The following is a 126068-nucleotide window of genomic DNA, read 5'->3' as shown; positions in this document are numbered from 1 at the left end:
TAAAAGATTTTTAAAAAGGCATCAAGGGGGGGGTGGGGAATGTTGGGAAAGAGAATAAATTTTTACACCATAAGATGGTCGATGGGACTAAAACAAGCTCTGGTCTCTAGCTTAGAGACTCCTCTTCCGAGTTCTTCTTGCCCTGTTTGCTGCACGTGCGAGACCCCCCCCCCCCCACCGGCGTGCGCACGCGCTCGCGCACACACACACACACAAATATGGAGGCTGACAACTATAAATGACCCTTCCCGCTTGCATTCAGCACTCAAATCTTTGGACAAACTGTCTCCTCTGAGCCTGCCGGTGTTAAATAAATCTCCGATCCACCAAGATCTCCGAGTGCCGCTTGGTTTTTCCGCCAGCGTTCCAGCCTGGTTCCGTAACAGAAGCAAGAATTAACTTGGGGCACCTGGCTGGCTCAGTCAGTAGAGCATGTGACTCTTGATCTTAGGGTCACACGTTTGAGCCCCATGTTGGGTGTAGAGATTACTTAAAAACAAAATTTAAAAGAAAAGGAACCTGATCAGCTGAGGTGACCATGGTCCCCAGACTTGGGGGTGGATTGCATTGTGAAAATATAAGATCACAGACAGGAATAGAGTAGCAATATTCTTATGGCTGTGTGCTTTGTGAACTTTTCACTAAGTACAGGAGAATTCAAGATTGATAGAAGAGTTTGGATATGATTTAAATAGAAGTTGTGTCTATAGTAGTGTTACTTATACTTGTCTGGTCATCGCAAACTTGGTAGCCTAAACAGCACCTATTCCTTATTTTGCTCACAGATATGCAATTTGGGCAAGGCTCAGTGGAACAGCTCGTCTGCACCACATGACATCGGCTGGGGCAGCTCAAAATCAAGGCCAGGGTCTGGAATCTGAAGGCTTGATCATTCACACATCTGGCAGTTGATGCTAGCTGTTGTTGGGACTTCAGCTAGAACTGTGAGCTGGAATGCCTATACGTGGCCCCTCCATCTGGTTGCTTGACTTCCTCCCTGCCTGGCAACTATGTTCCAAAAGTGAGCACTCCAAGAGAAAGTCCCAAGAGGACAAGGTATAGCTGGGGCACAGGGGTACAAGAGCACGTAGCTCTGGGGGTCCCAAACAGACCATGTTGGGCCACTCACCGCTCACCAAATCAAAAGCAGAGAGATGAGTAGTGGTGAGACAAGAAAGGAATTTATCTCAGTGAGACCAACGCTGGGAGGACAGCCGACTAGCATTTCAAAGACTGTCCCCAAAGGGCTGAAAACGCATCCAGGTTTATATAAGGAAATTGTAGGGCAAAGGTCAGTTGGTATGTGCAGGTGGACAGTGAAGGTCAGGTCGATCATTGTCTTGACGTCTATCATGGGCAGGGTGTTGCTGGGTCAGGGCAGTCCTTGTTGTTTAAGGGAGTACCTTCAGTTTCTCTCAGCGGATGCTTTGCCCATAGGGTCTTTTGCCTGAGTTAAGAAATAAGCTAGGAAGAACTTAATTAAAATGTTTGGAGGTAGCTGGAAGTCCTCTTTCAAATGCAGAAGATGCATTGAATTCCATGGCCTAATCTCAGAAGTCAAATAACATCATTTTCACTATATTCGATTTGTTGAAGCAATGGAAAACAAACAAACACATTTAAGGGGAGAGAAGTGACTATACTTCTTAATGGGAGAAGTAACAGTTATATTGTAAGAAGAGCATGTGGAAAGAGAAATATTGTGGCCATTTAAGGAAAATTTTGTCCAAAAAAATCATTCGAAAGGTCTCTTTTTCGATATATATTTTTTTCAGAATTAAACCTGAAGAGGTAAAAAACAAACAAAAAACAAGCTAATTGGAGTCTGCTCCAATTACTTACCATGTCCAGGTGTTATGTAGATATGAGCTGGTCAATATTAACACCAAACAACAGTCAAGTACACAGCCATGGCTAAAAGCAGGTGGAAGGACTACAAGCCTACATTTATGTGCTACCTAATTTTTATCCAAAAATTTCTGAAACTACAGTAAAATTTCTGTTACTACAGTAAAGTCAGATAATGGTGATGCAGGCTAGCTGAGTCTGAGGATGCAGAGGGGGTTCTGCAGGACCAGCCAGGAGGATCCTTGGCCTTGCACAGGATGGAAATCAAACACTAGCCAAGAGGAAGTGAGAGTGATGTTTATCAAAGACATGTGCAGAGAGAGAAGATACAGATAGAATGTCTGAGAGACTCAGCAAGGAAAGAAAAGAGTCTTGTCATTGCTTGGGGTCTGTTTTTTTGTTTTTGTTTTTGTTTTTTTTTTAATTTTTTTAACGTTTATTTATTCTTGAGACAGAGAGAGACAGAGCATGAACGGGGGAGGGGCAGAGAGAGAGGGAGACACAGAATCGGAAGCAGGCTCCAGGCTCTGAGCCATCAGCCCAGAGCCCGACGCGGGGCTCGAACTCACAGACCGTGAGATCGTGACCTGAGTTGAAGTCGGACGCTTAACCGACTGAGCCACCCAGGCGCCCCTGTTTTTTTTTTTTAATTGGTGATGGTGGTCTGATATATGTGTCCTCTCAGGCATCCAGGCATTGGTCAAAACAAGTTGTGCTCAAGTGTCCTGCATAAGTCACTTACGCCCTGGAGCTAGGGGTGTTGGCATCAAGGTGTGAGGAGTCAGTGGTCTTGGAAAACATTCATGATGACCTTGACCAGTCACTCCTATCTGTTGCCTATTGTGCTGGAAGCCTCCAAAGTAACCATTCATTAACTCCTTCACCTTTACAAAGAGGACATACAGTGGGGTGCCTGGGTGGTTCGGTTGGTTAAGCGTCTTCGGCTCAGGTCATGATCTCAAGGTTGGTGAGTTTGAGCCCCGTATTGGGCTCTGTGCTGTCAGCTTGGAGCTTGGAACCTGCATTGGATTCTGTGTCTCCCTCTCTCTCTGCCCCTCCCCCAATCACGCTGTCTCTCTCTGTCTGTCTCTCTCAAAAATGAATAAACATTTTAAAAATTTAAATATATTTAAAAAATTAAAAAACAAAGAGAACATACAATAAGCCATGTGTAAGGCAGGGTGCAGGTCCTAGCAGGAATAGTAACAACAAGAGTAAAAAAGCCATCATTTATGGGGTCTTTCAGTTTCCCTGTCTTAATGGGAAATGGAGGAGAAAATAAGAAACCGCTGGCTCATAGATAATACTGTTACAAGTAACATTCCTTTCCCATAATGAATAATATTACTAAGGCATTCTCCCAACTTAAAACAGCTGTGTTCCCAAAGTTCTTAAATAAGTTCTTTAGCGCTCAGGGTCCATTTTCTTACTGAAATAATAAACATAATGATAGGGCTCTCGGGAAGAGTGGGGACAAAAAGGAGTGAGAGGCTCTAGAGATTAAGGACTCCCAGGGAGGTCCTACTTAGTCTTTAGGTCTACTTTCTTTAGTCTCCATGGCATTTAAAAGAGCCAGTAATTCTTCTTATGCCAGTAATTCACTCATTTAACAAAAGTTTATGCCTTTTTGCTGGTAAGGCAGGAATACAGTAGTGTGGAATAGAACAGTTTCTCATAGCTTTCTCCAATCACCTTTCTTTTTTTTTTTTAATTTTTTTTTTCAACGTTTATTTATTTTTGGGACAGAGAGAGACAGAGCATGAACGGGGGAGGGGCAGAGAGAGAGGGAGACACAGAATTGGAAACAGGCTCCAGGCTCTGAGCCATCAGCCCAGAGCCCGACGTGGGGCTCGAACTCACGGACTGCGAGATCGTGACCTGGCTGAAGTCGGACGCTCAACCGACTGCGCCACCCAGGCGCCCCTCACCTTTCTTAATCATACACCTACTGGAATTTGCTTAGGGATTTTCGTTCTTGGAACCATGTGAGATAGATATGATGGTTAATTTTATGTGTCAACTTGACTAGACCACTTGACTTGCTCAGGTATTTGGCCAAACACTATTCAGGGATGCCTGCGTGGCTCAGGCAGTTAAGTGTCCGACTTCAGCTCGGGTCATGATCTCACAGTTCCTGGGTTCAAGCCCTGCATCAGGCTCTGCTGACAGCTCAGAGCCTGGAGCCTGCTTTGGATTCTGTCTCCTTCTCTCTGCCACTCTCTCAAAAATAAACAAACATTACCAAAAAATTTAAAAAAAAATTGAATCTGCAGACTGAGTAAAGATTCCTGTCCTTACTGTGGGTGGGTCTCATCCAATTAGTTAAAGTCTGACTAGAACAAATAAGGTAATAGATAATTTTAAAAAGCCTACTCTATCTCTCTTTTCTTTTTTCCTTATATTACTGTGGTGTAGTGGTAGGCAAAATTTGCATGTGGGTGGTAATAACGTGTCTTTCCCTAATTATAAACTATGATAGGATTCATCTATGTATCATATAATTTTACTCATGGAATTTGAGAAACACAACAGAGGAATAGAGGGGAAGGGAAGGAAAAATAATATAAAAACAGAGAGGGAGGCAAACCATAGAGACTCTTAGATACAGAGAACAAACTGAGGGTTGCTATAGGGGTGGAAGGTTAGAAGGATGGGTTAAATGGGTGATGGGCATTAAGAAGGGCACTTCTGGGGATGAGCCCTGGGTGTCATATGTAGGAGATACATCGCTGGGTTCTATTCCTGAAGCTAAGACTGTACTGTATGTTAACTAACTTGAACTTAAATTAAAAAAAAAAAAATGGGATTCATCTATGTTCAAGAGAATTCCCAGATTCCAACTTTCTTGGGCATTTATTAAACAGCAGGAGGGGGTTAGGTAGCAGGAAGAAGAAATGGAATAGGATTTAGGATAATTACAAAGCCCAAGATGTGGGGGTAAGTGAGGAGGAGCCTGGGGTTTTATTTTTTCCTCCCTTCTCTCCTTTCTTCACTGAGGGTCTTCTCCTCCTCCTTCTGGTCCTTGACACCACATCTGCCCCTGTGTGGCCTCTCACTAAAGGTGAAAAGAAGAGAAAAGCTGGAGAAATGGGAGTGTTTGGAGTTGGTAAGCCCAAGCAGCAGCCTACAGAGAGAAGAGGGGTCCTTATGGCCCCTGGTTACCCATCTGGAACAAGGGGTTCTATTTCCACATGGCTATTTCTATGCCTGCATGAGACATGGCTAATGCATGTTATTATGTAGCTATTATTAGGTTTCAACACTATCTTATTCTCTTCTTCCAGATACACAGAAGACTACTTTTCTCAGCTGCCCTTGCAAGTGAGCAGGGTCATGTGACTATTATGACTAACAATACGTGGGCAAAAGTGACAAATCATTTCTGGGCTGTGGCAGTGTAAAGCTGTTTGTGATTCTCAAGTCTCTCTGCTGCCTTGTCATTGCAGTAGTGGAAGGGATCTTGGGTGGAACTGGAAGAGATAAAACATGGGCTCAGAAGTAGCCTATATTTCAAAAAAAATTCTTTTTATGTTTTTTTATTTTTGAGAGAGAGACAGAGCATGAGCTGGGAAGGGTCAGAGAGGCGGGGGAGACAGAGAATCTGAAGCAAGCTCCAGGCTCTGTGCGGTCAGCACAGAGCCTGACATGGGGCTCGAACCCATGGACTGCAAGATCATGACCTGAGCCGAAGTCAGATGCTTAACCAACTGAGCCACCCAGGCACCCCAGAGGTAGCCTATATTTTTGAGCCACCACTGTGGATTGGGATAAGGGGAGGGTAGCCCTGATGAGCCACCCAGACCCACAACAAGTTTTGTAGGAGCGAGAAATAAATCTTTATTATACTAAACAACCAAGATTTTCAGAGCTGCTCAATATCATAGCATAACCCAGACTATCCTGCCAGATATAATTATGAAAACTGGGGCCTGCATATTTAAGAAAACACAAACTTGTGCTCGCTTTGGCAGCACATATACTAAAATTAGAATGATACAGAGAAGATTAGCGTGGCCCCTGCACAAGGATGACACACAAATTTATACAGTGTTCCATGTAAAAAAAAAAAAAAAAAAAAAAAAAAAAAGCACAGACTTTATTTTATTGCTGGGGAATGGAAGGTATTGATTTATTTCTGGGGAATGGAGTCAGTTAGACCTGGGTTTGAATGCCTGCTCTGCCATTTCCATTTGTGACACTGGGCAGTTAACATGACCTCTCTAAGTTTAGTTTCCTCATCTACCAAATAAGGATAAAAATGCCTATTTGGGGGACATCTGGCTGGTTCAGTCAGTACAGCATGTGACTGTTGATCTCAGGGTCGTAAGTGTGAGCCCCTCGTTGGGTGTAGGGATTACTTTTTTAAAATGTCTATTTTGTAAGGTTATTTTGTGGACTATAAAATATTCAAGTAATGAAAACCTCTAACGGTAGCTGGCACATTATAAGAAATCAATAAAAGGTAACTTTATAAGATCCATTTCTGTTTATTTACACTTAACAAATATCAAAGGAGCAAAATAATTCTCTTTGTATATTTAAATCAAACACTGCCTAACAAGCCTTGTATTGCAAAAAATGTGAGAACTACTTAATTTGCATTTAGCAAAGGACAGGGTGGCTTTGGAAAATTTCACTTGAAGATTTAGAAGTCCAGAAATTTGCCTTTACGTTATTGGGATAAATATGTTTACTTTGTGGTTCTTAGTTTTTAATATACTAAGTTGCATCAAAGCAGTAATCTGCTTAAAAGATACAGTCTTCCCATGTACTGTAAATTATCTCAATATGTGGACTGGGAAATGGTTTTCTAATGATATAAATCATGAATATGTCTCTCAATTCAGTTTCCTAATTTTGTAATAGTCATTACACCTATAAATTGCTATTAAATTCATCACAAATATCTGGGAGGTGGAAGCTTTAATACTCCCCTCCCCCAGGTAGCCTCAGTAGTCTCACACATACATGCACATGAACAAACCTGACTATTTTTTAATAGCAAATATGCCAAAATTAAAATACACATGAGTATTATCACCTTTAAAGGAATCACTCTGGGAAGCTGGTTAGCTGTTGAAGAATATCAGGACGTCTCAACCTCTTTTTGTGACTCCAACATCATCTTGTGACTTCAGAAGCTGGCACATCCTTTCCTATATCCCTGATCACAACAAATATATCCTTTAAGAATAAATTTGATTTTTTTTTGGAAGGAGTCAAAAGTTACCTCGGACGTATTATGATTAATTAAATGATCAAGATAGTAATATCTTCTTTGCTAAAAGTTGAGATATGACTATACAATCCTATGACTCATAGTCTGACTTAGAATTAATAGCACAGGTTTGGAATAAAAGTATATTATTAACTTATATTAACTTATTCCAGAATTTAAAGGACAAGATTCATTCGGGCATATAATGTGTAAATGTACACAAATACCCACAAAGTAATACAAAAGTCACTAAGCAATTTTTATTTCATACTTTCTTGAACAGCAGAAGCTATATTACCTCTCCTGCTTCTGGCTGCCAGGCAAATAAGTGCCTTTACCTCTGAGATGGAGAGGAAAAAGAAGGCAGGACACAGGAAAAGTATTCAAAGAAGTAACGGCTGAAGATTTTCCATATTTGGCAAAAATCTAGAGATTCGAGAAGCTTGGTGTGGCAAAAATCCACACTGAGACACATCATGGTCAAACTCTGGACCCTAAGACCAAAAAGAAGAAGAAGAAGAAAAAAAGAAGAAGAAGAAGAAGGAGAAAAATATCTTGAAAGTAGCCAAAGGGAAATAACTATGTTACCTGTAGGGTAAAAAGCAATGTGAATGACAGCAGAGTTTTCATTGAAACCTATGGGCCAGAAGGAAGTTGCAAAACAGTTTTCAAGTGCTGAAAGAAAAAAGCTATCAACCCAGAATTCCCTATCCAGTTAAAATAACCTTAAAAAATGAAGGGAAAAGGGATTGTGGTTTTTAAGATTTGGGATACAGCAGCCAATCTGGGATCTTTTCCTTGGGAAGGTAAGGGTAAACGGTAAGATCAGGAGAGGTACTTTGGGGAAGCAAGGAGTAAATGGGAGAGTAGAGACTGTTCCTTAAGGAATTGATCTGAGGGTTTAGAGAAGGCCTGGAGAACAAGAAAATCTTGGGGTATTCTGAAAAGTTCTTTGTAAACCCTACTTATGCAGTGATACTCTTCTCAGGCTGGATGCTCCAAGGACTCAGAAGTTATCTCCAAGGATCCACTTAAGGGCCAGTCTTTCCTTTGGAAGGTACAGAGTTTGTACATCCCAAGCCTGCTGAGCTAACCAAATGACAAAGAGCAACCAAATGCAATGTGTGGACTTTATCTGGATCTTGATTTGGGAAACAAAACAAAACACAACACTGTAAAACAAAGCAAAACAATGACCTTTTTCTTTTAACAGTTTATTAAAGTATAACTGACATACAATAAATTGCATATACTCAAATGTACTGATTGATAGTGATACATGCATACATCTGTGAAAACATCGCCACCATTCCAATTTTAGTATATGTGCTGCTGAAGAGAGCATAACCATCACCACGATCAAAATAATGTCCATATTCTTGAGCCCCAAAAGTTTCTTCTTGTCCCTCTGGAATCCCTCCCTCGGGCTTATCCCTATCCTCCCTATCCCAGCCAGTCACTTATCTTCTATTACTAAGTTTGTATTTAGAATTTTATATAAATGGAACATAGTGTATGTATGTTTGGCATTATTCACTCAGCACAATTACTTTGAGATTCTTTTATTTTATTACTACATGGATAGTGTATTCCTTTTTATTGCTGGATAGTATCCCATTATATTGATAGATCTCAATTTATTTTTACCTCAATTTTTCCATCACCTGTATCTTGATAAGCATTTTGGATTGTTTCCAGTTTGGGAATGAAGGTATCATGGACATTCACATACATGTGCCTTCACTTCTCTGGGTTAAAAACCTTAGAGTGGAATAGCTGTGTCATATGGTAGGTATATATTTAAGTTTTTAACTAAAACTGCATGCTGGGACCTAAATGTAAAACCTAACACTATAGAACTTTTGAAAGAAAATATAGGGAAAAGTCTTTGTGATCTTGAGTTAGGCAAAAATTTCTTGGATATCACAATAAAACATGATTCATAGAAGAAAAAAACTGATAAATTTGCACTTCCTCAAAAGTAAGGACTACATGGGGGAGGGAGGTGAAAGGCAAAAAAAATAAATAAAAGAACTAAATTTGGGGCGCCTGGGTGGCTCAGTCGGTTAAGCGTCCGACTTCAGCTCAGGTCACGATCTCATGGTCCGTGAGTTCGAGCCCCGCGTCGTCGGGCTCTGGGCTGATGGCTCAGAGCCTGGAGCCTGCTTCCGATTCTGTGTCTCCCTCTCTCCCTGCCCCTCCCCATTCATGCTCTGTCTCTCTCTGTCTCAAAAATAAATAAAAACGTTAAAAAAATTAAAAAAAAAAAGAACTAAATATTTTGTAAAACACTGTTAAGAGAATGAAAACAGAAACCATAGACTGGGAGAAAAGCTTTGTAAATCATACATCTGAGAAAGGACTTACTTTGAGAATATATAAGGGATTCTCAAAACGAAATGATAAGAAAACAAGTAACTCAAGGTTTGAAATGAGCAGAAGAGGAACACCTGGCTGACTCAGTCAAGTTAAGCATCTAACTCTTGATCTCAGCTCGGGTCTTGATCTCAAAGTCTTGAGCTCAAGCCCCATATTGGGTTCCCTGCTGGGCATGGAGTCTACTTAAAATAAGTAAATTTAAGCAGACAAACAAACAAATAAATAGATAAATAAATAAAATGGGCAGAAGATTTGAACGGACCAAAAATATAAATGCTAAATGAGCACAAGAACAAAAGCTCAACATCATTAGTCATTAGGAAAATGTAAATTAAGACCCAGTGAATTATTACTACACACCTATTACAATGTTTAAAATATAAAAGACTGACAATACCGATTACTAGCAAGGATGTAAAATACCTAGAACTCTCCTAAACTGATGGGAATTTAAAATGGTACAACCACTTTGGAAAACAGTTTGTCAGTTTCTTTTATTGTGAAATTTCAACTTTGAAATATCTTCAAACTTACATAAAAGTTACAAGAATCGTCCAAAGAACTTTCATATATCCTTTTACTAAATTCCCCAATAGTCCATATTCTGCATGTGACTTATCATCATCTCTCCCTCTACTTTCTGAATTGTTTGAGAGCTAACTGCATATTCCTATTACCCATTAAGGCTGCAGTGGAAATTTCCTAGTAACAAGGGCGTTTTTCTAAGTGACCAGAGTACAACTAATGTCAGGAAATGAACACTAACATACTCCTGCCATCTAATCTACACACACCATCCCCCCTCAAATTTTGCTGATTTCTTTGATTATGTCATTTATAGGTCCATCATCCAGTACAGATTCCAATTTTAGACAAATAGAGAATTTTGAACATAGATGGGTATTAAATGATGTTAAACAATTGTTACAGTTTTAATCTGTAAGGATGACATTATGTTTGTAAAAAGTCTTTGCATATTAGAGATACATACCTAAGTATTTATAAAAAAAAATGATGTTTGAGATTTTCTTTGAGATTCGATCCTCAGGGAGGTGGAATGGAAGGTGAAAAATGAAATAAGACTGGCAAGATATCTATCATTGTTGAAGCTGGGTGATGAGTACAGGAGGGTTTATTATAATATTTCTTCTACTTTGATATATGTTTCAAATTTTCCATAATTTGAGAGTTTTTAAATGAAACACCAATGGAGAAATTGAAGGATTGTAAAGATTGTAGTGGTATCATATTTGTGATTTAGAAACATTACTCTGGATACAATAGGAAAAAATGTCAAGTGGGGCAAGAATGAAACACAGTGACTGTTTTTTGAGCTGTTGAAGTCATCCAAGGAAGAGGTGATAGTGGCTTGAACTAAGCTAGTGGTAATGGGAGGGAATGAAGTGGACAGACTGAAGAAATGGACTACCTGGATGTGAAAGTTGAAAGAAAAGGAATGCAGAATCCCTCTTTGTTGGCTTGGCCCAAGGTGGGCAGGGTGGCACCATTTACCTAGACAACACTGGGGGGGGGGGGGGGAATGAATCCCAAGGGACGGAAGGAAAAGATGGTTTGAAGAAGCCTTGGGTCGAAGGATTACATTTGTGTTATCACATTATCTGAGCCAGATAAGGGTGTTATCTGGGCCAGAATTGAGTGATAAATGACAGCAAGATACTTAAGCAATCATTATTTAGCAAACAGTACAAGGGTAGGAAAGGTAGATAAAGAAGTGTCACTGAGACCTGAAATCTAACTTGAGGTAATATGATTATTTTTTTTTTTTTTTAATTTTTTTTTTTTCAACGTTTATTTATTTTTGGGACAGAGAGAGACAGAGCACGAACGGGGGAGGGGCAGAGAGAGAGGGAGACACAGAATCGGAAACAGGCTCCAGGCTCCGAGCCATCAGCCCAGAGCCCGACGCGGGGCTCGAACTCACGGACCGCGAGATCGTGACCTGGCTGAAGTCGGACGCTTAACCGACTGCGCCACCCAGGCGCCCCAATGATTATTTTTTTTAATGTTTATTCATTTTTGAGAGAGAGAGAGAGAGAGAGAGAGAGAGAGGCAGAGAAGAAGATACAGAATCCCAAGCAGGCTCTGGGCTCTAAGCTATCAGCCCAGAGCCTGATAAGGGCTTGAAACCAGGAACCATGAGATCCTGACCTTAGCCAAAGTCCAGCGCTTAACCAGCTGAGCCACCCAGGTGCCCCAGTAATACAATTATTGTTTTTTATTTTTAATTTTTTAAAAGATGTGTATTTATTTTTGAGAGAGACAAAGCACGAGTGGGGGAGGGGCCGAAAGGGCGGGGGTGGGGGAAGAGACACAGAATCCAAAGCAGGCTCCAGGCCTCCCAAGGGGGGGGCAAGAAGCCCAAAGGGGGGTCTGGAACCTAGGAACCGTGAGACCATGACCTGAGTTGAAGTTGGAAGGACAACCAACTGAGCCACTCAGGTGTCCCCAATATGATTATTCTTTTTTTTTTTTAATTTTTTAAACGTTTTTATTTATTTTTGAGACAGAGAGAGACAGAGCATGAACGGGGGAGGGGCAGAGAGAGAGGGAGACACAGAATCTGAAACAGGCTCCAGGCTCTGAGCTGTCAGAACAGAGCCCGACGCGGGGCTGAACTCACGGACTACAAGATCATGACTTGAGCTGAAGTCGGACGCTCAACCGACCAAGCCACCCAGGCGCCCCTATGATTATTCTTAACTGACGTGCTGCATTAGTAGGTAACTGAAAATGAAGTGCCATGACAACGTCTAGGTAGGTAGTTTATTTTATAAACTTGAAAAAATATGATCGGAGGCAGGATATAACAGAAAGACCTCCTAGCTTCACATTAAGTAAACTGGCCATCGGGCATAATTCTCTTCAGGGGACCGTAGCTCATGAAGATGCCTGAGGGAAAGGAATTTTTCAATTGAAATTGCAAGGTGGTACCGGAGATTCTTAAAGATGGGAATGTAGGGACAGGACATGCACGGGATGTTGAATCCATCGTTAAGGGGTTGACTCTGGGGGCACGAAGCTGGGGAGACGGGAAGTAGAGGTCACGATCTTTACTCCTAGTAGTCTCCTGGGAAGGTTCAAGGTTAGACCCTAAGTGCCTTGAAAATTCATCAAAGTCTGCCCTTTTGAGTTTCTTGTCACTACCTGTGCTAACGTAAAGAAGCCCGAGGCATTTCTGTTAAAGAGACTTATTTCGTGAAAATATTTGCCCTTATCATTTCATTCTCACTGATTTAACTTCTCACGTTCCTGCAGATTTCTTTGCTCTAGTTCTCCCGCAATATACCTGTGCAAAGCCGTATCCCGCCCATTGTTCCCTGGCTCCCTTGCTGGAGCTCCTCCCGCCGCTGGAGGCAATTTGGGGAGCTTCGCTCCGCCCCAGGGCCTGTCCCCGGCGGGGCCCCGCCCCCGGCGCCTAACCCCTCCCACCGCCCCGCCCCCGGCGCCGAACCCCGCCCACGGCCAGTCTGGAGAGCACAGCCCAGCTCCGGAGCCCGCCCCGGGCCCACCACCGCCACCGCACGGCTGCCCGGCCTGGGCCTCCGCGTCGCCATGGCTGGGGGCCGTGGGGGCCCCGGGCGCGGCCCGGACGAACCGCCGGAGAGCTACCCGCAGCGGCAGGAGCACGAGCTGCAGGCTCTGGAGGCCATCTACGGCGCCGACTTCCAGGACCTGCGGCCGGACGCGTGCAGATCGGTAGGAACGTGGCTGGCCCGGGCGCTGTTGGCGTGTTGCGGCCCAGCCTTTTCTCTGTGACTTCCCCTGGCTAGGCCAGGCCCGGCCTTGCCGAGGCCGAGCCACAGGCCCTTTTTGGGATTCTTCAGTCGTTTAGTCTCTCCCGATTCCACCCACGCTTACTTTTGGTCCTTGCACCCGCAGCCGTTTGGCTGGTCTCCGGAACCCCCACCTGGGCCGAATTCTTTCACAGCCTTGTCTCCAGGTGGACTCCTCTCCCTTACCTGACACTGCTTCTCATTTCCACTGACACCCCGTAACATCTCTGCCTCTTTCCAGCCTTGTCCTTCCCCCCCCCCCCCCGAAAGCCCTTGAATTTGATACAACAGCGTATCATAGAGATGATTGCAACTTTGTTCTGAGAACGCTTTGGGCGACTTTCACAGACCTTACGGATCCCCCTAGTCAGAATTCTCTTTAAGTCTCACCCTCCCTTGTATTCAAAACTATAAGTCGTGTTATACCCCACTGTACTCTCCAGGTGTCCTCTCTGTTTTCGGAGGTGGAGGAACTTCCTTGAAGGAACTTACCAGAGAGTATATAGAATATATTCATCTTGGCGATAAGGAGAGTGCAAAGGAGTGCGCTGAGTTAGACCTTTTAAATGACATTTGGTTTAAAATATTATTTCCCTTTCTGTCATGGAGTAAAGGCTTATTATACGCTGTTGACCCTGATGGTTTTTCCCCCAATTTTGGAGAATTATCTCTGAGTGTTGTCATTTAACAAGCAGGACCTTCCTTCATCTGCCTGTAATTCCTGCATTTCACATCTGTCTTATGGACACATCCAGGATTTCCTCAACAAACAGGATCTTCTTTGTAGCTTTCAGAGGCAAACCTTCTCCCTCTCTCTTCCAAGGGCTTCTTCCTTCATGAAATATTTATTATTCCAGCCATCAGGGAAACAGCCCAGGGCAAAACAGATCAAACCTCTGGTCCTCAGAGAGCGGACTTTTCTTTTTTTCTTTTTTAAATGTTTGTTTATTTTGGGGAGAGAAAGAGAGAGTGCCTGGAGCACAGGCGTGAATGGGAGAGGGGCAGAGAGGGGGGACAGAGGATCCCAAGCAGGCTCTGCTGACATCTGCAAGCCTGGTGTAGGCTCAGACTCACGAACCCTGAGATCATGACCTGAGCCGAAATCAGATGCTTAACCAACTGAGCCACCCAGGCACCCCAGGGACCTTACTTTTCTAGTGCTTAAATTTCAAGAGTTTTTTTTTTAACCTGAAGTAGTAAAAAAGGTAAATATCCCCCTTATACTAAAATAAAAACATAACTTTCTGGCGATCTGGTAACTTCTCTTTCTAAACACTGAGAATCAGGACATAGGCCCATTAAACAGCCGAAATGGGAGTTACAAAGTGTACCCGCTGTACTCCAGGCAAAGCCTGTAAGACTTCCCTTCCAAGCTACTTTATTTACTTATACACGCTTAATTATCAAGTTCTAAGGCTGCAGAAAAATGAAAGGAAAAGGTGCTGCTGTACGTGGGGATATCAATAATCCTAGAATTTACAGTTGGTGGTCTTTGTAACAAGAAAGAAGATTAACAAAAGCAAACAAAAGCAATAAAAGGCTGGCAGAAGAATTCAGATAGCTGTCTGTGGCTCCTGGCCCAGGGTGAATAGCCTCTATACTTTCATAGGCCTTGCAGGCAAATAACTGATGGCCATTAACAAGAAGCAGAAGTGTAGTCATTCAACAAGTACTTATTATCACCTGCTGTTTGCCAGTCTTCAGGGAAAGGTTACGCAGGTCCACAGTCCTTTCTCGAAAACGCTAGTGATCTGTTGTTTTAAAAATTCAGAAGTGTTTGTGTTCACGTCCCTGTGTGCACATTCCATACCTTGGTGTGGGGGCTGGTGGGGGGCAGCATCCAGAATTAAACACAATGAAATGTGAATGTTCACCTATTCACACTGACTGGGATCAATAAAGGCTTTTAATAGCCTCATGTCAGGCTGCCAATTTGCTGCCGATTTTGCTGCCAATAAATTCAGATCAGAATTTATTGACGTGAATAAGTTTCATGTTTCTTTAACTTTTTGGGGGGATGTGTTGTTATGTAGATTTCAGTTTATGAGCATATGTATATCATTTATAAACATTTTGGGAGTGAACGCTAAAAATTATTTTATATACTAAAGATCAGATACTACTAGATTAAAATTTAATTTACTCTAGAGCTACATGTTTATTATTAATTATTTTGGTTTATTTTCCATGTCAGCAAAGGTCTGTTTATTTATAATCTGATGTCTGTCCATTGCAAAGTTTCCTCCCAAAAGCTTGCTTCTGTCCTTGGGCCTCCCAATAGTATACGAGAGTCCTTGTTTTCCTACATTTTTGCCAATATTGTGAACGTCAGGCTTTTTCATCTTTGCCAGTAGGCGGATGAAACATTTTTTTTTTCCTGCTGTATTGTCTATTTTATTTTATTTTACTTTATTTTAATTTTTTTTAGTAGTCTCTGTGCCCGGTGTGTGGCTCGAACTCAGAACCCTGAGATCAAGAGTCACACGCTCACCTGACTGAGCCAGCCAAGCACCTCGTGTATTTTTTTTTTCTTATTCATTTGTCAGCTATTTTATGTTTAAAACATTTTTGAGGGAGGAGGCAGAGTGAGGGAAAGAGGATAAGAAGTGGGCTCCGAGAGAGAGAGAGAGAGAGAGAGAGAGAGAGAGCCTGATGGGGGGCTTGAACTCACTAACCGCTAGATCATGACCTGAGCTGAAATCGGACACTTAACTAATTGAGCCATCCAGGGACTCCTTTTAATTATTTCATGACTTTGTTTTTATTTATTTATTTGTTTATTTATTTGTTTGTTTTTATTTATTTTTGAGAGGAGGGAGGCCAGATAGAGGGAGAGAATCCCAAGCAGGCTGCCTTATCAGGCTTCTTTATCCGTTCATCAGTCTATGGACATTTGGGCTCTTTCCATTATCTGGCTATTGTCAGTAGTGCTGCTATAAACATTGGGTGCATGTGCCCCTTCAAATCAACCTATCTGTATCCTTTGGATATATACCTAGTGGTACAATTGCTGGGTCATAGGGTGGTTCTATTTTTAATTTTTTGAGGAACCTCCACACTGTTTTCCAGAGCGGATGCACCAGTTTGCATTCCCACCAGCAATGCAAGAGGGTTCCCCTTTCTCCAAATCCTTGCCAACATCTGTGGTTTCCGGAGCTGTTAATGTTAGCCATTCTGACAGGTGGGAGGTGGTATCTCATTGTGGTTTTGATTTGTATTTCCCTGACTGATGTTGAGCATCTTTTCATGTGTCTGTTAGCCATCTGGATGTCTTCCTTGGAAAAATGTCTGTTCATGTGTTTTGCTCATCTCTTCACTGGATTATGTGTTCTTTGGGTGTTGAGTTTGGTAAGTTCCTTGTTTATTTTAGATACCAGCCCTTTATCTGGTACGTCATTTGCAAACATCTTCTCCCATGCCCTCCGTTGCCTTTTAGTTTTGTTGATTGTTGTTTTCTTCACTGTGCAGAAGTGTTTTTGTTTTTGTTTTTGTTTTTGTTTTTTTATCTTAATGAGGAGAAAAGAGACACATTCTTAAACCAGTTTATTTTGTTGGCCCTGAGTGTTAGGAAGTGCCCAGAGAAAAGCACATCAGACTCAGCAGCAGGGGATGTGTGGGGGCATTGGCTGTGGGCTCCTCTGTAACAGTGGAGGAGAGCATCTGGCTTCACGATCCCAAGGAGAAGCACATACAACTTCTATTTTATAGTTCCTTCCATTGCTACTTTTTTTTTTTTTAATTTTTTTTTTTTTCAACGTTTATTTATTTTTGGGACAGAGAGAGACAGAGCATGAATGGGGGAGGGGCAGAGAGAGAGGGAGACACAGAATCGGAAACAGGCTCCAGGCTCTGAGCCATCAGCCCAGAGCCCGACGCGGGGCTGGAACTCCCGGACCGCGAGATCGTGACCTGGCTGAAGTCGGACGCTTAACCGACTGCGCCACCCAGGCGCCCCCTTCCATTGCTACTTTTTATGCTGCTTTCATTTCACTTGCAATTTAATCTTTGAAACAAATTGGTTTTTTTCTCATGTATATTTTATAGTTAATATATTTTGTATCTGATACGTTCTGCATTGTGTTTTCCTCTTCCTTAGTGTTCTCAAACTTTTTTGGTTATCCCTTATTTTATTTGCCCGCAGATATTCCAGGAATTTGTTATTTCCTTGTGTAGGTGAAGTCAGAGAACTTTACCAACACTGTTCTAATAACCATTTATCTTTCAAATGCACAAAGGATCCCCTCCCTACCCCCTCCCCAGCACATCCTGATTGTTACATCATTTTTAATGGAGCCCTGTTCAGCTCCAGGACTCCTTGAATGCTTTAATGTGAGCTAATGCTTGATATCCTAAACATACCTTGTCTAAAAGCCTCTTCTCATGTTGAGAAGCCTCCCAGTTTGCTCAAGGAAAGCCTGGCAAATAGTCTGTTCTTATGTCTAAAGTCACTTTTCCTGGACTGTTCTCCCCCCCGCCCCCCCCCCCCTCCATGTGCCTGTATTGGGTAGGATTCAGTTTGGCTACATGTTAAAGAAAACTTAACAAAATTCAGTTTGCTGCACGCAGAAGTCTGGGGTCTAGGGCTTTTTCTAAATTGCTGTTCATGGTCCAAAATAGCTGCCTGAGCTCCAACCATCATATCTGCATTCCAGTCAGCAGGAAGGAGATAGGGATGAAGAAGTTGCCTGTGTTAGTTCTTTCATCTTATTAGCCAGAGATTAACCCAATGGCCACACTTAGCTGCAAAGGATTGCATCCAACTAAAAAATCAGGGGCTCTGTTGCCAAGAAATAGGGAGAGAATGGATATTGGGGGAACAATTAATAGTCTGCTGGGAAATACCTGGAAGTTTATGTCCTATGGAGAAGAATATCATTCTGATCCAGTTAAATTGTGAGCCAAAGATAAAGGCCTTGAAAGTAGCAGACACCTGGGGGTGCGTGGGTGACTCAGTCACTTGGGGAACCGGATTCTTGATTTTGGCTCAAGTCCTGTCTCACGGTTCATGAGTTCAAGCCCCATGTCAGGCTCTGCACTGACAGTGCAGAACCTACTTGGGATTCTCCCTTGTCTCTCTATCTGCCCTTTCCCCACTTGTGGTCTGTCTCTCTCAAAAAAAAAAAAAAAAAAAGGGTAGCAGACACCTGATAACTCAGTGCCCCACTCTTGGAGCTAGTTTTACTGGGTACTCAGATCCAGACAAGCTGGTAGATTTTGTCCAGTAGTATGTCATTCCTCAGTGGCCTCGGTCTGTTCCTTCATCCAAGCCCCAGTCACTGGGCTCGTGCGCCTGGTAAAGCTCTGCAACCTCTACGCACCCAGGAGTCTCTTCACTTTGTTACAAAACTCCTTCCTCTTCCTCAAAGTTTGTTTTTGGCATTACCTGGCTCACCGCCATTGTCACTGCTGTGCTTGGTGTCCTGTTGTGGAAATAACGGGAACACTAGACCTGCATGGTGTATGGCTGGTCCAGCCCACGAGGGTCTGCAGGGTGCTTACAACTTCTTTAGGCCCCAGTGTTCTGTGTATGCTGTTCCCCCTTGTGCCTCAGGTACTGCCCCAGAGGCCTCCTCCCCTGAGGCTTGCCAGCAATCTGTAACTGGATTCGCTGTGCTTTATGAAGCATTCCCTTTAGTAAAGAATATCTTCAACCTGTGTAATCCCCCAATCGGCCTCGTTTTTCTGAAACTGGCTTCCTGGTCCCGTGACTCTGGGCGCACAGTGAAGGGCTGTCTGTACCATTTCCTGTAAGGCCTGGTTACACTGACATACACTTTTCACTTCCCTGATGAAGACAAAAGGGAATGTTAAACCAGATCTGCTATCTTACCTGTCCGGGGATACCTCACTTCATGGGGCACGGGTCTGTGTGTTGGAAGTTCATTTCCACCCTGGGCCCAGGAAGGACCTATCCTTTGGTTTACGTTTGTAGTTTCTGCCTACGCAGCTTGCTGATAATTTTGGTTCTGCTTACGTTGACCTAATTCTTGCTCCTTGAAGCTATAGAGGGCTACTCTCGTTTTGCTGCTTCAAAAACAGAAGATCTGCTGTTAACTCCTGGGTGGTGTGCTTGCATTATAACATCTTGACTTGCCCATCGTACATTGGGCTTGTCAAGTGCTGAGTATTTTACTTTAAGAAAACCGTTTGTGTGGCATTTGCCCTCATTTTCTTACCTATTTCTTTGGCCTCTTGTAAGCTATTAGTCATACAGAGTTAGAGCAATATTCTCACTGGTTTGTTCTGAAATAAAATTTTCACTGGTCAACAGCCAAGCTAGAAAATGAAAGTCAGAATAATGTGTAAGTGAAGATTTATTTTTTTATTTTTATTCTTAAAAAAAAAATTTTTTTTTTTGATGTTTGTTTATTTTTGAGAGAGAGAGAGACAGGGCACGATCAGGGGAGAGGCAGAGAGGGAGACACAGAATCTGAAGCAGGTTCCAGCCTCTGCACTGACAGCAGAGAGCCTGACATGGGGCTCAAACTTAGGAACCGTGAGATCATGACCTGAGCCAAAGTTGGATGCTTAATCGACTGAGCCACCCAGGGGCCCCATATTCTTTTTTTTAGGTGAAGATTTATTAGTGTAAGATAAATTGACCCCCCTCCTACTTTTGATACTAAAGCATTCTCTGTTTTCTGAAATGAATATATAATAGGGAGCAAAAATGTATTTTTTCTTTCTTTCTTTCTTTCTTTCTTTCTTTCTTTCTTTCTTTTCTTTTCTTTTCTTTTCTTTTCTTTTTTTTTTCTTTTTTTAGAGTAAGCTCTCTATGCCCAACATGGGGCTTGAACTCCCAATCCTGACATCAAGAGTCTCATGCTTCACTGACTGAGCCAGCCAGGAGCTCCCAAAAGAGTATTCTCTTGACAAAATGATAAGTTGGTGATCATAATGTCTTTCCAAACTTTGTGGCCTGTAAGATGAGAAAGGCTGAAAAGGTTTGATCTGGTGGAGAAAGCACTGGTAAAATTTTGTCTGAGTCTAGCCTTTCTCTCAATTTTTACATCCCTACCATGCTGGATTCTTGTTAGAAAATGAATAACAGTAACAGCAAAGACTGGTTGGAAAGATTTACTTCAAAATAATCTCAGGTGGGGGCGCCTGGGTGGCGCAGTCGGTCAAGCGTCCGACTTCAGCCAGGTCACGATCTCGTAGTCCGTGAGTTCGAGCCCCGCGTCGGGCTCTGGGCTGATGGCTCAGAGCCTGGAGCCTGTTTCCATTCTGTGTCTCCCTCTCTCCCTGCCCCTCCCCCATTCATTCTCTGTCTCTCTCTGTCCCAAAATAAATAAACGTTGAAAAAAAAAAAATAATCTCAGGTGGTGTTTGCGGGTAGGGGTAACATAGATACACAAGGTTGGCCATCAGTAGGTAATTGTTGAAACTGTATGGTAGACACATGGAGTTCATTGTATGGTTACCAGCTCTTGTTTGAAATTTTCCATAATAAAAAGTTTTTCCAAAAGTGAGTCTGTTGAAGAAGACTGGCTGGTCATGGCAATAATCTTTCCTTTTCTTCCTAGCAACTAAGTATCTTAGCTGCTCTTAGCAGCTACATGCTTCCTATGCAGAGTTCTGTCTAATATATAGAGCAGGGACCGGCTGTCTGCCATGGTTAGAGGGGAACTAGGAGGCCTGGAGCCCTGTTAGTTCAGTCTCACACTCAAACCTTTGAGGCTCCTCCGCGGAAACCCACCAGCCTCTCCCTGCTTGTTCTTCTCACCTTCCTCTGTCATTCTAAAGAAGGGCCCCTCCTCCTGTCTCTCTCTCTTGTGCCCAGGATCCATGGCTGTCTGCCCTCTGATAGGTCCTAATTGTGTCTCTTTCCAGTTCTTCTGTAGTATTCCTTCCCATCAGCATCCTCACACGCTCTAGTATCTCTCATCTTCAAAGACAGAGCAAGAGATACCTCCCTTGCTTTCACATCCTCCTCTGTCTGTGACCCCATTCTCTGTGCACTTAATGCCCAAACCCAAACCTCACTGAAGGGCTTGTCTAGACTCACTGAGTCTCACGTTCACTCCTCATCACACCAGCGTCTGCGTTCGGTGCCTGTGGAGCCTGCTCTTGGCAAGGTCACCTACAGGCCCGTGTTACCCCAGCAGGGGATGGTCTCTGTCCTCATCCTGTTCCACCTCAGGAGCATCTGGGACAAGGCCTGCTTCTTCCGTTTCCCTCCCTGGAGACCCAGTCTTTTTGTCCACTTTATCTCACATACACCTTCTTTCTCCTCTGCTACCAACACAGGCTGCATTGTTACAGTAGCTTTTGACTTTTGTTCTTACTCTACCTTGTTCACTCTTTACTCAGCCACCAAAGTGATCTTTCAAAATATATGTTAGATCATATCATTCCCATCTTAAAACCCTGCCCGATATTTCACCTGGCTGACAAGGCCCTTTGTGCCCTGGCCGATCTTCATCACACCTGCTTACCTGGTTTCCACATCCCTCCTCAGTTCCAGGCATGCTGGCCTCCCTTTGGTTTTTGGAATGGACCAACCTCTTGTTCACTTTGAACCTCTTCATGTGCCTTTCCCTTGTCTGGAATGCTCCGTCTCTGGCTTGTCTCACCTTAGGTGTGATGTCCTCAGATGGGTCTTCCTGATGACCACGTCCAAGTATGTTCCCTCACATCCACTGCCAGTCGTTCTCGAATTAGAGTGTAGGGAGACAAGATTTTGCTTTTGTCTTCTTAGGGGGTCTCTGGCTAGATATGAGAATTTAATTGATATGAGATGAGGCAGATCGACAGGAGAATAGCATACAGATTTTTTACACGTAGATAGGAAACCCCATAGGAAAATGAAGACCCAAAGAAGTGGCCAGACCTCAGTGTTTAGATGGTGGGTTGAACAAAGAGAGGGAATTATGGAAAAGTAACTAACAAATCTGGGGAGGCTGAAGAAAGACAAGAGTCCTTTTACCAAGTTGTGTTTGTACAGAATTCTCTCAGCCTCGATATTCTGTCTCTGGTAGTGAGATTTCCTTCTTAATATAGGAGGGCATCTTTCACATGAGAGTTTTATCGCCTGCTTTCAGGAAGAAAAGAGAAGGTTGGAGGGCCTTTCTTGCACCTTCTGTTTTTAAGAACCCTTAGCTCAAAATAAAGCTTATGCCAAAGTGGCGTATTTTGGGGTGCCCTATTCCATCACCGTTCAAGGGCATCACACCTTCTCTTCAACAGCACTTTCCGAACTTGAACCTGTGTATTTATTATTTGTGTTCCCAAGTTCCGTGACAGCTGGAACCACGTCTGTTTTCTCTCTTTGGTGTGCTACCAGTGCCTGACAGAGCGATGCCCAAAAAGTGTGGGTGATGAGGCGTGATGGCCGAATGAGTAGGTAAAAGACCTCCTGGCTCACAGGCTGTTTAACCCTCCCAGGACCACGCAGAGCCTTACCGCAGCTTTCAGCAAGGATTAGGATAAAGCCTCATGAAAACTAACCTTATGTATTTTTTTTTTTTTTAATTTTTTTTCCCCAACGTTTATTTATTTTTGGGACAGAGAGAGACAGAGCATGAACAGGGGAGGGGCAGAGAGAGAGGGAGACACAGAATCGGAAACAGGCTCCAGGCTCTGAGCCATCAGCCCAGAGCCTGACGCGGGGCTCGAACTCACGGATCGCGAGATCGCGACCTGACTGAAGTCGGACGCTTAACCGACTGCGCCACCCAGGCGCCCCTGACCTTATGTATTTTATATGCATGGTTGATGAGAATTTTGTTTATTATGTAATTTGGGGTACCGTGTGTTGTAAACATCTGTTAGAATTTAGTGTTGCTAAGTGCTTTCTTGCCCCTGACAGATTTTTATGCCTTTCCTTTTCTGGGAAGTGTGAAATAATGTCACATTTCCCTTTTTGCCCTGGCTACTTGTGTGTTTCAAGACAAAGTCAAGGCTCATCCCCAGCAACTCGAATCGGCACTAGCAAGGGAGCAGCTAATGAGAAAGACACAGGTTTGGAGTCAAGGTTGGATCTGAAATCTGGCCTTGTCGCCGTGTACCTGTGGGCAAGAAACGGAAACTTTCTGAGCCCTAGCTGCTTGCTCTGTAGAACGGAGATGGGGCCTACCTGTCAGAGTTGGTGAAGTGCCTGGACCAGGAGAGTACACGCTTCTTCCCTCAGCGTCCCTTCTCTCAGGGATGAAATTATAGATAATTATAGATATTATAGATAATATCAGCTGCCTCAGACCTTTTTTGGAAAAAACACATTTAATAAGTTAAAGAACAATAAATAGAATATTTAGTTATTTGGCGAAAAGCAGTTGGATGAAAGCATGTCCAAGTTAAAAGAGCCATCAGATTTCCATGATAAGGTTTTCACTTGTTATTATCTCATTACCCAGATTCCAGTTGAAACTCTTCCTGCTCAAGAGGTCCTTCCTTGGCACACCTGACTCTATCATTTTGCCTTCTTCTCTTTCTTTCTTTCTTTTTGTTAATGTTGATTTATTTTTGAGAGAGAGAGAGCAGGAGAGGGACAGAGTGAGCGGGGGTGCGGGGGGGGAGTGGTGGTGGGGGGGGGGACAGAGGATCTGAAGCAGGCTCTGTGCTGACAGCAGAGAGCCCAATGCGAGGCTGGAACTCAGGAACGGTGAGATCCTGACCTGAACCAAAGCTGGATGCTTGACGGGCTGAGCCACCCAGGTGCCCCTGCCTTGTTTTCTTTACAGCACTCATCACTACTGAGAATACTCACTTGCCTTCTTATCTGTATTGGCCAGTTAGGCTCATGTCTGTCTGAATTTACCCCTGTACTCCTAGCCTGTAGATCAGTACCCATGCATAATCATGTGATCAGGGCTCAGTAACATCTATTGAATGAATGGAAGCTTACGTGGAATGTTTGGCTCACTCCTTAGGTAACTTTGAAAGGGAAAATGCAGTCTCTCTGGCCCGGGTTTTGTTTTTAAACCACACTTTAGGAAAAGATGACCAAACACCTATATAAAAGTACAACGACACGTACTATTTGAAAAGTTGAACATTAGAGCTAGATGGTCATTATCTTAATTGCTCATGGTTCACTCTCTGGGGCAGGAAAAAAAAAAAAAAGATTTTCTTTTTCCCTTTTAGGTCAATGAGCCTCCTGAAATCAATTTAGTTCTGTACCCTCAGGGCCTAACTGGTGAAGAAGTATACGTGAAAGTGGATTTGAGGGTCAAATGCCCGCCAACCTATCCAGATGTGTGAGTACATTTATGAATACCTTTTGATGTGACATCACTTCTCTGTTTTGACATCATGGAAACAGATTGACATTAATGGTATTTTCTTCTTCCTGCCTCCATTCCACTTAAAATTTCATTCCCTGTCAGCTGTATTTCATCAAAACTACATCAGCAGTAAACATTTTTATGAAACCTGTCTCATGTTAAGTCTGCTTACAGTGGTAGAATAGTCACTCCAGATAGTAATATTTGCTCCGTGACCAATTGTTTGCTTTTTCTGATGTGTTAATTTTCTTCTTTCTTTTTTTCTTCTTTTCTGATGTGTTAATTTTTGTTTAATTCTTCCTAAATTGGAAAGAGGAACAATCTAGAAGAAAGGGATGGGGCACCCGGGTGGCTCAGTTGGTTAAGCATCCAACTCTTGATTTTGGCTCAGGTTGTGATCTCACAGTTGTGAGATCGAGCCCCGTGTTGGACTCCGCGCTGAGCACGGAGCCTGCTTGGGATTCTCTCTCTCCATCTCCCTCTGCCCCTCCCCTGCTTGCATGTGTGTGTGCGTGCGTGCACACACTCTCTCTCTCCCAAAAAATAAAAATAAATTAAAAAAAGAAAAAGATAAACGTGTGAGAACCAGTAGAACCCTTGTATACTTAGTTTTAAAATGTGGTTGGTGTTAAAACTTAGAGTAGCAATAGCTTCCTGGGCCTAATGGAAGTTTTTTTTTGTTTTTTTTTTAATTTTTTTTTTTTCAACGTTTATTTATTTTTGGGACAGAGAGAGACAGAGCATGAACAGGGGAGGGGCAGAGAGAGAGGGAGACACAGAATCGGAAACAGGCTCCAGGCTCCGAGCCATCAGCCCAGAGCCTGACGCGGGGCTTGAACTCACGGACCACGAGATCGTGACCTGGCTGAAGTCGGACGCTTAACCGACTGCGCCACCCAGGCGCCCCTGGAAGTTTTATTCCCTAGAGGAAAAAGGAGTTTTGAGTCCCTCTGTTACTAGGGGCAGTGCTGATGAGTCTCCACCATGCAGGGCTTGCTGTATCCCTGGCCCTAGCCAGTGATGCTAGAAGTGCTCTTCAATCTGTGAGACAACCACAAGACCCCACCATTTTCAAACTCCCCCTGAAAGCGTACTGCCTCTGGGTGAGAACCACTGGTAGGGCAAGAGCGTTGGCAATCAGTGGTCAAGTATCGCATGGGAGCAACTGGGGTAGGGGCCGAGGGAGGGAGAGAGAATCCCAGGCCGCCTCCATGCTACCAGCACAGAGCCCAATGCAGGACTCGATCCCACGACCCTCGGATTGTGACCTGAGCAGAAATCAAGAGTCGGACGCTGAGCCACCCAGGCACCCCACATATTGTCTTTTTGAAGTATATGTATATTTCGTGTAATCTTTCCTGAGACATTACACACGGAGAGGCAGATTGGCTTGGATGATATTTGTGGTTTGAGCTTCTTGTGCAGGAACCGGTGGAGAAAAGTGACAAATAAAAGGATGCAGTGCCTCACAGAGTGGGTGGTAAATTTATGGAAATTTGTTATGCAGAAAATTCAGAGAGGTCAAGATGAGCTGCTTGAATCTAGTAACCCTCTTTTGCCTCTAACACTGCGCCTAGAGTAGGTAGAGTAGGTATTTAGAAAGTTAATTAATGAATTAGTAGAAGGGTAATTACATTTATGAAAGAAAAATAAGGCAGTGTCTCTCTAGGTTTTATTTTGCCTGACACCAAATAGGTGGTGTCTTTTCTGACAGCTGGGTTTAGTTTTGATATGAACTAGCCATGTTTTGTGGTTGTCGTTGAGACAGAGACAGAGGGTGCAAGTGAGTGGGGGGTGGGGGAGCAGAGAGAGGGAGAGAAAGAGAATCCCACAAGGGGCAGAGAGAGAGAAGCAGGGCTCACCCGATGTGGGGCTTGCACTCACCAGAAGTGGAGCTCGTGCTCTCCTGAACTGGGGGGCACGAAGTCACCCAAAGCTGGGCTCCTGGTCCGTGAGATCATCACCTGTGCTGAAGTCACATGCTTAACCAGCTGAGCCACCCAGGTGCCCCACAGACTAGCTGTGGTTATTGCAGACCTCACGAGTTAAGGGCTCAGTTCCACAAAACTTCAAACCCCGGTTGCACGTACCGCATTTCCAGTCAACCAGCCGTAAATATGGCCTTCAACCCTGTCCTTAGGTTTGGAAATTTATTAGAACAGCTTGTAGAACTCAGGAAGGCTTTGCTTTCAACTAATTACCAGCTTACTATAAAGGATATAACACAGGATGAGCTGAATGAAATAGGTATGTAGGCAAGGAATGCAGAGTTTGTCTGCCTTTGGACATTGACAGGTATTCCCTGGGGACACAGTCACCCCTGATTGAGAACCACTGCACTAGGGGACCATTCTGGCAAATCTTGATGTGTCTAATTGATAAAAATATTTTGGGATGATTTATTGATTGATTTTATTTTGAGAGAGAGAGTGTGTGTGTGTTCCTGTGTGCCAGCAAGGGAAGGGTAGAGGGAGAGAATCTCAAGTAGGTTCCATGCCCAGCATGGAGTCCGACTCGGGAGGGCTTGATCCCATGACTGTGAGATTATGACCTGAGCCAAAATCAATAGTCAGACACTCAGGGTGCCTGGGTGGCTCCAGTCAGTTGAGTGTCTGACTTTGGCTCAGGTCATGAACTCACGGTTTGTGAGTTTGAGCCCCGTGTAGAGCTCACTGCTGTCAGCGCAGTGCCTGCTTTAGATCCTCTGTCCCCCTTTCTCTCTGCTCTACCCCCCCAACCCTGTCTCTGCCCCTTCCTTGCTTGTGCTCTCTCTCTCTCTCAAAGCATTGAAAAAAAAAATTAAAAAAAAAAAAAAAAAGACAACCATTGGAGTCACCCAGGTGCCCTGGGATGATTTCGAAAAAAGAAAAAAGCAACACGGAATTGATTATAAAAGAGCCATAGGGGCGCCTGGGTGGCGCAGTTGGTTAAGCGTCCGACTTCAGCCAGGTCACGATCTCGCGGTCCGTGAGTTCGAGCCCCGCGTCGGGCTCTGGGCTGATGGCTCAGAGCCTGGAGCCTGTTTCCGATTCTGTGTCTCCCTCTCTCTCTGCCCCTCCCCCGTTCATGCTCTGTCTCTCTCTGTCCCAAAAATAAATAAACGTTGAAAAAAAAAAAAAGATATTTAAAAAAAAAAAAAAAGAGCCATAAAGTAGACATTATAATCTCAGCTATATAAAATTATAAATTATGTGCCAAGGACATAGAAAGCTGGAAAAAAATTGGGGCGGATTTTTAAAGTTTAATTATTGTAGATGGGTTTTTTCATCATTCTATTAACAATGATTGCTATATAATGACTGCTGAATTAAAGAAGTTATGTAAGGCTTGACTTGGGGGAGCATTCTTATTGTTGGAGATGATATGGTACAGGAAAACTTTGTTTTTCTGCAAGATAGTCTTGGATGCAGATGGTCTTTGATGTGAGAGAGTTGTGGGTTAGATGGACCATACTCGGGACTGTATGTATGGCCTTTCCTTTCTTGTTCTCATATGTATGAACTCCTTTCTCTCAGGTTTCCATCTATCCAAGGAGATAATGATGTAGCAACCTACCACACCAGGGCAGTGAGAGGACGCAGAGGTAGTGAAATAGTAAAGGCTTTGCTAAACTAAAATCCCATCAGTTGCTCAGAAATAATTGGTCGGAAGTAGAGTCAGCTTCTCTTCAGCGAAATCAAATAAAGTCGGTTTGATGTCAGTGAACTGTTATTGGATATCTATTGATGGGGAATCAAGGGGAAGCTGAGGAGTGGCGGCTGCGTACCTCGCACAGAAAAGTGTTGAGTCTCGCTTGTGCTCTGCAGGGAGACGAGCGTGCTGGGCATCCTTGCAGAGCACACACAGGTAGATTCAGATGTGAGTGGGTGAGTGAGCATTTCCACCTTGTTGGCAATCACAAGGAGTGACACAACACGCATATAGTGGGGACGCTGGATGGATCGCTGAGTCCTCATCTGCTTTTTGGGGTTTTTTTTAAAGATTTTACTTTTACGTAATCTCTACACCCAACGTGGGGCTCGAACTCACAACCTCGAGGTCAAGAGTCTCGTGCTCCGCTGACTGAGCCAGCCAGGTGCCCCAACCGAGGCTTCATCTGGCCTGGTTGTGCTTGGCCTGTTTCATGCTGGAGCACACGAATGAGCCCAGAGCACTTGGACTCTTGCGGGTGAACTGTGAGAGCTGGGTAATTGTTGGGGGCAAGTCGGAATGGAGCCCAGTAAGTCTGGTCCCCGCGGGCTTCTCCCCCAGGGGCCACAGGTGACCCCATGTCAAGCACTGTGTCAGCAGAGTTGCTGGGATGCCGTTGAAATCCTTTGAGATGAAGGGAAATGCTGCTGGTGGTATAGAAGCCTGTAGGAAATCCTGGGCCTCAAGGTTGCACTTAGCAAATATTAACGCAAAGAGGCCATACTTTTTTGGCGTAACTCCTTTTTGTCTTTTTCTTTTCCAGAGTCCCCGAAATAGAGTTAAAGAATGCCAAAGGTCTGTCAAATGAGAGTGTTCATTTATTAAAATCCCACCTAGAGAAAGTGGCCAAAAAACATTGTGGAGAGGTAAGATATGTTTAACTGTAAGAGGACGGTAGAAATCTCATCCCGTTCACTAGTGTTCACCTTCCTGCCTTTTCTTTGGCTTAGAGGCTGTTGCATTGCACCCCAAACCCAATTTTGATAAGAATGTTTTGTGTCTTGTTGATAGGTACAAAGAGGAACATTGTTATGTGTATTTTTTTTAATTTATGGTTTTGATTAATGATAATTCATAGAGTATGTATCAATGGTATACTGATGCTTCAGAATTCTGAAAAGCGTCCATGTGACCCTGGCCCTACTGTGTGCACGCTTTGGACCTGGCATCATAACTTGATACTGACTTGAACCTTTACATTGGAAAATGTTTGCAGACAAGTAATTTCTTTTTTTTCCTTTCTTCTTTTGTATGTATTTTGGGGAGAGTGCAAGCAGGGTAGGGGCAGAGAGAGGGGGACAGAGAATTCGGAGCAGGCTCTGCACTGACAGGCTGATAGTAGCCAGCCGATGCGGGGCTCCGACTCATAAATCATGAGATCGTGACCTGAGCTGCAGTCGGACACTCAACCGATTGAGCCACTCCGATGCCCCCAGACAAGTAATTTCTGACCAAACCTTGCCACCTGTCCGTGTTTCATATCAGAAGAGCTCATTGTTTTCCTTCTCGGTGATTAGCGACATACTCCTTCAACGTCCCTTTTGTATCTTAGTATTTCCATTTAGTTACTAACTCTCTTTTAATCCTCCGCACATGAAGATATGCATGAGCTTCCCCTTGGGTGGTAGATCTCTCTGGAGGGCTAGACTAGGTGACTTACTCTGGGTTTCTTAGCCCAGACCAGTTCCCTTCAAGTATCATTTGTCTTTTCCTCGCTTTTGTGTAAAATCACTCATATTCACATGAGCCTAGGCAGCTCATGCTTAAGTATCCCATCCTGTAAAAACTGAGAAGAGTTAAGGAAGGACTTATCCCAGGCCTCTGTGTCTCTTTTGGACTTGTGGTAAAGTGACTGGACTGTTTTCCAGTTATGTTCTATAACACAGCAAGTCACAGCATGACCCGCTCACCCCTCTCCCCCCGCCTGGTACTGTTTCCAAGATGTTCAGTGATTGTTGAGCTACAGAGGTGATTGTAGAACAGCCTGGATAAAAAGCTAGTCCCTAGGAATTATTCCAAAGTTTTCTCTAAATAGTCTGATGTCTAACTGAAAAATAACGCGGAATTATATTGAAAATTCGACTATAGAATCCTCTGGCTTCTTGGATCCGTAATGTGTGATATTTTTTTGAAAATATCTTTGCTTTATGTTTTACAAGACAGTATTATTAATTGTATTCACTGAGCTGTACACTGGATCCCCAGAACTTATTCATTGTATAACCAGAAGTTTGTACCCTTTGACCAACATCGCTTACCTTCTCCCACCCCCAGTCTCTGTTTTTAGGAGTTGGGCTTTTTTGGATTCCACTTATAAGTGAGATCATCCAGTATTTGTCTTTCTCAGTCTGACTTATTTTACTTAGCATAGTGCCCTCAAGGTCCATCTCTGTTGTTACCAACAGCAGGATGTCCTTTCTTGTGGCCACAAAGTGTTCCTGTGTGTGTATATGTGTACCACATCCTTATTCACCCATTGACAGACACGGAGGTTGTTCTCATGACTCGGCTTTTGTGAATAATGCAGCAATAACATGGGAGTGCAGATATCTCTTCAAGATCCTATTTTCATTTCCTTTGGTACCCAGAAGTGGGGTCGTTGGATCATATGGTAGTCTGTTTTTATTTTTTGAGAAAACGATCTCACTGTTTTCCACAGCGGCTGAACCAGTCTCATTCCCATCAACAGTGCACAAGGATTCCCTTTGCTCCACATCACTTGTTATCTCTGATCTTTTTGATGACAGCCATTCTAACAGGTGTGAAGCGATAGCTCATTGTCCTTTTGACTTGCATTTCCCTGATGATTAGTGATGTTGAGCACCTTTTCACGTACCTGTTGGCCTTCTGGATGTCTTCTTTGGAAAAATGTCTCTTCAGATCCTCTGCCCATTTTCTAACTGGATTATTTGGGATTTTGTTGCTGTTGTATGAGTCGCTTTTATATTTTGACTATTAGCTCTATCAGATAGGTGAGGTACAAATATTTCCTCTCATTCCATAAGTTGCCTTTTCATTTTGTTGATGGTTTCCTTTGCTGTGCAAAAGTTTTAGAATTTGATATAGTCCCACTTGTTTATTTTTGCTTCTGATGCCCTTTCTTGGGCTTTCTCTTAAATTACAGTTTTTACTTTGAGATAATTATAGATTCACATGGAGTTTTAAGAAATAATACTAAGATCTCATGTACCCTTTACTCAGTTTCAGAGATGTTATGTAAGTGGAATCATACAGTATGTATTCTTCGATACTGACTTTCCTTTTTTTTTTTTTTTTTAAAGTTTATTTATTTTTGAGAGAGAGACTGGGAGTTGGGAGGAGCAGAGAGAGACGCAATCCCAAGCAGTCTCCCATGATGTCAGCACAGAGCCCGAACCGGGCCTCAGTCCCATGAACCATAAGATCATGACCTGAGCTGAAGCCAAAAGTGGTTGCTTAATCCACTGAGCCACCCAGGTGCCCCTTGGCTTTCTTTTCCCTGAGCATAATTCTCTAGCATATCCAGATTGTTGCATGTATCAGTAGTTATTACTTCTTATTACTAAGTAGTATTCCATGGTATAGATATACCACTGTTGATTTAGCCATCCACCAGGTGAAAGACATTTGAGTTGTTTCTAGTTTTTGGCTATTAAAAAATGAAGCTGTTGAGTGATTCATATATAGGATTTTTTTTTAACATTTATTTTTGAGAGAGAGAGAGAGAGAGCGTGTGCATAAGCAGGGGAGGGGCGGAGAGAGGGAGACACAGAATCCGAAGCAAGCTCCAGACTTCCAGCTATCAGCACAGCATGGGGCTTGAACCCACAAACTGTGAGATCATGACCTGAGCCGAAGTCAGATGCTTAACCGACTGAGCCACCCAGATGCCCCTATAGGGCTTTTTTTTAATGTTTATTTATTTATTGTATTTTTTTATTAAAAAAAATTTTTTTATTACGTTTCTTTATTTTTGAGAGGCAGAGAGAGAGAGAGACAGCATGAGTGGGGGAGGGGCAGAGAGAGAAGGAGACACAGAATCCAAAGCAGGCTCTAGGCTTTGAACTGTCAGCCCAGAGCCCGACGTGGGGCTCGAACCCACAAACTGTGAGATCATGATCTGAGCCGAAGTCGGACTCTCAACCCACTGAGCCACCCAGGCGCCCCTTATGTTTATTTATTTTTGGGAGATAGCACACATGAGCTGGAAAGGCACAGAGAGAGGGGGACAGAGGATCCAAAGTGGGCTCTGTGTTGACAGCAGACAGCCCGGGGCGGGGGGCGGGGGGCGGCGGGCCTGAACTCACAAACCGTGAGATCGTGACCTGAGCTGAAGTTGGATGCCTTACTTACCCGACTGAGGTACCCAGATGCCCCTCATTAAAAAATTTATGTTTTTATGTAAATATAAATTTTCATTTCTCTAGAATAAGTGCCCAGGAGTGCATTTGTGGGTATATGTTAGTGGCATGTTCAATTTTGTAAGCACCTGCCAAACTTTTCCAGATTGGCTCTAGCACTTTACATCCCACCACCAATGTGTGAGTGATCCCGTTTCTCCACATCCTTGCCAGCATTTGATGTTGTCGTTTAAAAAAAAAAAAAAAGTTTGTGTTTATTTTAAGAGAGAGAATGTTCTAATGCACACAAGCAGGGGAGAGGGAGAGGGAGAGAGAATTCCAAACAGGCTCCGCACTGTGAGCACAGAGCCCGACCCAGGGCTTGTTCTCAGAATCCATGAGATCATGAAGTGAGCTGAAATCAAGAGTCGGATGCTTAACCGACTGAGCCACTCAGGTGCTCCAGTGTTGTCATATATTTTATTTCAGTTGTATTCTAATAGATGTTATGATGGTTAATTTGGTGAACTTGGCTAGACTATGGTACCCAGATATTTGGACAAACGTTGTTCTAGGTGTTTCTTTGAAGGTATGTTTTTAGATGAGGTTAACATTTAAATTAGTAGAGTTTGAGTTAAGCAGATCACCCTCCATAATGTGTGGGCCTCATCCAGTCCCTTGAGGGCTTTGACAGAAAAAGACTGGCTTCCCTGGAAGCGGAGGGAGTGGCCAGAGGGCTGTCAGACCACAACTGCCACAGCAGCTCTTTGCTGGGTCTCCAGCCTGCTGGTCTATCCCACAGATTTTCAACTTTCCAGCCTCTGTAATTGCATGAGTCAATTCCTTAAAATCAGTCCCTCTCTCTGTACATGCACACACACACACACCCCTACCTTATCCTATTGGTTCTATTTCTCTGGAGCACCCTGGCTAATACAGATAGGTGTTGTGAGGTGATGGTGGGGTGGCTGGTATAAATAAGGAGAGGATTCTGATGACGTCACATTTGAGCAGAGTGCTGAGAGAAGCAAGACAATCGGCCATATAGGTACAGAGGGAGAGAGGGACAGGAGCCACTGTGGAAAGCAGTTATTTTCATCTAGTCCTATATATCGTATCTGATGTGTTTGTACAGAAAATGCTACTAAATTAAATCGATTGGCAAAAGAAAACCCCTACACCGCTTGACTCTTCCCTCCTTTCTGGTGTGGAATTGGTTTCTCATTGACATCACAGAAACTGCCTACTTTCCCCAACTTTTCTTAAAAGAGCTTGTCTTTGAAGAATTTGGATCCTACTTAGACTCTAGACTTAACTATAAAGTGAAGCATATCCAGTGAATGCCGCAGCTTCTGCTATAATCAGAAAATACATTGGGGTGCCTGGGTGGCTCAGTCGGTAAAGTGTCAGACTTCAGCTCAGGTCATGATCTCACAGTCTGTGGGTTTGAGCCCCTCATCAGGCTCTGTGCTGACAGCTGAGAGCATGGGGACTGCTTCAGATTCTGTGTCTCCCTCTCTCACTGCCCCTCCCCCACTTGCACTCTATCTCCTTCTCTCAAAAATAAATAAATACTAAAAAAATTAAAAAAAAAACAAAACATTAACTTCCTCCAACCAGAGCTGTGGTGTCTTTGTATTTGCTCCTCAAGAGGAAGGTAAGTGACCGCCAAATGAACTGACTGTATTCTTGTATACAGTGACTTTTATTACTAATTATCACCCTCTCAAGTCCCTTTAGAAATAAGAATTTTTAGGGGCGCCTGGGTGGCTCAGTCGGTTAAGCGTCTGACTTCAGCTCACGTCATGATCTCGCGGTCCGTGAGTTCGAGCTCCACGTCGAGCCTGTTTCGGATTCTGTGTCTCCCTCTCTCTCTGACCCTCCCCCATTCATGCTCTGTGTCTCTCTGTCTCAAAAATAAATAAACGTTAAAAAAAAAAAAAAGACTTTTTAAACTGCCTTATTGTAATTGAGGAAAAAGAAAATTCTCAGTGGCGGTCCTCATCTGCAGAAGGAGCTTGGCATTCTTGACTTCGTTGGGGTGGGGGTTGGAGTGGTCACTTTGGGGTCCCAGAGACCCTTGTCCTATGAGCTTACCAACCTTAGATGTGATTTATGACTCCTAGAGGTGCGGGAAAGTGGCTCCTGTGCTCACATAAAGAATGTCTGAGAGGGGGCATTTTTCCTTCTGGTCCTATCCATGAGTGCTGCCCTAAGTAGGAATGAAATTCTTTCTTAGTATGGATCAGCCTCCTACTGACCTGTTACTAGTAGGGAGAGAGTGAGGCCTCGAAGTATTTGCCTCTGTACCCCAAAGAATGTTTTCAGTACACTGTGTGGACAGATGAAGGCTTTTAAGCTGGCGATGATTTTTCAGCTATCTTTATCTAGACAGGTTTTCTAGTTGGGAAGGTACTTTATTTTTGTGCAGTGTTAATAAATACTTTTATCAGATTTGTTTGTACAGAAAAATATTTTTGTCAGATTTATTATACAGAAAATGCCAATAAAGTAAAAAAGGACTGTAAAAGAAAAGTGAAGTTTTTTGTCTGGTGAGCCCCAAAAAAGCTCTCTCCTGCCATGATTGCATCGTATATACCTAATTCAGAACGTGGCATGGCAAAGTGAGTGTCACCATTGTAAGCGGGCCTCTGATAGCCTGCCTGACTTTCTGTAGTCTCCTTTGGGCCCTGTCTTCCGGTCATTTTACCATTTGTGGTTGATTTTCATCTGCATGTTTAGGTGATGATATTTGAACTGGCCGACCACGTGCAGTCCTTTCTCAGCGAACATAACAAGCCCCCTCCCAAGTCTTTCCATGAAGAAATGCTGGAAAGACGGGCTCAGGAGGAACAGCGGAGGCTGTTGGAGGCCAAGCAGAAAGTGGAGCAGGAGGTGAGACCATTGTCCCTACTGGCGGCCGAGCCCAGAACACCGTGAGCTCCTCTGGGTTCTTTTTCTGTCTCTGCCTACACACTTACCTTTATTTAAGTTTTGCTCAGCATTTGATTCAAGAACCTTAGATTCGCATGAGAAGAGGCCCAAAGAGTAACTGAGAAATATTATGAGTGGTTTTCTCCATATATATATATATATGTATATGTATATGTATTTATGTATTTCTTCCCAATATATTAATGCTGCTCCTAGAACCCTCAGTCTAGTCCAGATCTTTAAAGAGAAGAGAAGAAGGTTTGTTTAACCAAACTTCTTTTATTTATGGTCTTTCTGAACTTGTTAACCTGCGCACAAATTCACTGAGGGGTTTTTTTTTTTTTTAAGTTATTTATTTATTTTGAGAGAGAGAGAATCCCAAGCAGGTGTTGCACCACCAGTGTGGAGCCCATTGGAGGGGCTCGAACTCACAAACCTGGAGATCATGACCTGAGCTGAAGTTGATGCTTAACCGATTGAGCCACCCAGGCGCCCTAGGAATTTACTGAGTTTTACTGAATTTTCTTCTTCCTTCTGTGGAACAAGTATCCCCTACCCAAATGAGTACCAAAGCCAGAGATGGAATTTTTTTTTATGTTCACTAACCATTTGTATTTTTTTCTTTAATCTGTTTGCACAAGTGTGTACACTCCTGTGTTATTTTTAAAATCCTTTCACCAAAGAAAATAATACGTATCTAAGTTTCCTCCTTGATTTTTAACTTAGTGTTTTTTGTTTTTTTTTCTATTTAGTCTTTTAATCAACTTACCTAGAACCCATTTTGGTGTGGGTTATAAAAATGAGCGTCCTAAGTTTTTTTTTTTCTCCATTTTTTTTTCTTAGTTGATTTGTATTATTTCCTTTAAAGTGTACTTTAACTCTTTCTGTATACTAAGTTCTATTTGTGAATTATCTATTTTGTTCAGTTTTTTTTCCTGGACTCCTTACCAGACTCTGAATTACTGTATCTTTTATAATAATTTAATATCTGAAAAGGCACATCCTCCTCTCTTCATCTTCCATTATTTATGCTTTTCTTTCTTCCTCAGCCATTCTTACCCACTTATCCTTACAGGTGAACTGCAGGATTGTTCTCTCAAAATCAAAACAAACTCTCTGCACTAGACTTATATATTCATTTAGGAAGAATTGACGTCTTGACAATATTCAGACTTCCTATCCAGGAATGTTCTTCTCCATTTATTTTTATCTCTTGGTGAGGCTTTCTAGTTTTCTTCCTGTAGATGTTACTATGTAACTATTTCTTTTTTTTTTAATGTTTGTTTATTTTGGGGAGAGAGAGAGGAGGAGTGCGAGTGGGGGAGGGGCAGAGAGAGGGGGAGACACAGAATCCAAAGCAGGCTCCGGGCTCTGAGCTGTCAGCACAGAGCCTGATGCGGGGCTCGAACCCATGAACTGCGAGATCATGACGTGAGCTGAAGTCAGATGCTTAACTGACTGAGCCACCCAGGCACCCCTAGTATTACTATTTCTTGCAGTTATTTCTAGGGTTTTGTTATTCCGCTTTTCTTAGGTTCTTACTGCTGGTTTTGGGGTTTTTTCCCCCCCTTCATTTTGTTCATCCTGTGCTTATAAGTTAACACCTGTCTCTTTGTGGGCCCTATTCGTTTACTTCTATTTTTTTTATTTTAGAAAGAGGGAGCGCATGAGCAGGTGAGATAGGCGGAGGGAGAGAGAGAGAATCTTTTTAATGTTTGTTTATTTCTGAGAAGAGAGCACAAGCAGGGAAGGGGCAGAAAGTGAGGAGGACAGAGGATCTGAAGAGAGCTCTATGCTGACAGCAGCAAGCCCCACGTGGGGCTTGAACTCACTACACCTGGAATTTAGGGGACTCAAAAACGCACTATTTTTCTCAACCTTAATTCAGATCCACTTGAACAACAGATATAGGAGTTAAATGGATGGAGACCCAAATACCGCCTTGAATACTGAGCAAACTAGAGAATGCAGCTTAAGGTCTATAGCATGTGGGGGTGGTGCCCGGGTCATTGCCATTCCTGGTCAAGGCCCTGAAGACAGCTCAGCCCACCTCCACCACGTTGGCCCTACACCCCTGTGGCAGAGGGCAGACAGACGCAAATGCGTGTTCTCATAGACAGGCAGACTTCAAAGAGGAGGGAATAGGTCAAGGTGGGGAGAAGTGCGAGGCCAAGGGTGATGCTGTCGTGAAAGTCTTTCTACATGGAAACATGAAGAGTGGGGAGTCACTGCCCCTCCCCCTGGTCTTGAAACCTTACTAAATGGGAACAACCACTGCAGAGGACCTGCTACAACCGGCCTAACTATAGTTTGCTGTCAGGTTCTGTATATTCAGGCCTTTTAGGAAAGGAGGGCGTGAATTACAGAAATGTAAAAGGTTTTTTTGTGGTTGTAGGATTTATATATTGTCTGGGTTTCAGAGATTGGCATTTGATGGCAGTATGTTTTATTTCAGCAACGTGAAATCCTTCATGAGATTCAGAGGAGGGAAGAAGAGAGAAAAGAGAGAAAAAGGAAAGAAATGGCTAAGCAGGTACTGTATCAGTTGTATCATACTAAAATATTTTGCATTTTGCTAAACATGAAATGTTATTTCCCTTGATGATGTTTTCCTCTCCAATGTTAGTAATAGTAGTAAAGCTGAAAATGAAGCACTAAAAAAAAATCCCCTAAGTGGTATTCATTGCGTATTTTAGATTCCCCGAAAGAGGAAGCAAAACTTAGAGTTGTGTGTTATCTGTAGATGACACAGTCTGATGGAATCACAGTACTTTATCAGATGAGTCCAGGGAGAGCAGAGATCGAAGCTTTGATATTAACCCAGACTGGAATTCCGTTTCTTTTTTAAAAATTGTTAATCAGTACTTGGAAAATACAACGAATGGAAGTCATATCGTTCTGCTGGAGATTTCATTCATTGATGGAAGAGAAGGATCCCCCAGGGCAGGTTTAAAAAGCAGTGGTGGAAGAGGAAAAAGCCTTTTTTCCTATATTTTTCCTGACTGCAACTTGGTCAAAAAACCAGTTACACACATTTGGAGAAATCCAGAGACAATTTTACTTGTTCTGCTTTGTAGAGTTATGGCATTTAACTTAAGGGCAACTATGGAGGGTGTTGAGAGGAGGCACTGATGTACGAATAAGGAGCACCTGGCTTAAAGCTTTGGCATTTTTACTGCCGGCCCTGTGACCTTGACAGGTGACACTAAATGTGACTCATTTTCCTCATCACTTAAAATGGGGCTGATGATGCCTCCCTTCCTTCTCATGTAGTTATTCCCACAGATAAGTGTCGTCTGTGAAAATACAGAGCCGTACACGAATGTAAGATGATGGGACTGTTTCCTCCAGCTCTCTCTTGCTCTGATCCACCTGCCCACCAGCATTCTCTTTGACTGTCTTCTTCTCTTTACCCCCTCTTGCTTTTCTCTCTAAATTTTCATGCATCTTCTGAGATGTTAAGCATTTTCATTTATAAAATTCACATTCTCTTGAAACTGTTAACCCTGGCCTTCAGTTCTTGAACTAGTATATATCTGGATGTTAAATTTTTAAAAGTTCAATTTTATTCCACTGGAAAGCATTCAGCTTAAATAAAATTTTCACTCTCTGCTGAATTAATGATTATGTACCGTGATTGTCTCTTATTTATGACTTGTATCTAAAGTAGGTTTTACTTTTCTGTTTTCTAGGAGCGTTTAGAAATTGCTAACTTATCAAACCAAGATCAAAATTCTAGGAAAGACCTAGGAGGACACGGAACAGCTGCCAGTCTACATGGAGGCCTTCCCGACTTCATAGGAAATGGCAAACATCGGACCAACTCCTCTGGAAGGTCTAAGTAAGTCCTTACGATTTCTGATCTAGAAGGAGAAAGTTGTAGAAGAAATAAGATAACTTGGAGTGCCATGTGATGGAATTTTCAGATCACGGTTTCAGTAACTCTTTCAAAGCCTATAAATATATATATATGGTTTTTTTTAGGTTTTTTTTTTCAATTTATTTTGAGAGAGAGAGAGTAAGTGGGACAGGGACAGAGAGAGAGAATCCCAAGGAGGCTCCGTGCTATCGGTGCAGAGCCCAACGTGGGGCTCAAACTCGGAACGTGAGCTCAAGACCTGAGCTGAAACCAAGAGTTGGATGCTTACCGACTGAGCCATCCAGGCACCCCTTTGCTACTTGGCTTTTTTTTTTTTTTTTTTTTTTTTTAAAATCCTCTTTCCTTCTTTTTTCAGGTGTCAAGGTCCAGACACCTAATTTAGTCTTCTAAAATTGATTTATCTCTAACTCTTTTATAAGATGTAGTTAATAACATTTGGCAGTTTTGTTTAAAATACCTGTTATTTTTACGTACTGCCACAGCTACTTGGAAAAATTGGTAACATGGGTGAAGTTCCTAATGATACTGCAACCCCCTGTGAACATTCCATAATCTAGAATAGATCCTCCTCTATGAGACCAGTGTTACTGCTTCTAAATTCCATTTGTTTGCATTGGGATGGGTATTTCTGATGGAGTTCAGAAGCTGCTTTACTTATGAATGAATTCAGTTCCTAAAGGTTGTTCTAAAACTCAATTCTGGACGAGTCCAAAATAGACAATATGAGCACTCAATATATATACATCTTTTGGGTGAAAACGGGAAACATCAATGACACTGGATTTTGCCTTTTTATCCCTTCGAACTTTGTGTGATTTTTATCTTTCAGAATTGTTACTGCTGTTAAACAGCCTATTCTGTTTGTACCACATTTATTGTTTTCTTGATACTTTTCACTTTTAAAATTCTATTTTTCTTTCAATCCTCATGATACATCTTGTCTTACTAACACTCTTAACATTCTCATTGTATTTGTACTTAACAGTCATGATGTAAAACACCTTTAAACCAACCATTTACACACTGTAAGCAACTTAAAAGGTGACATGGTCTAAAATGTCTGTTAGCACCATCTGTTGGAGGGAGCTGAGCAAATGTAGAGGTGCTTCTAGATAATTTATGTTAATAAGCCTACCATATCATTTTAAACCTTTGCTTTTACATTTTTCTCCATAAATTTCAGTGTGCCCTTGGTTGCACAAAGAACTTCAGAAGTAGAAATTTAAACAGAACTCCAGTGTATCAGCCGTTCCCTAGCGTTTGGAATATGTAGACACGTGTGATATGAGAGACTCAAATCTTAATGGGTCTTGTCAACAATGTGGGAGGGGCTCGGGGTAGGGGAAGACAGGTAGGTTGGAGGTGGAGAATCTAGTTAATAAAGGAGTATATCATGTATCCAGGAGAACGTTGGTGGTGACCTGAACAGGGCAGGAGAATTGGAGACGAGAGGGTGGTACTCGGGGATCAACTACACATGAAAGATCTAGGGGCTCAGGGAGGCTCACATGTTTCTGACTAGAGACGGAATGTATGACTGTGCCACCAACCAAAATAAAAGAGCAAAGGGGAAAAACCTGATTGAGAGTGGGTAGGAGAGTGATGGCGGTTTTATTGACATTGCAGTAGCCTGAGGAGTAAAGAGAAGACACAGACAGCCAAGTGTAGAAGTTTGAAAGGGAAGAATAAGAGGAGGTGGGAGCAAGGTTGAGGAAGGGGAATGTGGACCTTGGAGAGAGCTATAGCCTGAGGGGAAGGAGCCTAGACGGAGGGGCAGATTGAACATATAGGAGAGAGGGACTAGCTGCTGGACCAAGATCTCAGAGAGACTCTAGGGAATGGAACTGAGGAACAGGGTCCTTAAAGTCTGGGAAAAAGAAAGAACAGTGCAGATGCCAAGAAACATTATCAGTGGAATGATAGAGTGGGCTTCACTGCCCATTGCTTCATGTTCTCGGTGAAAGTTTAAGTCAAGATCATGCTCATTGCTTTGAATGAGAGGGTTGCTTTCTAGAGATCTGTCCTTGTGCCCCATCAAAGCATTTCATACAGGGGTCCAATCCTGACCGTCTCTCCGTGGTCTCTTTACTGCATCGTCTACCAGTTTATTCATTTTTGTTTATATTTCCCGATTACTATTTTTGCATTATAATCTAGCTTCCCAGCTATTGCTCCTTGCTCAGAAAAAAAGCAGGGAAAGGGAAAGAAGGGAGGAGGTGGTGGGCTTTGAACGTTTTGGAGAAGTCATAAAGGGGATTGGCTGAGCATATCTATGAAAGACAAGTGAGACAATGAATGAGAGCATGCAATGGTTGGGGACCCAACTGGAACTAGGAATTTGTAATGCTCCAAACCCCCCATTTGCAGCTTTTTCCAGTTGTGCAGGTGCATGGGAATGCGGAGATGTGAGATCAATGTGGGACTGAGCTAAATCATTGCTGTAGAAGTTCTGTGATGATGGAAATGTACCCTGTCAGTGCTGTCCAGTATGGTAGCCACTAGTCACTTGTGGCTAGTGAGTACTAAAATTTGGCTATTGCAGTTGAAGAACTGAATTTTTAATTTCATTTTAATTAAATCTAAATAGCCACTTGTGGCTAGTGGCTACCATATGGGACAGCACAGATCCAGAGTTAGGGGTTTGTAGAGTTCATATGGAGAAGACCTCAATGGAGTGGGGGTGAGAGTTGAACAACATTCCCATTAGCACTTCACCTCAATTCCTAGTAGAGATAGATGCTAGACATTGAATGGGCTAGCAAACAGGAGAAAATGGAAGTGCAAGGATTTCCTGTGTTAATCTTAAATTGAAAGAAATCATTGTCCACATTTATTTTTTAAGGCGAGAACGTCAGTATTCTATATGTAGTAGTGAAGATTCTCCTGGCTCTTGCGAAGTCCTGTATTTCTCTATGGGTAGTCCTGATCAGCTCATGGTTTACAAAGGGAAATGCACTGGTGAGTAAACTTGCTAACTTCATTTCAGTTATTCTAACTACAAAAGTTAACCATGAAAGAACAGAGTGTATTGGACTCTGTGGTCTAAACCAGTGTGGTCCAGGGAAATCTATTAAGACCATAAGTCATTCTTGTTCCCATTACCTAATGACCAAAATGAGAAAGCACTCAGGTTTCCTCTTCTGTAACATGGAAACAAAAAACTTAAGCTCTTAGAAATATTGTTAGATTAGAGATAATTTAAAATTTGTCATTTTTATAATCAGTCAAGCTTTTTGAAACCAAAACGGGTGTAATATGAATCAGTAGAATTTTGTATCTTGCACATCTATTGCTGATAAAATATGTGTAACAAAATGAGTTCTAATACCTGTAATCTTTCATAAACCAAGTCTGATTTTTTAGTTGATATCCATCTAAATAGCACTTTTCTCTTGGCATGTTGTATCTAACCAGGAAAAGCACTTCATTTTCTGTGTTTTATTTAGCATTTTTGCCTACTGGTGGGTATTTGGGGTGAAGCTGGTTCAGCAATTCATGATTTGAATTGTTTATATTAAAATCACACTTTCATTATCTACTTTTTTGCCCTAAATATAAATCTTTTATCAGCCATACAGATACAGCCACTACTTGGTGTAGGGATCACTTGCATATAGTGAATCTGACAATGTAATTTTTAGTCTCATAAATATTCTTTACCAAAGCTAACCAAAGCTAACAGCCAAATTTTCAAAATGGAGTTTACTTTCTTTTGGTGTCTTTTTCCCTTTAAGGAGATACAGATAAGCGTGGTAGTTGCCAGGGAGCAAGCAGCAGATAGAAGGAGAGGACACCAGATATCCGAATAGTCTATGAACTGAACTGGAAACTTAACCTTGGCTGACGGAATGCAGCCTGAACCGCACAGGACTGTGTGGACGCCGACTGTGCCATATGCACACTAAGCAACCATTTGGTGAGGTTCACGACCTTGGACCTGAGACGTCCTTGACTCAGAGGCATTTCAGATTCCCAAACTGGCAACATAAAACACTGCTTTCAATAATCTGGGGAAATCAGGAAGGCAAATTAACCCAGTTGCTTATTATTACCTTAGCTCAGTCTCATTGGTACTCATTAGACCAGTTTACCTTAGTTAATACCCTCATTAGGAGACACATTTGCAATCGGAACATTTTTTTATAAAACCGTTGCATAAATTATTTTGCTTTCCACAACAGGTCTAATTTTTAAAATATGTCCTGATTTTCTACGAAATGTTTTTATAAAAGATGAACTCATTGGCAGTTGTTTTTCAACTTAAAGCTGTTAGAGTCAGACAGCTGACGGATAAAGCGCTTTAGACACCGTCTGTAAAAATGACCATTAACACATAATAGAGTCTCAGTCGGAATTCTGCTGGTAACCTCTTTACCTTCAGCCTCATGGCAGTGTGTTCTTGTGTCTCTTATTACCCCCATCACAAAAAAGTGACAAGAGGAGGGTGGTGATGACAAAATTATAATCCAAAAAACCACGAGCTCTAAGCAGCAATTATGAGATACCGACCTGGTTCCAGTTCAGGAGACAAATATTGCAAGACAGTGTACCGTGTAATGCACACATCTAATTAGGCTTTGGGTAAATAACATCACATTCCATGCCATAAACATTTTAATATGCGTTTTCCAACATGTGCTGCTCAGGCCCCACGTTGCACGGGTTGCTTCCTTTGGTTGACAAATTCTCAAACATCAAGGGTTTTTTTTCCTCTCAGGCTAAGAATGTCAGGAATTATTTATAACTAGCATAACCAATCATTTTAATTAAAATGTCTTAAATTGCCAGCATTTCTATGAGATAAAAACTGCCTCTCAGGTAAAAAGTCTAGGGGAGCTAGTTCACTTTTGCTAAGACCACTTTGTCTTGTACATCCAGGTTACTTTTCATTTTTTAAGTGGAAAAAATAATTACCATTATTTCTTTGAAACCCTTTTTTTCATTAAAAGACAGTGTAGCATCATGGAAAGATATTTAGATACTACGAGAAAAAGGCAAAATAATGTATATCATTAGTTCTCAACTGAGGGCAGTTTTGTCCCCTGGGGGACATTTGGTGCTGTCTGGACATATTTTTGATGGTTAAGACTAGGGTAGGGATGCTATTGGCATCTAGTGGGTAGAGGCCAGGGATACTGCTTAACATCTTACAGTGCACAAGACAGCCTTTGGCGACAAAAGATCTTAGTACAAAATGTCCATAGTGTCAAGGGTGAGAAACCCTGTTACATATGCTATGATTTGGTAAATTAGAAAAAGAATAGAGGGAACAGGAAGAGAAATAAAATGGTGATATTATAGGTGATCCCTTTCTCCATTTCCAATTTTTTCTGGTAATTTTCAAGGCACAAGTGGAAACGATATGCAGATCACTAAATAAGTGTGTCTGTCTTTCTGACTTCAAATTTAAACCGTCATTTCTTGTTCCTTCCCTCAAAACCATTGGCCAGTTTGTATTTGCTGACCATATTCAAATTTTATAGTAAGAAGATCATTGATGTCTTAAAATTTCCAAATTATTAAAACTTATTTTTACTGTGCACACTAATCTACATCAACGGAGTTATCTTGATAGAGTGTTCCTATTTCCAGATTCCTTCCATCATATTAGTAGCTATCGCCTTAGTAGGCATAGTCATCAGAAGTGAAACGGTTATAAAAGTAACATGCTGAATAACGGCTAGTAGAGGAAAACACTGATCTGCTACTAAATCTCGTTTATTTTCCTTTTATAAAAATTAATATTTAAGGATTCAGAGTCTGTTGTTACATATTACAAATTTGGTTACAGAAGAGCATGTATTCCATGAAGTCATATTTTTTATAGTTAGCACATGGTATATCCACTGTTGAATGAATAAATGAAGATATATCCCCTCTTTCTTTACCCCTACAGAAATTATACCTATGAGATTTCATTATATTTTCTTTCAATGTGCAGGCAGTGATGAGCAGCTTGGAAAATTAGTTTACAATGCTTTGGAAACGGCCACTGGCAACTTTGTCTTGTTGTATGAATGGGTCCTTCAGTGGCAGAAAAAAATGGGTCCGTTCCTTACCAGTCAAGAGAAGGAGAAGATTGATAAGTGCAAAAAGCAGGTGGGCATCTCAGGTGGCCCTTGAGCAGAGGCCTCACCCTGAAATGAGGAGGTGACAGAACAAAAGAGCGGTGTGTTTGATTGGCTAGCAAAGATGACAGAATGGCCATGAGATCTGTTTAACCAGAGGGGATGGTGGGGGACCCGCCCCCCTTCCAGAGTTTCCTCAGCCCCTTGTTGACTCTGGCACAACTCTCACAGTGTGGTCACGACTTCGAGGCTGTTTTCTGCACCTCCGTTGTCAGCCTCTTTTATGGTATTAATAGCCATCTCCAAAGAAAAAGAAACCCGTATTTATGATAGAAAAACTGGAAGGAAATACACTGAAATCATAATGGTTGTCTTTGGGTGGTGACCATCTAGATAATTTGTGGGTGTCTCTCTTTTGTGTTAGTACTTATTAAAGTGTTGACACTGAATCCTTATAATCAAGAAAGGTGGGTGTTGTTTTTTTTTTTTTGTTTTGTCTCTTTTTTTAACGTTTATTTATTTTGAGAGAGAGGGAGAGACAGAGAGAATCCCAAGCAGGCTCCACCCTGTCAGCGCAGAGCCCCATGCATGGTTTAATCTGACGAACCATGAAATCGTGACCTGAGCTGAAATCAGGAGTTGGATGCTTAACTGACGAAGCTACCCAGGCACCCCATTTTTTTTTATTTTTTGTTTTTTATGTTTTTTTTTAAATGTTTATTGGTTTTGAGAGAGGGAGAGAGAGAACCCCAAGCAGGCTCCATGCTTAGCGTGGAGCCTGTCGTGGGGCTCACTCTCACGACCTTGAGATCATGACAGGTGCTGAAATCAAGAGTCAGACATTCATCCTACTGAGCCACACAGGCGTCCCTGCCCCCATTGTTATTTATTTTTTTTTTTTTAAGATTTTTAAAATTCTTTTTAAGCAATCTTTATACCCAACATGGGACTCCATTGACCGAGCTTGCCAGGCACCACAATCAGGAAAGGTTTTTTTTTTTTTTAATTTTTTTTTTTTTAACGTTTACTTATTTTTGAGACAGAGAGCATGAACGGGGGGAGGGTCAGAGAGAGGGAGACACAAAATCTGAAACAGGCTCCAGGCTCTGAGCTGCCAGCACAGAGCCCGACGCGGGGCTCGAACTCACGGACCGTGAGATCATGACCTGAGCCGAAGTCGGCCGCTTAACCGACTGAGCCACCCAGGCACCCCAGGAAAGGTTTTTTAAAATAATTAGTGTTTCTTTTTTTTTCTGCTGGCCTTATGGCAAAATAAATTGCTTTTAAGAGCTGTTCACCAATGTTAGGGGTGCCCGGGTGGCTCAGTTGGTTAAGCGTCCGACTCAGGTCATGATCTCACGGGGAGTTTGAGCCCTGCATCGGGCTCTGTGCTGACAGCTCTGAGCCTGGAGCCTGCTTCGTATTCCATGTCTCCCTCTCTCTCTGCCCCTCTCCCGCTTGGCACTCTGTGTGCATCTGTCTCAAAAATAAATAAACGCTAAAAAAAATAAATAGGAAAAAAAAGCTGTTCACCAGTTTTATAGTAATTTGCACATTAGATTTTGAGATCACAGAAGTTGATCCTTAAATTGCTTTCATCTTCATGAACCGTTAGGTTGGCCGTATAATTTAGGGGAGGATACAGTGCAGAACGTATTTGTTCTCCTTTGAAAGTACATTTTCTGTTAAATATTTTACCTTTGAAGTGAAATACCATTTTAATGCTGGCCAATACAATATTATCTTAGTGGTGTTTTTCCTTATCAGATTCAAGGGGCAGAAACGGAATTCAACTCGCTGGTAAAATTGAGTCATCCAAATGTAGTACACTACTTTGCGATGAATCTCAAAGAGCAAGATGACTCCATCGTGGTGGACATTTTATTGGAGCATATTAATGGGGTCTCTCTCGCCGCACACCTGAGCCACTCAGGCCCCATCCCCGTTCATCAGCTCCGCAAGTACGCAGCTCAGCTCTTGTCGGGCCTCAGTTATTTGCACAGCAACGACGTGGTACACAAGGTTCTGAGCGCATCCAGTGTCTTGGTGGATGCAGAGGGCAATGTCAAGATTACAGACTACAGCATTTCTAAGCGCCTAGCAGACATTTGCAAGGAGGACGTATTTGAGCAAAGCCGAGTTAGTTTCAGTGACAGCGCCCTGCCTTATAAAACTGGAAAGAAAGGAGACGTTTGGTGTCTTGGCCTTCTGCTGATCTCCCTCAGCCAAGGACAAGAATGTGGAGAGTACCCTGTGACCATCCCTAGCGACTTACCAGCTGACTTCCAAGATTTTCTAAAGAAGTGAGTATCACTGAGATTCTCTCTAATTGCTCTTTACTCCTGAGCTTTGGACTGCACTTGAATGTGCTCACCATCTAAGGGATGTGTTGAAGCTGAAAAGTGAGGAGCAGGAATGGAGTTTATTCTTTGTCCTCCCAATCTTTTCCCAGCCACATAGGTTCTGTTTTCTTGCTTACATTTTCATTCCCTTAGTTCGCCCGTTCTCCTAAATTCACTTGGGCTTAGTAATAGATTTCCAAGCTGCTTTGGGGGAGAGCCTGGTATATCCAGGAAGTTAACTGGGAGAAATGCCCCAAGTATTCCAAATGGAAGACCCTCTTTGTCTCCCTTTGCTGCTGGTTCCTCAAGGATCAAAGACAAGGCCTCCGGTGTCTAGGAGTGTGATTCTGCCCCTTGTTCTTCGTAACCATTCTTCACTGTCATTGTGTCATTCAGCCAAGTCAGAGACGGCAGTGACTCTCACACCAGCCATAGGATTTTTCGATACTTGTAAATTCCAGGTGCACATTTCATTGTAGAGCCAAGTCTAACTGCATCGAGAGAATCCTTACTGAGGGGCTCACCTAAGGCCTACGGTTTTTGTCTGGGTCCTTCCCTTTAGGACTTTGCAGCTTAGCCCTGCCTCTGTGCTGTGTCCAAGCCAGACCTAGGTGCTCTGGGGAACTAAGATCTCTTCAGTCTGGGCTTTTCTAGATACTCCCCTGGTCCTGCCCTCCTGCAGAAGTTGACTGGTTTCTTCCCTTTCCTGCACTCTGTCTTGTTTCTCACTATTTCTTTTTTCCAACCATTCACTTTTATCCACTCCCTCCATTTCTTTTTTAATCTTTTTATTTATCTATTTATTATTATTTTTTGATGTTTATTTTTGAGAGAGAGACAGAGTGTGAGTGGGGAGGGGCAGAGAGATGGAGACACAGCAGGCTCCAGGCTCTGACTGTCAGCACGGAGCCCGACGTGGGGCTCCAACTCACGGACCACGACATCATGACCTGAGCAAAGTTGGATGCTTAACCAACTGAGCCACCCAGGCGCCCCAATTTAATTGATTTTTTTTTTAATGTTTATTGACTTATTTTGAGAGAGAGCGCGAGCAGGGGGAGAGGCGCACGAGGGAGAGAGAGAGAGAGGGGGACAATCCCAGGTGGGCGCCACACCAACAGCAGAGAGCCCCATGTGGGACTCGATCTCACAGAACAGTAAGGTCATGACCTGAGCCGAAATCAGGAGTCAGACCCTTAACTGACTGAGCCACCCCGGCGCCCCTCTTTCTTACTCTTTTTTTTTTTTTTTTTTTTAACATTTATTTATTTTTGAGACAGAGAGAGAGCATGAACAGGGGAGGGTCAGAGAGAGAGGGAGACACAGAATCCAAAACAGGCTCCTGGCTCCGAGCTGTCAGCCCAGAGCCCCCCTCGGGGCTCGAACCCACGGACCACAAAATCATGACCTGAGCCAGGGTCGGACACTTAACTGAGCCAACCGGTCACCCCAGAAAATTTCATCTTTTTAACTGAGCTCCTGGAGGCTATAAAATCTCTTTATTTTTTTGAATTAACATCCAAATTAGTTAGCATATAGTGCAACAATGATTTCAGGGGTAGATTCCTTAATGCCCCTTACCAACCCATCCCCCCCCTCCCGGCTATAAGATCTCTTAAAGATATGGTTTGTTCTAGAAAGGCTTTACGGTTTTTCTTGACTACTGTCACAGTTGAGTTAGAGTTGACAATGTGCTTCAAAAACCTGACAGGATGTGTATAGGGATGTTCATTGCAGCATTTTTTTTATGCATGTGAAAAATTAAAAATTGTCTAAATGTCCAACAGTAGGAGAAGAAGGTGTATGTAATGTAAATAAATTCTGGTAAGTTCAGAAAGATCTGGGAAAGATCTCTAAGACACATGGTGTAGCCTTGTCATATATAATAAGAAATATTTATTTGGTCTTCATCCCTGTTTGAAGCACAGAGCTCTCAAAAACATTGGAATTTCTGAAGTGATGAGAGTGGTAAGGGTGTCCCTTGTTATGTCGATGAGGTAAATTTTGGACCACACCGGAGGATGGGGCTGGTTGCCCAGAGAACTGACCTGAGAACCCACCCCTCTCACCAATCACCAGTGGCCAATGATTTAATTAATCATGCCTATATAATGCAGCCTCCATAAAAACCCAAAAGGTTGGGGTTTGGAGAACCTCCAGCTTGGTGAGCACATGGAGATTTTAGGAGGCAGGTGAGCCTGGAGGGGGTGCATGGAAGCCCTGTGATGTCTCCACACACCTCACCCTATGCATTTCGTAATTTTTACAAAAATTTTTAACGTTTTATTTATTTTTGAGTGAGAGAGACAGAGTATGAGCAGGGGAGGGGCAGAGAGAGAGAGGGAGACAAAGAATCCGAAGCAGCCTTCAGGCTCGGAGCTGTCGGCACAGAGCCCAATGCAGGGCTCAAACTCGTGAACTGCAAGATCATGACCTGAAGTCAGATGCTTAAATAACTGAGCCACCCAGGCACCCCTTGCTCTATGCATTTCTTCTAACTGTTCCTGAGTTATATTCTTCCATAAGAAACTGGTAATCTAGTAAATGTTTCTCTGAGTTCTGGAAGCACTCTAGCAGACTAATGGAACTCAGGGAGGGGGTTGTTGGAACCTCTGATCTGTAGCTGGTTGACTGAAAGCATGGGTTGTAACTGGCATCTGCAAGGGACTGGGGGGCAGTCTTATGGGATCGAGTCCTCGACCTGTGGGATCTGATGTGGTCCCCAGGTAGGTGGTGTCAGAATTGAGTTGAATTGTAGGACACCCAGCTGGTGTTAGAGAATTGCTTGGTCCCCCTCCCTGCTACTCCCCCAACAGTGGAATTGAGTACAGAACCTTTTACATGATCAAATGAAAAAAGCAAGTTGAGGATTATACAGGGTGAAGTCATTAGAAGAAAAAAAAAAGTGTCTCTTTTGTATGATTGTGTTAAATGCATAGAAAAATAAAGTCTAGAATGACAGACACTAAAGGGGAAGGGAGGAATTGGAGAGAGTTGGTTTGGTCGAAGACTTTATCATAATCAATAAGATTTTAACTTTTGCAAGGAGAAGGCATTCTTGTTTTACTTCAAGGTAGTTAAAATTAACCTTAAATTTAGGGGGAAAAGCCATATCTTACACAAATACTTTTATTGTGATTTTTTTTTTTTCCTGTCCTTTTCAAGGTATGAAATTAGGAGTACTTGGCATTTTAGTGCTGACATAAAAAAATAAAATGTTCCCCTTTAAGGTAGTTGCTGCCACCACTTGATAGCTACAGATTTTAAGTGTAGAATTCAGAGTGATGGTTGGTTCTATTAGAAACATTGTTGATAATTAGGGTCAGGTGCTACCCAGTGGTGTTGGCTTGGGTCATTGTCAATACAGCCAGACAGCTGAGATCTTTTAGAACAGTGGTTCTCAGGTTTTATGTTGAATTGAAACCACCCGGACAGCTTGGTGAAGCACAGATTACTGCCCAGACCACCAGAGTTGCTGATTTAGCAGGACAGGGTTGGAATAGAATTTGTAACAAATCCCCAACAATACTGCTAGTGAATGCTACTGGTCAGAGACCCCACCTCGAGAACCACTGGGTTAAAGGCATGGCTTCTCTGCCTTCATTAAAACACAAAAATTAGAACGCCAAACCAGGTTCAAGGAATGAGAATGAAAAGAAAGTATGTGACAAAATGTGGGATTTTAAAAAAAGTAGTCCATAATTGTTACCAGGTTACATCATACTATGATGAACAGGCTTTGTCCAAAGTTTGTCATATTGGGCCCCGATCTTGCATCAGCTTTCAGATTTGCTTGTCCTTTGGAAAGCTTTGTTTTCCACTGGTCCTGGAGAGTCTTGGTTTAGTATGTCAAGTCATTGAACTATTAATGGGAGTGGAAATTCATAACTTGTGCTATCTTAAACTTGTTAAAAAAAAAAAAATAGTGTTCCATGAGATAGATCTTCCTGTCTTTAAAGACTATACATTTTTGGACTCCCCACTCACGCCTAGCCTGGTGTTCAATATGTATTCACTTATGAGTGCATTTTGGTCCATAAGCAATGTGAATTCTCTAATGTGTATTTATTTTAAAATCAATCAATAAAAAAAAAAAAACAAAAACCTTGCATTAACAAGTTTAGTGCTTGTTTTCTGTGTCACTGAGACCCTTTCTTCCCTCTCACTGAGGTGTGTTTGCTTGGATGATAAGGAAAGATGGAGTCCCCAGCAGTTGTTGAAACACAGCTTTATCAATCCTCAGCCGAAAATGTCTTTACTGGAACAAAGTCCTGAAGGTGAGTCTGTTGCCACTCTTTTTTGAAAACCTGCCTGACATTAATTATTTTGAAAGTAAACCTAAAACTGGAACGGACTGCTTGGATCATAGATTTTTATCTGGTTTATGCCGAGCTGTACGTAAATCCTTTCATTGAATGTGTACCATGCACATGGAACTGTTGTGCCCTCCTGGTTTTTTCCAGCCTCGACTGATTAAAGTGTCCATTGGCTAACCCTTCTGGTCACATCACTTTACTGCTGTGCAACCGGATTTCCCTGTCACTACTCAAGTAGCAGATGAGGGATCATCAGCAGAGCTGGGGATGAGGCAAGAGACCTGGGTTTGGGTTCTGATCCTATTGCATCGTCATTTCCTTGTTAGCAGTCTCAGCCCCGCCTCTGACCTGGGCTCATGTGTATTCCACCTCACCCTACAAGGTGAGAGGAGAAGTGTTCACGGGTCTGTGCCAGGGAAGAGGTACTTTTTCAAACTACCGGTTGGGACCCCTTCTTCCAGCACTTGGTTCCTTACTGGGTTTTGCATCCCTTGCTCTTTTTCTAATGCCTCATTTGCCTCTCACGTTTTGTTTTATCTTAGACTCGGGAGGACAAGATTATGTTGAGACCGTTATTCCTAGGAAGCAGCTACCCAGCGCGGCATTCTTCAGTGAGACACAGAGACAGTTTTCCCGGTACTTCATCGAGTTTGAAGAATTACAGCTTCTCGGCAAAGGAGCTTTTGGGGCTGTCATCAAGGTGTGGTACAGCGTTGTGCCCGGCGCTTTCAGAGCTCCTCCTCTGTTCATTTCTGCACACAGGGAGTTCTTTTTTTATTTTTATTTTTTTAAAGGGAGTTCTTTTTTGAGAGCGGGGAGAGAAGTGAGCACGGCCATTTGAAACTCTGACTGTCATGACCGTTGCAAAGTCAAAGGCTTGAAAGTTCCCCTGGACACGTTAAGAACGTATCATGCCTCCTCCATTGCCTGATGCAGTCCCTTAATGTGAAAACCGCATGATTACATGCGGAGCCAGGACCTCTCCATGAAGACCATTTTTCTGAGCTTTGGTTCAGAAAGAAAAGTGTCCTTTTTGTCCCATTTGCTTTTCAGAGGTGCTGTGGATAAAAGGGCTGCGAGGTTAGCGCTGAGGTGGGGTTCACTGGGAAATGGCCCCAGACGGTCTCCATGCCTTGTATTTTCCAGATGCTCTGGAGAGAGAAAACTAGTGGTGTGTTACGAGGGCGCGCCGTTGTTAGGTCTCGCCTTCCGTGTTCTTGTCTATTTGGGTGACTCATGATTACTTGCCCCTTGAGAAAGAGATTTCAGCTGCTCTTAAGTAATTTTTGGCAGTTTGCCTCCTAGGAGACCCAGGCTGATACTGTGCTATTAAATCCATATAAGACCTGTCATCTTTCACAGAATAAAATGGTCCTCCATCAAGAAGGCATATGCCCATTTAGGATTCTGAGAATGTTATTAGGAAAGGTTACTAGGATTACTGTGGAAGGCCTTTTACACTCCCCTAAATGAATAAATAAATAAATAGGTGTTTCTGTGGTAATCAGGTAATCAGGTAATCAGAAAGACAATCTTGAGTTTTCTGAAAGGAGGTTATAGTATCATGGAAAATGTTCAACTTTCTTTGTGAAAGTATAGACACTCTAGTTAGACGGTTAAATAGACCTACTATGGGCAGATACCTTGATTGGATAATCACAGTGATCTTCAGGGGAGTGGATGATTGTTGGGTATGTTATTCATTTAACTCCCACTATAATTTTGATCAAGCCCTTTAATGTGTTTGTATTTTAGATTTTTGAACACAAACATTACCAAACTCCATTTTGGGTAGGCTCATATAATAAAAATGATGGGTAGGCTCATGTAATAAAAACGTCTAGTAATTTAAGCCTCTAAATTTTCTTGTGGTTTTTCGTTCCGAGAGGCCATAGCCCTCACACTCCATCTCTGTTTCTGGGTTAGGGTAGGGCATTCTGTTCAGTGATCTGGCATTTCAATAGCAGTTGGCCTGAGTATGATTCATGAACCTTTCCGTTTTTATTTATTTATTTTTACTTTTTAAAAAAAATATTTATTTTTGTGAGAGACGGAGAGACAAAGTATCAGCTGGGGAGGTGCAGAGAGAGAGAGGGAGACACAGAATGCAAAGCAGGCTCCAGGCTCTGAGCTGTCAGCACAGAGCCTGGTGCAGGGCTGGAACTAATGAGCTGTGAGATCATGACTTGAGCCGAAGTCGGATGCTCAACCAACTGAGCCACACAGGCGCCCCAGCACCTTTCCATTTTAATAAGTGAGTTCCTAGAAGTCTGCAGTGTAGCAAGCTCCACATCCCGATCAGTGACTCCAAGTGTTCATGATGTGTTCTGAGACTCAAGGTTGAAGATCATGCCAAGACTTTGCAGTAAACAACACAGGGCTACATAGAGCTTTTTGGAGCACATTCCATATTTCAGGTCACGTGGCAGGTGGCTCGCAAACCTTATCTTTCAATTTGGTGACATGTTATGAAATAAATATTAACCCCCTTTTTCAGACGAGGGAACTGACTTTCAGAGAAGTTATGTAATTAGCGTGAGGTTACATACATGCACTAACAGATGAAAACCAGCCTTCAGACTTAGATCTGTTTTACTCAAAAGCATGTTTCTTGCCACTGTTTCCACACAAAGGTAATCTGAAACAATTTTATAGTACTCCTTTCTCTATCCTGGAAGTTATTTACTATACTAATCTAAACCTATGAGAATGATGCTTTATTTTGTATTTTGTCATTAACTAGTTCCTCCCTCGCCCATGGCCAAGTTGTTGCTTTTTATCACCTCATTTGACCTGCACATTGGGTCTGGAATGTTCTGGTGAACAAAAATTTTTCAAAGCTACTTCAGTCAACCCAATGGCATGGTGCAACTGCCAAAGAGAAGATGCCTCTGTGCAGGATGTAGAGACCTGCCTTTGAAACTTTCTCTTGTATTTTTCTTGTTTTTATTTGATTGTGTTCTTAATCACATTTTTTTTAGTCTTAATACATGTCATCAGTTATAAATCTTTTTTTTTTTTAATGTTTATTTATTTTTTTAAATTTTCTTTTTTTTCAACGTTTGTTTATTTATTTTTGGGACAGAGACAGAGCATGAACAGGGGAGGGGCAGAGAGAGAGGGAGACACAGAATCGGAAACAGGCTCCAGGCTCTGAGCCATCAGCCCAGAGCCCGACGCGGGGCTCGAACTCACAGACCGCGAGATCGTGACCTGGCTGAAGTCGGACGCTTAACCGACTGCGCCACCCAGGCGCCCCTAATGTTTATTTATTTTGAGAGAGAGAGAGAGAGAGCAAGCAGGGAAGGGGCAGAAAGAGAGGAAGAGAGAGGATCCTTAGCAGGCTCCAAGCTGTCAGTGCAGAGCCCACCATGGGGCCACGAACTGAAAAATAAGACCTGAACTGAAACCAAGAGTCACGGCGCTTAACGAACTGAGCCACCCAGGTGCCCCTCCATCATAAGTCTTCATAACAAAATCAGTGGGCAATAATTGTGTTAATACCAATTTTTTTTTTTTTTTTTTTTTTTTTTTTTTTACTGAGCATCTTTATCAGTGAGGCCTTGATTGTAAGTGCTTTGCTCGCCTCATTCACTTAATCCTTGCAGATAGTGACCTTTGAGGAAGGGAAGTGGTATATGTACCATTTTATAGATGAGAAAATTGAGTTTTGAGGAAATTAAGTCCTTTGCCCAATTTTACACAGCTTTGTAAGTCGAGAATTAGAATCTGCATTCAACTTAACATTTTTGGAGTTGAGTTGGTGTTTAGTGACTTTGTTAAAAAAAAAAAACAACACAAAACTTGGAGAGAAGCTAAAATTCTGAAACCTTATACTGATTTCAGAAAATAATTCATATATATATATTTTTAAGTTTGTTTATTTTGAGAAAGATCATGAGTGCAAGCAGAGAGAGAGAGAGAGAGAGAGAGAGAGAGAGAGAGAAAGAGAATCCCAAGCAGGCTCCATGCTGTCAGCGTAGAGCCAGACCCCGGCTCGAACTCCCAAACTGTGAGATTATGACCTGAGCCAAAATCAAGATTCAGATGCTTAATCGACTGAGCCACCCAGGCATCTGGAACATAGTTCGTAATTCAACAATTTCTTAGAAATGGAGATAGCAGATGTGATACTGGGAAAGCAGGAATGTGATTGTCAGTAAAATTAATGATTCAAATAGAGATCATATTTTCTCCAGGTCTCTTATTATTATTATTTTTTTTTTAATTTTTTTTTTCAACGTTTATTTATTTTTGGGACAGAGAGAGACAGAGCATGAACGGGGGAGGGGCAGAGAGAGAGGGAGACACAGAATCGGAAATAGGCTCCAGGCTCTGAGCCATCAGCCCAGAGCCCGACGCGGGGCTCGAAATCACGGACCGCGAGATCGTGACCTGGCTGAAGTCGGACGCTTAACTGACTGCGCCACCCAGGCGCCCCTCCAGGTCTCTTATTATTAAGCTAAATACACCTGTCACTTGAGGTGAGATGTTTTCTGTTTTTTGGCAGTCCAGACTTTGTTCAGCTCAAGAGGTTGAAATGCGTGGCTCTCCACTGTAGCTTTTGGCCCTCATTCAGAACCAAGGGCTCCGCCTTGGGAGGGGATTGGTGAGGCCATACAGATGTCACCTGTGCATGGCTCTGAGCCGCTGACCTGCACTGGCTTCCTCCCCCTCTTCTCGCGGCAGGTGCAGAACAAGCTGGATGGCTGCTGCTACGCGGTGAAGCGCATCCCGATCAACCCGGCCAGCAGGCATTTCCGCAGGATCAAGGGCGAGGTGACCCTGCTGTCACGCCTGCACCATGAGAACATCGTGCGCTACTACAACGCCTGGATCGAGAGATACGAGCGGCCGGCGGGCCTGGGGATCCTGCCCTCCGACTCGGAGTCCAGCCCAGGGACGCCCCAGGCCCGGGACGGGCGAGGTTTGTCTCGGCCTACCACACAGGACAGCGGGCGGGACGGCCCCAGCGTGGAGGCCACCGCGCCACCGCCCATCCTCAGCTCAGTGGAGTGGAGCACCTCGGGGGAGCGCTCGGCCAGCGCCCGCTTCCCCGCCGCTGGCCCGGGCTCCAGCAGCGACGAGGAAGAGGACGACGAGGAGGAAAACGACGGTGTCTTCTCACAGCCCTTCCTGTAAGATCATCCGCGGGGGCGCCAGGCCCACCCCTGGGGGAAGAGGATTCAGTGAGAGCCCCGGGCTGTCACCGTGTTTCCATACACAAACGTGTGCATGTTGAAAAAGTAACCAGATTCAGTCCAAAGGTGTTTTTCCCCCACTGTTGTCACAAGATCTCCAAAATCCAAGCCCTGAAGGAAGGAAAAATAGGAATTCCTTCCAATACCTCACTTTAGTACATTTGATAGAAAGTTTATAGAGAGCAATCTTTTTTTTTTTTTTTTTTTTTTAATGTTTATTTATTTTTGAGGCAGAGACAGAGCATGAACGGGGGAGGGTCAGAGAGAGAGGGAGACACAGAATCTGAAACAGGCTCCAGGCTCTGAGCCGTCAGCACAGAGCCTGACGCGGAGCTTGAACTCACGAACCGTGAGATCATGACCCAGCCGAAGTCGGACGCTTAACCGACTGAGCCACCCAGGCGCCCCTAGAGAGCATTCTTTTGGATAAGGGTTTCCAACTCTGGGATGTTGAAAAACTAACCTGGAGTCTTGACATGGGGCCAACTGCAGTTCTAAAAAAGGGTTTACCAAACCAATAATTACGATCCTGAAGTTTATGCTTCTCAGAAGCCACCCTGGTCATCTTTTACTTTCCTGGTTGGATTTCATTCTATCCAGTTGGATACAGTTGATCATAACTCTTAGCTGTTGAATTTATAACAGGGAATTTGATTTATTCAGTATTTCTCTATTTCTCTTTTTAAGACCTGCTTCAGATTCTGACAGTGATATCATCTTTGAAGATGAGAACAGTAAGAGTCAGAATCAGGTAAATATGTAAATAGAAATTACACCATTTTATCATGGGCGGGCTTGTAAGAAAACTAACGTTTGACATTATAAACCTCTGATAGAATAATAAAGCCTTGCTCTGATTTGCAAATATAGAAACTTTCAATGTTAAAAATGTGGTTATTTAATTTATTTGCCACTCCTATGTTTATTTATAGGCCTTAATTTATCCGCATAATCAAACATGCTCGCTTGTAGAAGAGAGGAGTAAATGGACATGCTGGTTTTATTTTGTCTTGTTTTTGAGAGACAAAGACCGTGCCTGTGCACAAGGGAGGGGCAGAGGGAGAGGGTGAGAGAGAGAATCCCAAGCAAGCTTTGTGCTCTCAGTGCAGATCCTGATAAGGGGCTCAGTCTCACAAACCAGGAGATCAGAACCTGAAACAAAAATCAAAGGTCAGACACTTTTAACCGACTGAGCCACCCAGGTGCCCCTTGTTTTGTTTTGGTTTTTAAGTGCAAACCGTTTCCTAGAAGATTTGGGGAAACTTTATGTGGTTGGGGACGCCAGTTGAATTAAGTAATTAAATAGCGTAATTGTGAAGTTATGTTGGTCTCAATGACCAGTTAATCTTGATCATTTTATTCTCCCTACACCGTCCTCAAGAACAGTGTTTTAACAGAGTCGTGATCCTGTAACGGGTTATGAAATCAATTTTGAGGGGCCACAACCAGCTTTACTTAATTTTTAATGCCGTCGAGAAGAGTAGAGAACACTGAAGTGCGTCACACTAGTAAAGATAAGCTGTATACCGTGGCTCTCGTGAGTGTGCGAACTGGGTGTGATACATCTGTTTCTTCATGTGGATCGTGGTCTGAAAAACCAGTTTGAAAAAAGGGTCGAGTGTCATGGCTTTATTCTCTACCAATAGAAACAGAATTATAAGGGTGCATTCGGTATAGATAAAGAAGTCTACATGTAGGCCCTGTTAGATAAGCAGTTACATTGAGGTGAAGGAGGGTCGACTGCATGAGCCAACATTTCTTAGGTACTTCCTTTTTTTAATTAAAATCACCTTAGACTCCTCTTGGTTTAAAGTTACAAATTGTAAATTTAACTGGGAATAATAGTATAAGTAGCCTAATCTGCTTTGGTTTCAGCATTAGTCATGCATTGAAGTATTATGGGAGCACCAAGTTTATAATCCTGGTTTTACTTGGTTGAGGGCAACATGCCAGGGGACATTCTACTTGATGAGTAAAAGCCTCCAAGAGATTAACAGTCTTCTGCAGATAATCCTCAGGGTATTTAAATGATTCAAGAGTAGAACCTGATGGTTTGCACAACAGAGAGGTCGGGGTTTTTTTTCTTCGATAAAAAGGAAAAACGTTGAAAAATGCTCCCGCAAACAAACTATAAATCAGTGCCACCGACTTGATGGCAGTGATGCTCGTGTTCCATTTCAGCTCCCGTTCTTGAGTTCTTATGTGTTCGTCTTGGATTAGGATGAAGACTGCAATGGGAAGGACAGTTACCATGAAAGTGAGCCATCGGCGACCACTGAGGCTGTGCACTACCTATATATCCAGGTAGGGCCTGGCACGTGTGCGTCTTGGTGACACGGCAACTCCCAGTGGTTGCTGGCGGGTATGTTTCAGGAGGCTGGAGCAAGACAGTGGGCAGAAGAGGGCTCACCCGCACTGCCAAAGATTAATCGGCCGGAGAAGATTGTAACATGGCGCCCCTCCCCTTAGCCTTGAACTCATGCTTTCTGTACCATAGCAGCACATGGCACAGGACAGGGCTCTGGACTCAGGCTGCGTAAGTTCTCCTTCTGCATCCCCCAGTCACAGCTGTTGAGCTCAGGCGAGTTGCTTCCGCCTTCTGTGCCTCTGGCTCCCCGTCTCGCTGTCTCAAAGACTTGTGAGCAATAGAAGAGGTAAAGACTTGTGAAAAATAGAAGAAGTAACGTCTCTAGGGTAATTAGAACCATCTGAATTCCATAAATGCCAGACTGTGCATGGACAGAAGTTTCACTCTAACAAGTTGAATCTGGACAGGTAAGGCGTGATGCATACACATCCTTGCATGTGCGGAAGAAACACCAACGTGGCTTTAGGCAGAGTGTCCTAGAACCTCTGGCAGACAGGCGCCGTAGGCAAACCAGTTCCAGTGAGGCTTTACTGAAAGGAAAGCCTGCTCACGTGTCTGAGGGACAGAGTCCTGGCCAGTGGTGAGCTCTGGCAGCAGAGGGACAGCCACATATCAACGAGGAAAACTTGTCACTCCCCAAGTGAATAGGGCCATGTGTCATTATTAGTATTTTCAGTCATATCTATAAGGAGGGAGATCTTTAAGTGTGAGACGCGGTACTGTGTGCCAGAAGTAGTGTTTCCAAAGAGACTAATGAGGTGGTTGCTTTCCTACATTTGGAGCTGGTTTTAAGTATTCCCTAACGTAAACGTCTTTCAGGTACCACACAACACACATAATAAAGCATCTGTCCCCCGAACCGCTAACTGAAGTATGTATTATGTGCCATTAGGAGGCTCTAGACAGGAGTCAGAAGTATATAAGGGAGGTGCGTCCGAGGTGTGGTAGGATCATGGTCTGGGAGTCTCAGGCCCTCCCAGGACTAGAGACTAGAGGAGGAATCAGAATCTGTAGATGGTTAACCTGAGCACGAGAGTGTATTCCTGTCCTCTAAAATGGCACGTTCCTCTCTTTAAAAACAGTAAAATCCTTCTTCATGAGAAATCTCATCTCTGGCACTGGTTTGAAACCGATAGGCTCGTTTTACTAGTTTCATAAATCAAATGCTACGTGTTGATCTAAGATATTTAAATGACACTTCCTTGTTTTCTGATACATTAATATGTAAGGAAGGGTGAGAAAGAGCCCTATCTTGAATGTTTTGATATTTGTAATGTTTTGCTCTAGACTTGAAGGTCATTGTCATGAATTCAAAGTAAAAATGATAGGGGCACCCAGCTGGCTCAATTGGAAGAGCATGTGACTCCAGATCTTGGGGTTGTGAGTTTGAGCCCCACGCTGGGTTAGAGATTACTTAAAAATAAAATCTTTAAAAAGTACAAACGAGAAAGACTAACGACATCATTAGATTTTTAATTAGCCTTTCTTGGAAATTGGGGTTTGGAAACAGTCTTGTAAAACAAAATTTTGTGTAGTTCTCAGTTTTTTCATTATTTGAAAAATAATGAAATTATGTATCACAAGGTTTTAAACAAGTCTTACGTGTTTTAAGTGAACGATAATATGAAAACTAAAATGGTTATGCTGGGGTGCTATGATTATGCCTCTTTCCCCCCAATTTTTTAATACTGTTGGTTTCTGTTTTCAGTGTAAAAACAATTAAGCCTTTCCTTTAACTATTTAAATTCCACAGCACAAGTTTTAAAATGGAAGATTACATTAATCGCCATTGTCCTCCTTAATTGAAACCCTGTACAATCAAATGCTGCCTGGTCTGTTCTTGCCCCCAGATGGAGTACTGTGAGAAGAGCACTTTGCGAGACACCATTGACCAGGGACTATATCAGGATGCCATCAGACTCTGGAGGCTTTTTCGAGAGATTCTGGATGGATTGGCTTATATCCATGAGAAAGTAAACTTTATAACATTTCGTACCTGAAAACTTTATGTAAAACTTATGACAAAAAATACTGTGAGATTGGAGAAACACAGAAACAGAGGGTATAAAGTGTGAAAGTTCAAAGAAAACACTGAAGGTTAGGACAGGGGCCAGCAAACTGTGGCTGTGGGTTCAAATTCCACTTCTACCTGTATTTATACAGCCTGTGAGCTAAGAATGGCTTTTACATTTTTAAAGGGTTGTAAAAAAAAACAAAAGAGAAGGGTGTCTGGGTAGCTCAGTTGGTTGAGCCTCTGGCTCTTGATTTCGGGTTAGGTGATGATTCCCGGGTTGTGGGATCAAACCCATGTCAGGCTCTGCACTGAGAGTGGAGCCTCCTAGGGATTCTCTCTCTTTTTCTGTCTGCCCCTCTCCCCTGCTTGCTCGCTCTCTCTGTCTAAAATTTTTTTTAAAAATTGTTTTTTAAATCAAAAGAGGAAGAGTATTTCATGACAAGAAAATTCTGTGAAATTCACATGTCGGTGTCTACAAATAAAGTTTTATTGGGACACGGCCATGCTTGTTTGTTTACACATCGCCTATAGCTATCTTTGTGCTATAAAACTGTGGGTGGGATTGAGTAGCTGTGACAGAGACTGCATGGCCCTAAAGCCTAAAATATTTATCTGATTTACAAAGATTTCTGCAGCCTCTGGGTTAAGTGGAAATATTTGAACACATACCAAAAGCAAAGATGATTCCTTGAGTTGTTTAAAATAAAGGAAGAGTGTGGGGTGCCTGGGTGGCTCAGTCGGTTAAGCGGCCGACTTCGGCTCAGGTCATGATCTCGCGGTCCGTGAGTTCTAGCCCCGCATTGGGCTCTGGGCTGACAGCTCAGAGCCTGGAGCCTGTTTCTGATTCTGTGTCTCCCTCTCTCTCTGACCCTCCCCCGTTCATGCTGTCTCTCCCTGTCTCAAAAATAAATGTTAAAAAAAAAAATTTTTTTTAAATAAAGGAAGAGTGTGATTAACACAGGCCCAGTTATTTGATTCTAATGGCTTAGTGCTGTCCTTCCTAGGAACATGGAGAGACCAGAAAGCCACCTAGCAAGAGTAGGAATGAGACTGAGAAACACAGCTCGCCACATGGTATAAGATGTCATTTTAGAGAGTTAGAGAATGTCACATCAGTGCACATGGTAACGGATCTAGCTTCAGGATGGAACGCTGCTTACATTTTAAAAATGGGATTATCTAATGCATCAGTCAGTATAGGTACTTTTTTCCCCCTTTGCTTCAATTTTCTTTAACTTAAAATGTTCATACTACAGTATATTGATACTAAAAAGCTAGGCCCGTAATTCATCTAGTTTATAAATGATTTGGTGGGGCACGATTTGCAAGGTTGGAAATAAAAAGGAGTTCTAACGGCAGCCGTTAGAACTCTGTGGCTGTGAGATCACCTGGGTTCCTAGAAGTGTGCCCGGAGCCCTCTCCTCCTCTCCATCTAATCTGTTCAGCATCTGTTAATCATCTACTGGGTGTCTAATACTGTGCCACACCTCGAAATGCAGACAGGCATGAGGATATGACAAACCCTATGCTTGAAAGGGACTTGCTGTGGTCTGAAGGAGCCACACTTTACCTTCACATGACAGCGAAGCGATCATACAATAAGGTGTTTTCATTACATTCTAATTATTTCCTGTATTAGCATACCTAAAACAATAAGCATCATGAGGATGCCGTCAGGAAGGGGAGAAAGCCGAGTTCACGTAACAGATAATCATTGGGCACTTACGTGTGTGCTAGGGGTGCAAGTTGAATTAGAATCACTGTGGAAGCCTTCATGGGTGAGCTGGCGCTTGGAACTGCTGGCACAGTTCAAATGAGTGGAGAAAACAAGAATTTCTTAGGAAAAATAGTGAAGAAAATAAGAGATGGGATGAAAACGGTGTGTGTCTCCCCAACCAGAGCAAGGGTTTTAGGGTGCCAAAAGGAGAAAGACTGGGAACCTAGTGGAAGGGGCCCTTGAATGCCCCGTGGAACCATTTGGATTTGATCTGATCCAGGACCATCAGGAGGTAAACTGGGAGAGGGTGGCAAGGTCATTGGCAGGACGGTCGAGAGACCGTGCAGAGGCCATATGGCCTGGACCAGTGTGGTCTGCAGGGGAACACCTCATCTGCTTCTCATTACTTGCTTGGTTGGCCTTTGAAATTAGGAAACAGGTATAACTATAAACTGTATTTGGGAAACCGTTCTTTGCTCTTTTCCATCAGGGAATGATTCACCGGGATTTGAAGCCTGTCAACATTTTTTTGGATTCCGATGACCATGTAAAAATAGGTGATTTTGGTTTGGCGACAGACCATCTAGCCTTCACGGTGAGTATTTTTCAGATTAGACTATGCCTGAAAAATGGCCCCGTATGCCTTTGTGATCCTCATAACTTTCATGGTTACGAGGTTCACTGAACTGTGCCATGTAATCTTCAGGAAATTTTGCAAGTCGGAAGGGGTGAACTACCACTGATCTTTTAGGCTTTGCAAGGGTGAATAATACATCTTGGTGAGGACGTTCCACTTGCGAGGTATAAAATTACTGGTTTGTGGATGAGAGTTAGGTCAAAGGCATATAATACTTGATGAAATAGTTTGCTAGTTTGGTCTACCATGCCAGGCACTAGGCTAGATGCTTTACACTTGAGGAGCTTTTAGTTAATTTAGGGAAACAAAGCTAAAAACAACAAACATGAGAAGATCCAGTCCTAGACAACATGTAACTCAGAAGGTATTTATTTTATTCTTCACAACATTACAGAGTAGTTCTTTAACATGCAAAGCTAAAATAATGTGTAGTAAGAGAAATCGAGATATAAGACCAAAGGCACGAAAAAATTTTGATATAAAGACCCAGAAGGGCGGTATAAAGAAATGAACATTTCAGATGGGCCTTAAAGGATGGGTGGGAGTCCAGCAGGCTGAGATTGAGGGCAGACCGGGTAGGGGATCCCAGAGAGAGAGAACAGCGTAAGCAAAGGCCCTGGGGTGAACAGACATGATTGGAGGCCAGCAGGCTGTCTGGTTGGTTAAAGCTATGAGTCAAACGGGAGCAGTGATGATGCCGGACAGCTGGGATTCTTCTAGTTGGCAGGCCTTAAGTGCCGGAGGAAGAGTCTTTACTTATAGTAAGTCAAATTTGCTAGGCATAAAATCTCTAGCACATGCAGTTAATTTTCAGGGTGGTCAGAGAAAGAAAACAGGATCAATGGTGCCATAGGAGCAAAATTTCCAACTATAGGAGCAAAACCAGAAGGTGAGGTTAGGAGAGGAGAGGGAGGAAACAGAAGGGGACAGTGAGGGTGTGGGCCTGAGTAGAACAGCAGGGCATTTTAAATTAAAAAAAAATTTTTTATGTTTATTTACTTTTGAAAGAGGGGCAGAGTACGAGTGAGGCAGAGGCAGAGAGAGAAGGAGACACAGAATCCTTAGCAGGCTCCAGGCTCTGAGCTGTCAGCACAGAGACCGACGTGGGGCTCGAAGTCATGGACTGCGAGATACTGACCTGAACCGAAGTCAGACACTCACCCCACTGAGCCACCCAGGTGCCCCAACAGCAGGGCATTTTGAAGTGCTAAGACCAAGGAAGGCCCAGATGATGGCATCTTGATCCCCAAGCAAAATAATTTAACTTGATATCTGGAGGCTATAGTATAGTGAGTAGATAAGGCCACAGGTTCTGGAGGCCCTGACCTAGGCTAGAATCCTATCCCTGCCGGTCCCTTGTGGCATGACCTTGGGCAGGTTAGTTAGTTAACCTCTCAATACCTCCTGTATAAAATGTACCTAATGCTAATACCGACTTCAGAGTTGCTGGCGGGATAAAATGAGAATACAGGTAAAGCACCTGGAATAGTTCCTGGCATTTCCCTCTTGGGGAAGGCTTAATGGCATTAATGTCAGAGATGCTATTATGGATGGTGGTTCTTGTGACAGGAACCTGTGGAGTGACCCCAGAAGACAGTGATTTAGGGTAATTTGTGAGACGGTGCTGTCACAGGCACAGTTGAGAAAGGCGAGGCTACCTGATTGTTGCTAGCACTGACAATGGAACAGATTTGGTGACCAGCCTCTAAGAAAGAAGAATACAAATTCACCCAGATAAGGAAACAGCAGTGGGAAAGTTAGAAAGTGAGTTTGTTGTTGTTGTTAACATACTCTTAATTTTCCTAGTAAATAGACTGTTTTGCCATTTGCAATGTGAAAATACATTGGTTTCTGTAAGCTATTAGAGCTTCCTGCCACAAAGAAAGAATTCTACAACAAAGTGCCCTTCTCCTTGATCTCATTGGGTTTCCACTGAGTCCTGCATTAGTAGGGTAACTAAACAAAACATATTTAAAGCTCAGAAAAAGCATTGTTCTAGTTAGTCTGTGTTCTGTGTATAATTTTTCAGTCTTCATTTAGAAATGGAGAAGCTATTCCTGTGGAATAATAAAGCATTTTAAGAGTGATATTTGACTGGCTTATATTTTTTAGGCTGATGGCAAGCAAGATGATACAGCAGATCACTTGATTAAGCCAGACCCTTCAGGTAAATCCAGAAGCCTGTATATGTAGTGTATTAAAAAGCAGACCACAAAAGTTTTTTATCCCTTATTCTCTCTCTCTTTTTAAAATACAAAACGCTGCAAATATAATGTATGTAACCTGAGGAGTTTGGTTATATATTTATACCCATGAAACCATCATCTCAGTCTATGTCATGAATATATTCATAGCCTCCAAGTTTCCTCCTGCCCTGTTATGTTTTTTAATTTTTATTTTTTTTATGTTTATTTACTTGAGAGACACAGAGCGTGAGCAGAGGAGGGGCAGAGAGAGAGGGGGACACAGAATCCAAAGCAGGCTCCTGCCTCTGAGCTGTCAGCACAGAGCCCGATGCAGGGCTCGAACCCACAAACCGCGAGATCATGACCTGAGATGAAGTCAGCTACTTAACTAACTGAGCTACCCAGGCTCCCCCTCCTGCCCTTCTATTTATAATAATAATAATAATAATGATAATAATAATAACGGTTATGATTATTAATTTAATTTTCTAAGAACACTCAACATAAGATCTACTCTCTTTGGAGAATTTTACGTATACTATACAGTATAAAATTTCTTAATCTGAAACCTGTTTTTCATCTGGAAAGATTTTATTCTAAAGCAAATTACAGTTACTCATTGAATTAACAAAATCATGAAAATGCTTTAATTTTATCCCCTTTTTACTATGTTATTTGTTCTTCGGAACTCTGAGAAATTAGAGCTTTGGTTAGAGTAATTGGCTCCCACAGGTAGATAGTTACGCTTTGTCTGACCCCACATGGCAATGTGAGGTTACCTCATGACCTGGGCATCTGGGGTGTTCATTCTGGCACCGCCCGTGTGCAACAGCAAAGACCTCCTGTGTGGAACACAATGTGTGGCCATACATGACTTAGACGTAATGCCTTAGTGAATTGCATGCTGTTTTTTCCTCCGAGTACAGTGAATAGTTAACAGATCATGCTTCACTCTTAAAAAACTTTTTTTTTTTTTTAAATAAAAATTTGCCTTACTCCTGTCGTTAGAAAGCCTTCCCTCTGCCTTCTTCCACGTAGGTCATTTGACGGGGATGGTTGGCACTGCTTTGTACGTAAGCCCAGAGGTCCAAGGAAGCACCAGACCCACGTATAACCAGGTAAAGGGGAAGCCTTCTGGGGAAAAAGAAAGGTCTCAAGAGTAAGATAACAGTAAGAGCATCAAAAAAAAAATTTTTTTTTTAACATTTATTCATTTTTTGAGAGACAGAGACAGTGTGAGAGGGGTGAGGGGGAGCAGAGAGAGAGAGGAAGGCACAGAATCTGAAGCAGTCTCCAGGCTCTGAGCTGTCAGCACAGACCTCGACGTGGGGCTTGAACTCATGAACCGTGAGATCATAACCTGAGCCAAGGTCGGACGCTACCACTGAGCCACCCAGACACCCCATTAGTAAGAACATCAAGATCACGGTATTTGGGGTTTAGTTACCAGCTGAGATGTTCAGGAACTTTCATTCCTTGCTATGTATCCACATGCCAATTGAGGTGACTATTCCCCAAAGCACACGTGGTGCCCCCGAACAGTAACTGAAACTGGCTTTTGCTGCCAAGGACCTTACAGTCCATCTATCCAAAGAGGATTTGCACTAACCTGGTCCTAGGCTAGGCTCCAGGAACACAGGGAACAGTACAGTTGACTAATAAGACGGGTGTCTTATTCCAGCCCTTGGGGAGCTTATCCTTTGGGGATGAAATAGACAATACACAAGTAAAAAATAAAGGAAAGAATCACAAATTGTAAAGAAAAGAAATGAACCCCAGTGACCAGAGTACAATAGGGAGCATCATCTTTTGATAAACTGACCATAGAAGGCTTCCCCAAGGGGATGGCTTTTAGGATAAGGGACAACCCACAAGAAGCTGGGAGCTGAGACAAAGGGTGAGCAGAAGAAATAGCATGCATAAGGAGAGAACTGAGTGAGAGCTTGCTTGGCACATTTGGGACAATCACAAAGATCGTCCGTGCGGCTGTAGCCTGGTGAGCTATGGGGGAGAGAGGCATGAAGTGAAGCTGGAAAGGAAGATGAGGGTCACATGATCCAAGGCCAGCTTAGCCATGATAGGAGTGTGCACCGGGAGCCAGTGAAGGGTCTGGAGCAAGGGAGTTCACTCCACCTGTTGCTGGAAGCTTTGCAGGAGTCAGGCGGGGTGGCTGCTAGCTGGAACTAGAGCGGGAGCAGTAAAGATGGGAAGCGTGCTTCCTGTAAGACACTGCGGAGGGGAGTTGACAGGCTTCCTGACGGAGTGGATGTTGGGTCAGGAAAAGGAGGGTATGAGATGGTGCTCAGGTTTCTGCTGCAGCAGCTGGGGGAAAGCTAGCTGACTGAGATGGGGAAAGACAAAGGGGAAGACAGCAGGGAAATTCCATTTTGGGGGCAGCGTTGAGTTGGAAATGCCTGATGAGAGATCCAGTTAGAGATTTCCGGTAGGTTGTTGAAGACTCAGGACTTGAGTTCAGAAGAAAGGTCAGACTCAGAAGTATACGTATGAGAGTCATCAGCCCAAGAGGGATTGAAAGCCATGGGACTGGATGGGGTCACTTAGGGCAAGACTGTAGAGCTAAATCTCAAAAAATAGACTAGGCCATTCACATCAGAGCATATTTTCAGGCTTGCAGTAAAACCCAAGTTTGGGTTTCCATTCTGACAGAGATCGTTGGGTAGTGACATAGAGTTAGGCCTCCAAATACCCAGCAGGGCCAGGGTGTGGGAGGTGCGCGCGCATGCAACATGGGCATGTGAGGGCACCTTTAGCCTCACCTCTCTGAGTTCAGTTTGCAAGGTGTAATGAAATCCTTAAAGGGGCTCTATCCACCCTTTGGCCCAGCAGCTCCCCCTTTTGAAAGCTATCCAGAGGAAACAATGACATCCAAAAAGATGGGTGTGAAAGGGGTTCATCACAGCGTTATTTAGAACAGTGAAAAATAATGGTGTTTAAAAATAAATGGTTAAAGGGGCGCCTGGGTGGCTCAGTCAGTTAAACGTCTGACTTCAGCTCAGGTCACGGTCTCATGGTCCGTGAGTTTGAGCTCCACGTCGGGCTCTGTGCTGGCAGCTCAGAGCCTGGAGCCTGCTTCAGATTCTGTGTCTCCCTCTCTCTCTGTCCCTCCCCTGCTCATGCTCTGTCTCTCTCTGTCTCAAAAATAAATAAAAACATTAAAAAAAAAATAAAAAGAAATGGTTAAATAAATTCTGGGACTTCCATGTAATTGAATACTGTGTGTCATTAATATCATGTTTTAAAAGCCTGTTCTAGAAAAATGCTATAACGTTGAAAAATATTCTCGCTATCTTAAGGGGATAAAAGTTACAAACCATAGTATGGTTGTAGTTTTATAGGGGGTGTGTGTATGTGTGTGGATGCGTTTAAAAACCAGCAGGCCTGTCTTAGACCAGTAGTAAATATCCTTGAGCAGTGGCATTACGGGTGATTGCTGTTTTTCTTGGTGCTTTTCTGCATGTTCACCATTTTCTACAGACTGTGTGTAGGAAATGCCACAGCCAGTGTTTGTTTCTAAGACTTGGGACATCACTGGTAATAATTGGATTCTCCCCTACTAATCCTTGAGTCCAGATTCATGCAAGAGTTGCCCTTGAAAGTGGCTTCTGTGCCTGTGTGCAGTTTGCCACGTACAGTCTCCCTCTCAGCAGGGTGCCCCTGCCGGCTGCCTCAGGCACATTGCCTTCCACACTGCATCCTCCTCTTGCCAGCTCCCTACCTGAGACTCTGTGCACTGACTTGCCCTTTTGCTTTTTTACTTGCACTTCCATAGTCTGTTAGAATTAGTCGCATGATCTTTCTGTTGCGCCATTTTTCTATCCTCATTGGTATGGCTTTGCAATCAGTAGTTGACCTCTGCCATCAACTGCAGATTTTGGTCTGCGTTTCACTTTTGAGATGATGGGTAAGGAAGCAAAGCAAAGCAAATTCCTTGGACAGATTTCATTTGTCCTTGCTCTTTAGGGATCACTCTCAGTGGTCAGCCAGTGATTTTCTTTTTTTTTTTTTTTTTTTTAAATTTTCTTTTTTTTTTTTCAACGTTTATTTATTTTTGGGACAGAGAGAGACAGAGCATGAACGGGGGAGGGGCAGAGAGAGAGGGAGACACAGAATCGGAAACAGGCTCCAGGCTCTGAGCCATCAGCCCAGAGCCCGACGCGGGGCTCGAACTCACGGACCGCGAGATCGTGACCTGGCTGAAGTCGGACGCTTAACCGACTGCACCACCCAGGCGCCCCAGCCAGTGATTTTCTATGTCTGTGTATATCGCTAAACCAATTTCAGTGAATTTTCAAGGAAAGCATTGAGAAATCAAAGCAAGTATTTTGTCTGCACTTTATACCTATATTTTTTTTAGAAAAAACCAAGTTTTTTCTAGTGTGGCTTGTTTTTCCCTTAGTAAACCTTTTTCCAGCTAACAGTGCTCATCGGATAATTCCCTGGTAAATGACACGTTCATATCAAGGCTATCTAAATACAGTTCTTTTTACTCCTTAGAAAGTGGATCTCTTCAGCCTGGGAATTATCTTCTTTGAGATGTCCTACCACCCCATGGTCACGGCCTCAGAAAGGATCTTTGTTCTCAACCAACTCAGAGATGTATGTATCAGATGTTTTAATGCCTCAACTTCCAGTAACCCAAATCTTAGCATGGACATCAGAATTTAATGCAGGGTACCCTTCTGGTATTTATAACATGGAAGAGGCAGTTTCACTATAATCTATATTTCTAGTAAAAGGAAATCTACCTCTGCTTATACACTTCCAGTCATGAGAAACTTTCCCCAGTTTTGTTTGTTTTTGGAAATCCTGCTTGGAGAGATTGCTAGGTCATAGTTACTTTTAAAAAATTATTCTTAGAGATTTACTCTTGGTTTTAAAACAAAAGAAGAATCCAAAAATTTTGCATGATATTGATGTAGTTGCAATGGTGGGAAATGAGTTATAAGGATAATGGAGATTTAGTTCTAGAAATGAAAGGTTCTAACCAAAAGGACATGGTAGTAATGCCTCAGGAATACCCCTATGGCTAGAAATTTAAAAGGGTCTGGGGAAGATAGCAGCCACTTGAATTTTTTCCCCCAGGGAAATTTCCCTTAGTGATTTTGGGATTAATCCTTGCCTCACCTATTGCCCAAACTAAAAGGGACCAATGTTAACAGTGTGTGAGGCCCAGGATGCCCATTACAAACAGCTTTAGGACAAAGTGGAGAGCCTCAAGGTTTGGGTGAATGGGGGTGGCTTAGATTTGCATGTTCATGAGCAAAGCAAAGAGCCGCCTATTTTCCTGAGCTGAAATCCTATCCACCGTGACTGAGAATATTCCTCTAGGTATTTTTGAAAACAAGAATTATTTTATTGCCAGTACAGCATGGACCACGATGTTCACAAAGTATGGAAGTAAATAAAGTGATTACCATGTCCTTGCCTTGACTTGGAATGCTCTTCTAGGATTATTTCCTTGATGAAGTGCCTTTCTTTAGTCTAAAGTTCGTGTTTGTTCCCTCATTTGAAGAATATCTAAGCTGTCAAGTTGATGCTATGATTGAAATCTTATTTACCAGAAAGGTGGGAGCTTTTCAGGAGATACGGGTTTTAAGTATTAATGCTTGGTTTTTGTTGTTGTTGTTGTTGTTATTGTGTGTTGGTGCTTTGGTGTTTTTTTTTGTTTTGGGTTTTTGTTTTGTTTTTTGGGTTTTTTTTTTTCCCCTCTTTTCTTAAAAAATTTTTTTTTCAACGTTTATTTATTTTTGGGACAGAGAGAGACAGAGCATGAACGGGGGAGGGGCAGAGAGAGAGGGAGACACAGAATCGGAAACAGGCTCCAGGCTCCGAGCCATCAGCTCAGAGCCTGATGCGGGGCTCGAACTCCCGGACCGCGAGATCGTGACCTGGCTGAAGTCGGACGCTTAACCGACTGCGCCACCCAGGCGCCCCTTCCCCTCTTTTCATCTGTGTGTTTTATAAAGCTACTTTGTCTTCCTCTGAAACCATTAGATTTTAAAATACTTTGTCCTCAGATGAGGTGCTTTCTATCATCTGGCTGTCATTTGGGTAAAATTTGTGTTAAAATAATATTTATGTGCTTGGAACTGTGGGCCTTGGGCTTCAAGAAGGTATCACTTCAGTCTTTCCTTGTTTTCATTTTTATACTCGATTTTCTTATGTCTGGTGAATAAATGCTTTTTCACTGTGGCAGTTTGCCAAGCACTTACTGGTTTGAATATACTATTCTTTTAGCCCACGTCGCCTAAGTTTCCAGAAGACTTCGATGATGGAGAGCATACAAAGCAGGTAATTCTCTGACACTTCTATTACTGTGTCTTCACCCTAGGATTTTAATTACTGTTTTTCTTCTTTTTCAATTAGTACTGTTCTGCCACTCATTCTCTCGTGCCCTGGGAACACCGTGGAGAAAAACATCAAAAGATGAAATGCTTTAAATGTTATTAGACTCGAAATACACCATAAAAATGCCAAGGACTGGCACAGAAAATTAACCAGCTACAGGGTTCTTTTGTGTGGTTCATTGTGCTTTTGAAGTGCTGTTTGGAACCTTGGCTTAGCTGTTGGAAAAAAAGAGAAAGCTTTTAGATTTCATTATGTTAGAGAAAGCTTGGAACTTTTTAAGAAAAGAATACAGTTTAAAACTATAATTTCATTCAGTTTTTTAGCTAAAGTAGCTCAGATTGTAAAGGAGAAGACTCGACAGTCTGATGATGATAGTATTTTAAAGTAAAATAATTTATCCTCCATACTATAAACACCTGAGTATGTGTATATGTAACTCATGTCATGGCTTATTTGGCATCCAGCTAATGTGAATGAGTAATTATTGGTGAACCTGTGTATTGTGCTTCTGGTGGGCATTTCTTCTTAGTGTTTGGTGGTTTATCTTGGCAAAGCCTTCCTTGGTTGATAATCCTGGCATATGGAAGTTTATCCTGACTTTTTTTTATTATCAAGGCAAAATCACTTATTTAAATTATTAGTGTTGAGAACAGAAGCTTCGCTAGAACATGGCATTAGTTTGCGATTTCTTGCTTATTGGCTATGTATCTGATTGGACGAGTCACTTATCTAGATTTTGATTTTCCTCACCTGTCAAATAAAAGGATTAAGTGCCCTTTATTTATATTAACACTAACGTTCTGTAATTTGGTAGTATTAAACAGGACATTTATTTATGGCTGGAGGAACCCGTTCTGCCTCGTCTGTTCGATTAGCGAAGGACCATTAGAAAACTCACTGCATTGTGTTTCTGCTGCTTTTGTTAGCTGTTATCATTGATTTGAACGGAGTCGTTTCCTGTGTTTCTGGATGTCATAAATAAATATTCATTTCATAGCCTTTCCCTGTAACAAGTTCTTCTTACTCAGTATTTCCACGTGTTGGCAGCTGTGGGGTCTGTCTTATTAAACTACAAACACAAGAGCAACTGTACCAACCATTTCTCTCAACAGTGATTGCTCACCTCCCAGAGGTACGTACTGGGCACCCGAAAGTATTTGTGTTTGGGCCAGATAAACGTGGTCCCCGAACTGCAGCCCGTGCTGCCCCCCACATCATAGCTGTTGCTTTTTATCTGAAAGGAAACAGCATAGAAAATGCATATGTACTGAATATGATACAATTGTTGCCACACAACAGAAATCGAGCATTGTAATAGGGTCTGTATTGCTAAATATGGAATTGTTTTTACCAGTTTAAATTAAAAAACTTTTTTAACGTGTATTTTTGAGAGAGAGAGAGCATGCGTGTGTATGTGCACACGAGTTGGGGAGGGACAGAGGGAGAGAGGGAGACAGACTCCGAAGCAGCTTCCAGGCTCTGAGCTGTCAGCGCAGAGCCCAACACGGGGCTCAAACTCACAAGCCGTGAGATCATGACCTGAGCCGAAGTCAGACGCTTAACCAACTGAGCCACCCCAGGCACCCCTTTACCAGTTTAATTTAACTTTTCATAAAAGTGGTGTCTTGTTCATTCCTTTCTTCTCATTTCTTTTCTTTTTTTTTTTTAATTCATCCTTTCTTTACATGTGTTTTTCTTTCAGCCTAAGACAGCAGTAGGAGTTAGGAGGGCCGCAGAGAGAGAATATATTAAGAATCTGTAATTTAAAAATGCTTAATAAGATTCATCTAAAAATTGACATTTTTCTAATCTCACATATTCCTCTCTTTATAAGTCCTTAGTGTAAACAGGAGAATTAAGGACTCACGAAGGAACCTTTCAAGGTTCAGGGTGTTCTCACATAGTTCCCTGCTTAATGACGTTGTGGCTTTGAGGTCATAATAAATGAGTAACATAAATCAAGAGAATTCCAGGGAATGACCTTAATACAGATAACATAAATGGAGAGGAAAAAATTAGAACAAGATGTAAGGATTCCAGCAGCTGCTCTGCATTATAATTTTTACTAAAATTAGGCCTCTAGGGATAATTATTTTCTGTTCCTACACCTGTTTTGATAAAGTATTTTGTGTGTTTGTAAGGCCTAAGTTGAGGATCTTCTGGTTGTTCATAACAATAAAATGTAAAAAGGGCCTCTGCCTTTTAAGAAACACTTCTATTATACTGTCTCACAACTCTGTGGCCAGAATGAAGTGCGGGGCGAGAAATGACAGCTTGAGTGATTTCAGAGCTACCAATTACAATGCACCGACTCAGGGCGAGAAGTGTGGTGTCTTTTCTTTGACCTGAATCAACCACCAGCTTGTCAGAATTCCAGAGCATCTTCTGTTGCATCCGGTCACCAGCGTGCCTGACTTTCGTTACAGAAATCTGTCATCTCCTGGCTGTTGAACCATGATCCCGCCAAGCGGCCCACGGCCACAGAACTGCTCAAGAGTGAGCTGCTGCCCCCACCCCAGATGGAGGAGTCGGAGCTGCACGAAGTTCTGCACCACACCCTGGCCAACGTGGATGGCAAGGCCTACCGCACCATGATGGCCCAGATCTTCTCCCAGCGCATCTCCCCCGCCATCGATTACACCTACGACAGCAACATGCTGAAGGTGGGCTTGAGCTCAGCTTCCAAAAGAGAGCTCAGCTTGGTTCACAGAAGGGGCAAGTCAGTTCCTTAGTTTTCATGGATTCCTTTAATGCCTCCAGCGTATGTTCTTATTCTGAGGTCCGTATGTGCAAAATAGGCACATATGTATCATTCTGGGAAGAGCCATGCTTTTTTTTTTTTTTTTTTTCTTTTTAAATGTTTATTTTTTTTTTTTTTAATTTTTTTTTCAACGTTTATTTATTTTTGGGACAGAGAGAGACAGAGCATGAACGGGGGAGGGGCAGAGAGAGAGGGAGACACAGAATCAGAAACAGGCTCCAGGCTCTGAGCCATCAGCCCAGAGCCTGACGCGGGGCTCGAACTCACGGACCGCGAGATCGTGACTTGGCTGAAGTCGGACACTTAACCGACTGCGCCACCCAGGCGCCCCTTAAATGTTTATTTTTTGAGAGAGACGGAGACACAGTATGAGCAGGGGAGGGGCAGAGAGACAGAGACAGAGCCTGAAGCAGGCTCCAGGCTCTGAGCGGTCAGCACGAGCCCGACGCAGGGCTCGAACTCATGAACCGTGAGATCATGACTTGAGCCAAAGTGGGACGCTTACCCACCTGAGCCACCCAGGAGCCCCTGGGAAGAGCCATACTTTTAATTGCTTAACTCTAACGAGTTCCTGACCCATGCCCTTCTACATCCACCTAAGAGATTAAGAAGCAGCAGTGCTTTTAGAGACTGAGCCGGGGCGCAGCTGCCCAGAGCTGAAAGCATCTAACCCGTTCACATCCATATCATGGGGTCAGTTGCTCCCAATGCTGGCTGTACCTGAAGGTATATCTGAGAGGCCCTTGGCCACTTCTGACGTTTGGGCCCTATATCCAATCTAGTGACTTGGAATTTCTAGGTGTGAGGCACTCCAAGTGTCTCCTCTTAAAATCACCCCGGGTGGTTTCTGAAACATTGAAAAAGTTGAAGGTTGCAAAACCAAACCTGGCACTTTTCTCTCTCCTCCCCTCCCTGCGCATTCCATTTTAAACAAAAACAGTCTGGAACAATATAGCAAAATGTTAAAATTTGAAAAAGTTGCATGGATGAATAATATATTTGTTATTTTCTTTGTATGTTTCTGTATGCTTGAAAGAATGATGTAATTTTAGAAGAGTAGTAAAGTAGTGGTAAGGTTTGTGGAAGATTAGTGTACTTATCAAGGGCCAAACCAGTTTTTGCTGGCTGGCAATATGAGAAAGATACTTATGGGATTATAGGTGAGTTGTTTATTTTTGTCATTTTTCTTGTTGGTTCTTTCTAAATTTTCTCTAGCAAAATGGTGTTACTTGTATACTAAGAAACAAATGAAAAAGCTCTTTATAAAATAGATAAACACCATGTAGCTTTCAAGGGGGTCACCATGGATTACCTTGGTATGTAGGAGGGTGCCTGATGCTATCAGATGTCTGATTGCTCTGTGACAGTTGCATCCCCGAGAATCCTTGGGGAGAACGTGTTGTGTGATCAGCTCTATCTGAAAGGCATATTTCAACATGGTTAAGAATCTGGATGGGGCACCTGGGTGGCTCAGTCGGTTAAGCGGCCGACTTCGGCTCAGGTCATGACCTCGCGGTCCGTGAGTTCGAGCTCCGCATCAGGCTCTGTGCTGACAGCTCAGAGCCTGGAGCCTGTTTCAGATTCTGTGTCTCCCTCTCTCTGACCCTCCCCCTTTCATGCTCTGTCTCTCTCTGTCTCAAAAATAAATGTTAAAAAAAAATTTTTTTTTTAAAAAAAGAATCTGGCCTTTGAGCTGTTGGTGGCCTTCTTCAAGATGGCCCCCCTGAGCATGCCCAAAAAGGGACTCATTGTTGACATCCCTTTTGTGGTCCTAGGGATAAGCAATGTGGTATTTACTGCAAGCTACACATAACTATTTTAAGAGAACTTTTTAATTTGACTTTTGATGATGTGTTAATTGGTCATATTTTAGGGCACCTTCTCAATCCGTACAGCCAAGATACAGCAACATGTGTGTGACACCATCATCCGCATCTTTAAAAGACATGGTATGTCCTTTTTAAAAAAAATCCTAGGTCTTCTCAAAAGGTGTTCTGTTGCATCATCAGAAAGTACTGTTAATTTAAAAAAAAAAAAAAAAAAGTACTGTTCATAGATTTGGGTGCAGCCATATTTTACCTTTAAATTCGGTTACAGGCACTTGACATCATGTGCCATTTAGGCTTATTTTTAACACTCAACTTATTGAGAGGAGAACATCTGAATATTTACGATTTGAATATTTAGGCTTGCTACTAAAATACAGTTGGTTCGTGGAGTCAGAAATAAGATGACGTAAAAAAAAAAAAAAAAGGGAAAGAAGGAAGACTACGTTAAACTTAATAGACGAGCTGTCCGTTAGTGGAGTTAGAGAACCAGAGAGAGCCTGGTGATGGTTTCAGAAGCCAGTAGCAGATACTTACCTGTCAGGTTGGTGGTCGTTTTTAGTTGCCCCCCAGGAAGAATGAGAACATGATGATTCGTTATTTTTTCTGACTTGGTGTAGGAGCTGTCCAGCTGTGTACCCCACTCCTGCTTCCCCAAAATAGGCAAATATATGAGCACAACGAAGCCGCCTTATTCATGGACCACAGCGGGATGCTGGTGATGCTTCCTTTCGACCTGCGGGTGAGGCTGGGAACGCCCTGGGACAGGCCAGCTATCATGTCTGGTCGCGGGTGGCATCTGTGTGACAGGTTGACCCTTGCCCGTCATGTTTTCCCCTAGGCTTCCATTCTAAATATCCCCTTTAAGAAACACATTCTTGAGGGAGTTATTGCGGTGAGAGCATTACTGGAATTTATAGTACACGTTTGACCTTGTGTACATCCACCTTGCTTATGGAGCAAGTACTTTTGACCCTAGGATTGCCACATCTGCATCTCAGTGTTGAGCTCTGCCGAGTGACCATAGCAGGTTGACCTGGCCAAGTCAGACAAATAAATGCATTTTTTTTCTTTACCTCCTAACTAGATCTTCCCTAACTTCCTAACGTGTTAATGTCAAGAACAATGAAATTCTTCTAATTGCAAGTGCGTCTGATAATGAGGTGTGCCGAATTTCGCTCATGCTTGCTTTCTCCCGATCCCTCGGGGTTCCCTTTGACAGCAGTGACTCTGTCACAGCAGAGACAGCACTCCTCTCGTGCTGGTTGCTGACAAGCCATCTGCAGCACCGAACATGCCTAAGGCAGACAAGGGTGTGATTCCCCTCATGCACAGAAAGCACTGACAAGTAGGGAGATGAGCAAAAGCTGTAACCAGTCAGTTCTCAGAAGAGAAATTGCGCTGGGCTGATAAACTTCGGAAAAGATGGTCAGCCTCTTTCAAAGTTTATTTTATTGGGGCGCCTGGGTGACTCAGTCGGTTAAGCTCCGACTTCGGCTCAGGTCATGATCTCATTCATGGCTCGTGAGTTTGAGCCCTGTGTCGGGCTTTGTGCTGACAGCTTGGGGCCTGCTTTGGATTCTGTGTCTCTGTCACTCTCTGTACCCTGTGCACCCACCCCCTCCCCAGCTTGTGCTCTGTCTCTCTCTCTCAAAAATAAACACTAAAAATTTTTTTAAAATAATAAAGTTTATTTTATTTATTTTGAGAGAGAGAGCTGGCGAGGGGCAGAGAAAGGGAGAGAAAGAACCCCAAGCAAGCTCTGCGCTGTTAGCATGGAGCCCTATGTGGGGCTTGAACTCAGGAACAGTGAGATCATGACCTGAGGCAAAATCGAGTTGGATGCTTCACCCACTGAGCCACCCAGCACCCCTACAGTGCAGATTTTTAAACCTGAGCTCCCTTTCTGTAAGCTAATACTCAGTCCTCCAAATAAAAAGTGAGTACCTTTGAGAATTTGATCCATAATTAATGGTACTGGGTCAGATCTCTTGGGACAGTCAGACAATGATTTTATAAGTTGTGGTTATTATTAGCGGGTGGTTAAGAACTTATAGAAGATCATGGAAAAGTCAGGGAATTTATCATAAGAGATTAGACCCATTTTGACTGCATTATCATACATGATACTTTAAAAAATTCAGTCAGAAGCGCCTGGGTGGCTTAATCAGTTGAGAGTCCAACTCTTGGTTTTACCTCAAGTCATGATCCCAGGGTCATGGGATCCAGCCGTGTATGGGGCTCCCCACTGAGCATAGAACCTGCTTCAGATTCTCTCTCTCCCTGTCTTTCCCCCTCCCTCCCTCCCCCCTCCCTCTCTCCCTCTGTCTCCCCCCACCTCAGCTCCTCTGCCCCTCTTGTCCTTTTGCTTTCTCTGTCTCAAATAAATAAATTAATCTAAAAAAAACATTCAGTTATTTGTATAATTAATATTATTTATAGTAGCCAAGATATGGAAACAGCCCAAGTGTCCACTGATAGTTTAATGGATAAAGAAGATATGGTATATACATACAGTGGAATATTGCTCAGCCATAAAAAGAATGAAATCTTGCCATTTGCAACATGGATGGAATCAGAGGGTATTATGCCAAGTAAAATACATCAGAGAATGACAAGTACCATATAATTTCACTTATATGTGGAATCTAAAAACAAAACAAAACAAAAAACAGACTCTTAAATACAGAGAACAAACTGGTGACTGCCAAAGGCAGGAAGTCGGGGGTGAGGGCAGGGGGAGGGGAATGGGCAAAATAGATACAAAAAAAAATTCACAGGTAACCAAATACAGTAAAACCTTGGATTGTGAGTAACTTGTTCAGTGAGTGTTCCGCAAGACAAGCAAACATTTCTTCTTCTTCTTCTTTTTTTTTTTAAATATTTTTATTTATTTTTGAGAGAGAGAGAGAGAGAGAGAGAGAGAGAGACCAAGAGCATGAGCAGGAGAGGGGCAGAGAGAGAGGGAGACACAGAATCCAAAGCAGGCTCCAGGCTCTGAGCTGTCAGCACAGAGCCTGACACGGGGCTCAAACCTGAGAACCGTGAGATCATGACCTGAGCTGAATTTAGATGCTCAACTGACTGAGCCACCCAGGTGCCCCACGAGCAAACATTTCTAATAAATTTTAACTTGATAAATGAGTGATGTCGTGCATCATGAGGAGTACATGATACCGAATGTCACATGATCACAACTGAGACAGTGGTTCTTGAAATTCGCTTTGATACACAAGTGCTTTGGATTACAAACATGTTTCCAGAACTAATTATGCTCACAAACCAAGGTTTTACTGTAACTTGTGCTGATCTTACTGATTGCAATTTGGCATAATAAAATTGGACAGAGTGTGTTTAATTAAAAGTGAGTTTTTCTCGGGGCATCTGGGTGGCTCAGTCAGTTAAGCTTCTGATTCTTGGTTTTGACTTAGGTCATGATCTCAAGGTTTGTGGGATCGAGCCCAACATCGGGCTCTGTGCTGAAATTGCTGGAGCCTGCTTGGGATTCTCTCCCTCTCTCTCTGCCCAGCCCCTCAAATAAATAAACTTAAAAAAAAAAAAAAAGTTTTTCTCAAATTTAAAAACCTAAGAAGTGCCACAGTGAGTAAGGTTGGTAGCATGCCCCACAGTAGGTCTACTGCTGACTGACCGAGTCAGGAACATTTCAAGGAATGTGAATGATGAGCAGTGCCCAACTCTGAATAGACTAAAAACCACTGAGTCATACACTTTGTTATTTTTTTTAATTTATTTACTTTTTAATTTACATCCAAGTTAGCATATAGTGCAACACTGATTTCGGGAGTAGATTCCTTAATGCCCATTGCCCATCTAGCCCATACCCCTCCCACAGGTCCTCCAGCAACCCTCTGTTTGTTCTCTATATTTAAGAGTCTCTTATGTTTTGTCCCCCTCCCTGTTTTTATATGATTTTTGCTTCCCTTCCCTTAAGTTCATCTGTTTTGTATCTTAAAGTCCTCATGTAAGTGAAGTCATAACGATATTTGTCTTTCTCTGACTGACTGAATTGTACACTTTAAAAGGGTGGACTTTATATCTCAACAAAGCTGTTCTTAAAAAACCAAAAGGAGTGGGTTTTGGCACATTTTAACATCGACCTTTGAAACTTTGCTTTTCAGGTTCCTTTTGCAAGATACGTTGCAAGAAACAATATATTGAATTTGAAACGGTACGAAACAATGGGGGTTTCAGTTTCATTTGGTGGATGTGGGAAAGAAGCCAAAGGAGGATGTTTTGTCATCTATGCTCCTGACACAGCAAAGAATTTGGGGTTTGAATTTGGGGTTTAAAGTCATGAGCTTGGAGTATGATTAAAATACCCAACCACAGTACCTACCCCTTTTAATAAAAGAGGGACACAGACTGTCGGCCTTCTCTTTAGAACAAACGTAGCAGTTGGGTAGGCACCCCGAAGCTCCTGCAGTCTATTCTGCGCCTTCTAACGTCCCCAAGCAACACAACTAATTATTTTCACAAATGGTTGCTTGACAAAAACATCTGGCGGCTCTGGATCACAGATGGCCCCTTGTAAACCTTAATTGGAGGGACAAACGGCCAGTGGTCTCTGTGTGAAAACTGCCGACGCAGGTAACTGAACAAAAGCTGCTTGTAGAGAAGTGGAGTAAACCCAGCAGGAATGCTGGATGCTGAGGACCTCCAGGCACTTGGCAGTGGAAAAGGTTTTTCTGTACATTCAGCTGCCACAGGGGTCAAACAGCGTGATCTCCATAAATTGGAGCGGTATTGTTGCCAACGAGGCACCCTGCTTTAAAGCGTCGTTCTTCAAAGGAAGTCAGAGCCCTTTACAAATGGTTTTACTCTCAGCTGCAAGTGAACAATGAACAGGCAGAGGCCTAAGGTGTGTCACTGGGTAGAAAGCAAGCACTAAAGGTAAAATTATTTCTTGCATGCAACTTCATCTCTGTTTCAAACGTTAAAGAACAAATCAAGCCCTGTACTTAGTGGCAGCCCTAGGAATTGGCACTTAAATCTCTCTTTAAAGCCTCTTGATCCTACCACTGATTCATTTTCTCAGATTTCTTTTCTCTTGTTCCATAACCTCTTAAGCATATTTGATTCCAGGAAGCAGCGACCTTGTAAATCTGGGTGTCTCTCTCCAGATACTGCATAGAACGTGTGTTCAGACCTCGCAAGTTAGACCGATTTCATCCCAAAGAGCTTCTGGAGTGTGCATTTGATATTGTCACATCTACCACCAACAGCTCTCTGCCCACTGCGGAAATCATCTATACGATCTGTGAAATCATCCAGGAGTTCCCAGCGCTTCAGGTGACTTTCCAGAGTCTAACATGCCAAGGTCATCCCGCTAGATTCCTTGACCCTGTTTCCCCCGCCCCCCCCCCCCCACCCACCCTGGGCTTTACCAGTAGGGGGTCACATTTTACTAAAATGACTAAGAGTTTGATGAAGTTACTTCTGGATTTATCTCAGGCTCTTCCCTCTGCCTTGAGAGGAATGGGTTTTGTTTTTATCTGGTTTGAGGGAAGGGCATTGTTGCTCTGCCCATTCTTCCAAAATGCAAGAAATCAGCTAAGATTCCTAGGATGCTTTTAAAAAATGTATTTGTTTATTTTATTTTTATTTTGGGGATAGAAAGGGAGAGCATGAGCAGGGGAGGGGCAGAGAAAAAGGGAGACACAGAATCTGAAGCAGGCTCCAGGCTCCGAGCCATCAGCACAGAGCCCGATGCGGGGCTCGAACTCACGAACCGTGAGATTATGACCTGAGCCAAAGTTGGACTCTTAACTGAGCCACCCAGGTGCCCCCCCTAGGATGCTTTTAGTACCTTCACCCTGTTCGGAACCCTCTGTGACCGCCCCCCCCATACCCCACGCTGTCTCTCAGCTCCCCAACTTTACTTTCCATTGAGCTTGCATCCTGCCTCGCCAGTAGAGACTGCTCTGGCATAACTGTTTGCTTTCCTCAAGCCTCCCACATAAGAGCCCACTCACCCCCACCACCGTGCCGGTCACGTTGTCCCTTGTCTAGAAAGACCTCTTTTCCCAGCTGCCATTTGCACCCCTTCTGTCTGGAAAGCCGGCTTGCTCCCTCATCAGCTGGCCAGCCACCTTTCCTTCTCAACCCAACAGCCCCTGAGGTGAGGCGCCACCTGCTGGTTGAGGGCAGAGCTGTTGTGTCCACTTTGCTGTATACCCTGCCGTGTGTAGCTCACTGCTCTGTGAATGCTGGCTAATCACCTCAGGCGGACAGAAGTCATGACAGCTGTTCCACCAGCCCGTCCTTAAACGTCAGTTACTGTTGAACCAGATCCTCTCCCTCTTTGAAATCTGTGTAAACTCACTCAGGCTTTTCACCATAGGTGAAAACCAAAGTATTTTGGATCTCTATATTAAAGTGTTTGATTATGGGGCGTCCGACTTGGGCTCAGGTCATGATCTCACGGTTCGTAAGTTCCAGCCCCACGTCGGGCCCTGCGCTGACAGCTCAGAGCCTGGAATTTGCTTCGGATTCTGTGTCTCCCTTTCTCTCTGCTCCTCCCCTCTTTGCGCTCTGTCTCTCAGAAATAAATAAACATTTTTTTAAAAAAAAAAAAGGCGTTTGATTATATTATACTCTGGTTTTAACAATGTAAAAGCAATGTTAATGAAAAAAAAAATAAATTAGAAGGCAATATGCTAAGATTCAGTCCTCCCACAATGCCCTGCAGGGATGGCAAGTTGGTGGTAAGATTCTGGATTTGGTCATGTACTTATACTACTTTTATAATGAAACCAACATTTTTTCTCTTGTATCCTAGGAAAGAAATTACAGTATTTACCTGAACCATACCATGTTATTGAAAGCAATCCTCTTACACTGTGGGATCCCAGAAGATAAACTCAGTCAAGTCTATGTTATTCTGTATGATGCCGTGGTAAGCATTTAATTACTTGGACTTGAGATTGAAAGATACTGATAGTTGATAAATATTTTCTTTGTGATGTAACCATAAGACTGAATTGGGAGTTTTATCTCCTTCCCTCATTGCTCTAAGGTAAAAAAAAAAAAACCAATTGGAGGGAGTGTCTATATTGAGAATAAAAGGCTATGCCCTGCCCTTAGTTCTTCCAACAACACCTGTACTTATCAGTAAACTAATGTATAGATTTGGACCAGCTGGACTGGGGGAGAGTGGTCTCAACTTCGGTGGGGCCTCGTTTAGCACCTACTTCCTGTGGGGCTGGGACAGCACTATGTCTAGTTACTCTTGCTAATTTAGCTGCATCGTAGGGTTCATTACTCTCCAGTATGTGTGTAGATACTCTACGGTATGCGTGCAGAGCCTGGAGGGGAACCACCGAAAATAGTGTTACAGTGCTGAATTGAAGGTGAATGCTTTTCTAATTTCTTTTCATGTTAAATATGGTTTTTATAATAAATAAGGCATCCAGGAGATTCAGTAATCTAAAGTGCCAAAAGCTGTGTGATTGAGTCAGAACAGATAGTGGAAGCCTCTGCTGGCTTACTGTATTGGTTTTCTGTACATCAAAAAAGGCTAACTATTTTCATTTTTTTAAGTTCCTTTATTTATTTTGAGAAAGGGAGCATGAGGGGCGCCTGGGTGGCGCAGTCGGTTAAGCGTCCGACTTCAGCCAGGTCACGATCTCGCGGCCCGTGAGTTCGAGCCCCGCGTCGGGCTCTGGGCTGATGGCTCAGAGCCTGGAGCCTGTTTCCGATTCTGTGTCTCCCTCTCTCTCTGCCCCTCCCCCGTTCATGCTCTGTCTCTCTCTGTTCCAAAAATAAATAAACGTTGAAAAAAAAAAAAAATTTAAAAGAAAGGGAGCATGAGCAGGGGAGGGGCTGAGAGAAGGAGAGAGAGAATCCCAAGGAAGCTCCGTGCTGTCAGCACAGAGCCTGACGTGGGGCTTGAACTCACGACCCGGAAGATCATGACCTGAGCCGAGATCAAGAGTTGGATGCTTAACTGACTAAGCCACCCAGGTCCCCGCCTCACGCCCCCCAAAACCTAACTAGCTTTTCTCTTATCTGACTGGTATGCATCCAGGGCCCTAATTTCACTGTGTGTTTCTCAGTGGTGCTTTAGCCCCAAATATTGCTGCTGTTGGGCTGTAACAGACCTACTACGTCTTTAGGACACTGGCAGGAACACCAGGGATTGTGCTGGGGGGCTTCACGTCCTTCTTGTTCCTATCCCACAGCCACAGCCTCTTTGCCGGCATGGGACGCAATGCTCAGAGCCTGTCCGCACGTGGCTTTTGTTTGGGGAACACGGATCAGTTACTCCCGTGCCATCAAAACGGAAGCACTCTGGTTCGGCCAGTCCAGCTTGGGGTTGCCTCACCATTCAGCAAGTGCACCTTCCCCCTTTTAATTCTTTTATGTGAATTGAAAAAACAATTTTTTTTTCTAATCACAGAATTAATCCATCCTCCATGATTAGAAAGCAGTTTGTCTGGAGTAGAGGATATGCTTGTCAGAATTAGCCTGGATATTATATCTTGTTCGGGGCCAAATTTGGTGACTCTCGCTGTTACCTTTCTCTCCACATTAGACAGAAAAGCTGACAAGGACAGAAGTGGAAGCCAAGTTTTGTAATCTGTCTTTGTCGTCTAATAGTGTAAGTACCTTGTCATAGCGCTACTACGTCTACATGTCTCTGTAACTTTGTGATACCAGAGAATGTCCCCTGTCACCTCACAGACCGGTTTCCCTCTAGTGTTAATCGGTACCATGGCAACCTCCGGGATCAGGGGAAGAGAGCCCAGCGCTGTGATCCAAGCCTGTGTCTCCATGCTGCTGCTTAATGTGCAGTCATCATCCCCTTCTTTCTTGCTCACCAGATGCTTTGCTCTTACACCGTGTAAGGGCTGTGCTTGCCACGGCCTCCTGCCGAGTGGGTCTAGCACGAGCTGTCCTCTTCTGAAATAGATCCTCTGGGATTGGGTTGAGGCACAGAGCTCTGCAGATCATCTGGGTTTCCCTCACCACTGTATCCCCTCCCTCCCAATCTCCTAACACCTCAGAGTTGAGTTAAAGCTCCTGCCTTCCTGGTACATTTCTTCCTGAAATCTTATATTTGATCGCAGTGGCAGTATATCTCGTGGGGTAAACAGGTTTGTCATGTTCTCTCGACAGGCTTCAGATTGGTCTCTGATCTTTGACACAGTAACCCACACTTCATGGAGTCACGAATCCCAGAAGACAACAGGGATTTCTGACATTTTCCTGAGTATTTATACAAGAAGAGATACTTCTTTAAACTTGCCCCGAACCCCTCTGGCCCTGGTCGGGCACTCAGTTACATGAGTTTGTGATGATCAGCAAATTGATGTATGAAATAGATGAAAATATGATCGTGCACAGCCTGGGCAGAGGTGTTCATTCTTGAGGACCCTTACAGTGTGGGCTGTAGGCACAGTGCTAGGGATATTAAAGGAGTCAGTTGAAGAGTCCATAGACTGCTTTCAACTCCATTCATATTGGCCTGTAAAAAGCCATGGGGGGATCCGTGCAGCACAGGTCTACCCGCGGCTCTCCAACACAACTTGCACACACACGGCACACCCAGACCTCAGCTGGAAGCAATCAGCACACAGTCTGTAGGCGTAGGGAGAGTAAACCAGATTGCATAGTACTAGGAGTTCGAGAAATTAAGCCAGCTTAAATTTTAGATATTAAATATTGTAAGAGATATTAATGAAACACAAAGTGACCAGAGCCGTAATATTTTAACATGAAGCACAGTACCTACATAATACTGTAGGCATTACACAGCACATAGCGATGAGCAGATAGAATCCCAGACATAAATATACAAGGAATCTACTCAGGAAACTGCCCAATCCAGCGATTCCTTACCTGAAGGTTCAGACCCAAAAGGTTCTTGGAACTAATACCACTTTGCAAAAATATTTCACATTTGCACATGATAGATAGCTGCATCCGTTGTCAAAATGTTAGCCTCTTTTTGTTACATCTCTGGGTGCTTGATGATAAGCACTGATTTGAAGTTCGATTGGCTTAAAAATGGAAGAATTAGCACTTGATAAAAGACATTGAATGTTCTCATTATGTACAGATGGAACTCTAAGGATCTTAAAAAAGAAGGTAGAAGTGTTGTAAGCCAGTGTCTGGCCCAGTCTTCTGTTTAACGACAAAGGATCTTCGGCGCAGAGAGATTTTGTGACTTGTTCAAAGTCACGTGGAGTTTGTTGGTGATGGGGTGAAGGACCCAGATCTGGGGATATTGACTCTCCTGTTTTTGCACCTCATTCATGGGGGTAATTTAATGTTAAAACTTGAGAAGAAATATAAGTAATTTATGGTTATTAAACTGTATTAAGCTGAGTCTTCATTCAGTTCTTGGTTTCCATGTGTCAATTTATTGTTGAGCCAGGTTATACTTACATAGTCTTAAAATAGCTAGAATTTTGTTTAACTCCCAGAAGCTAAAGTGCAAATTTTCTTTCTGGTGTATCACCATAGTTCCTTCCTCCGTCACCTGCTGTGTGCCAGGGACTGGGCCGGGCCCGCGGAAAATCTCTAGCCACTGCCCTCCTGTGGAAGACAGTGGGTGCAGCTGCTGAGAGCTGGGGTGGAGGTGTAAGTCAGAGGGAAGGAAGGATCTAGAGGCTGCCTGCAGGAGGTAACACCCGAGCTGTGCCCCAAGGCTCCAAACAGGAATTACTCCAGCAAAGGGAGGAGAAGGAATTTCCGACTACTTCAGAATAGAATGAGAACCAGTCAGACTTGACCTTTCCACCCCCATTTCTGTGCCTGAAGTAACAGGAGTAGATGAGAATGAGGAAGGTAACGAGGAACAGTACTGGCTTGGAAATCTGTAACGGTGGCTCTACTGGGGACTAGGCTCTGCTCTGCAGGGGTCAGCATTGACTGGGAGCAGGTGCCAGAAGCACTTATGTGAGGCGCTTCCAAGTTGTGGGAAAAGGGTAATCTTAGTCAGGATCCCAGTCAAGGCTAAAATTGCCTCCGACCACAGAATCCCTCCACGTGGAGGTGCACAAGCTTTGCCATGACCCCCGTGTGTCCAAAACACCATGTAAAGTGCATCTTCCCGACCGTGGATGGGAAGCTAAATGTGCCTCTTTGCTTTCCAGCTGTATCGACTCTACAAATTTATTGAGCAGAAGGGAGATTTGCAAGATCTCACGCCAGCAATAAATTCGTTAATAAAACAGAAAACAGGTGTTGCCCAGTTGGTGAAGTACGGCTTAAAAGATCTAGAGGAGATTGTTGGGCTTCTGAAGAAATTTGGCATAAAGTTACAGGTTTGGCAACTGTTGGATTCTATTATGGATTTGTAGCATTAGCACAAGGGGGAAATGGGTTTTTTAAGTTAATGCGAGTAAGCGTTTTATTTTTCCAGAATTCTACTTTCTATATTTTGGAACTGTTGGTATCTAGTAATAATTTTGGCTTAAATCAGAATTTCCTCACAAGCATCATGATTCCTATTGAACAGCAATTCTGCTTCAGCAAAGCGGGGATTCTTGAAGAGAGCAGAGTTTCTCTTACTTGGCAGGCTATACTGTGTACCACATCCTACTGGTGCTGTGATGTGATTCATGGACAACAGTGCCCTTGACACGTTTGCATGGGATTGCACTTCACAGGTCTTGATCAACTTGGGCTTGGTTTACAAGGTGCAGCAGCACAACGGAGTCATCTTCCAGTTTGTGGCAGTCATCAGACGGAGGCAAAGGGCTATATCTGAAATCCTTGCGGCTGGTGGCCGGTATGACCTGCTGGTGAGAGCCTGCCCTGGATTAATTGACTTACTCTGGCATTGTTTCATTTTTTTCATAACCTGATATTTTGAAATATTTCACACCTTCAGAAACACTGAACCAATGGTATCATTGAGCCACCCACATGCCTTTTATCGAGGAATAGAAATGTATTGTGAACCGCATTTGTAGTGTTTTTAACTTTTATTATTTTCTTTAAATGTTTATTTTGAGAGAGGGAGTGTGTGAGTGCGCATGAGCACATGCAAGCAGGGTTTGGGTGAGAGAGAGAGAGAAAGAGGAGAGAGCATCCCAAGCAATCACAGAGCCCAGTGGTGGGGCTCGATCCCACAAACTGTGAGGTCATGACCTGAGCCAAAATCAAGAGTTGAACATTTAACCAGCTAAGCCCCCCAGGCACCTCTAACTTTTATTTTAAAGCAATTACAAGTTTACAGAAAATTGCAAAGATAGCACAAAGAGAACTCCGTTTCCTTGAATGGTTAAATCTGGCATAACTATAATAAAATATCAAAACCAGGACACGGACATTGGTACACAGTATGCGTGTAATTCTGTGCCATTTTACCACATGTGTAGAGTCCCGTAACCACCGCCACAATTGAGATACAGAGCTGTTCTGTCACATATAGATCCTTTGGTGCTGACATTTACTAGTTCAAATGAAGTATAGAACCATTATCTCCCTTTAAGTCCCTATACCCCTCCCCCCCACTTATAATTGTCTTAAATACTTCCTCTCCATACACTGAGATCCACATCAGACAGTGTTACGCTTTTTACTTCAACTGCCAAACTCTGAGACACCCAGGAGGAGAAGAATTGCTGGTTTCTGACGAGAAGTGTGCTGTTATTTGAATTTTCCCCTAGAAGAAAGTTGGGTTTCACTCCATGCTTTTTAAGATTTGTTTTTCTTTGTCTTTAGTTTGCAATTTGATCACGACATGTGTTGGTGTGACTTTGGTTGGATTCATACTCTTTGGGATTATCTCAGTTTTGAATCTAGAGGTTTATGTCCTTTTCCAATGTGCCCCCCCCCCCCCCAAGCCCCAGCAGGGTGGCATCAGAGGACACTAAGTGGGAGCCGGGACTTTCATAGCTGCCTGGGCAGTGCTCCCCGAACAGGGTCATCGGAGGCCAGGAACTAAAGGATTTCGGACCCCTGCCTCCAGCCAAGCAGTAACATGGCCACCTTCCCTGTGGGGGTGGGGATGCTGGAGAAAGCTGAGTGGGAGGCTGAACTTGCCCTGCAATCCAGCAGTAACAGGGTCTCCTGCCACTTCCCACCTGCCCACCCCTCACCACTGCACCGGGGGAGAATGTTTCAAGCATATTATTCTAAGATCTCTTCAGTTGCACTCTCTTTTTCCTCTCCTTCTAGATCTCTGATGACAAATGTTTGAGTTTTTGTTCTATCCCTGAGGTTCTGGGGCATTGTGCTTTATAGTCTGTTCTGTCTTCATATTGAGTCATTTCTCTTGTGTCGTCTTCAATTTCATTGGCTATATCCCGTGTTATCCCCATTCTGCTGTTGAGCCCTTCCAGAGTTTTGTTTTTGTTTTTTTTACCTTCTTATTTGCTGAGACCTTTTTTTGTTTGTTTGTTTCAAGCCTGTTCACAATGCTTGTTGAAGCATTCTTATGATGGTTGCTTTAAAATCCTTGTCAGATAAGTGTGACATCTTTGTCATCTTGGTGTTGGTGTCTGTTGTCTTTTTTTTTTTTTTTTTTTAATGTTTATTTTCAGAGAGAGCAAGCCAGTGAGCATGAGTGGGGAAGGGGGAGAGAGAGAGGAAGAGAGAGAATCCCAGGCAGGCTCCTTGCTGTCAGCGCAGAGCCAGACGTCCAGCTTGATCCCATGAACTGTGAGATCGTGACCTGGGCCAAAATCAAGAGTCGGACACTTGACTCAGCCACCCAGGCACTCCTGTGGATTGTCTTTTTTTTTTTTTTTTTAAATGTTTACTTTTGAGAAAGAAAGAGAACATGTACGTGCAAGAGCAAGGGAGGGGGTAGTGTACAGAGGATCCGAAGCGAGCTCTGCACTGACAGCACAGAGCCCAGTGTGGGGCTTGAACTCAAGAACCATGGGATCCTGACCTGGGCCAAAGTTGGACACTTAACCAATTGAGTCACCCAGGCGCCCTGTTGTCTTTTCTTACATATTTTGAGATCTTCGTGGTTCTTGCCCTGATGCATGATTCTCACTTGTACCCTGGATATTTTAAGTATTATGTTAGGAGAGTCTGGAGCCTAGCCAGATCTTCTGGTTTAGCAGGTCTCCTCTGATAGCACACTGGAGGGGCAGGGGGTTCTTGGTACTATTGGCTAAGGGTAAAGATTCAGGTTCCTTCCTCAGCTTTCTTCAGCATCCCTAGGGTGGGAGGGGTTCCTTGGTCCTGTTTCCCACATGCCTCTACAGGTACTGTTGTGAGGGGTGGGGGAAGTGGCGGGCAACCTCGTTGCTGCTGGATAGCAGAGAAAGTTCCAGTCTCCGACGACTCAGCCTCCTCCACTCTCCCAAGGAGTGTGGACTTCTTACTGCTTGGATGGAGGTGGGGGTCTGATATCCTTTGGTTCCTGGCTTCCAGTGACACTGGGGGGTGGGGGGAGGATACTGTCTCAGGCAGATAAGAGAGTCCTGGCTCTCACTGAGTCTTCTCTGATGCCACCCCGCTCAGACTTGGTAGGAGAAGGAGGCTCCTTACATCTGGGTGAGTGTGTAGGACCCTACTCAGCCTTTGCTGGTGGGAGCGGGCCTATGCTTTTTCCTGTGGTGTTTGGCTGGAGCAGGGCAGGTGTTTTCTAAACATTTTCTGCCCTGCCAGGTTGCCCCTTTCTTGGTCTAGACAAAGCAGGTTTTCCTGGGGGCTTTTTTTTTGTCAGTTCTCCTTGGCATTTCTGGGTTGTCAGCTTCTCCAGCACCCAATCCAAGAAACATGAAGCAAAGACCGAATCCAGGGAACTCCCCATGTGTTATTCCCCAGATCCTGTGGTCCCTAGCCAGTCTGCTCCCCTCTCTCCACTTCACAGGCTTCTTACGTTTGTTTTAGAAGTAACGTCCAGGAATTTTAGCTGTACTTGGCAAGAAAAATAGAAATGTTGCTACCCATCTTGGCCCAGAATCAGAACCTACATATGTAATTTTAAATAATCTAATGACATAAAGTAAGTAAAAAGAAACACATGGGGGATGCCTGGGTGGCTCAGTCAGTTAAGTGTCCGACTCTTGGTCTCAACTCAGGTCTTGATCTTAGGGCTGTGAACTCAAGCCCTGCACTGGGCTCCACATTGGGCATGGAGCCTGCTTAAAAGAAAAAAAAAAAGGAAACAGGTGGAATTTATTTTAATATTATCTCTTATCGAACACAGAATCGAAATTTTTAAGCTATTTTACTTTTTTTTCCTAAGCCTTTGCATTCAGTGTATGTTTAACCCAGTATACCCAAAATATTATTTCAACATGTAATCAGACATCTAAATACTATTGAGCTAATCTACATGCTTTTTTTATTCATTCGGAGACTTTGCAACCTGTGTGTATTTTACATACACAGCACATGTCAATTTAGATTAGCTACATTTCAAATGTCCAAGCCACATGCGGCTAAGTGGCTACCATATTGAACAGGGCAGCTCCAGATGCAACATTGGTTAACATTTTCCTAAAATGGCATGTGTGCTTGCTCCCATGTCTGTCTGTCTGTCTGTCTGTCTCTCTCTCTCTCTCTCTCTCTCACACACACACACACACACACACACACACACACACACACACACTTTTCTGTCGTTGAACCCTTTGATGTTAAGTTGCTGACAAGTGTGTGCCCTTCAGTCATTGCTCATGATCAGTTTCTTCTCTATTTCCTAACCAGAGCTGTGTCTTCCTTCACAGATTCCCCAGTTTAGAGGACCACAGGCTCTGGGGCCAATCCCCACTGCTGTTGGGGTCAGCATAGCTATAGACAAGATATCTGCTGCTATCCTCAACATGGAAGAACCTGTAAGTTCAGTTTTGCTTTCCAGTGGGCTTTGAGTGGTCTTTTCATCTCGTAGTCACTTCTATGCAGCCCTGGGTGTGGCAGCAATAGCCCGAGGCCTTGGGAAGCTATCTTTGCCATGATAGACCAGCCTAAGACTTGGCATCCATCTTTGTGTATGTGTCCTTAGCTGTAGCTGAGGGACCTCAGACAGCTCCTCTGTCTTCTCCTGGCCGGCCTCACTCTCGACTGTGACACGCTACGTAAATGTGACATGTTCTAGCTGTTAGCAGACTCCTATCAAAGCCCCTTTTTCAGAAACCCTGCTCTACTCTACAGAGCTATAAACGTTTTTTTTTTCTTCCTTTGTGTTTCAGACAAGATTAGTTTTCCCAGAGGAAAAGAAGATCTTCCTGACGGCTTAGGATAGTTGAAATAATTTCTTTCTAAAAAAAACTAATATAAAAGTTTTTTGACTGTCATTTTTTTTTTTTTTTTTTAAGCTAAGTCATTCTGAAGCCAAGCCATGTGCACATCTCTTACTATATAAGATCTCAGGGTGCTCTCTTCACTCGAGCGGTGCCTCCTTCCTAGTGCTGGTCTCGCTTCTCTAAATGTAAGCACTTTTGTTTCTCATCCAGGTTACAATCAGCTCTTGTGACCTCCTGGTCGTAAGTGTTGGCCAGATGTCCATGTCCAGGGCCATCAACCTCACCCAGAAACTCTGGACGGTGGGAATCACGGCACAAATCATGTATGACTGGTCGCAGGTAATGAGACAAAAAAAATGCCCGTGGGTTGAGTGCATGTAGTCACGGCTGCAATGGCAAATCAGTCCCCTCCAGCCTTAGACTAGAGTTCCCTCAGACTCTACTTCTCTCTGGTTAGAGTTACTTCCCGTGTTAGCTTCTTATTGCTACAGTGGCAAATCACCGCAGACTTAGTGGTTTAAAACAATACAGGCTTATTACCTCACGTTTCTGGTGTTCAGAAGTCTGATACCAGTCTCACTAGGCTCAAATCAAGATTCTCTGCTAGGGCTGGATCCTTCTGAAGGCTTTAGGGGGAAAATCCTTTCCCTTGACTTTTCCAGCTCCTAGAGGCCTCCTGCACTCCTCAGCTGTTAGTCCCTTCCTCCACTTTCAAGCTCAGCAGTGTCGAATTTTCTTTCCTCTCCACCTCTGTTTCTGTCCTTAGATCTCTAACTCTGACCCTCCCATCTCCCTCTCACAAGGCCCACTGTTTCTGCCCAGATCATTCAGAATAATCTCCTTATCTCAAGATCCATAACTCAAAGTTCCTTTTTACCATATAAGGCAACATATTCAGTTGGCAGGGATTAGGCTGGGACATCTTCGCGGGGCCATCACAACCCACCACACTTCCGAAAGGCACTTCGTGTTTAGCGTGCATACATATCCTCAGACCTCCCACAGCAGCCTGCCCTGGGGATGGAAGTGAGGGAGGTGGCACCCCCGAACCTGCTGGCCCCTCAGGAAGGGGGGGGCCTTCAGAGAACATCTGCACTGCCACCAGCTGATCACAGAAGGGCCTGCGCTCCCAGGTAATCAAGTTGCACGCACGCTCACCCACACTCAGGTGCCCCGGAGCGTGAAGAGATGCCCAGGGAAACAGCCTCCACCCTTCCTCCTGCTCCTTGCACATCGCCTACCAAGAGGTTTCCAAGGCTGCTGCCGTCCATTTTTGTGCGCGTTATGAAAAACCTCTTGTTAGAAGTATGTTAAAGCGGTAATTTTGAATCGTTGGAGCATCCTCTTGCATTTGTTTCCTTGTTTCATAAACTGTCAGAGAAGAGCTCTTACAGAAACAGGGACTTCCGTCCTGCACAGTGACATACGCTGCAGGCATCTCCGCTCGGATGCTCACTTTATGCTTCAGTCCTGCTTCTCACCTTCCACTCTTTTTGCTGCCTTTGCTTCCCTCAGAGGCCTTTTCATTGTGTGTACGTGTATTGTATAATTTTTGGCACCTTCCATCAAGATTTGGAGCTTTTGAAAACCTGACCACATTGATTGTTCGTGGCCCCTTAGGACAATAGCGAATGTAAGAAAAGCAAGGTTTTATTCTCCTTTGAATTCTTACTCTTCTGGCTTAATATTTATATCTCCTGAAGTCAGCATGTTTAGTGATTCACTTTGAAAATCTAGCTGAACACAGTGTTTGCAGTCTCCTTAATCACTTGAAGCCGCTGTAGGTGTTCTGTGTTTATTTCACACACTGTGGTTTGTTTGTTTCAGTCCCAAGAAGAACTCCAGGAATACTGCAGACATCACGAAATCACCTACGTGGCCCTTGTCTCAGATAAAGGACGAAGCTATGTCAAGGTACAGACCCAAGGAAATCTTTCACAATTCAACAGATTTTCCAAACTGGGTATTAACTGTGGAGCACCTGACTTCCCACTAAGGCCCTGGCCTTGGGTGTGGGTGGAAATCCATTATTTTATTGGCTGGACCTATTCTTGGAGAAAGACTATAGAGTAAGAGAGAATCTGAATCTTTCCCTTCAAGCTTAAAAAATGCAAACACAGTGGCAGTAGCTTTTTCCTACTTTTCTCCCTTTGCTCCTCTTTTCCATCTAAGAAAACAAGAATAATCACTACACTGAAATGCTGTTTGGCATAGCCTATGGCTGTTTCCTAATCAGTTTTACTCTGTTGCGTTTAACTTACGAAGCTCATAAATATACCACCGCCGAACCGTTATTTCTGTTTTTGAAGAAAAAAATCAACCTATTTCTCCCCTTTTAAATCTTTGTCAGGTTTTGATATCTGTGTAATGTTGGCTTCATAAATGAATTAGACAGTGTTCTCTCCTCTTCCACTTTGTGGAAGATTTTGTGTAGAATTGGTATTATTTCATCCTCAAATATCTGGTCAGGTTCCCCAGTAGAGTCATGTGGGCCTTGATAGAGAGCTATTCTGGTTGCCTGTTTCTGAATAAGTGACTTTTGGTAGTGTAGATCTTTCCCAGAATGTTTCCATTTCATCTAAATTTTCCTATTTTTTCTTTCACTGTCTGTGGGATATGCAGTAATAATCCCCTTTCATTCTTGATATTGGTAATTTATGTCTTACCCCCCAACCCGCCCACACTTTTTTTTAACCACTGGTGAGGTAAAAAAAAAAAAAAAAAAACCCTAGCCTGACTAGAGGTTTATCAATCATATTTGTATTTTCAGAAAACCAGTGTTTTTATGTTATTGATTTTTCCCTATTTTATGTTCATTTGTTTTCTATTCTATTGATTTCCACTCTTCATTCTGCAAATTTTGGATTTAGTTTATTCCATTTCTAGTTTCTTCAGATAGAACTTTAGATTAGGGGTAAACTACAGCCCATAGGACACATCTGGCACACAGCCTATTTTGTATGGCCTGTGAGCTACAAATTTTTTTTTTACACTCTTTATTTAAAAAAAAAGAAAAAGAAATAGTATGTGACAGAGACATTGTTTGGCCTACAAAGCCTAAAATCCTATCTGAGTCTTTGCATTTTTTTTATTATTATTTTTTTTTTTTAATTTTTTTTTTTTCAACATTTATTCATTTTTGGGACAGAGAGAGACAGAGCATGAACGGGGGAGGGGCAGAGAGAGAGGGAGACACAGAATCGGAAACAGGCTCCAGGCTCTGAGCCATCAGCCCAGAGCCTGACACGGGGCTCGAACTCACGGACCGCGAGATCGTGACCTGGCTGAAGTCGGACGCTTAACCGACTCCACCACCCAGGCGCCCCAATTAGTTATTTTTTAAAGAGGTTTTTGTTTTGGTTTTTTTTAGAGAGGTTTTTAAAATAAGAGGGGAAATGTCTTTTATATTTACCCACATAGTTACCATCTCTTGTAGTACTGATTCCTTTGTTGAGGAAGACATCATTCTGATTTCATTTTCCTTCTGCCTGAAGAATTTCCTTTAAAATTTCTGGTCCATGCAGGTGTGCTGGTCATGAGTTGTCTCAGTTGTTAGTGGTCTGAGAAAGTCTTCACCCTCATTTTTGAAAGATGTTTTTGTTAGATATAAAATTCAACATTTACATTTTTTTCATTTTGCACTTCGAAGAGGTGTTTTACTGTCTTCTGAGCTGATCACCATTTCTGTTAAAGTCCGCTTTGATCCTCTGAATATGATCTTTTTTTTATTTTCTGGCAGCTTATAAGATTTTCATCTGTCACTGGTTTTCTGCATTTTGAATATGGTTTACCTCAGTGTGGTATTCTCTATATTCTAATACTTGGTATTTGTAGATAGGACTTCTTTGAACTGTAGATTTATAGTTCTCATGAAATTTAGAAAATTTTCAGACATTATTTCCTCAAATACTTTTCTGTCCCTTTTCCTCTTTTACTTCTAGGACTCCAATTACAGTATGTTAATTACCTGATATTGCCCCACACCTCACTGAGTCTCTCTTTGTTTTGTTTTTCCCCCCCTCTCTCTATGCTTTATTCTGGATCATTCACTGATCTTTCTGCAATATCTTACATGCTATTAATTCTACATGCTATTAATTCCACATTAATTCCACACATGCTAGTAATGTCTTATTTAAGATATTGTATTTTTCCATATTTATAAGTTGTATTTGGATCTTTAGGTCTTCCATTTCTCTCTTACGGTTTTTCTTTCCTTTATATTTTTTATAAGATTTAAAACAGTCATTCTAAGGTATCTGTCTACTAATTCCATAATTTCTGAGACATTTCTCTGTCTGTTTCTGTCGTTTCTCCTTGCCGTGAGTCCTATTTTCTTGCCACCTTGCATGCCTAGTAATTTTGGATTGGTTGTGGACATTATGAATTTTACATTTTTGGAAATACTGCTGGGCTTTGTTCTGGGGTATAGTTAAAATACTTGAATTGTTTGATCCTTTCCAGGCGTGGTGTTAAGCTTTGTTAGGGCAGACCAGGGCCGCCTTTAGCTCTGAATTGACCCATTACTAATAAGGCAGTATCGCCTGGGTGGCTCAGTCGGTTGAGCATCTGACTTCGGCTCAGGTCATGATCTCATCGTTCCTGAGTTCAAGCCTCACATCAGACTCTGTGCTGACAGCTTAGCGCCTGGAGCCTGCTTTGGATTCTGTGTCTCCCTCTCTCTGCCCCTCTCCCACTTGTGCTCTGTCTCTATCTCTCAAAAATGAACAATAAAAAAAAAAAAGTTAAAAAAAATTTTTTTTTTAGGTTTATTTTTGAGAAAGAGTTGTTGCTTGTTGTCTAATGTCTGAAAAATCTTACGTGTTTTGTCGGGTTTTCTAACTGTTGAAGGCAGGAAGGCAGTTCTTGGAGTAGTTTATCCTTTTAGGGAAGATTTCCAAGTCCCCACTACTAGTCTGCTGGTTAGTCACAAAATTAGAAATGCCCTTAAGAACTACTGATCAGGCCTCTTCCAGAGTAGTGATTGCTCCTGCAGTAGTACTGAGAGGTGACCATCAAGCCTTTGCTGGATAACTCGTGTCATAAGACAGTGCTATAATGCTGAGCAAATTTTAAAAACCTGAATTAGTCTCCCTCCCAGAATCTAACGCTCAATGGTCTTAGTTCTGTCTTCTTGAGTAGTCGCAATAGCCAGTCTAATTCTTCCTCCTTCTCTCAACTACCTTCAAATAAATTCTAGGAGACCAGAGACTGCCATGCCACTCTATCCTCATTGCTGGTGTAAAAAAAATTTTTTTAACGTTTATTTATCTTTGAGAAAGAGAGAGACAGAGTACGAGTCGGGGAGGGGCAGAGAGAGGAAAACACAGAATCCAAAGCAGGCTCCGGGTTCTGAGCTGTCAGCACAGAGTCTGATGTGGGGCTCGAACCCACAAACTGTGAGATCATGAACTGAGCCAGGGTTGGATGCTTAACCAACTGAGCCACCCAGGCTCTCCCTCTTTTCTGGCTTAAACATTCTGGTTACTTAAGCCATTTCTCTTAACATGATTTCCCAGATCCTTGACCTTCCTAATTAAGCTCCCCTGGACACGCTTGGTTAATGTCTGTCTTTAAATGTGACCCTAGAATTCTACACAGCACTCTAAGCATATTCTGACTAAATGAGAATGCTCTCTGACCTCCCTCAATCCAGATACCATATTTCTCCTAATGGAGCTTACTAGTGAACTCTTAGCAACCCTGTGGCTCTTGGGCTTATACTGAACTTATCAGCTAAAATTCATTGGCCTTTTAACAGTTATCACCATGTCTGGCTGGCCACCTACAATGAAGGCTTCAATTACAGGACGTCATATTTATCTCCATCAAATGTGATCTTGTTCATTCTAGAACATTGTTTCAGCCTGTCCAGCTCTTTCCAATCTTGTATCACCTTCACATTTGAAGGGCAAGACATCACTTCATTCACCCAGTCAACAAATGCACTTTAAGTATTAACAGTGTAGAAGGGATGGAATTTAAGATCCTAAAGGATGGGGCGCCTGGGTGGCGCAGTCGGTTAAGCGTCCGACTTCAGCCAGGTCACGATCTCGCGGTCCGTGAGTTCGAGCCCCGCGTCAGGCTCTGGGCTGATGGCTCAGAGCCTGGAGCCTGTTTCCGATTCTGTGTCTCCCTCTCTCTCTGCCCCTCCCCCGTTCATGCTCTGTCTCTCTCTGTCCCAAAAATAAATAAACGTTGAAAAAAAAAATTTTTTTAAAAAGATCCTAAAGGATACAGTGACATTTAAGCCTCAGGCCCTCCTGTGAGGTATCCTATAATCTGGTAGGGAACATAACACATTTGTGCACGATTATGAGTTAGAAAATGCTAAATGCCATTAGGGTCCTATAGAGAACGTTCTATGAGGGTTCATCACCCCCCGGGGAGAGGACTTCAGAAGTAGCAGAGAAGTCTTCAGGGTAGAGGTGGGGTTTATGCTGGACCCTCATGGATGGGTAGCATATAGGTACGTGCTGAAAGGACCTTTTAAGCATAAAGAATAGCAAAGGTAATGGTAAGTCTTTGACCCGCCTGTTCCAAAGTCAGAGGGAGGCCAGCAAAGAACTATTCTGGTATTATCCTGAATAAGTCTACTTTGGATGAAGCAGAAGCATTGCAAAGAAGGGGTACCTCAGGAGAGACTGGTTTTAGCTAGATCATGGGGAGCAAAATGCCCACCAAGGAATTTAGATTTTATGTAGCAGCTCGAGACCTGTCTCAGGGGCCTCCAGAGCATCTATTTTCTACAGAAGGGGACATCAGAGTTGTATGTGAAAAAAATTAATCTGCAGGTACGTGTAGCATGGAATGGAGTGAGGGGAAACTGAAGACAGGGATAGCAGTGCGAACAATATGAAGCTATTCTAAGCCAAGGCCACTCCATGGCCAGTGAAGATGAAAGGTATCATAAAAAAATGGGATGACAGGGGCGCCTGGGTGACGCAGTCGGTTAAGCGTCCGACTTCAGCCAGGTCACGATCTCGCGGTCCATGGGTTCGAGCCCCGCGTCGGGCTCTGGGCTGATGGCTCAGAGCCTGGAGCCTGTTTCCGATTCTGTGTCTCCCTCTCTCTCTGCCCCTCCCCCGTTCATGCTCTGTCTCTCTCTGTCCCAAAAATAAATAAAAGTTGAAAAAATGGGATGACAGGACTTAGGTTCGGAATGGGGGTTGGGGAGGGGGGTGGAAACTTGGTGACTGACTAGGGGATATTTAAAGGGAAGAAAATGTGAAAGAAATGAAATAGGAGCTGGTTAGTCTTGCCCCCCCCCCCCCCCACCTTTTTTTAAACTCTATCACCAATGATAAGCTTTTCTAGTCTATACCAGAGTTTCTCAAAGCCACAGTGACGTTTGGGGCCGGATAATTATGGGGGCTGCTGTTCTGGGCACTGTAGGATGTTGAACAGCATCCCAGGCCTCTCTCCGCAAGATGTTGGTAGCACCCTCTATAGATGTCACAACCAAAACTTGTCTCCAAACATCGCCAGCTGTCCTGTGGTGAGCAAAATTGCCTCTGGTCAAGAACCACCAACCTGAACTGTTGACTTCGTTTTGTACTCGGGTTCAGCCTATTGGCTTCAGAAATTGATGGATCTATTTCATTCTTTTTAAGGTTAAGTCTTTTGAGAAGGAAAGGCAAACAGAGAAATGCGTGCTGGAGTCTGATCTTATAGACTATGTTGTGCAGAAACTCAGGACTAAAGTCAGTGATGAAAGGACTATCAGGTAACAAAGGCCCAGAAAACCAGCTGTGATACCTGTAGAACTTCCATGCCTTTTTTAGAAAAATCAATTTGATCCTTTTGGGAAATAAAAATTCATCAGGATAACTTTTAATGGACCATTCTGTTGCTTCTGAAGAACTCAAGAGTTGAAGTATACGATCCCCTGTATAAGACTAATCCTACTTTCAGTGTTCCTTTCTCATAACATGTCAGAGAATGCTTTATCAGTTTGAAAGTCCTCAGGAGCCAGAATTATCTTACTTGGTCTGTTATGCAGCAAATTTTGGTAGTGTTTTGTCAATATATTTGAAAGATCTAATATATTCTGGGAAAAGATCTCAAATGTACACTGGCTCAACTCTCTGGATAGGAATTTAACAAAGTTAAAAACCTTAAAAATTAAAAAGAAAGACCCATTAATATTACTTTCAAGAATTTATAGCAAAAATTATCCCATGGGGGTATGTGAAAGATGTCTATCAAGGCATTGTTTATAACAGCAGTTCCAAACTTTTTGGCCTTAGAAGCCCTTTATATCCTTAAAAATTATTTGAGGGCATCAAAGAATGTTGTTTATGTGGGTTGCATCTATCAGTAACTTGGTAGAATTAAAATGAATATTTTAAAAATATTTTTTTTAAATAAACCAGTTACATGCTAATCTAAATGACATATTTTAATGAAAAATAACTATTTTCCAAAACCAAAGAAATTTAAGAAGAGCAACACTTTCATCTTTTTACAGATAAAGAGACAAAAATGGGAAAAAAATGCATTAACACTTTGATAGAAAAAACTAGATTGTAATCTGCTTCTGCATTCAATCTGTTGTGCTATCACCCATCATACAGTCTCTGGAAAATTCCAGGACACACTTGTGAGAGGATGAGCATAAAAAAAAGAGAGAAGTAACATTTTAGGATTGTGGTGAAAATTGTCTTGACCTTACAGACCTCTGAAAGGGCCTCAGGGGCCTCCAGAGGTCCCTGGACCACACACTGAGAAATCTCTCACTTATAGTATCACAAAATCCATTCTAGAAGATTGTTTGTATTATAGTAATATAGTGAAATGCTATGCAGCCTTCAAAAATGATGATTCTAGGAGCCAGGCCTGACTGGCTCAGTCAAAAGAACATGTGACTCTTTATCTCAGGATTATGACTTTGAGCCCCATATTGGACGCTGAGTTTACATAAAAACAAATTTTTTTTTTAAATGTTGATTCTGGTAAAGCTGAATTTATTGACATGGAAGGATGTCCATAGACAACATATACGATCCTATTTTTCTCAATCAAAATACACAGTCCATATATAGGCTGGAATGACGTACCAAATTTTTAATTGTAGTTATTTCTGGTTAGTGGGATTACAAGGGATCCTAATTTTCTTAAGGCTTTTTTTTTTTTTTTTAATAAATGTGTAACTTTTACATATATGCTCATAATCAGAAATACCTTTTTTGGCTTCTATCAGTGATTCTCAAGTAGGGGACACTTGGCACTGTTTGCAGACATTTCTGGTTTTTAGAACTGGTGGGTGCCGCTAGTATCTAGGAGAGACCAGGGGTGCTGCTGCTTCTACAGTACATGGGACTGACTGCCCAGACCGCCAACCAAGAGTTATCTGGCCCCGAATCTCAATAGTGCCAACAGTGAAAAATCCTGGCTTCTATAAAATAAACATTCTTACTCTCTTCTCCTTCCCTCACCCTGCTTGAATAAATTCCCATCTGCACCTAGCTTGAATAAGTTCACCAGCGCGCTTTCTCTGAAGGCATATAATGTTCTGGAAGTCACCAGATATTAGGATTATGGATTTTAAAAAATAGAGGTTTAGAAAGCATAAAATACTCAACTAATTAATAGTACAGGTGAACATTAAGACACTTAAAAGGCCAGATGGGATTTTTAGCAGGGAAAGGTTTAAAATCTTTCCTCCATGTGCGTGATTACTTCCATGTTTTCCCCGAGAGAACTATTATGTCTCTCAAAGGCTATAAACGAATTCAGTCTTTAAAAGAATGTCCATTCACAGCTTTTGAAAGAATCTCCTTGTTTACTAAATGTTCTCCTGCGGGAGATCACCAAGGTTGCTGCCATAATAAAGGTGGGGCATGCCATTGCTAATGTTTCCTTGTATTGTGAGGGGGGCGGAAAGAACACCCATTATATTTCATTGAAATTAGCTTCTTATGTTGAGCCAGGATTTTAGACATAGCTGAATACATCAAAAGGTTGTCTTTAGGCATTTGTTAATCTGAAATGACATCCTTTATAATTTTTACTTGCTGTTGACCAAACGCAAAATTAAGTTCAAGTTTTGTTATTTTTCTTCCACTAATAACCACCATTTAGTTTTTACATTTAATAGAAAAAATGGCTCACTTTATCTGTGTTTTGCTTTATTGACTGTTTTGTAATTGTTTTTGTTTGTTTTTAGAGAAGCTTCCGATAATCTTGCAGTGCAAAATCTGAAGGGGTCATTTTCTAATGCTTCAGGTATTTACTAATTATGATCTGAACATAATCGTGCTGTGTGTGTGCATGCACATTTGCGGTAAGCACTAATGACTGTGGTGCCTCCTTGCTGCATCAGAAATACATCTTGAAAGTAACACATACTGTTAAATGTACCAGCTGGAATTTTTCTCTGTGCTTTGAAACCCACATCCTAGAAAAAGATGGGAAGTTTGGTGATTCCTCTGATCCGAACACATCCCTGTCTTACTGTCTTATTTTCACAACTGGTTTAATCTTCCTTTGGCTCAGTTTATTGTACAGATTAAATGTGGATAATTTTCCTGGAAATCTTCCCCACACAGAAGATTGAAGAATAATATGTTGAAATCCCTTGAGAAAGACACTGTGTATGCATTTTGTTTTCCTGAAAGCCAAGAGGAACAGTGGTGATAGTTAAATCTTTAGTTTCACCACATCTACCAACCTTACTGAAAAAGCAATGTCCCAAGCATTGTCCACAAGACGACTTATTTGGCTTTTAACAGAACTGGGTCTTTTTGGTTTGTTTCTGCTAGCATTGACTTTCTGCCACTGTCGGTTTTCAAATACTTTCAGGAATTTAGAATTTGAGGGATAGTTCAGTGTGATTTTTTTTTTTCCCCTTACGGTAACCAGGTTTTGGTGACAAATATAGCTTCCCTGTGCCTTAGTCACCTTCCACCCCACCTCCCACTTGAGGAGAGAAGTCTGGTAATTGTGACAGAAGCATCAGGGTTCTGGGCTCCTCCAGGTCAAGTGCAGGTAGTTGCAGAGATGGAAAACCAAGCCCAGACAGAATCTAGCCCATAGAATGACACCAGGGCGGCTTCTACGAATATCCCTGCCATCTCTGTGGTGTGTTACAGAAAGTGGGTGGGATCAGTTAAGACCATACATTCTGAAACTCTCTGTTTCAGGTTTGTTTGAAATCCATGGAGCCGCTGTTGTTCCCATTGTGAGTGTGATCGCCCCAGAGAAGCTGTCAGCCAGCACTAGGAGGCGGTATGAAACTCAGGTACACAGTTCCCTCAGCTTTCTCGTGTAAGCTACAAAGGAGGAAGAAAATAGGAAAGGAAGTTAAGAAACAGAGTTTCCTGGAAATATTTTCCTCCTCACTTCCGTAACTTGGTGGCTTCTGAAAATTCATCAACTCAGCTATCTCTGGTGTTAGGATTCTGCCCCATTTGCCCTCCAAAGAGGCATCCGTGTATGTTGTGGGCACCTAGAAGCACCTACTGTCAGAGTTATTAGATCTAAACAAAGACTTCCTGGTGTATGTCTAATGGCAGAAAGGGTTGGGTTTTGTTCTGAATAACAAAGCACATTGAGATCTGTTCCAAGGCTTGGGGCAGGTTTCTGTCTGCATACGTGTTTTTGCTATCTGCTGTATGCCGGATTTGGTGTGAAATACCATGTAAAATTTAAAAGACATATGGCATGGCCCAATCCTCAGAGTTTATAAAACCTTAGAAGCATATGCAGGATACGGTTGGGAGAACAACAGAGGAGAAGTAACAGAATGCTGCATTAGGCACACTGAATAGGAGTGTAGGAGTGTGCTACATACAGACACAGGGGCGGGGTGGAGAGCAGTGTCTGCACGGATGATAGACGAAGGCCTCCTGGAGGGAATCCCTGATGGATTTAAATAGGTAGGGGAAAGAAATAAGGGCAGTCCTCACACTCATGAGCCCGGTCAGGACACTGGCCTAACTTGGGATGTGAGTGAGTGTTACAGAACAGTCATTATGTAGAAATGCGCTTTGACAAATATAAAAGATGACCTCATTTTGCTATGCTCTCCTGGCTGTTTCTCAGGATGTTGGATGGTGACGCATTTTCACATCTTTCTGTTGCTTTCAGCCCCCTTGAGTTCCGTGTCCTCACTGCTGTCACCTTCTTTTCCAAATGTAGCTTAATAATAAAATCCTCCTGCTCCCACATACAGTTTTAGTGCCCTGAGCTTAATGCTAAACAACTAAGTAGGTGGAGCATTAAGTTATCAAAACAGACTATAAAATCTCATTTCCCCTGAGATCTGGATAGACTAAGCACTCATCTTTCCGGGGTGGGTTGAGAACAAGTCTGTAGATAATCTTTGGGAGCCCTTCTAGGCCTTAGTCTGTCACTGGTGATGGATGGTTTCCTGCAACAAGAAATAAAATGGCAAGAAAGATGGTTTGAGTTGGCAGCTTCTGAATTCTGACAGGTTTTCTTGTTTTAGGTACAAACCCGACTTCAGACCTCCCTTGCCAACTTACATCAGAAAAGCAGTGAAATTGAAATTCTGGCCGTAAGTCTCTTTCTTTAACATTTTGAGAATTGTCCTGTTGTTAAAGTTGTTTCCTCAGCGGTCAGGCCGGCCATTTATGCTCAGTGTGCACAGTATTGGGATCCAGGCCTTTTATCACTGATATGAACCACATGCAATCTAATCTGTAAAAACTGGGGAGAAAACTGAAGGTTCTGTGTTTGTTTCTCCTGTTTTCTTCCTCTGAAAGATGAGGGGGGGGGCAGGGGGAATAAAAACAAAATCACCATTTTCCTATAATGTTTCAGACCTTTGCCTCATTAAAAATATACTGAGTGCAGAAAGTAGCAGCAAGCTTCTGGGGTGTAACATGTGAGGACCAGAGATATTCGTTCTCCAGTGCTGACCTCTTACCGTTGCATGGTTCATCTAAGTGTGCTATATTTTATACCACAGTCGTGTCCCAGACTCTGCCAACCCTATTCATGTTGCTCCCTCCAAACAACACCATTGTCAGGCAGTATGTGCTGCCTTGGGTTCCTTGACAGATAACCTACATTTTTGTGTATCAACAGGTGGATCTACCCAAAGAAACCATCCTACAGTTTTTATCATTAGAGGTAAGCAAGATGAACTCTTGTGCATTATGGCCTTTAAAATTCCAAAGTTTGGGTGTTACTTTGCCAAAACAAAATTAAAGTGGCATTATTTTCTTAGTGATACTGAGTATTTTTTGACAGTTCCAGGAATTCAATAACATTGTTCTTTTATGTGACATATATATTACTGAATCAGATTTTGAGAGAATCATACTTTTCTAGTGACTTTCTTTTAAATTTCAGAGAATATTTCAACACCCTGTATTTTTACTGCACACCTCATATTTTTACTGTGTATCAGGCTCTAGCAGGCCTTGCTCTAAGCATGATTTTTTTTTAATTTTAAAAAATTTACATCCAAATGAGCATATAGTGAAACAATGATTTCAGGAGTAGATTCCTTAATGCCCCTGACCCATTTAGCCCACCCCCCTGCCCCACAACCCCTCCAGCAACCCTCAGTTTGTTCTCCATATTTATGAGTCTCTTCGGTTTTGTCCCCCTCCCCGTTTATTTCCCTTCCCTTATGTTAATCGGTTTTGTCTCAAAGTCCTCATATGCGTGAAGTCATATGATTTTTGTCTTTCTCTGACTAATTTCACTTAGCATAATACCCTCCAGTTCCATCCACATAGTTGCAAATGACAAGATTTCATTCTTTTTTACTGCTGAGTAATACTTCATTGTGTGTGTGTGTATACACATACCACGTCTTCTTTATCCATTCATCCATCGATGGACATTTGGGCTCTTTCCATACTTGGGCTGTCAGTAGTGCTGCTATCAACATGGGGGTGCATGTGTCCCTTTGAAAAAGCACACCTGTATCCCATGGATAAATGCCTAGTAGTGCAATTGCTGGGTCATAGGATAGTTCTGTTTTTAGTTTTTTGAGGAACCTCCATACTGTTTTCTAGGGTGGCTGCACCAGCTTGCATTCCCAAGCATTTTTCAAATACTAACTCCTTTAATCATAACAAACTCGAGATAGGTACTGTTAACCCATTATATAAATAAAAAGCATTTTACATTTTATGGAGAATGGAAGAAGAGATATTAAGTATCTTAAAAAAAATTTTTTTTTTTTGAGAGAGAGCACACAAGCAGGGGAGAGGGGCAGAGGGAGAGAGATTCTTAAGCAGGTTTCCACACTTAGCATGGAGCCCAACCTGGGGATCGATCCCACAATTCTGGGCTCATGACCTGAGCCAAAATCAAGAGTCAGACCCTCAACCGACTGAACCACCCAGGTGCCCAGAAACATAAAATACCTTACTCGAGGTCAACCTACTAGTAATTAGCAGAGACAGGATTTGAACCTAGACAGACTAGTAAAATCTATACTCTTAACCTCCATACAATGCTGTCTCAGACCTTCATTACAACTAGGGAAGCTTATTTGTAGAACTAGAACTATGTATTTTTATAAAAATTAAGAATTAAGTGCGTGTGTGTAAGTTTTTATAGGTAGCACTAAAAACAAGCAATCTGATTTAAAAATGGACATAGGACCCAAATAGACATTTTTCCAAAGACCTACAGATGGCCAACAGACACATGGAAAGATGCTCAACATCACCCATCATCAGGGAAATGCAAATCAAAACTACAATAAGATAGCTAAATGGAATAAACCAGAGAAAGACAAATTTCATGATTTCATTCATATGTTGAATTTAAGAAACAAAGCAAATAAGGAAAAAAAAAAAAAAAAAAAAGACTAAGGAGCACTCTATAGTTAAGAGAACTGATAGTTACCAGACAAGGGGTGGATAGGTACAATCGGTCAAGGGGATAGAGTACACTTATCATGATGAGCATGGAATATGTATAGAAACGTTAAATCACTTTATTATACACCTGAAACTAATACTGTATGTTAACCATACTGGAATTAAAAAAATAAACACTTTTAGCACACGATCAGGGACAGGGCAGGGAGAGAATCCTAAGCAGGCTGTGCACTGCCAACTCGAAGCCTGACGAGGGCTTGATTTCACAGTGAGATCATGACCTGAGCCAAAATCAAGAGTCAGATGCTCAATGGACTGAGCCACCCAGGCACCCCCAAAAAAGTTTTTTTTATGAGTAGCTTTTAACATCAAATAGCCTAAAACTTCTAAAAAGTTGAATAAGCATTTCTTCAAATGTATATTATTTTGAGAGAAAGAGCATGAGTGGGGGAGGGGCAGAAAGAGGGAGACACAGAACCTGAAGCAGGCTTCAGGCGCTGAGCTGTCAGCACAGACCCCGACATGGGGCTCAAACCCATGAACAGTGAGATCATGACCTGAGGTGAAGCTGGAGGCTTAACTGACTAAGCCACCCAGGTGCCCCTGAATAGGCATTCTTAAGGTAACAAACTTCAATCATAGAGGCAGGTGATTTTTTTTAACATCCTATCAAAGAATACTTTTTTGTCTACTCTGTGTTTAGTCACAGATTAAATTAGATGAAAAAAATGAACTTTGCCCCCACACTAACATTTGATACGTTTTTCTCTTGTCATCTTGTAAATAAGCATATACCACTGTGCTGGCAGTTACTGCTTTATGCTCCACTCAAATGGATGCACACAGAGGTGTTATTTGCATTTTACACAAAATAAATCAGTAATAACTGGTCTAAAGTCACGTAGCACACTACGGCATTGCTCAGCAGGATCTAAAAAAGGAGTCTTGGTACAGAAAAATCAGTGCTTCAAAGGAAAAACCCCAACAATCTCCCACCAGTTTTATCTGTAAGTGATTTTTTGCACTACACTTAAATGGCATTGGCATTTCATTAGTGACCCAGAAAAAGCCAGTGAATAAACACTAGTACCTGTCATTAAGTCTTATCTATTTTTTCCTAGTGGGATGCTGATGAACAGGCATTTAATACAACTGTGAAGCAGCTGCTGTCCCGCCTGCCAAAGCAAAGATACCTCAAATTAGTCTGTGACGAAATTTATAACATCAAAGTAGAAAAAAAGTAAGTTACCACTTAGGTATTGCAGGTTTCAGTGTGGGTTAAAACTCAAGGAGGGATTTCGAAATGGCATATTTTATTGTCTTGTCGAGTTCTGATGGCTGATAAGCGATTATGTTGGAATGGCACCTGATAACCAGTAAGGCTTGCTCAGGACTATGAATCAGTCATGATTTGTCAATAACAAAACCCAGCAGTCCCAGGGGTAGCAATCCCACTTCGAATCTTCATCACCCAGGTAACTCCTACGAATGTCTAAATGAAAGAGAAATGCTGTGACTGCTGTGCCGTAGATGTCCTCGTGTCAGAATGCCAGTCATTCGTTACCAGCTGCTTAAAAGGCATGGTGTTCCCCTCATGTAGGATCCTATACTACAGACCCTTGCCCATCACCACTTCTGTAAAACTTACATAGTTTTTTCAATGACTAGCCTTACATTAAACGTTCTAAATTTGTTATTAACTTTGTTCTTCACCCATTATATTGATCCTACCTTTTCTCTTTTGCAGGGTATCTGTGTTATTCCTGTATAGCTATAGAGATGACTACTACAGAATTTTATTTTAATCCTAAAGAATGGTCATTATCTTGTTGAAAGACAGGAGCTTATACTATGAAATGTTGTACATTCACTGTAATTTAAACTTTACATTCTAAGAAGGTGTCCCACAAAGTTGAGCTTTGTAAGTTTTTCATGTGTAATATATAAATTTATCTTTTTGAATATAATAAATGCTTTCATATATCTGCTGCTTTTAAATTGCAAATCCATTAACACTAAAGGTTTTGTGGAGCTAGAACACAAGAAAACAGCCACGTTTTTTCTTAATCCTAATGACTAAGCACATGACTATGCCCAAACCACCCCAAAAAGGTCCACACCAAGAAACATAGTAATTAAAACAGCCAAAAAGTAATGTACAAGAGAAAACAGTTACATACAAGGGAAACCCTGTAAGGCTACTGGCTAATTTTTCACCAAAAACTTGGCAGGCCAGAGGGAGGGACATGATATATTCAAAGTGCTGAAAGAAAACCTGCAGCCACAAATATTCTATCCAGCAAGGCTATCCTTCAGAATAGAAGGAGAGAGAGAGTTTCTCAAACAAAAGCTAAAGGAATTCATGACCACTAAACCAGCCCTACAAGATGTGTTAAAGGGGACTCAGTGGAAAGGAAAGACCATATAGACAGAAGAAAAGTAGAAAGCACAAAAGCATAAAATTAAGTTTATCTCTAAAAATTAGTAAAGGGATTCACAAAATAAAAGGATGTAAAGTATATCCCAAATACCTAGAATGTGGGGAGAGGAGTAAACAATGGGTTCAAACTTCAGTGAACAACAACTTAATACAGATTGCTATATGCACAAGAGATGAGATACTAACTACTAACCTAATGGTAACCACAAATCAAAAACCAGTAATAGGCAAAAAGTAGAAAAAACAATATGTCTAAGGAAAGCCAGCAAACCGTGAGAGGAGATTAAGAAACTACAAAATCAACCATAAAACAAGTGACAAAATGGCAGTAAGTACATACCTATCAATAATTACTTTGTAAATGGACTACATGCTCCAATCAAAAGACACAGGGTGTTGGGGCACCTGGGTAGCTCATTCAATTAAGTGTCCAACTCTTGATCTTGGCTCAGATCACGATCTCATGGTTTGTGAGATGGAGCTCTTCCACTGGGCTCTGTACCAAGCAAGGAGCCTGCTTGGGATTCTCTCCCCCTCTCTCTGTCACTCCCCTACACCTCAAGTGTGCACACACTATCTCTCAAACTTAAAAAGAAAAGGGGCCCTTGGGTGGCTTAGTCAGTTAAGTGTCTGACTTCAGCTTAGGTCATGAAATCTAGGTCATGATCTCATGGTTCCTGAATTCGAGCAGTACACATCAGGCTGTCAGTTCAGGGCCTGCTTCAGATCCTCTGTCCCTCCCCTGCTTGTGCATGTGCTCTCTCTCTCAAAACTAAACATTAAAAAAAAAAAAATTTAAGTTAAAAAAGACATGGGGTGACAGAATGGATAAAAAGGCAAGGCCCGTCTATATGCTGCCTACAAGACAGTTCTGTCTTAAAGACACCTCCAGATAAAAGTGAAGGGATGGAAAAGCACTTATCACGCAAATGGAAATAGAAAGCTGGGGTCGCAATCCTTATGTTGGACAAAACAGACTTTAAAACAAAGACAGTAATGAGACAAAAAAAACACCACATAATAATAAAGGGGACAATCCAACAGGATGTCACCATTGTAAATATTTATGCACCCAACATGATAGCACCCAAATACATAAAAAGCAGGTAATACCAAAGGAAGTAATCAATAGTAATATAATAATAATAGGGTACTTTAACACCCCACTTACATCAATAGGTAGGTAAGACAAAATCAACAAGGAAACTGGTTTTGAATGACTGGGTAAGATGGATCTAACAGATATATTCATAACATCCCATCCTAGAGCAGCAAAATAAACATTCTGTTCAAGTACACATGGAACACTCTCCAGAACAGATCACATATTAGGCCACAAAAAAGCCTCAAGAAACAAATTATACCATGTATCTTTTTCCAACCACAGTGCTAAGAAACTAGAACTCAATCAACCACAAGAAAAAGTCTGGAAAGAGCATAAAATACAGGGAAGTTAAATAACATGCTACTAAACAATGAATGGCTCAACCAAGAAATCAAAAATACACAGAGACAAATCAAAGTGAAAATACAATGGTCCAAAATCTTTGGTGTGGGCAAAAGCTGTTCTGAGGGGGAAGTTTATACCAATACAGGTCTACATCAAGAAAAATCTCAACCTAACCTTACACCTAAAGAAACTAGGGGAAAAAGAAAAACCCAAAACCAGTAGAAGGAAGGAGATAATAAAGATTAGAGCAAACATAAACCAAATAAAAACTAACACAATAGAAAAGATCAATGAAACTAGGAGCTGGTTCTTTGAAAAGATAACAAAATTGATATCACTTAGCCAGACTCATCAAAGAAAGACTCCAATCAAAAAAAAGGAGAAATAACAGCTGACACCACAGAAATAAAAAAGGATTATAATATGAAAACTACATGCCAAAAAATTAAGACAACCTAAAAGAAATGGGTACATTTCTAAAAACACATAACCTCCCAAAACTGAATCAGGAATAAAGAATTTGAACAGACCAATTAGCAGCAATGAAATTGAATCAGTAATCAAAAAACTCTCAAGAGGATTTCACAGGCAAATTCTACCAAACATTTAAAGAAGGGTTAATACCTATTCTTCTCAGACTATTGCAAAAAATAAATGAGGGAGGTAAGCTTTCAAATTCATTCTATGAGGCCAACATTACTCTGATACCAAAACCAAATAAAGACATTACAAAAAGAACTACAAAAAAATCTGTGAAAACACAAGGTGTAAAAATCCTCAACAAGATACTAGCAAACTGAATCTAACAATACATTTAAAACCATCATTCGCCACAATTAAGTGGGATTTGTTCCTGGGATGCAAGAGTGGCTCGGCATTCACAAATTAATCAATGATCAAATGATACATCAAGAGAATGGATAAAAACCATACGATCATCTCAATAGATGCAGAAAATGTATTTGACAAAGTACAACATCCACTCATGATAAAAATCCTCAACAGACTAGGCTTAGAGGGAACATATCTCGACATAATAAGGATCATACCTGAAAAACCCACAGCAAACATCATTCTCAATAGTGAAAAAGTGAGAACTCCTCTGAGATCAGGAAAAAGAAAAGCTCTTACCACTTTTAGTCAACTTTGTACTGGAAGTCCTAGTCACAGCAACCAGATAAAAAAAGAAATAAAAAGCATCCAAACTGGTAAGAAGCAAGTACAACTTTATTCACTACTTGCAGATGTCATTAACTACTACCTATAGAAAACCCTAAAGGCCCCACCAAAAAACTACTAGAACTGATTAATGAGTTCAGTAAGGTCACAAGATACAAAATCAATATACAGAAATCCACTGCATTTCTATACATTAACAATGAAGTAGCAGAAAAGAGAAGCTAAGAAAACAATCCCATTTACAACTCCATCAACAACAAAATACCTATGAATAAACTTAACCAAGGAGATGAAAGAACTATACTCTGAAAACTATACAACACTGATGAAAGCAATTGAAGACACGAATGAAAAGACATTCCATGCCTATGGATTGGAAGAACAAAGATGTCCACACTACCCAAAGCAATCTACAGATTCAATGCCATCTCCATCAAAATACCAACAGCATTTTCCACAGAACTGGAACAATCCTCAAATTGTATAGAACCACAAAAGACCCCATAATAGCCAAAGCAACTGTGAAAAATAAAAAAGTGGACATATCACAATCCCAGATCTCAAGATACACTTACACAGGTGCAGTAATCATAACAGTAGAGTGCAGATACAAAAATAGAGATCAATGGAATAAAATAGTCCAGAAATAAAAGCATGCTTAATGCTTACATAGTCAATTTTTGACAAAGGAAGCAAGAATATGCAATGGGAAAAAGTGTCTTCAACAAATGGTGTTGAGAAAAGTGGACCACTTTCTTACATCCTACACAAAAATAAATTCAAAATGTATTAAAGACCTTAATTATGAGACCTCAAACCATAAAAGTCCTAGATGAGACCATAACTAGTCATTTCTCTGGCATCAGCTATAGCAACATTTTTCTAGGTATGTCCCCCGAGGCAAGGGAAACAAAAGCAAAAATAAACTATTGAGACTACATCAAAATAAAAAGCTTCTGCATAGGTAAAAAAAAAAAAAAAATAACAAAACTAGAGGCACCTGGGTGGTTCAGTCAGTTAAGCATCCAACTTCGGTTCAGGTCATGATCTTGTGGTTTGTGAGTTCCAGCCCTGCATGGGGCTCTGTGCTGACAGCTCGGAGCCTGGAGCCCTCTTCGGATTCTGTGTCTCCGTCTCTCTCTTCCCCCCGCCCCCACTCGCACTCTGTCTCTCCCTCCTTCAAAATAAATAAACATTAAAAAAAATTTTTTTTTAATTAACAAAACTAAAAGACAATCTACCGAACGGGATATTTGTAAATGACATATCCAATAAAGGGTTAGTATCCAAAATACATAAAGAACTTATATAACTCAACACCAAAACAAGAGCCCAATTAAAAATGGGCGTAAAAAAATAAATAAATAAATAAATAAAAATAAAAATGGGCGTAAGACACGAACAGACATTTCTCCAAAGAAGACATACAGATGGTCAACAGACGCATAAAAAATGCTCAACATCACTCATCATCAAAGAAACGCAAATGAAAATCACAACGAGATATATCACTTCCCACCTGTCAGAATGGCTAAAATCAAAAACACAAGAAACAAGTGTTGGCAAGGATGGGGAGTAAAAGGAACCCTCCTGCACTGTTGGTGGGAAGGCAAACTGGTACAGCCACTGTGGAAACCAGTATGGAGGTTACTCAAAAAATTAAAAAATAGAACTACCATATGACTCAGTAATTCCACTACTGAGTATTTACCCAAAGAACACAAAACACCAATTCAAAAAGATACATGCACCCCCAGGTTTACTGAAGCATTACTTAAAATAGCCAAATTATGGAAGTAGCCCAAGTGTCGATGGATAGATGAACGGATAAAGCAGTGGTAGATACATACACAATGGAGTATTAGTTACAAAAAAGAGTGAAATCTTGCCATTTGCAACAACATGGTTGGATCTCGAGAGTATAATGCTAAGTGAAATCAATCAGAGAAAGACCTATACCATATGATTTCAGGTGTAGAATTTAAGAAACACCACAAGCAAAAAAAAAAGGGACAAACCAAAAAACAGACTCTTAACTCCAGAGAACAAACTGATAGGGGCAAGTTGGGGTCGGGGGAGGGGTGAAACAGGTGAAGGGGATTAAGACTTCACTTATCCTGATGAGCACTAAGTCATGTACAGAATTGCTGAATCACTATACTGTACATCTGAAACAACTGTAACACTGTTAACTATTCTGGAATTTTCACACAATTTTTCCTTTGGATGTAGGTAAACATTAAAAAATCTGATAAAGAGAGGTTGTCCAATAACCCATCATGCAACTTGCTCTCTTGAAAAAATTAAATACTCTTTTTCCCCTCCCCAGAAAATGTCCAAACCAAAGGGCTTCAAGAAATCCGATACCATTTTTAACTTGGAATCGTTATTCCTGCTATTCTGTAATATGTTTATCTTTAAGGCAATTAAGCAAAGTCTCATTGGGCTATGAGAACCCATTCAAATTTGCCAAAGGAACCATGATGTTAAATTATACGGCCCGTTGGGAAGACTATCCATGAGATAGCACAACTTTCTATAAAACTGTCAGGTTTTAATTCCAGTAACCTAGAACACAGGTTAGTAATCATTGCCACAGACTATTAATAGGGGGTGGGAAAAGTAATAAATAAGATATGGTCAGTGCGGATAAACAGAAGTTTAATGATCCACTGTTCTTCACACAGAGCGCTACAGAGACTTTATGATCCGGGGACATACAACCATGCAACACGGACCAATTAGCCAATGCTAAAAAAAAGTTTGCTTCTTACAACTTGGCTTACAAAGTTGGCTTCTTACAACTACCCTGTAAACACTGCAGCCCTTCTTCCACCCAAAATGACCCTAATCTCCCAGGAAAAGTTACGACAGGGGAACCAGAAACCTAGCTCTGCGGCCCAAAGTAAAAACCGAAGGAAAACTAGTAGTTCGGCGGTTAGTTGGCGAAAGCAGGAAACCTGGTGCCCTTCACTGCGCTGCTTTGCTCTTCTTACTCTTGCTCTTTTTGTCCCTCTTCTTCAGCCCATCCATGTTAGCTCTCAGTAGGTTGGAGTAAGCCTAAAAGACACACAGCGCCCACTTAGTGGGAAGAGTTGCAAATTGGTGGAGCAGCTGCCTCATTTCCATAATGAATTCAGGGTAGTCAGTATCAGAAAGCCTACCTACTTGATAAAGCACCTAAGACCACGGGGCACGTGTATACTACGGAAAAATGGCGTGAGAGAAAACACACTCTCTCACGTGACAGCAGCTTCTGACATTTTTTAAGCCAAAAGGGAAAACTGCAGGCAACTTCTTGTTTAACTATACTACAGAGAACAAATCTGAATCGGAAAGCAACATCTACCTTAAAAAACTAAAACGGAAGACAACATGGGTGTTGAAAGTAAAATTCGGAGCCTGGCGGTTTCACTCAAACTACTGACAAAACGTAAGAAATATCATTCTTAACCCACTGTTCAATTTGTGCTCACCCTTGCCCTGAGAAAGGGCATATGGGGTATGCCAGAAACTCACCATCTGGAACTTGTTCACTTCTTTGGAGCTCACCTGGAAAGGGGAAGAAAGAAAAAAAAAAAAAAAAAAAGGGTCCACCCTTATTACTCATATAAGAATCCTCTGTCTCACCCCAGGCAACAACTCGTGAAAACAACATAACATCTTAAAACAAAACCTCTTGAAAACAACCTAACAGCGTAATCTCGAAAAAATCTCCTTCCAATTTTAGGGGTCATAATACACCGACGGCTGTTTTCCTACTCTACTTTGCCAAACGAAGAAGCAAAGCAGCTCTGTACTTTTTTCCACCTGAGAATTGTACCAAGACGAGAAAGAGGTCGAAGGGGGCTCCTAAAGAAGCTATGCTCCTCCCTCTGAAGTTTCTTACACACGGGGCACCGGCTTTCTCCCTGGATTCTAGAGATGTCAGAGAACTTTGTTTTAATCTTTTGTGCCAATTACATTTAAACTACTTCCTCCCCACCTTATGTTAAACCTACTTCCGTTAACTCAGGCCTATTTAAACAAAACGCAAGCCAACACAGGAGAAATTCTACTTCTGAAGATTCCTAAAGTTTTCGCGTTTCATGATACCCGAGTTTATTTTTTAAATCCACAAGTTTGCATTACTATAAAAGTCCTCTCAAGATAACTGACAAAGGGAAATTTATCAACCAATTATGGTCTACATTCTGGTAAGGACCCTATACTGATGTAATTAAAGGGCAGTGTGGTTCTGCCCCAGCAAAGGAAAGAAGTAATTCATTCAGAATCCAGGAAGTCTTGTTGCTACATATTTGCTATGTCGACCACAAACACAAGGGAATAATCAGCTTACAAGTAAAATCATCTGGTACCAAGAAACTGTTCATTGAAGGCCCAGCCCAACACGGTAAGAATTAGGCATCAAATATTTATGCCAATTCCTCCTTACAATGCCACTATGAGTCAGGACCGATCTGCTAATTTTATTTCCACAAAGACTTCAGTAGAATAAGTGTTTGACTTTTTCAATTTAATTTTGCTCTTGAATTTCCTACTACTAAGGTAATAAAAGAAGGCCCCGATCCCAAAACAGTGGGAGAGCTAAACCCTTACAAACCTTAAACAAAAACAAAAACCTGCTTCAGCTATGCCCCATCCTCAGTGAGGTTCAAGTCTTCTAACTCCAAAACTGTAGTATCACGAATCCAACTCACCACGGTGCTGATCTTCTTTTTCCCATCAGTAGCTCTTAACAGACACTTGTTGTCGGAGGGCTCAAAGCCCTCCACAGAACCTTTCCTTGGAATGGGTTTCGTTCGACCGTCATCTGCATGAAAAATACATCCTGATAAACACAGCCACAGACGTTAACAGGCAGACAAAAAGTGAGCATGGAAGGCATAGGAAGACGATACGTAATTCACCTCCACTGCTCTAGTTCTGATAACTACATTATCCGCTATCACCAACAGCTTGGCCAAACCTTGGGAAACTACTTGCTACTCCCACGACGGGAATATAGTAACAGAAAAGCAGCTTAAATCTCACTAACGGCGGGGTTTGGAATCCTTGACCAAAAAAAGGCTCTATTTGGGGCACACTGTAACCAGAACCAGTTTGGGTGGCTAAGTGCCGGGGATCGCACGCACCACAATCCATAATGCTTCCGTCCCCCAGCCCTGAAAGTGCACACTACAGGAAAAGGAAGGTAGGGGACGGAGGGGATGCGCGGCAGACGGACTCCGCCCTCGGCTCCGGAAACTGAGAACACCTGGCACCCCGGCCGGGGCATCACTCGGCCTCCCAGCTTCTTTCTGACCCTGCCGCGTGGACAGCTGCTTACACTTCTTCAAGGTGATGAACACGCTGCCCGACAACCGGCACTTCTGGAAGAGTCTGGTTAGCTCCGTCAGGAACTGGAACATAAGCCAGGCCCCGTTAAGCAGTCCCAAATCCTCTCCCCGTCAAGTCCTAGTCCCTCCCGCAGCAGGAGACAGAGGCCCCGAGCTAAGCCCCAAACTACATCCATCCCTCGGCCAGACAGCTCTGGCTTTACCTGCTCGCTCTCCAGCAGCACCATCCCGGCGCCGCTAGCTCCCCTGCGTCAGCATAAGACCCAAGGAATTGGAGCCGGAAGTTTCACCCAGGCTGGGCGGGACTTCCGCTATTAGGTTTCAACTCTCTTCCACCAATCCCTGCCTCTGTCCTCGCCCCTCCCTCCGCCCGCGCCTGCGCTCTGGGACGCCCCCTCCTTCCCAGGAGAGGAACCACCCACAGGGCCCTGGAGCAGTCGGGGTTTTCAGAGACGGGGCGTTCTCGGTCCGGTCGTGGTGTCGCTGTGAGGGAGCGTGGAAGAGGGATTTGATGGAAACGTGTAGTTTTGTATATTCAGTGTATGTTGAGCAAATTACATGACAGTCCAGTGCTTCAGTTCCCTCAGCCTGTAATAATGGTATCCAATTCACAGCATGGTTGTGAAGAGTAAATGACTTTATTGGAATTTACCTGAAATAGTGCCTGACACCCAGAAAGTGCCCGATAAGCATTAGCTGTTTTGTTATTGTTGTTTCCATTATCATTGTCATCATTATAATAAATTCCCACGGTGGTCCTCTGAACTCTCCCTCTACTCTGACCCCGCTGGGTGGCCCTAAAGGCTGACCCCAACTCTAGCATGAAGGACTGGAGCCCAGTCTTGGTTTTACCTCTGGATTCAGTCAGAAGACCTGCATATCAGGCCCCTGTTCTGCCAGTAGCCAATTTGAACCCTAGGCCCTCTGTGAAGTCAAGCATTTAATCATGCAAGGGGGTTTTACTGAGGGCCTCCTGCCTGTGCCAAACACTGTTATAGGGGATGGGGATTCAGCAAGATAAACTAAGCTCCTGGTTTCCTGGAACTTGGGTTCAAAGAATAGGCAGGAAATAAGTAAGAATAGCTTCAGATGCTGAGTGCTGTGAAGACAACTCACTAGGGTGATACAAATGAGAGTGAGGTTGGGGTCAGGGAAATCTCTTAGAGGAGAACTTTGACCTAAAAGCTAAAGGGAGCAGCCATTCAAAGATCTGGGGACAGAGCGTTTCAGACACAGAGAATGGCTAGAACAGAAGCCCCAACAGGGGAGCAAATTGCTCTATATGCACAAGGAGGAGTGAACGAATATGGAGAGGTTGGAGAGATTGCAGGTGACCAGCTCACATAGGGCCTATGGCCATGTAATTTTGGATTTTGTTGCAAGCACAAAGAGAAGCTTCTTGGTTTTTGTTTTTGTTTTTTAATGTTAATGTTTATTCATTTTTGAGAGAGAGAGAGAGACACAGTACGAGTGGGACAGAGGCAGAGAGAGAGGGAGACACAGAACCCAAAGCAGGCTTCAGGCTCCCCAGGCACCGCTTTAAAAACTTTTTTTTTAAGTTTATATATTTTGAGAGAGAGAGCAGGCGAGGAACAGAGAGAGGGAGAGAGAGAGAGGATCCCAAGCAGACTCTGTACTGGCAGCGTAGAGCCCGACATGGGGCTTGAACTCATGAACTGTGACATCATGATCTGAGATGAAATCAAGAGTCAGATGCTGGGGCTTGAACTCATGAACTGTGACATCATGATCTGAGATGAAATCAAGAGTCAGATGCTTAACTGAGCCACCCAGGAGCCCCAAGAGAAGCTTCTTGTTAAGGAAGTTTTAAAGAGGACAGTGACAACTTAATTTACATTTTAAAAGATTCCCACCCCACCCCCTATCTGTGGTGTGGAGAATGCACTGTGGAAGGACAAGGCAGGAAATGGGGAGACCAATTAGAGGGTTGTATTAGCTTCCTATTGCTGCTGTAACAAATCACCACAAACTTAAACACCTAAAACAACATGATTTTGCTCTTTTATGGGTCTAGAGGTCAGGAATCTAAAATCAATGAGTCTGCAAGGTTGCGTTGCATCTGGAAGCTTCAGGGTAAAATCTGTTTCATTGTCCTACCAGAAGTCACCTTCATTTCTTGGCTTGTGGCCCCTTCCTGGCTTCATTACAACCGCTTACTTCCAGTACATCTCCTGCTACTTACTCTGATCCTACTGCCTCTCCCTCTTATAGGGACCTTGTGATTACATTGGGCCTTTCTAATAACCTCCCCATCTCAAGATCCTTAATTTAGTCACATCCACAAAGTCCTTTATACATGTAAGGTGACATATTCACAGGTTCCCAGTATTGGGCCATAGACATCTTTGCTGAGTAGAAGGGGCTACCACAGAGGTTACTGCAAAAGTGCAGGTATTAGTACATTTACAATCAGATGAGGATCTACTTTGAAGGTAGAGTCAACAGGATTCAGGCTCAATTAGATGTGAACATTGCAAGGAAAAAGAAATCAGGAATGAATCAAAGGTTTTTGACTGGAGCAATTGGATGGATGGTGGTGTCATTTACTAAGGTAGGAAAGACCAGGGAAGTAAAAAGTTTTCTAAGAAGATTAAGAGTTTTGTCTTGGTCATGTAATAACTGAGATTACATGTTCTTTTAGGGTTCCCAAACCCACTTCCAGTGCCAGCGGGGCAGTGGGGGGGTGGGGGGGTTCCCACACACACAACACCAAGCAATTCTGACACTATCTACCCAAAGATAGGATCAGAATCCACAGGTTAAGGGTTCAGTCCTGTAAGACTGTACCTTGACCTCCCACTTCAAATGCTAGTCGCTAGCCCAAAGGATTCCAACGACCTCCACCTTAGATTCGATAAATTTGCTAGAGCAGCCCACAAAACTGAAGGAAACACTTAAATTTCTCAGTTTACTAAAGGATATGATAAATGTTAATAACAAGACACCCATTTCACCTTTATGACTCTGAGGTGTTTTCAGGAACCGTGGATGAAGACCAAATATATCTGAGAAATATATTCTGAATATTTGGTCATCTGAATGACCAAATATATATTTCTTACAAATCATTACATCATGCATGTCCAAGTGGAACTATCAAATAAGCAGCTGAATATACATATTTAGAGCCCAGCAGGGAGGTAAAAGTTATACATAAAAATTAGGGAGTCATCTTCATATGTCATGAGACTAGAACAGATGAGAATAGTCTGGTGAATATCCCTCCTATTGGGCTGCCAGCACAGGACCGCTCTGTGATGACCACCACTATGAATAGCCTTTAAAAAGCCCTGGGTCTTGGTATCACTAGTTCAGAAGTCAGAGTCCTAGTTGGGATCCCCAGTTTGGCCAACTGTAGGTCTAAGCTTGAGCCTAAGTCCTGGGGACAGGTGAGAGAGTGACCCTTTTATTTTACTTGCTTTTCACCAAGACCCACATAATGAGAGATTACAAATAGATTCAGATCCTAGCGAACCAAAAGCCAGCTTCGGTCTGCTACACAGAATCAATAGCCTAGGGTGAGAAGTGGGCAAAGGGTGCTGGACATTTGAAAGAAAGTGTGAAATCATCAGAGAGTGAACATATTTGAGATGTGCTGTCAGATTGCCAGGGAATGTGAGGGCCCACTTGATATTTGTGTCATCAGTTTACATGGCACCAGGTACAGTGCTGTGTTGATCTATGGGTTGGCCTAAATGGTGACCAATGTACTCTGAAATTCTATCGTTCATTGAACATTGAGCAATGTTCTTTCGAGCCATGAGGTTGGTCCTGGGGGCACCTAGGTGAAGGAAATGGCCCTGCCCTTAAGGAGCACTGAAGGCCATTATTCATCTGGGGCCTCATCTTCCCATGGGCTCAGTCACACCTCAGTTCCAGTAAAGAGTCAACAGTCCTGCCAGCCATCCAGCATGACATCTCAAGCCTGTCCCATGACAGAACAAACCACTCCAGTAAGAGAAATACCCAAGTCTTCCAGTTTTAGCATCACACTTGGCCCAGTACAATTCAGCTACTGAAAGGGTGTCCTTTGGACTCTATTTTTCTGTGGGAAGTGACTAAGAGCACCTGTTCTGAGGTCCAGTGGATCTGGGTTCAGATTCTACCTCTGCTACCTATTAAATACTTGACCTCAGGCAACCTCTCAAGGTTCCAAATCTCTTCATCAACAAAATGACAATAATACTCATAGATGTTATAAAGTTTTTATAAAATACTAAATTTAAGAGCCTTAGGCTTGCTCATATAGGGCAAATATGGATACTTAAATTAAAATTTTTTTTTCAACGTTTTTATTTATTTTTGGGACAGAGAGAGACAGAGCATGAACGGGGGAGGGGCAGAGAGAGAGGGAGACACAGAATCAGAAACAGGCTCCAGGCTCTGAGCCATCAGCCCAGAGCCCGACGCGGGGCTCCAACTCACGGAGCGCGAGATCGTGACCTGGCTGAAGTCGGACGCTTAACCGACTGCGCCACCCAGGCGCCCCATGGATACTTAAATTTAAATTAAATAAAATTAAACAAAAGAAAAATTCAGTTCTTTAATCTCACTATCCATATTTCAAGGATTCAATAGCCACATGCGGCTTGGATAGTGCAGATATAGAGCATTTCTATTATGATAGATTCTATTGGATAGCACTACAGAATATGTCAATAACATTGATGCTAGCAGTAATGAATGCTCAATAATGGTAGTAAACAACAGTGTTACTGTTTTTACAGCCACATTCCATCATTTCGATACCACCATCTTGATTTCCGCCATTATCCTAGTATCACCTGTATTGTTGGCTAATGTTTTTCTTTAAGTTGACTCATTTTATGAACAAGTGTATGTAATACCATATTCATAGGTGGGAAACCGGTATCATTAAATAATGAAAGGCAGCACAAAAACAACTCCTATGAAATAAAATAACATCTGTTATTAAAATGTAAGTAAAAAAACAAAACAAAATAACAATACATAAAAATAAAAATAATAAAAGCAATAATAAAGTGAATTGCTTTGTAAAAATATATATCTGAAAACAAATTCCTCAATGGGAAACAAATGGAACTGTTTATGGTCAGTCAGGAATGCAGTCAGCCCAGTGAACAATGAAATTAAGAGACTATGTCAACAAGACATGGTTAAATTTTAATGTTTTCAAGCACCCCAAATCCTACCTTGCCATTAAGTCGGTGGCTTTGGCCCTTGGAAGCTGGGTCACCGTCTCCGAGTCACGCGGCCAGACACCTTCCTGCTCCTTCTCCCTCACCCCAGGAGAACTGGGAAATAAAAATGGCTCCCAAATCCCCTCCCACATCCTGAAGCCTTCAGCAAAGGTCCAAGCAGCACTAGAACACCAGCATCTACTTGACCAGCCTTAGCTGCTACGGAAAACCTGGGAGAGAAAAATCCCCCATGCTTCTCAGCAGCATAGGGGCCCAAGGGTGAGGAGGAGTGGGTGTCCTGCTTGTGCCACCTGAGATTATCCCTACCAAATGCTCTGGTCACACGTGTCCTTTCCTCAGACAGATTACAATTTTATTAGGTGTTATTTAGGACTGGGTTTGACTTAACGGTCAAGGGCCTTATTTAGGTTAAGGTTGATTAAGTTACAGGTGCAGTTACTTAATGCAGTTAAGCTTTGCGATGCCTGGAATATAGAGTGATGATGATAAACACAGATACCACGTTCTGGTGGCCTGAGTTTGAATCCCAGCTCTACCTCTGCTTGTCCACGTGACTGGAGGCAAATAACATGACCCTTGTGAAAAGATAATTTTATAAGTAGTTTTTTTTTTTTTTTTAACTTTTACTGTTTATTTTTGAGAGAGAGACAGAGTGTGAGCAGGAGCTGAGAGGGGACACAGAATCTGAAGCGGCCTCCAGGCTCTTGAGCTGTCAGCACAGAGCCCAACAAGGGGCTCGAACCCATGAACCGCAAGATCATGACCTGAGCTTAAGTCAGATGCTTAACAACTGAGCCACCCAGGCGCCCCGAAGATAACTTAAAAAAAAAAAAAGAGGTGAAGTCATGACTCTCATATTCAAGTTCTACGTCTCTTATTATTATTACTGACAGAACCAGGTAGATATTGCAACCCATTCAAAGGAGAATCCAAAGAACAGACATATTTATAGAACAGAAATATTGAAATGAATTTGTAATGGAAGAAAATTTGAATTTTCCACAAGACAGGACGGTTGAACAGAATTCATTTGCATATCCAGGGACAAGAATCTTTGCCATCAGTTCTCTATAACCTACACAGTCGCAAACTGCCTGAAAGGCAATGGAAGTCTATAATCGAATGGCACAGAACGGTGTGCCTCTAAACAGCACGTAGTTTTCCATTGGAAACACCCCATTAATTTTTTTTTTTTTGCTTATTCCAAATTTACTTAAATTCTTCTGTGCCTCAATTTCCTCACCAGTAAAATAGGGATGTGATTCAAGGGCCTGTCTCACTGTGCCATGGGAAGCAGAAAAGGAGCTAAGGTATGCATTAGTACACCCCAGTCACTTAGATGGGAATTGGGGCTGTTCTCCCTTCCTATTTGTCAAGTGGATTCATTCCACGGGAGTAGATCACAACGCAGCACGTATGGATTTGTGCCCACCTTGCCAGATGTTGTGTTAGTTTGACTGCTTTCCAATTTCACTCTGAGGGAGGGCCACAGGTGCTGAACTGTCTCATGTAGGCACAGTGCGCTGACTTTGAGGTCAGCTCAGGATGAGGGAAGGAAAGAGGGAATCAGGAAAATGCAGCAGAGAATGGACTTGGGTGGGTTTGGGTTCAGGGTGACAGGAGTGTGTCTGGAGACCCCCTGAGTCTGTTGGAGGTGGTTAGCTCTGGTGGAGGCATCCTAGAGATGGCCAGAGGGAGGTGAGGGTATGTCCTGGGAGTCTATGTAGTGCCCAGTGTGAGCAAATAGCCTCTCTATAGCCATGGCAACCACACTCCCTGGACCGAATCCAACCAGATACTTGGACCTACTTACCATTCCTTTATTCTTTCCTTCAGTCAGTCCATCGACAAGTGTTCACAGTGTATCTTCTTGAGAGACTTTGGGCTCTGGGGACTTCTGCTCTTCCTGTGCCACTCCAGTGAAGTCCTGGATTTAGTGTCCTGGAGAAAGAGCATGAGAGCCCTGGACTGGGGGTCAGGGGATCTGGGTCAGCTGCTGGTCCCTTACTTTGTGTGGGACCTTGTTCCAGTTACTTATCTTCTGTTTGCTCTGCATAGTACCTACCCCGAAGGATTGTTTTCGGGTTTCAGAAGATAATCCTTGTAAGAGACTGACTCAGTAAGCACTGAAAAGATACATTAAAAAAATTTTTTTCACCATTAGGTTAAGGACTTAGACTTGATTGCTATGGTCACTCCCACTTCCAAAATTATGAGAGCTACTTCTCTCCTAAGGGCCCTCCCTCCAGGCGGGCATCTCAGGGGCGAGAGAGCCCCACTGCATGCAGCGGCAATTTGGGGCCAGCAGGGGACGCCCTGACCTCGCCAGACAAGTGCAGCTGCAGGGAGTCCCCGACTTCCCAGTCCTTGTCC

At 42.6% G+C, this 126068-nt stretch overlaps 2 protein-coding genes, 1 long non-coding RNA gene and 1 other non-coding gene across 10 annotated transcripts; 2 read left to right on the top strand and 2 right to left on the bottom strand.

Moving 5' to 3' along the window:
* The first annotated feature begins 5803 nt into the window (after positions 1 to 5803).
* LOC123584516 lies at positions 5804 to 5910 on the top strand. The gene has a single exon (XR_006705484.1). It is a non-coding gene; the product is annotated as a U6 spliceosomal RNA (small nuclear RNA).
* A 7028-nt stretch (positions 5911 to 12938) lies between these two features.
* EIF2AK4 (eukaryotic translation initiation factor 2 alpha kinase 4) lies at positions 12939 to 110066 on the top strand. 7 transcript variants are annotated; one of them, XM_045450067.1, is made up of 40 exons: positions 13055 to 13162; positions 21707 to 21862; positions 24325 to 24437; positions 28918 to 29020; positions 35216 to 35368; positions 37863 to 37940; positions 39100 to 39248; positions 42130 to 42245; positions 45229 to 45386; positions 47123 to 47658; positions 51868 to 51974; positions 52556 to 52713; positions 56703 to 57151; positions 57902 to 57965; positions 59435 to 59518; positions 61433 to 61555; positions 63804 to 63908; positions 66063 to 66117; positions 67175 to 67254; positions 70652 to 70753; positions 72395 to 72448; positions 74932 to 75168; positions 77140 to 77215; positions 77713 to 77834; positions 81232 to 81281; positions 82234 to 82402; positions 83892 to 84008; positions 85647 to 85712; positions 88213 to 88383; positions 88729 to 88863; positions 92758 to 92865; positions 93484 to 93612; positions 95101 to 95187; positions 100887 to 100999; positions 103442 to 103500; positions 104418 to 104515; positions 105725 to 105793; positions 106327 to 106371; positions 109205 to 109323; positions 109831 to 110066. In XM_045450067.1, exons 2-40 carry the CDS (start codon positions 21836 to 21838, stop codon positions 109886 to 109888), a joined length of 4842 nt encoding a protein of 1613 aa, XP_045306023.1. In that variant the 5' UTR covers positions 13055 to 13162; positions 21707 to 21835; the 3' UTR covers positions 109889 to 110066. The 7 variants fall into 7 exon arrangements, 6 of the variants coding, with proteins under 6 accessions (XP_045306021.1, XP_045306022.1, XP_045306026.1 ...); XM_045450065.1 differs by lacking the exon at positions 21707 to 21862 and having other exon boundaries at positions 12939 to 13162; XM_045450069.1 differs by lacking the exon at positions 28918 to 29020.
* LOC123583184 lies at positions 89410 to 109259 on the bottom strand. Its single transcript, XR_006704766.1, has 2 exons — positions 109174 to 109259; positions 89410 to 89729 (listed from the first exon to the last, which is right to left on the bottom strand). It is a non-coding gene; the product is annotated as an uncharacterized LOC123583184 (long non-coding RNA).
* A 5931-nt stretch (positions 110067 to 115997) lies between the features above and the next one.
* SRP14 (signal recognition particle 14) lies at positions 115998 to 118822 on the bottom strand. The gene is made up of 5 exons (XM_045450064.1): positions 118695 to 118822; positions 118482 to 118554; positions 117853 to 117965; positions 116672 to 116704; positions 115998 to 116212 (listed from the first exon to the last, which is right to left on the bottom strand). Exons 1-5 carry the CDS (start codon positions 118716 to 118718, stop codon positions 116123 to 116125), a joined length of 333 nt encoding a protein of 110 aa, XP_045306020.1. The 5' UTR covers positions 118719 to 118822; the 3' UTR covers positions 115998 to 116122.
* Between the last annotated feature and the right edge of the window lie 7246 nt (positions 118823 to 126068).

The sequence above is a fragment of the Leopardus geoffroyi genome, chromosome B3, assembly GCF_018350155.1.
Source record: "Leopardus geoffroyi isolate Oge1 chromosome B3, O.geoffroyi_Oge1_pat1.0, whole genome shotgun sequence".
NCBI lineage: Eukaryota > Metazoa > Chordata > Mammalia > Carnivora > Felidae > Leopardus > Leopardus geoffroyi.
Note: the sequence above shows the minus strand (reverse complement) of the source record. Positions and strands in the feature narration are given on the sequence as shown.

Bases quoted from the DNA above. Each gene is read 5' to 3' on its own strand.
- SRP14 (XM_045450064.1), bottom strand. From the start codon at position 118,718: ATGGTGCTGCTGGAGAGCGAGCAG. The intron at 118,555-118,694 runs GTAAAGCCAGAG...CTTATGTTCCAG, and splicing joins TGCTGCTGGAGAGCGAGCAG to TTCCTGACGGAGCTAACCAG. The intron at 117,966-118,481 runs GTAAGCAGCTGT...TTTTTCATGCAG, and splicing joins GTTCATCACCTTGAAGAAGT to ATGACGGTCGAACGAAACCC.
- EIF2AK4 (XM_045450065.1), top strand. From the start codon at position 13,019: ATGGCTGGGGGCCGTGGGGGCCCCGGGCGCGGCCCGGACGAACCGCCG. The intron at 45,387-47,122 runs GTGGGCATCTCA...TTTCCTTATCAG, and splicing joins TTGATAAGTGCAAAAAGCAG to ATTCAAGGGGCAGAAACGGA. The intron at 63,909-66,062 runs GTGAGTATTTTT...TATATTTTTTAG, and splicing joins CAGACCATCTAGCCTTCACG to GCTGATGGCAAGCAAGATGA.